The sequence below is a fragment of the Ammospiza caudacuta genome, chromosome 17, assembly GCF_027887145.1.
Source record: "Ammospiza caudacuta isolate bAmmCau1 chromosome 17, bAmmCau1.pri, whole genome shotgun sequence".
Lineage (NCBI taxonomy): Eukaryota > Metazoa > Chordata > Aves > Passeriformes > Passerellidae > Ammospiza > Ammospiza caudacuta.
Genome location: NC_080609.1, coordinates 16,708,665 through 16,820,381, shown reverse-complemented (window position 1 = coordinate 16,820,381; position 111,717 = coordinate 16,708,665). Strand labels below are relative to the sequence as shown.

The window sequence follows — 111,717 nt, the reverse complement described above, 5'->3', positions numbered from 1 at the left end:
GCGCAGAGGCAGCAAAGATATCTCCCACCCACAGCTGAGGGGCTGCAAATTGCGTTGTGAGTGGGGGATTTTGCAGCCTTAATTGTGTTATTTTAACACAGCGTGTGTAGGTGTGAGCAGAGTGCACATGTACCGTTTCCTAGGCTTTGAACAAAGCGAGCTCAAACAGAAGCAAAGTCCATGTCAGATCGTGTTGGCCCCTGTGGGGCTGGAGGTGGGGACACCCCTGCACTCCTCTCCCTGCTCCAGGAATGGGGTGTCAGCTCCAGGAGCGAGCTGGGAGCTCTGGGCTCCCCAGGGGTTTGCTGAGGTTTGGGACCAATGAGAATTTGGTGACCTTGGTGTCCTGCTCTGCAGCTCACACTGCAGGGTCACAGCCTGGCACGCTGACCAGGGCAGCCTGGGCTCTCCAGCTCCATCTCCTCTTCCTTTTCCCTGTCCTGTCCATCGTCATCCTCCTGCTCCTGGACCCTCCTGCGATGGGCGAAGTAGAAGCACATAAAAGATCCAGCCCACACTGCAAAGATTGTACAACTCTTACAAGAAAAAAAGCTGTCCTTGCAGGCAAAAATGTCCTAACCCGAGATCTGTTAGGCTTTCTCCTCCCAAATCCAGCGATGAAAGCTCTGCTGCATTGAAATTGGCAAAGTGACAGGAAGTCAGTAGTCAGAAATAATCCCTAGCTGGATTAGGTTTTTCCTTGAAGGAAGAGAGGCTGAGACAAGGCGAGTTTGGGTCATTAGCGATGCAGGGAGGTGCTCCAGCCCTGCCCAGCCTTCACTTCACTCCCTGCTCCCGGGGGCTGCGAGGGGATGAGGACTCCAGAGCCTTGGGCACATTGTGCTCATCCTTCCCCACTCCTACGAGGGGATTATTTATATCTGCACCACTTTGGAAGCGCTGGCTGCAATCCCCTGGCTCCAGCAGGGCTCCAGTGGTGAGGCTGGGCTGTCCCTGTGTGAGGAGCTGCCAGGGGTGCCGGCGATGCCACTCGTGCCACACCACAGGGCCCGTGGCACGAGCAGCTGGCTCAGTGCAATTCCCTACCAGCTCTGCTCTCCCTGCTGGATTTCCGACAGTTGAGCAGCAATAAAAATAGCAGGGCAGGAACAGAAATCCATTCTGATTAAGCTCTTTATTCTGGGAGATGCTGGGGGAGCAGGGGTGGCCGTGTGTGGGCCGGCCCCACGCACCTTCCGGGCCTGGGCGGCCGCTCTGGCAGCAGCTGTGCCCAGATCCGGCTGTTTGCCCGCACTTGTGATGTTCCCCCAGCATTTCCCCCTCCGTGCTGACACTGACTCCCTGACAGAGGGGCAGCCAGGCGGGGCTCAGTCCCTTCTCCCAGGGAACAAGGGACAGGACGAGGGGACACAGCCTCGATTTGCGCCAGAAGGTTTAAATTGGATATTTGGGGAAATTTCTTCACTGAAAGGGCTGCCGGGAGGCAGAGTCCCCACAACCGGAGGGGTTTAAAAGCTGTGCAGATGCGGCACAGGGGACCATGGGGCAGTGGTGGCTCGGCAGTGCTGCAGGAGCAGTTGAACACGATGGGCTTAGAGTGCATTGCGAAGCTGAGTGGTTCCATGATCCTTCCATTCCCCGGGCAGACAGAACAAGCAGAGGACATGGGAAGGGATGGCATAGGACAGCAAGCATTGTGGCAGTGCCCCTGGGCTCCCACAGCCGCTCCATGGCCAGCAGCTCCCCACCTTCCCAAAGAGAATCCCTTCCCCAAGGTCAGACAGAGAGCAGCCTGCACGTGGGACGGGTGGAAGGATGGACAGGGAACAAAGGCATCTGTGGGCAGTGGTAGCCCAGAGGCAATAAAAGAACAAATAGCAGAAGATTAAACCCATTCTGCAGTCAGGTCCAGCCGGACCACGCTGAGCCACGAGGAAAGGTTCGCTGCTGCTCCAGCCTGCCACAATTTAATTGATTTGATTTAAATCCTTTGAAGAAGAAGTGGATGAGGAATAATGAGGCAAACAGGATTGTAATGCAAATGAAAGAGATGAAAGATGGCTTCGGGGAGACGCTCTTGAAGGTCAGCGCCCAATGCAGATCCGCTGCTGGTCACTCGGTCCAGCACTAACGAGGCTGTGTTCCCTGGTGCTTTGGTGGATGCAGGGATGGATCGGGAGCAGGATGCCCGGCCTTTATCCCCTCGCTGCGGGCAGTGCTCCCTGCCGGCCGCGGGAGGGTTCACCTGGTGCCAGGGGAGCCGCGCTCCTGCTGCCCGTGTCACGCTGGGCGAGCGCACCTCCTAATCGGGCTCCTCCAGATACTCCAATGGAGGCGCTAACCTCAGAATTAATTAACTTCACTATCAAAAGCTGAGTCATTTGTCACAATGGTTTTGTCATTAGCTCCCATAATTAAGGAAAGTGTCACAAAACCAAATGTTTCACTTACACAAGCCAGGAGAGGCAAAGCGCAGGAGCGTTCCAACAGCGAGGCTGGGGAGGGGCTCAGCCAGGCGCCCCAAATCTCTGTCCTGGCACCCCAAATCCCAGTCCCGGGCACCCCAAATCTCTGTCCTGGCACCCCAAATCCCAGTCCCAGGCACTCCAAACTCCTGTCCCGGGCTGGGGGTGAGGGGAGAGCAGGGGCTGGGGCTCGGGGGCACCCCCAGGGCTGCCCAGCCTGTAGCAGATGCCAGGGGGTGCCCGCAGTGCCAGGGCTGGCTGAGCCCGGCATTTTCCCACCCCCGGGTGAATTGGGGTGTCCCTGGTGACCATCAGCCGCATGGGGTGGCAGAGACGAGGCCATTTTGCTGGAAGCTTGGCTAACGTCCCCAAAGACAGGCGGAGAAGCCGCTCCCGACGCACTCACCCGGTTCCACACGGACACTTCCTAAAAAAGCGGATTTCCTCGATGGAGACGGGCAGGGACGTGCAGGCTCTGCGGGGCTGGGCAGAGACTGGGGGTGCACCGGGCCAGGAGCCCCCACAGCCCCCGGAGCCCCTGCGGGTACCAGGGGATCTCGGAGGGTCCCGACCCCCCCTGCCCAACGCCCAGCGCTGCAGCCGCCCGGTGCCCGCAGCCCGGTGCCCACAGCCCTGCCCGGTGCCCACAGCCCTGCCCGGTGCGGTGCCCCCAGCCCTGTGCCCCCAGCCGTGCCCGGTGCCCGCAGCCCTGTGCCCACAGCCCTGCCCGGTGCGGTGCCCCCAGCCCTGTGCCCCCAGCCCTGTGCCCCCAGCCCTGTGCCCCCACCGTGCCCGGTGCCCCCAGCCCCGCCCGGCTCCAGGGGCTGCAGCTGCTGCTCTGGGGGAGCCTCTGCGGCAGCTTTAGTAACTCATCAGCGGGCAATTAACTGACAATTAACCCTCTGTCCCCTCCGTGCCCCTTTCGGTGCCGCCTCCTCTTTGGGGCCGCTGCGCTCACTGACCGCACAGCCGCACAGGTTTTTGACCAAACCCCTGAAAATTCCCGGCATTTCCTGCTCTGCGGCCCCCCAGGACACCCCAACCCCACAGACCCCGGCTCGTGGGCAAAGGAAGCCAAGCTCTCAGGGTTTCTTTAAAATTAAATATTTTATTTTTTCATACATGCAGCAAATTGAATCAAGAGTATATGCCCATCTAAAAGGAGGTCTTCATGAGAACCGTTTGACAACACACAGCAGGTAGTCTAGGATGTAGAAAAGTCATCAAATACTTGCAGGTGAAATCAAATTCACAAACACAAACTCATCAACAATAAACATTTTCTCTTTTTTTTTTATTATTTTTTAATTTTTTTTCCCTCCTTGTTTTAACTGCCACTTTGAATGTGATCAGAAATAAAGAGCTCAGGCGACACTCCCATGCATGGAGCCAGAGGCTGTGCTCACACAGCTGCTCCTGCCCCAGGGCAGTGGGAGCAGGTCTGGGCACCCTGCAGGTGCCATCCCAGCCTCTGGCACAGCCCATCCGTGTCCTGTGCCCCAATGCCCTGGGCTCCTCCCGGGGTCACAGCTCTGGGACTCACAAGCACCGGAGCACAGCACTGCCCTGCACTCACCTCCCTCTGCCTGCCTGGGCTGGCCACTGCACAAACCCCCATTTATTCATTCATTAAATGGATTCATCAATCGATAGCTGCTTTGGTGATGCTCTCATGACGAGCGGGCTGCTCAGAGCCCCAACAGGGCACACAGGCACAGCAGCAGCAGCAGCTCCCAGCCAGAACCAGCGGAGCTGCACTGGGAGCAGGGCAGGAGCTGGAGCTGCCCCAGAGCAGCAGCCAAGGGCTCAGCACAGCCCAGGGGCAGCTCTCTGACCCACCCTGTCCCAGGGAGAGCCTGGGCCCACTTACCTGTAGCACTGGGGTGTAATCCACGTGGGACAAAGCCAGGACGTGCCATCCTGCGCATGTCCTGCCAACTCAGCCCCTCCTCTGCCCTCCCCCGGGCTCTGGGTGCCCCTATGCCACAGGGGACCCCTGCCAGCCCCACTGAATGCAGAGCTGAGGCCCCTTCCCTGCATCCCCAGCAGCTCCAGGTAGGGATTCCTTGGGCTGTCTCCACACACCTGAGGAGCACCTGGGCTCTCCTGAGGCTCTGAGCATCCTCCAAGAGCTCTGCCTTCCCCATCCAACTGTGAGGATTAAATCATCAAATGACATAAAGAGTGACTCAAACCCTGTCACTCTGCCCTTCCTTGGCGGAGTCCACACAGATCTGAGTGTCTGTGCAGGGCCAGCACATCCCACTGTACATTCCCCCACAGAAGATACAGGACATCTGGAAGTCTTGCAATAACTGGGGCAAGCAGCAGAGCGGACAGGGTCAGGAATGCTCAAGGTGTGAGTCCTGAGAGGGGGACCTGGCACTGGCCCAGCTCGCCCTGGAGCGTGGATCTCAATCCCAAACTGCCTCCAAAGCTGCCTGGTGCCACACCCCTGGTGCCACACCACTGGTGCCACACCCCTGGTGCCACATCCCTGGTGCCACATCCCTGGTGCCACATCCATGGTGCCACACCCCTGGTGCCACACCCCTGGTGCCACATCCCTGGTGCCACCTCTCTGGTGCCACATCCCTGGTGCCACATCCCTGGTGCCACGTCCCAGCCTCCCTGCAGGTCCCCTCGGAGCCGCCTGCTCTGCTCAGCGTCCAGCAGTGCCTGCTCCATGCACCAGTGTCACCCCAACACAGACACAGCAGCTCCAGACAGAAAGGTGTGACTGCCCCACAGCTGCTCCTGCACTGTGCCCCTCAGCCCCGAGTCCTCCCAGCACATCCCGGGGGCACCCTCAGAGCCAAAGGTATGGAAATGAAGAACATTGACCACTGAAGTGATACAGATTCTGCTGCAGCAGGTTTGGAGTCACAGGAACACACATGCTCTGATGCAGCTGTGGTCTGCAGAGGATGGCCCATGTCCTCAGGGTGTGCCAGGCTTGGGGAGCCCCCAGCAGCCCCCAGCCCTGACCCCTGGGCCTCGCCTGCTGCAGAGCCCCTCATGAACCCCCTCCTGGATCTGGCACAATTTGCAGTTTTTCTGGGTTTGTTTGGGTTCCTCCAGCCCAGGGCAGGACCCGAGGCCACGGGCTCAGCCCTCACCCCCAGCAGGCCCAGGACAGTGCCCGTGGCTGGGTGACAGGGAGGGGACACTCATCCCCTGACAGCGCCTCAGCTGCTGGCAGCCTCTAGTCCTCAAGGAATCATTAAAAGAAAAAAATAATTTCTGAAGCTCGAGTTTCATGTTTATAAAAGATCTACAAACTAGAATTTCCTCTGTAGAATTCCTCATGATTGATAAAATCCCCCCCATTTCCCTGGGGCCTGGAGGAATGGCTGCATGCAGCAGAACCAGGGCTGGCTCAGAAAACCCTCCTGGGGTTCTGCAAACCACTGTGGGCCGTGAGGGGAGCGGGGTGACAGGGCCTGGGAGATGCTCACCTGGGGCCCGGCCTCTGCCAACCCAACAGTCAGCCAGGCTCACCCACTGGCTGGCCACCGATGGGCAGTGCCCGCCTGTTCCTGCCCTCCTCTGCCTGCTCCTGCCTGTTCCTGCCTGCTCCTACTCTCTTCTCCCTGTTCCTGCCTGCTCCTACTCTCCTCTCCCTGTTCCTGCCTGCTCCTACTCTCTTCTCCCTGTTCCTGCCTGCTCCTACTCTCCTCTCCCTGTTCCTGCCTGCTCTTACTCTCTTCTCCCTGTTCCCGCCTGCTCCTGCCCTCTTCTCTCTGTTCCTGCCCTTCTCTCCGTGCTCCTGCCCGTTCCTGCCCTCCTCTGCCTGTTCCTGCCTGCTCCTGCCCTCCTCTCCCTGCTCCTGCCCGTTCCTGCCCATTCCTGCCCTCCTCTCCCTGTTCCTGCTCTCTTCTCCCTGCTCCTGCCCGTTCCTGCCTGTTCCTGCCCTCCTCTGCCTGTTCCTGCCTGCTCCTGCCCATTCCTGCTCTCTTCTCCCTGTCTCCCTGCCCCTGCCTGTTCCTGCCCTCCTCTGCCTGCTCCTGCCCACCTCTCCCTGCCCTGCCTCTCCTGCCCACCCCTACCCACCCCTGCCTTCTCCCTCCTTGTCCTTGCTCCCTCCTTCCTGCTCCCGCCTGCTCCTGCCCTCCCGCACGCCACGGCTCTGCCTCACAAGCAGCTGCTGGAATTGTCTCTTCTCACTCAGAATTTTAAAAAAATTATTACTGACTAAAACCCCCAGGAATTTGGTGGGAATCAGGGAAATCAAGATGTCTGTAAAATCCATGGGTTTGGAGCCTGGAAGAGAATAGCAGAGGGTGGAAAGTAGAAAAGTTTCCGTTATAAATAGCCCTCAGTGCAGCCCTTTGGTCTTGGGCGTGTTTTCAGTTGGTAAATTGTAAACCAAGAATATAAATGTGTTTTGTTTTGGCAGAATATTAATATCCTTTACAGAGCTGTTACATCTCAACAGCGTCTGTGAAAGATTTATGCGAGTGCTGACAGAGCGTATCAAAACTGCAAACTGTTCCAGATGTTACAAAAGCCCCCCACCTCTCACTTAGAAAAAGGTTGCTCTGATTTACAAGAACTGGCACGGGAGTGGTTGGGAGTCGCGATGCCCGAGGCAGGGAAGGCAGGTGGTGGGAGCTGGGCTGACCCTATAGACAATGCATTGGGAAATAGAGGTCTAGAAGCAGATTTTTCCACACTGATCAAATATATCCATGTCTTGAACAAAAGGCTCCTCTAAGACAAGCTCACACTCATCGCAAGCTTCAGCACAACGCTTTAAGCGATCAACCATGCTTAGCATTCCACAGCAACGCTTTGGGACTAGCTGGGCCACCGGGATCTCAGCGTCCCGCTGCGAAAATTACAGAGACCGTAGCGGTTTGGTATATTTCTGTTTAAAAACTCTATTAGTCACCACCAACTATAGTTCCTAGAAGTATCACTGACCGGTAACTGGCACCCCGGACACTCCGGCTAGGGAAGCCAAGCTAGCGAGTGGCACGGACACGGAGAGGCTCCGGGGAGAAGCGGCCGGCGTGTTGGGCGGGAGGGGACGTGTGTCTGCACTGCTAATCCCGGAAGACTAGTGTCCTATGTACAGGGCCACCTGGCGAGGGACAGCGAGGACAGGGCTGCGCCGCGACTACACGTTAATGACAAACTCGGGGTTGGTGTAGGAGAAGCCAGCAAACTCGTTCTGGTCCAAGTTCATGATGAAGAGTTTGTCCGTGGGCGTCAGCTCCACCGGCTGCCGGGTGAACTCTTTGTCGAAGTTGGAAGTGTCGCGTTTGTCCTTCTGTTAAACGGAAAGCACAGAGTTAAACTGGGGAAGGAGCGAGCCACCAGAGGGGACAGCACCACCAGAGGAGACAGCACCACCACAGGTGACAGCACCGGGGCTGTCCCCAGGGAGCTGCACTGTCCCAGCACTCCACACTCCACGCTGTTTCTCAAGCTGCCCCCGAGCAGGAGCTCCCAGCCCTGTAGAACAGAAGCAGCCCCACACCAGCAGCAGGAAGAGGAGAACACCGGTTTAACACGCCTGAGACACACGAGCAGGACACAGAGGGACAGGTGAGAGCCGTGGTGGGAAGGGAGCATCCCTCCTGCCCTGTTTGCTGCGGGAGAGAGAGAGCACGGAGCAGTTCTCAGCATGCAGAACCCCCACTGCAACCAGAGCTCGGCACTGCACAGGAGGAAGGAGCCTGGAGGAAGCAACATGCCTCGAAATGGCAGCAACAGTCACTACCATGTCAAAATCTGCACAAAATAATCAGCTGTAAGAGCTCTTTCTGCTTTAAGCTTGATTTTTGAATGATGCCGTGATATGGTGTTAAGCAACACTGGTTCATTGATGGAGGATGTGATTTGCTCCAGGGTTGTACAGAGAGAAAACACACAGCACTTCAAAACCTCTCAGAAGGAAAATTCCACATATGCAACATTTCCTCCTTGCAATTTCTTAAGGAGAACAACTTTGCAGCTACACCCAAGCCAAAAAAGGGAAAGAAAGGACGTTAGTGTCAGGATTAGCACTGGGAACCTGCTATCAGCACTGCGGAGCCTGCGCCGGGAGCGCGTGGGCTGCTCCTCCAAACCCTGCAGATCCCAGAGCGCCTGCCTCGGGGCTGTCCTGCTGTGGGAGGGGACACAGCCATGGCTGGAGGGTGACTGAGCACTGAGGGTACAGCACAAGCACCCCAGGCCCTTCACCCACAGTGACCGGTGGTGGAGGGACACTGGCAGCCAGGAACTGGCTCTGCTCTGCTCGTTACCAAAGCCACCAGGGACAAAAGGCTTCTCCAGCCCTTCTTCCATGTCCCCACACAGGAGAGACCCCAGCTCCCTGCTGGAGGTCACCTTCCCCTGCTGTGACACAGGTAGGACCCTGCCAGCCTTGAAGAAACTGTATTTGTTTTCTGTTTTTCCCAGACTTTGCCTTTGAAGTGTGGCCCCACCATGCCAGGCCCTCGCTGGGCTCTGCTGCACCAGGATTTCCAACCCTGGATGAATCTGCCAGCTTGAACTGAGGAAAGTGACTGTGGGGGTCCTGCAGTTCCTGCACCCCATCCCATCCCCATGGCTGAGCTCCCACTGCTGTGCTGGGGAAGGACCTGGCAGGACAGATGCTGTGTCCTCCCTGCAGCCCCTCCTGGCCCACTGGGACACCGGGACACCTTCATCCTCGAGCAGGAGCACGGCCAGGACACCGAGCCAGGTCTTCCTGCCAGCCTGGACAGGCCAGGGGCACCACACTGCAGCTGGATTGAGCCCTGGGAGATGAGCCAGCAGTGCATCAGGACCTCGGGGGTGCTAGAGATTCCACTGCCCCAGCAGAAATCCCATCAGGATGGCTTCAGCCTCGGGGAGGAAGATCAGGAAAAGCCAAGGACGATGGAGCAGAGACGAGGTGGGAAGAAAACAGGTCTGGATGGAGCTCGAGGAGCCGAGAGAGGAGAAGCAGAAGAGGCAGGAGGAGAGGCAGGCTGTGGCTGTGCTGTCAGGCTGTGAGCACAGGGAGATGTTCCCCAGGGCACCGGTATCTGTGGCTCCCAGCCGGGTCCTGGGCACCAAGGTCCCTCCAGGGCACCTCTCTCCACCACAGAGAAGGAAGGAGATGTGGATTTGGGGGCGCAGAGCAGGAGCAGGGAGCAGACAGCGTGACAGGGTCAGCTTCAGGTGCAGAGTTCTGCAGGCAAAGGGTGAAGCAGTGGGAATGTGAGGACAAGCCCACCTCGATGGCAGCAGGGTGCCCCAGGGTGCTCCCTGGCCGTGGCTGTGCTCGGGGTCTCTGTGGAAAGTTGTCCAAGGCTCCTGGAGAGTGCTGAGATGGTTCCTGAACGCCACATCCATCCAAAGCAACGTGGGCCAGACAGCGCTGTCCTACCAAGCCAGGAGCTTCTCCTGAGCAGGAAAGCTTTGGGATGCTGCAAAGGGAATGACACATCCACATGTGACTGGTGCAGGCTGCCACCGTGGTCCCCAGCCCTCGGGAGTGCTCAGCCTGGGAGCCCTGGAGTGGGAAATACCTCCTGCTGCTGCTTTTGGGCAGCAGAAAGCTCTGGGAGAGGCTGCAATGAGCCCGGGAGGGGGCTCAGGGCAGCCCACTCCTCTGCACTGCCCTCTGCAGCAGCCCCCACTCCTTGGGGCCTTGGCTGGAGGCTGAGCACAGCAAAGTGTGGGTTTGCTGGAATCTTACCTTGAATTCTGCCTCAACTGGTGGCAATTTGGCCTCTGTCAAGATGATGAACAACCTCTCTGGGAGCAGGCAGAGAACGGCTGTGTGGGTCTTACAGAGAGAGGGGAGCGCAGGGGAAAATCAGGGCTGACAGTGCCTCCAGCGATGGGCAAATTGACTCTGGGAGGTGGTGAGGGGCACAGCGAGGAGCACAGCGGGGTGGCGTGGTGGTGACACGGTGCGGTGGTGGCGCGGTGTGGCACAGCTGGGGTCCCTCTGCCCCTGGCACTGTGCCCAGGTAGGGCTGGCCCGGAGCAGGATCTCTGCCTGGCCCAGGGATGGGGATCCTGCCACGGAGCCCCCTCTCCACGGCAGAGCTCCAGCAGCTCCTGCTGATGGTCAGGACCTCTCGGAACAACCTTGCAGCGTCCGAACTTGGCAGCGGCCGATTCCCAGAGGCAGCAGGGAGGTTCACAGCAGCCTGTAATCCCTCTTTAGATGGAAGTGCCAACCGCTTCTAACGAGTGCTCCTGGGAGAGCGGGCAGGGATGGATGGATGGATGGATGGATGGATGGATGGATGGATGGATGGATGGATGGATGGATGGATGAGTCACACCGGGCTCTGCAGCTCGGGGAGTGCGAGGCGGTGCCAGGGATGCGCTGTGCCGGTCCTGGACCGTCCTTCCTGCCGTGTCCTCACCTCTGACTGTCCTTCCTGCTGACCCTGGACCGTCCTTCCTGCCGTGTCCTCACCTTGGACCATCCTTCCTGCCGTGTCCTCACCTCTGACTGTCCTTCCTGTTGTGTCTTCAGCCCAGACCATCCTTCCTGCTGTCTCCTCATCCAGGACCGTCCTTCCTTCCATGTCCTCACCCCGGACAGTCCTTCCTGGTCTCACCCACACCACCAGCTCCTTCCCCGGCCGTGTGGAGCCCGGAGCAGTGGGCACTGCTGCAGGAGGCTGTGGGCAGTCGCTCCCTCCCAGATGATGCTTCCAGCACATCCCAGCTCGGGTTTTGGGACAAACAGAGGAACGACGAGGAGCGGCTCCACCGCCGGCCCTGAGCCAGCATCCCCCCGCAGCCAGGGCGGCTTCCAGCCCCGGCTGTCGGCAGGAATCACCTGGCTGAACTGCAGAAACTCATTATTGCCAAACACAGGCAGGTTTCTGGGGCGGGTTTTCTTTCTTTTTATTTTATCATCGGTATCAGAAAAAAAACAAATTGGCACATTACAAATCAAGCAGATTGATACAGTGACAGCCCACGAACACCTGCAAGGGTATAAAAGGAAGCAGTGTGATTGTTGTCCTTTGAAGAGAAACTCACCCTTCCTGAAATGTTTCCTTTGATGCCAGAAACAAAACTCGGGCCATTTTAAAGGATAGAAGTACCCGTTGAAACAAGGTTTTTTACACCCTTCATATCAGAATTCACAATACTGGTCAGAGTTAAGTACCTCCCATTACGGTCAATACCATTTTTGACACATTTAAAGCACAGGTAACAAACTCCATCAATGGCTTTGGCATTTGAGAAGAAGAAAAAGCTTTGCTATGGAATGGATGTTGGTGGTGTTTACTAGGGTGACCAAGGGTTCAAAGGCAGCTCTTCCAAATTTCCCATTTACCAGGGGATGTTTGCTTTGATTTTAAAAAATGCTACTTAGAAGCTGCACAATCAGGAGAAATCTCTGCCAAGGGCAGCTCTGCCTTCCCCAATAACTTATCCCACTGCTGGGGACCCAGCCAGCCCAAAGCATCTGTGCAGGGAAGGGGAGCTGTGCTGGGGCTGGACACACAGCAGGACACGGCCAAAAGGGAGCCAGAACCAGCACCTTGGCTCTCCTGAGCTTTTGGGAGGAGACACTCTGGGGAACGGTTTCATTAAAAACACTTCTTGCCACTAAGGCTGAGAAGGCTAAATATTAAATGTTCATGGTTATTTCAAAGACTAGAAAAAGGAAAGAGCAGGAATTAAAGCACATGATGAAGGGATTTCTCCCAGTTGTCACCATGTCTCCGTTTTTGTTGTCACCCACTGAGCAGTTTGCATTTTCTCCAAACAAAACGTTACAAAAGCCCATTTGCAGCACTTCTTGCACATCACTCCCCTCCAGCGACACCCCAGACAACAGGAAGACACTTGAGACATGGTCACTCTAGTAAGGAACTAAAGCAAGCCCATGGATGCGAGTTCTGCAATGGAATGCGTCACCACAACGGCAGCTGGGACCTGGTGACGGACGCGGGGATGAGATCTGCACAGCAGCTTAGCTCTTGGCTTGAGGCTTAGAAAACTCTGAGTTAACAAAGGAAAATCCTTCGAATTCTGACTGGTCAATGTTCCCGACGACTTCCTGGTCGGGAGGAGTTAGCACGGGCGGGTGCCGGGTGAAAAACCGGTCGAAGTTTTCAGCATTGCGTCCGCACTAGGGGAGGAGAAAAGAACGGAGGTGGGTGGGGCGGGAAGGTGGGATGGGCGGGGAAAGGGGCAGAGCACACCTGGGTGGTCATGGGGGCATGGCATGGCACGGCATGGCATGGCATGGCACGGCATGGCACGGCACAGCCAGGGCCGGCTAACCCCGCTGTGCCACGGAATGAATGCAGCAGGAATGAGATGGGCTGCGATGGCTCACGGTGCTCCTGCTCACACACACCTGGTGCCTGCCCACACACAGCCCTGGCACCTGCTCACACACACCTGGTGCCTGCCCACACACAGCCCTGGCACCTGCGCGCACACACCTGGCACCTGCGCACAGGGCAGTGCCCACATGGGCATCCCCCTTTCCCAGGGGGTTTCCAGAGCAGGGGGCTCCCATCAAGGCTCGACTGCTCAGAGGTTTCCTCCTGCTTGAGGAGAGGAGAGAACCCATCCCAGGCCAGGCTGGACAGGGCTGGGAGCAGCCTGGGGCAGGGGAAGGTGTCCCTGCCATGGCAGAGTGGGATTTAAGGTCCCTTCCAACCCAAACCAGGTTGGAATTCCATGGTTCTGATTCCCAGGGCTGTCCCTGCCCTACAGCCCAGTCAGACCACAATAGTCCACAGCCTTATGGCCCCAGTGGTGCCAAAACCTGATTTAATTTCCTTAGCAATCAGAACAAAGGTGGTGCAGCTTCCCAGGCTGCAAACCCTGATTTAAGGGAATAACAACAGCAGCAGCTGGGATCAGGTCATTGCACAGCCACAGACCAGGATCCATCCCTGCCTGTCACCCTCGTGTCACATCCCCATGGATGGCACAGGGCTGGCCACTGTCCCTCCTGTCACACACAGCTCAGGCAGCAGAGCCCAGTCCCTTGGGCAGCAGCTCCCAGTGCTCCAGGAACAGCTCCCAGTCCCCCAGGCCTCTCTCCCAGTCCCCCAAGGAGAACACACGCTCCAAGAGCTGCCACAATTTTTCCTGGGCATTTAACTTGCATTTGTTAAGTAAACAGATTTGCATTTTTAATAAACATCAGACTAAACGTAATAAAATATTAATGACAAATACACGCAGAAGTCGATGTTTCCCAATTCCTTCCTCTGCTCAGAGCTTTCAGGGAAGACAACATGAATATCCATCAGCCTCTGATGGGCTGCTCCTTTGGCAGCTCTTGAATGTCCTTACAGCACCAAGTGAGACCCTTGCTCTCAAACCTGTACACAAAGCTCAGGGACAATGTTTGAGTGGATTTAACCCCAGCTCCAGCCCCTCCAGCATTGAAACCGTGGCACCCTTGCCTTGGTAGCACCACATCTTCTCATTTCTAGTCTGGCTTGGTTAAACTGCAAGGCCTGAGCTCAGCAGGGCTGGACCCAGCGGAGCCCAGTGCACACCCAGAGCCCCCCAGAGCCCCCTGCCCCATTGCCAGCCCCTGCCAGCCCCAGTGCAGACAGGCAGGGCAGCCCATGTGCTGTGTCTGACAGCCCTGCCTTTGCCTCATGGCTACAGAGAAATCTGCTGCCTTAGGGAAAAAAAAATAAAAATAAAATAAAACCAAACCAGCAACCCCCTCAGAAGGATTGGAAAATTAATCCTGATGAGAGGCTGCCAGTTATTGGAATAGGAAGCACAAATATATTTTAATATGCATATTGGCAAGCGAGGATTTCTCACTATCACGCGACGAGGGAAGAATATGTGGATGGAAAATCTGAAAAGTTGCATCTACCCATGGTATTTCCTGCCCTGCTGTGTGGAGTTTATGGGCTTTCTGTTTGGATGCAGACAAAATGGATGGGTGAATTCAATACCTTAAAGTTGGAAACTGCCTTTGAGTTTCTGGAGGGCACATCCCAGCCCAAGCCCTGGAGGAGGGGAGTGCCAGGCTCCAGGTCTGGCCCAGCCTGGTGAGGGGAGCAGGGAGGGTCCTGCTGCTCAATCCCACTGCTCCAGGCAGGAATGGTCGCTGTCTGCACGGGCACCTTCTCTACAGCCTCCCAAACCGAGCTCCTGCTCAGTGGACACAGATGCCATATGAAATTTTACATTTATCTAAAGCCATCTAGTGAGAAATTGTGCTCATTTTAGTGTGGCATTAACGTACAGGCATCACTCCATCCTGCCTGGAGAAAGGGGGAGGCTGGGAATGTATCTTACATAAATCCCGGTGTGTCCTGCCCAATATTTATAGCCAGCACAGAATGGCTTTTCCTCCTGAGCTGCAGAAATAAACCTGTCAGCTCCAAAGATGGCCTTGTATTTAATCACCTCCCTGCTTGGTTTCAAATAGAGACAAAAGGCACAATAAAATATTTGCCATTGATCCCGGGATGCAGTCAAGGACCACCAGGAGCTGAGGATGCTGCTGCCCCCCACCCTCACTCCATGCCAAGGGGAGATGCTCACACCCTGGATTTCCAAGGGTTTGGTCCCAAATTGTGGCACAGCCACAATCTCACTGGCTTTGCAGGCACCTCCTGGGTGAGTCTGACCTTCCTGGGGCTGCTCTGGCTTCCTGCTGCGCCCTGGGCAGGACCAGGGCTCTTCTGGCAGTCCCATTTAGGGGAATTTGGGTGACAGCACAGCCCTGGGGCCACACTGGGGATCCCTGTGCTGGTCAGGGGTGCCTTTCACTGTGTGTGGCTCAGTTTGGGATGCTGCAGCTTATCCCTTTATCCCTGCTGCTCTCAAAGGGAGCATCCAGTGCTCCTGGTGTGGGACCATCCCTCTGCCAGGGAAAAGCCAAATTTCTGCCCTGAAAACAGAGGCTGAAGAGTCTGGGGAATCCCAAAGTCTTCACAGGGCCCTGGGTCTCCCAGAGCAAACCGTGGCTGGGTTACCTGAGGTGTTTAACCTCAGCACATCCACCTGCCCAGTGTCAGCCCCTCAATCCTTAAATCCCATCTAATTAGGAAATCACTTGTGCAAACCTCAGAACTCACCCTGCACAGGCTGGACTAAGGCTACAAACCCCTGTGCATGGAACTGGTGTTTTCACACATCCAGGTCTGTAAGTGGCCTTTCAGCATTAATTAACTCCGAGCAGTTAGGGGGAAATTAATTTATGCAATTAAAAATTATTAGATTAAAAGCCATTTTTTAACCCCCCGTGCTGTTGTGAATAATCCTGGGCTCTGCTGTGCGATTTCAGTGCTTTCAAAATGAGACTTTTCAAATCACTAGGCTTTATGTAAAGTAAAGGAGTAATTAGATACCAAAAACAATAATTATCTCAACGAGAGACAGGGAGAGCAGGGAAGTGTAAACACACTCCCAGGGTAGCTGCAGACCCAGGAAAGGAATTGTTATGCACCAGCCCGAGCAGGGAGCAGCCAAGCAGAGCCCCACGTCAGAACCACCAAAGACAAGCCAGCCCCTGATCTGTCTTGTTCCTGACTCTGTGATAAAGGTTAATCAAGCACAAAGCAACACAGGAGCTCCTGGGAATTGAGGAATTGGCTCTGAGCTGCGGCCAGGAGCCTCCATCCACTGCTGTCAGTGGGAAATGATGGAGCTTTAGGCAGGGATCCACGGCAGCAGCACTGAGAGCCCCCCCAGGACCCCCTGAGCCCCCTCCCCAAACTGCAGAGGGACCCCAGGAGCACAGGGATGTGCCCAGAGGAGCTGTGGCTGCTGCTGCAGGGGCACAGGGGGCTCTGTGGGACCAGGAGGGGCTGGAGAGCTGAGCCCCCAGCTCACACCAGACACGGACCCTGAGGGGCAAAACAAACCTGGAGACAATCTGGGGAGCTGAGCCCCCAGCTCACACCAGACACGGACTCACGGTGCCTCTGAGGGGCAAAACAAACCTGGACACAATGTGGATGGGGCTCTGCTCCCCTTGGCTGGTGCTCCCAGGGCTGAGCATGCTCTGCAGAAGGGCAAGGCTGGGGACAGCAGCTGGGGGCTGAATCCCAGCCCTCATTTGCATCTCACTCCTTATTTTGAAGCTCTGGATACAGACAATTACTGCAGCCTGACCTTTACAGATGCTAACTATGAAAAAATAAAAGGAAAACAAAATAGCCTCCAGCCAAGGAGAAGAGCCAGGCCAGCACCAGCCCTGTGTGCAGCAGCACCTGGCCCTGGTGTGGCCATCAGGATGATCACAGGTCACAAACACTGGGGCACACGTCCTCTGTCACCCCCAGACCCTCCCTGCAGTGCCCAAGCCCCACTGCCATCCCTGCTGCTCTGCCCTGTGCTGGCACCAAAGAAAGAGCTTTTTCCAGCACTGCAGGAGAAATATCAGCTATCAGCAGGTACCTGAGTTGTCTTAATCCTCCCTAAATCCCAAATCAGCTGCAGTTAATCTCCCTGTCCTATCACACAGGGAATTTTCCGGGTGCCAGCCGCCGGGGGAAGCGACAGCCGGCAGCTTACACCAGGGCTGGTGTCACAGGGATTTCTGGAGGAAGGAGACATCTAAAACAGGACAGAATTTGCACAGTTTAAAGCAGCAGAGCAGTAAGAAAGGGCTTTTGATGGAATTCAGTGGTTTTTCAGTGTAAAGCACCAAATACCAATGCTGTGCCCCTGCCCAGGGCAGGCAGTGACACTGGGAAGGAAGAGAGAGATGGCAGGAGGGGACACAGCAGCAGCAGCTTCACTGGGAAATGGGCACAGAGGTGGGAGATGGCAGCAGCTGTGGGTTCAGGAGACAGGGACTTGTGCAGAATGACCCCATGGTGCCCCTTCAGTGAATCCAGGTGTGGACCAGGATCCCTCCACAGCTGGAGCTCAGGGATCCCCCCTTGTACCTCAGCATCCCTGGCACAAGGGTCAGATCCCAGCCCCAGACAGTGAATCAGGGGGGCACAGACAGCCCCAAACACTTCCACAGTGCTGATACCTTGATATCAAAGGTGCAGCTCTCCCAGTGATGCTGCTCCTGCAGGGTCCATGTCCTGAAGGGTCCCTCCCCTCCAGGGAAAGGCAGCAGGCAGCACCCAGACCCCTGTGCTGCCCACCCTGCACGCCCCCACTCCCAGGCAGGAGGGAGAGCAGCACATTGCCCCTCTGAGGGGGCACAGCTCACACTGTGAGGGCAGCTCTGAGCCAAGGACAGCACCACGAGCTCCCTGCAGAGGCTCCACTGCCAGCACTGAGCCTGGGGGAGAACATCTGCCTGAAATTCAAACGCCAGCCCCAAACACAGGGCAAGGGGCAGCTCTCCAGGCCAGCACCCCTGCCCCATCCCTGCCCAGCCACCACAGGGGTGTTCCATCCCAGCTGGATCAGGAAAGGAGCTGTGGGAGGGAAAATCCTGCGGGAGCAGAGAGGCACAGAGAAAGAGCAGAGCTAGAGGCACCCAGTACCCTCCACCAAAGGAGCTCCCACTCCACGCTCTCCCTGAAAGCAGAGTTTTCCAAGCACCAAAGGGGCCCTCAAAGGAGCGGGGCATCTGTAAAGCAGAGGAAAAGCAGAGGTGCAGAAGGCTGTTATGGGCACAGGGACGGGGAGGCTGCAGGTGAGCACACAGAGCATTCCCGAGCTCTGCGCTGCCCTGGGAGGATGGATTCAGGATTAATGTCCCCACACTGACCACAAATAGCAGCCATGAGAGCAGATCCAGTGGGGATCCAGCTCTCTGAGAAACAGCAGAGCCCAGCTGGGGCACTGCAGCCAACAGCACCCAGGGGAGGCACGAGAACAATCCAAGCCTTGAGCACCTGGAGCCCCACAGAGACTCTGCTGTGACCCTGCCAGACCCCAGTGACAAAGAGAAATCCAGGCAGGGACATCCCTGCTCCTGCGTGTACATAAGGGCAGGGAGAGCAAAGGGACAACACGGGGCCATGCAGAGTTTGGGGCACAGAGCAGCACCATGGGCAGGGACACCCACACTGGGGCTCAGTGGGGGACACAGCAGTGGGACAGTGAGGGGACCCAGCAGTGGGACAGTGAGGGGACCCAGCAGTGGGACAGTGGTTGCCCAGCAGTGGGACATTGGAGGGCCAGCAGTGGGACACTGGTTGCCCAGCAGTGGGACAGGGGGGCCCAGCACACTTACAGCCTTTGGCTTGAAGGGGGGCTGGATCTCCTTGCGCTCCAGCTTGTCCCAGTCGATGTAGCGGAAGAAGGCGTGCTCCTTGATGTCCCGCTCCCCCTCGGGGCCGCAGCCCAGGCGCTTGGCAGGGTGCTTGGTCATCAGCTGGGGACAGGAGGCAGGACACAGTCACAGCTGTCCCTCTGCCCTCCAGAATGTCCCCTCTGGACACCCCACATCAGGGTCCCACCTCCTGCAGGTGCATTGGGGCTCCAAGGAGAGGAGGAAACAGTCACTCCTGTCCCTCTGCCCCCCAGAATGTCCCCTCTGGACACCCCACATCAGGGTCCCACCTCCTGCAGGTGCATTGGGGCTCCAAGGAGAGGAGGACACTGAGGAAGGAGCTGGAGTGACTCAGGGGCAGGGCAGGCTGACAGTGCTTTATGAGAGCAGACTGTGCAGATGGCAGGTACACGAGCCAGGATGGGCACATCCCCTTCCCGTCTGGGAATGGAACTGGTTTGCAAAGGAACATCCCCGGGGTGCTGGCAGGGCTCCCTCAGCACCTGGCTGCAGCAGGGGAGCTGCCCAGCGGTCCCTTTGCTTGGCACAAACTTCTCAGCATCTGCAGGGTTAACTGCAAACCCCACTGCCCCTTTGACCTGGACAAGCTGCCCTTTGGAGGGAAAATAGCACAAACAGCCCATTAATGTTGTTTATCATCTAAACTTCTCCTCTTCACCGGCTCAGTAAGGGAAAGGGGCCCCAGGAACCACGGGCAGCTGTACCACATTAATATCCTGGGGCAGGGTCTGAGCCCTGCTCACAGATCAGATGGAGATGCCAGAGATTCACAAGACGTCGATAAGGATGGAGAATATGAGCTTTGTGCTCCCAACAAAACACTGCTTTATTAAATCAGGGCAGTTCACCCTGATGCCAGGGCTGCAGCAAGCCTGGCCCTGTGTGCCAGGGCTGGGGGCTGTGAGACCCCCATGGGGGGCAGGAGGTGAGGAGGTGCCAGTGCTCTGGCTGGGGAGCTGAGACACCCCCACCACTGGATACAGGTCAGCCCTGCCACCCCAGGGCACAGAACAAACCTGCTCAGGAGAGCCCATCTTTAACTGCAACAGGGCACTGAAAGCAAGGGAAACCCTGGGAAAAAAACCCAAACTAAAACCCTGAAATGACAAAAAAAACCTCCAAGAAATACAAGGAGAGAGCAAAGCCACCGACTGCTCTGTGAGCAAACAGCAGCACATCCCTGCTCCAGCTGGGACAGCATCTGCAGCTGGAGGAGTGATGGAGAGCAGCTTCCCGAGGCAGCAGCATCTCCCTGGAAAGCCCTTCCAGAGGCAGTGAGGGGCTGGCAGGCTCTGCAGGCTGGGCAGCCCCTGCTCGGTGATTTGCAGCTCCCACGCCGTGCCTGGTGCAGCAGCACACACAGCCAGCCCCGAGCCTGGCCCTGCTCCAGCCCGGGGCTGCTCGGCAGCTCTGAGTGTGCCCCAGCCCCTGCCTGGCCAGGAACACTCTGGATTTTCCCTCTGCATCCCAGACAGCACCAGCAAGAGGATGGCAGATGGTGACAGCCTCGGTGGGATGCCCCTCCAGCCACCCAGCGGTTTCTGAATGAAGGTTTTGATTTTCCTGCTGGCTGTGGCAGGGCAGCACCCCCTCCCCGTGCCCCATTCCAGGTGGGAGCTCCTGCAGCAGCTTTACCCCACGGGACAAGGGAATGTTCCTCTTTAGCAGCAGCTCAGAATCCTGGCAACGCCAGCAAGAGGCTCTGAAATGCCGCAGTGGGAGCGAGAAGCGCAGGATGTGTCATTTGGAGATAGAAACTCTATTTTGAGACACAGAACATTCAGATATTTTCAATATTAACTATTATAAGCAAACATTTCTTAAATTCCTACACAAACACTTATTTATAGCAGTGTGGCACTGGGGGGTGAGATGAGGCTCAGTCCCAGGCACACAGAACAGCACCAGGACCCCGCCAGCCTTTATCCATCACATCCCAAATTAACTCAGGCTGCAATTAAGCCAGGCCTAGGCCCAGTCCATGGAGAGCCCAGCTTGTTATGCTGGGCAAGGCAGAGCTTCACTGCAAATTAAGAGGCAGGATAATGAAAATGCTGCCCTGACCTCATGGAGACACCAGCAGAGCTTCGGGTTGTCCTGAAGGGCAACTTATCACAGCTAAGTGGGAGGATGAAGGTTTTGTCTCTGATCTTAGGGAAACTCTTTGGGAATCACATCCGTTTTCCCTGAGCATCAGTTTTCACTTCAGGCAAAGCTCTCAGAGCTGCCCTGTCCTCACTGGCAGGAGCCCTCCCTTCCCACCCTCCAGCCAGCACCCCAGTTCTCCCAGGCCAGCCCCAGTCCCAGCTGCATTTCTGCTCAATGCAGGGGCACAGGGAGGATGCAGGTGTCATTTTAACCTGGGTTTAGGACACACACACACAGTGGCACAAGCTGTGGCTTTAGCCCTGGCGGGCACAGGCACCAGAACCCAAGAGTGCCAGAGCCTGGCCATGGTGGGAGCAGTGGGGGGCTGGGACCCGGGGGGCAGGCTGGCACCCGGGGGGGCAGGCTGTCCCTCCCCACACTCCCCCAGCCCTGCCCTTACCCCTTTGCAGATGGCCACGGCCTCCTTGGACATGGACTTGGGGTAGGCGACGTTGTGCTCCATGATGGACTGGAAGAGCTCATCTTCATCTTCTCCCTCAAAGGGGGCCTGGAGCCAAGCAGACACAGCTTCAGGGGCCCTCCTGGGTCCCAAAGATCCCTGGGGCTGCTCTGCTCCTTGGCCTGGAGCCAGCCCCACAGTGACACTGGTCCTGTCACTGCAATCCCCAGACCAGCATCACGCCCAGCTCAGGGGGTGCCCACCCACGTGCCAGGCGTGGCAATGCCACAGCAGCCTGTCCTGTGCTCACAATGGACCCAACCCACCCAGAGGAGCCCAACTCAGTCACCTGGCCAGCCAGCATCTCATAGAGCAGCACTCCAAACGCCCACCAATCCACCGACTTCCCGTAGGGCTGGTAGGCAATGATCTGCAAACAGCAACAGCACAAAAATTACACAAAAATTACAGTATAATATCAGAGTAATATCAGTGCAATATCAGTGCAATATCAGTGCAATATCAGTGCAATATCAGTGCAATAGCAGCAACAGCGGTGTTACCCCCCAGCTCTGACACAGGGCAAAGCCACCCCGAGCTGCAGTGGGTCACAGGGATGGGGTTATTCCCTGGGACACACTTCAGCACTGGAACCCCCCCCCGAGGGACCCCAGACCCTCCCCTTGCTCTCTACAGTGCCCTGGGAGATTCAGGTGGGAGCAGTTCACACCACACAGGCCTTTAAAAGGAAAGAGCACTTGAAAGAAATCCCCTGTCCTGTGCTGTTCCCCACTGCTGGCGTGGGAAGGTCACAGCCCTGCAGGTGACAGGGCCATTCCTGGGTGCCAAAGCGATTTGCATCCTAATTTCCCACTTGCTGTTCTGCTTTTGGAAAAAGACAAATTAGAGCAAGGAGAAGAAAATAAGAGTTAAAGTGAAAACACTCGGGCATACACAGGGAGAGCTGGTCATTTGTCCTGCTGTGAAGGAGCATTAATCACCCACAGTCACCAGCTCTGCACCAGCAGCACCAGAATTAATCCTGGTGGGATGAGGGATGGATCCAGGAATGGGAAACCTCACTGGAGCAGCAAACACAATGTGGTTCAGCACACAAGAGCACTGATGTCCTAGCAAAGAGAATCTCTCTCTCTGAAATATCTAAATGAATAAATACTAACTTCATCATTGCAAATTCAGCAGAGTGACAAGAGTTTGGAGAGATACTTTTAAGTGAAGGGAACAGACATTTGAGAATAATTACTGCTCTGAATTTCACAAGTCTGGATTAAACTGTGCCCATACAGCACCTCATGGAAGTGTCATGTGTGACTCTATCACACCAGTAATAACCAAATCCAAATTCATATTGTGGGGATCTAGAGCCATGGATGGGGAGCCTCTCCCCATGAGACGTGGCCCCTCACTGCAAACAGTGAGCTGGAGAGATCCAAAGATTTCCCCTCCACGTGGAAATATTATTCACTGATAATCCCCTGTTTCTCACTGGTCATGTTGTGCTGGAAGCTTCTATCACACACAGTGAGGGGCAGAGCTGAGCCCTGGGTTTGCCATTTCCAGGAGTGAGTGAGGAACAACCTGCAGTGGGTCTGAGCATGCCAAGGACAGAGCAGGCTCAGAGCTGGCAGCAGGATGGACACGGGAAAACCCCAGTGAGGAAATCACCCTGCAGGGAGAGCAGCACGAGGATGTGCTGCTCTTGGAGGTGGAAGCAGCACACAGCACCACAGGCAGGCAGATCCAGCATCCCTATTCCCTTAGGGGGATGTGGGGATGCACAGGGCCGGGGGCATGAACTTTGCAGGCTGATGGTGGATTCCTGAATGTCCCTGTTTCAGCTGCAGAGCTGCCCAAGGCCAGGTCACCCCATGGCAGGAAGCACAGGGATGGTGAATTTGGTGAATTCCTGAACCCCTGTTTCAGCTGCAGAGCTGCCCAAGGCCAGGAGGGAGCACAGGGAGCACAGGGATGGTGAATTTGGTGAATTTGGTGAATTCCTGAACCCCTGTTTCAGCTGCAGAGCTGCCCAAAGCCAGGAGGGAGCACGGGCATCAGTTCCGTCCCTACCTCGGGCGCGATGTAGTCCGGGGTGCCACAGAAGGTCTTGGTGGTGACCCCATCCCAGATGTTCTCCTTGCACATGCCAAAGTCAGCGATCTTGATGTGCCCCTCGCTGTCCAGCATCACATTGTCCAGCTTCAGGTCCCTGCAGGGCAAAGCAGACCGTGACACGGGGCACAGGGTGAGCCCTGCCCCGGCTCACATCCAGACCCTTTGTGGGAAAATGTTTGGGAAATGAGTGAAAATAAGGCAGAGGCCGTCAGGATGGAGTGTTGACTTTACTGTTAACCCACAGGAACGCTGTGCTGGGCACAGTGCTTTGAAGTGTGCGATGGAAAGCGCTCACCTGGCAGCAGACAGATTTAATTGATTTTTTCCTTTCACTCCTGTGAAAATCAAAGTGCACTTGGAGCTCTCACGATGGAGAAGCACCTACTCAGCACAAGTTCCTGCCTCACCTGCACTCTGCCCCCTGAAATACAAAGCAGCTGTGTTTCCCCGTGCTGCCCAGCCCCAGAGTGCCTGTTTGTGGTACCAGCCCCCAGCTCTGCTCCTTTGCACCAGCTGTAGAGGTGGATCCAACCACACATCCCTGGATCTCAATCCCAGCCTCGAGCCACCCTCCAGAGGTGGATGCTGCAGCCTCAAGGACACCTCTGTAGCAAGCACTGGGCATTTTGGTGCAGTTTCTACATTCTGGCTGGGTTCAAGGCTGTGTTTTCTAATTATCCCGTCAGTGCTCAGAACCCTGACAGGCCAAAGGCACACGGACACGAGCTGGGATTCAGATTCCGAGGAAGGAAGGAAGCAGAGCCACTGGGGACCAGCAGACCTAGAATCTCTCCACAGCAGCTGATGGCAAGAAACAGCCCTCACGTCAAGTTTGTTCCACTTCTTTCATCTTTAGCATCTCCTGACTCCAGCAGCACTGCTGGCATCTCCCTTCACAGAGCACTTAATGGTGTCTGACACTCATTAGGATGCTGCGCTCCACCCTGGGCTCTGGGAGCTCTCCCAGCGGGGAGGAGCAGTGAGCGCTGCTTCCAGAGCTCAGCCAGCAGCCTGTGAGCCTGGTGCTGCACATGGCAGCGACCTCTGGCTGCTGGGAGCACACTGGGGATGGCACTGAAGCCTCGGTGGCCAAGCAGAAGTGACAGGGTGGCACTGCAGAGCTGGAACAAGCCACTGGCACGCGCTGACTCCAGGGGCAGCGTAAGAGAGCAGGGCCCTGCAGCCAAACCCGGGGCTTGGAGCTGGTCCAGGCTGCCAGGGAGCATTTGTGTTGTGTGGAGAGAACACATGGAACAGGGCAGGGGAGAGCCAGAGCTGCCTTCCCATGAGCTGGGGTAAAGCAGGATCCTCCCCCAGACCAGGGGCACCCATGGCTCCTTTTGGGACACACCACGTGCATGGCTGCACCCAGTGATCCCACGGGTCCTTCCCAACCCTAAGGATGCTGCCATGGTACTGCGGGCAGCTGCCAGCCCCATCCATGGCACGGGCAGGGACAGGCCCTGGAGCAGCTCTCTGCCCAGGCTCCAGCCCTGGGTGGAGCCTGGGGCAAGGAGGGAGGCAGGAACGAGCTCACCTACCGGTAAATGATGCCTTTGCTCTGCAGGAAGAACAGCCCGATGGCTATTTCTGCTGCGTAGAACCTGAAAGAGGAGGTTTAAAACTGACAGTTACAGGAGATAAATAAAACCTTCCCAATGGGGTGGCAGTGAAGGGAACGCGTCAGGCAGGCGTGAGCAAGGACAAGGCAGGGAAATTCCAGAGGAGGGTCACAGGGGGTGATCCAAGGCAGCCTGAGCTGGCAGGGATGCCTCTGGGGGCTGGCACTTCTGGTGGCACAGATTAAGCAGGAGCTGGACCCAGGGCCGCTCCTCAGGACAGGCTGGCAGCACGGCTCAGAGAGCCATCCCTGCTCCTGGGGCCAGCAGGCACTGCCACAAGTACTGCCACACTGCCCTGGGGCATGCCCCAGGTCTCAGAGGGCTCTCAGACACCATTCAGCCCACCAGGCTGTGCTCAGTGTTTGTGGGTTTATGTGAGCACCTGGAGGCTCCCAGGAACACATCCTGCTCTGCCCAGCTCTCAAGGAACAGGAGCCAAGAGTTAACACTGGGGTTGGGCACCTGGCAGAGCAGCCAAACGTGCTCTGGGAAAGGACCAGGGAGAGCAGAGCCCTGGTGTCTCCCAGGAAGCCTCCACACCCTCTGCATGGTGCCTTTATGCGCCTACATTTATCTATTTCTATTGCCTTTATGTGCCTACATTTATCTATTTCTATTGCTTTTATGTACCCACATTTATCGATTTCCCTCAACTACTCACAATACAATGCACCCCAAGAGCGAGGTGGAGGCAGCAGCACCAGACAAAGAGCTCTGCTGCACCTTCCCATCCCTGATTCCTGCCAGGAGCTGCCCTGCAAAGCCCCGGGCTCTGTCTGCGGCACAGTGCACCCCACAGGTACCCCAGGGTGCCAAAGCAGCGCACTCACACAGCGTGGGGCTCCTTGAACCTCCCGACCTGCTGGATCTGGTACATCAGGTCCCCACCATTCACATATTCCATCACAAAGTACAAGCGATCCTGGAGGGAAGAAGGGAGCAGTTAGCAGCAGGATGATCAGAGCAGGGAGCCTGCAGGGTCAGGAGCAGGCGCCAAGGGGACTGGCAGCCCCAGTCTGTCATTCCAGGGAGCACAGCCACCATCCCTGTGCTCCCCAGGGGCTGCAGGGGCTGCTGACCACAGAGAGCCCATAAGCATTCATTCCTTGGGACTGGAGCTCTGCCCCTCTGCAGACACATCCCCTGGAGAAGGCAAGTGGAGGAACCCCTAAACCAGAGGTTTTTCACTCCCAGGAGTACATTTGCCCTTCCTGACAGGAGCCATTTCCAGAGAGCTGCTCTGCAGGTCCCTGCTGGCATTTCCCTGGCACTCCCTGGCTCCAGTCAGGGCATGCACGGAGACATGAGCAGTTCCCAAGGGGACTAAGCTCCATCCAGGGCCACCAGGGCGGGGCCAGGCCCAGGAGGGGCTGTGACACCCCCAGCCCTGTCCCAGGATGGCAGTGCTGGGGTGCAGGGCAGGCAGGAGGGGGCTGCTCCCTCTCCTCACCCCTTCCAGCCTGCTCTGAGGGTCGCTCTGGCCATGTTCAGAGGGTTAAGGGGGTCCAGAGGGGAGGACATGGAGCATTTCCCAGCCTGGCAGTGCCCACCCAGAGGATCTTGGCTCAGCAGTGCTTCCCCCCCAGCTGTGGGGCAGCCCCAAGGATGGAGCACAGCAGCACAGGGGCAGTGGGGCTGTGTAAAACACACCGCACTCATGGGATAGAGCAGGGAATTGTGTAAAACACACTGCACTGAGGGGATAGAGCAGGGATTTCAGCTTTTCACTGCCAGGGGGTTTGGGGGCACCCCCGAGTGCAGGGCAGCCCTGGCAGGGCCGGCCAGCCCACGTGTGGCAATGTCACCTTGAGCAGGCAGAGCAGCGCTGGGCTGGGCTGCAGCTGCCTCCTAAATATATCGATCTGCTTCAAGGAGGAAGAGCATTACAAACACTGCCTCTCGAGGCAGCCAGCTGAGCTCTAAAAGCAGGAGCTGAGCCCTGCTCTGGGTGGGGAAGGGAGTGCTGTGCCCAGCACAGCCGGGTGTGACTCGGGCAGGCAGATGGGCTACAGCAGGGATGGGCACCGAGCTGGCCTGGCCCTGCCCCTGCCGCCAGGGACAGCAGGCAGATGGCACAGCTGCCCATGGGCTGCCCAGGGATGGGCACCGAGCTGGCCTGGCCCTGCCCCTGCCACCAGGGACAGCCCTGGCCAGGGCTGCAGCACGCACACCCCTGGGCAGCCCCCAGACACAGATGGAAATGCACTGCAGAGCCTGGCACGGAGCAGGTGGCACTCCCCTGTCCCCGGGCAGCCAGAATGGCACTGCCAGGGCTCCTTCCAGTGCCCTGCTAATGAACTGCTCCATGGCCTGTCTGGCTGCACACTGGGAACAAGGGGCAGAGCCAGGACAACAGCCATGCTCCCTATCCACCCCTTACCAGATATTAGGGAGAAATTCCTCCCTGGGAGGGTGGGCAGGCCCTGGCACAGGTGCCCAGAGCAGCTGTGGCTGCCCCTGGATCCCTGGCAGTGCCCAGGCCAGGCTGGATGAGGCTCAGAGCACCCTGGCACAGTGGAAGCTGTCCCTGCCCATGGATGGTGTTCAAGGTCCTTTCCAACCCAAACCGTTGCAGGACTGTGTGATTTATCATCTCACACAATCTCAGTGAGGCTGTGGCTGCTGTGCCCTTCACTGCCAGGGCACAGCTCACCTGGGGACACCCAGGGACCCCCTCACCCTCTGCCCGAGCCCAGGCTCTGACCCGGGGCCTCTCAGATCCCCCAGCACAGGCCCCTCTCACCCCCAGCCCCAGGCAGGAGCTCTCTCCCTGCTCATCCTCCCTTGCTCTTTAAAGGCAGATTTAGGGCTTCTCTGTCTCCTGGAGCCGCTGAGCCAACAGCCCTGGTGGGGAATTGTGCTCAGGCCTGTGCTCCCAGAAATCAAAGTGCTTTGTGCCAGCCTTTGATAATACAGCCTGCTATACATTTTGATTACATTACAAATACGATTACTATTAAGCTACTATGGGTCTGCCAGGAATAATCCCGTGCTGACTCACTTCAGATGCCAGGAGATGCTGTGTGAAATAGCTGCTCCTGCCTCAGCCTGATTGCTGCGCTGCAAAGCCGGGCTGCAGGCTTTAAATACACCCAGTGTGTTTGGGAAATGAAATTTCTGGGACAATATTAAAATGTAATCCTCCTGGAAAGCATTGTCACCGTTCTAAAGGGCTCTGCTGGCTCCACTGATGTGCACCTGGACATTCTCATTCACTGCTCCAGGGCCAGGCAGGGATTGCATTGAAGGTGCCCTGTCCCCTCTGCACTCCTGACTCACACAAACCCAACCCCACACCCATGGCAAAGAGGATTTCCTGCAGTTTGGATTAGGCTTCTCCCTGTGCTCAGGGCTTCGATCAGAGGATTGAGTCCTGGGCAAAGTGCAGCCCTTTGCTACTGAGCCCTAAGGGATGCTGTGGGTACCTGAGGGGCTGGGAATCACCTCTGGTGTCCCCACAGCTCCCTGCTGAGCACATCTCAGGGCCCAGCTGTTGTACATGACCCTTCCATGTCACACACACACATTTTGGTCCTGGGGGCACCTTTGCCAGTGAACTGGAGAAGGTGTGAGGCTGCCAAGGCAGCGAACACACAATTGCTATGGCAAGTGCAGTGATGTACAGAGAATATAAAATCCTGGAGTGGCTTGGGGTGGAAGGGACCCTAAATCCCACCCAGTGCCACCCCTGCCACGGGCAGGGACACCTCCCACCGTCCCAGGTTGTCCATCCTGGCCTGGGGCACCATTCCAATCCATTTCCCAGAGTGTCAGGCTCCCCGTGCTCAGGGTGCCCAGCCCAGCAGCCCTTACCATGGTCTGGAAGCAGGAGTGCAGCTGGGTGAGGAAGGGAGGCTTCCCCGAGAGCGCCAGCACACGCTTCTCCACCATGGTGCACTCCACGTCGTCGTCCTGGATCACCACGTCCTTCTTCAGGATCTTCACAGCATACAGCTCGTCCGTGCCCTTCCTCTCTGCCAGCATCACCTGCAGGGGCACAGCACGCTGAGGACACGGGGAGCTGCAGAGCCTCCAGCTGGAACAGCCCCAGCTGCTGGCTCCTCACCCGGGGGCTGCCCTGAGGAGGGGCCAAACCACACACAGCCGCTCCCAAGAGCATCCAGGGATCTAAGGGTTAACAATCTCCTCCCTCACCACCTCAGTGCCTCCAGGAGCCGGCCCCAGGGGTCTGATGGTCCCTGAGCCCCGCTCTCCTCAGGGGTTTGGCACCCTCAGGGTGACACCAGCACTGGGAGGGTGTCAAGAGGCTGAGCACAGCCCATCAAATTACAAGGTGGTAAATATTTGAGGTGGAAAAGAGTTAGTCTCTAGTGAATAGTAATAAAAAACCCCATGATTTTCTGTGCCTCAGTTTCCCCCTCCACAACAGTGAGCAAACCCCATCACGAGCTGGTTCATCACCCAGCCAAGGCACCTCTCAGCCAGCAGAACCCACCCAACCTCCCAGTCCCACCCAGTGCAGGTTTATTCACTGCAGTAAATGGGATTCACTGCTCCTGCTGGTGCCAATCCCTCAGTTAACCCCACCAGCCCAGCCAGGCTCCATCAGCTCAAGCTGCTCCTTGGGCTGCCGGCACATAAACCCTCTCTGAAACCTCCTTTGGTTCCTGTTTTCCTTCCCTCACCCTCTCATGGCCTCAGACTGGAGTGCTGGTGGAAATGAATTGCTCTCCATTGAAGGAGCTGGCACAGATCCTGCATGGATCAGGAACAGCAGCTCGGGGCTTCGGGGAATAAATTACATGGAGGCACCATCGATAGGGTGGAACTGAAATGTGCTCCAGGCTGGGCCAGACGGGCAGAGGACACATGAGCGGCTCTCAGGGCGACTTCAGAGACACCAGGGCCAGCAGAATTTACAGAATTAACCCTCTGGTGTTCCAGCCCTCTGCAGCTCCACAGGCTGCCCGGGCAGGGGGCAGTGCCACCCTGAGGGGTTTCACAGATGGCAGATGTGGCACTTGGGGACAGGGGGTGGCAGTGCTAGGGTGGGACTCAGTGTCCCAGAGGGCTTTTCCAAGCTCAGAGACTCTGTGATTACAGTCTGGGACACAGCCTGGCATCAGGGATGGCAGGGCAGGGGGCACAGCCTGGGGAGTGAGGTCTGTGGTGCCACCCACTGGTTTGGGTGCAGGGAACAGGGCACAGGGAATAGGGAGCAGGGCACAAGGCACAGGGCTCTGCCATTGCCATGGGTGGGGCAGGGCTGAGCCACGGGGGTGTCAGGGACTTTGGGATGGGATTTATTCACCTGCTCACCCTTGAAGAGCCCTGGGTACCCAGAGCAGCTCCTTGCGATGTGAGATGGAACCCAGCAAGGCTCAGGCACTGGCACAGCTGTGGCTGCCCCTGGAGCCCTGGCAGTGCCCAGGCCAGGCTGGACAGGGCTGGGAGCACCTGGCACAGTGGGAGGTGTCCCTGCCATGGCACTGGGTGATCTCTAAGGTCTCTCCCAACCCAAGGCAGTCCCTGTTTGTGTGCCAGGGCAGCAGACACAGCTGCCTCACACAGTGCCCGCACCCCTGCCCTCCCCTGTGGCTCTGCTCAAATGGAGCTGCTTTGGTTCATTGCCTCCATTTATCACCATTTTACACCCGCTGAGCTTTACACGGCACCTCACACAGGTGCTAAAACCAGAGCTCATTTTAGGTGACAAAAGCAGAAGTGCTTTGGTTGCTCAAAATTGGTGGAAAAGAAGCAGTAACCACCGCAGGAACGTATTTTGAGGGCAAATTAAATCTGTTACCTGAGTGTAAGAGCATTATATACAATATCAGTTCTGTACAGACCTGCCTTGCCATCCACAGCCCTGTCAGAGGAAAGGTGACTAAAGCAGGGAGCCTCTGAGCCTGGCAGCTGCTTCTGCCCTGAGGGACCTTGCTGAGGACCTGGCTCCCAGCCCTCTGCAGGGACAGCTTGGCTGGGGTGCCCCCATAATGCAGAACCTGCTCAGGGCTGTCCATGCTGTGAGTGGGGCTCTAATCCACCCAGGGCTGCACTGCTGGGGCACAGCTGGGCTGGATTCCCCTCTGTGTCACAGAACCCCAGAACCTCTGGGCTGGAAACCACCCAGGGCTGCACTCCTGGGGCACAGCTGGCCTGGATTCCCATCTGTGTCAGAGAACCCCAGAAAACCTTTAGGCTGGAAAAGCCCTCCCAGCCCACTGAATCCCAGCTGTGCCCAATCCCAACCTTGTCCCCAGAGCCCTGAGTGCCACATCCCAACACTCCTTGGACACCTGCAGGGACAGGCACTCCAAACCTCCCTGGGCAGCCCTTTCCAGTGCCCGAGCGCCCTTTCCAGGAACAGATTCCTGCTGGTGTCTGAAGGTGCTCAAACCCCAAAGATCCAAACAGCTCAGTGCCCCTGGCACAGCCCGGAGCCCAGGACAGGGACACGGATGGGTGACAGGGGAGCAGGGACCCAGCCTTGCCCATGCCCTATCCTGCTGCCAGGTGTCACACCCAGAGCAGAGCAGAGCCTGGAGGTCACCTCAGCCCAGGGAACCCTCCCTGCCCTGGAGCCCAGAGCTGCATTGCCCAAAGGCTCCACCCTGCTCAGCAAACAACACAAACCCCAAAAAGCCTGACAGCTCCAGAGCACCACGGATTGATCAGCTGCAAAAATATGAGCAAGCCACCTAATTTCCCTCTCCTCTATTTATAATACAGCAAAGCAAACCCAGGCTGGCTGTGCCAGGCGCTGCCTCCCTCCGTGGGAGCGGCTCCAGCCCCATCCTGGGCAGCCCACGGGGACCCCAGGGCAGCAGGGGCACCTGTGTGCCAGGCTGAGTGTGCCAAGGCAGAGCACACAGCCCCACGCCCCTCTTTTCCCAGGCACATCCATTTCCACCCCCAGGCCTGGCTCGGGGATCTCCATCTGCCAGCGCGCTCGCTGGGAAGCAGATTGCATTCCTGTTTAACTTTTTATTGCTGCAGAAAAAAGCTGATATTTAACTTGATTTATTCCTGCAATATAGAGTATTTGTTTGGGAATGCTCCAGCACAAGGACTGGAGATATTCTGAGCACAGAGAAAGCAAGTTTGTCAAACTGGACAGCCACTGAGGGCAGCGGGTGGGCACTGCTGACCCTGGAGAGAGCAAAACGCTGAGCAGGACATCTGGGGTGCCAAAGGGTTAACAGAGACAGACAGAGTTCACTCAAACAGCGTGACTGCAGCCCCAGAGCTCTCCCAGCCAGCAGGGACTGGCAGCAGGCACAGGAGCAGGTGCCAGCCCCGGAGAGGGAAGGACACGGTGCCAGCCCGGAGAGGGATGGCAGTGCCATAGGCACAGCCAGCTGCTGGGCACACCAGGAGCTGCTCTCCCTGCTCCAGACACCCCTGCCAGGCTCCTCCCGCACATCTGGCACCTCTGTTGGCGCAGGAGGCGGGGCCAGGGCGGTGGCACCTGGGTGTCCCCGTGCCGGGATGCCCAGGGATGCCTGGCGAGGTGCAGGCACACGTGAGGGCGAGGCTGCAGCCACCCGGAGGAACCAACGTGCTGTTTTAATTAGCGCTAATTAGCATATTTATAACATGCTGTTCCAGGGAACAGTTTCTGTCACACTTTCCCTTATATAAGGCAGAGCTGGCTGAGGAGTTTGCTAATGTTGCTCAGATTCAGGGGGAGAAGGCGGCGGGGACACGGCACAGGCACGGAGCCCCCAGATGCCAGCACGGGCTCTGGGAGGGGGCACAGGGGACATTCCTGTGAGAGAGCAGCAGGGCAGGGGCACAGGGCTGTCCTGCACCCCGGGACGCCAACCCACAGCACGGGGGTGCCACAGACATCTTTTATAAAAATCCTTTCCTTGGGATTTCTCCTCCTGAGAAGCCAAGAGGCCTCAGGAACAAAATGTAAGCAATGATTATCTGCTGCTGTGGAACGCGACAGGTGCATCTGGGATTGGTGAAATGAAAAAATGAAGGCTCCAAGTCACATAATCACCAGGAGAAGGAAATTCTGTTACTGCTCACAACCAGTCTGGGAAGTTAATTAAAATGTCCCATATACTCGTAATTGTTAGAGAAGAAGAAAACCCCAACCAAATAAAAAAGAGCTTTAAATACACAGCTTATCTTCCCAAAAGGATGCAGTTTGTGGTGGTGTCATCAGACATCTATGGGGTTCCCTGTGGGACACAGAGGGAGCCAAGCTGGGCTCCGGGTGCTGTGATACCAGTGCTCCCAGTCAGTCCCACTGGGGGTGTTCAGTGCTCCCAGTGCCCCCATGGGTGCTCGGAGCAGACACAGGGGCAGCTCACCTTCCCAAAGCTCCCTTTGCCCAGCACCATCAGGAAGTTGAAGTCCGAGAGCTTCATGCGGTCCCGGCTGCCGTTGTTGTCCAGTTTGGAGATGGCATTTCGTGTCTTCTCATCCGCAGCCTTGGAGCCCGTGCCAATCTTGGCTCTCTGCAGAGGGGGAGATGGGGCAGGGAGGAGAGCATCACTGGGGGCAGCAGCGACAATGGGCATTGCAAACCCAGGCTTCTCCCCAAATCCCACCTGAGCAGCTCCTTCCCAGCTCAGAAACCACCCTGAGCTTTGGGAGCCTTTTCCATGGGCGTGATGGGCACCAAGAAAGGCTCTGCAGGAGCCACCAGCCCTGGCACGTGGCACTGCTCTGCTGCTTCCCAGTTCATCCCAGTGATGCCAGAGAGCTGGGAATCACCTGTGGCCCTGGTCACCCCTGTGCCAGTGGGACACTGCAGCCTGCCCTGCCACCCTGCCTGTGCCCAGCCATCCAGAGCATGGCAAACAGCCCTAAGGAAGCTCTTTTGGGGCAAAAACTGCCTCTGACTCTTCTTCACCAGAAAAAGAAGGGTGAACATAAATACATGAAGGTAAAACACGGGACTTTTTATCCAGCCCCACATCCATTGCTGCCCTGTGGTCCCTCTCATTGGAGATGTCCTGTGATTGCATCTGAAACTGGAGGGGATCGCAGAGGAAGCCACGAACGCATTTGGAACAGTCCAGAACAGAAAGCCTCCTGAACAGACAGACAGACAGACAGCCTGAGAGACAGCCTGAGAGACAGCCTGACAGACAGACACACAGCCCCTCCTGCCCCCTGGCCATCACAGCTGCCCCTCACAAAGCCCCATTTTTAAGCCCCATTTTTAAGCCCCAGCCCCCAGCAGTGGCCGGTGCCCCCTGCCCAGGGCTGTGCTGATCCTGCTCCCCCAAGGCTCTCCCAGGATTTATCCCCCTCACTCCCAGCACTGTGAGGCTGTGCTGGGCTCAGCCTAGCGTGAAATTCCATTAACCCGACCCCGGCGGCTCCATTTGGCTGCTGCTGTGGCAGCCCCTGCAGACAGCCCCTCCCGGGGAACCTCAGCCTCTGCTGCTGCCTCTAATTGCTTCTCTCGAGCTGCTCCAGGCTGCAGAACGCCCCTCTCAAGGTCACCTGCAGCCCTGAGAGCACGGGAACAGCTCCTGCACTGCCAGCCTGAGCAATGGGCTCTTTCCACACCCATCGGGGTGACCCCGGCGCGTCCCAGGCCCCAGCACACTCCACTCCTCATCCTCACTCCAGCACCAATCACAGCCCAGCTGGAGGGGGATTCCTGCCCTGACACTGAGTCCCTGAACAGGAGGAAAGTTGTGTATAAATAAGATAAAGAGAAAGGAGAGCAGGAGCTAACTCTCCAGTCTGTGCTGCAATCACAGAGTTCGTGCCGAGAACCATAAGGGCAACTCTCTCATTTCTGCAAGGCTCATTGCATGTGGGTCTCCAGATGCACCACGCTCATTCCTGGGGTTCTGTGGAGGCTCCAGCTGCACCGAGAAATGGCCAATTTCTGCTCACTCAGCAAGGTCTGGATCCATCATTCAGCAAGAACTGCCATGGCTTATTAGGCAGCAAACAGACATTTCCCCTTGGAGCCTCTGTGGGCAGCAGGAGCCTGCCCCACGTCCCTGCCCTGCCAGGGAGGAGCTGGCAGGGAGAGCCCCTTCCTGTGGGCATGGCAGGCAGTGAGGAACACCCCTGAGCCCAAGGAAAATCAACTCACCTCAAACTTCTGCCTCAGCTCCTCGTTTCCTTCCTCTCCCTCGGGAGGCACGGGGACGTTGAAATACTCGCCCTCCTCCTGGCTGAGCAGCTTGAACCTGCAGGGACAGAGAGGGCACAGCTCAGGGCTGGGCAGGCAGGGCCCCCCTGCCCCAGCACCCTCCCTGTACAGCACCCAGGGGACCCTCCCAGGCCAGCAGAGCCCCCAGACCCTCCCCTGGGCAAGCCCCAGCCCCTCAGTGGTCAAAGGGATGTTCTGGTCCCTCTGTGTCCTGGGGACCCCCCAGCCCAGGGGCTGCATGTCACAGACATCTTTGCATGAAATATCCTTTCCTTAGGATTTTTCCTCCTGAGAAGCCGAGAGGCCTCAGGAACAAAATGTAAACATTGATAATCTGCTGCTGTGGAATGCAACAGGTGCATCTGGGATTGGTCTCATGTGGTTGTTTCTAATTAATGGCCAATCACAGTCAGCTGGCTTGGACAGAGAACCGAGCCACAAACCTTTGTTATCATTCCTTCCTTTCTACTCTTAGCCAGCCTTCTGATGAAACCTTTTCTTCTATTCTTTCAGTACAGTTTTAATGTAATACATATAATAAAATAATCAATCAGCCTTCTGAAACACGGAGTCAGATCCTCATCTCTTCCCTCATCCTCAGACCCCTGTGAACACTGTCACAGGTGCATCCCTGCCTGCTGTGGTGGGCACACAGAGCACTGGTGCTCCTGTGCTGTCCTGATCCAAACCCACAGACAAACTCGTGTTTCTCATTACAGCCATGGGCACAGGTGTGGGCAAAGCCCTTCCAGCAGCTGCCCCACAAGGACAGACAGCACATGGCACGTGCCAGGCTGGCACTGCCACCCTGAGCACACAGACAGGATGCTCCACAAAGGAGGAGGAAAGCTTCAGCAGCAATGGTCAGAAATCACGGGAACTCCACTCAGCTGGCAGGAGTTTGACCCTGCTGGGGCACAGCCCAGGTGTGCCCAGCCCAGGTGAACCGGGTGCAATGCCAGGGGCTGCTCCAGGACAGCCCTGCCTGCCCAGGCTCTGCCCTGAGCTGGCTCCTCCATTAACTGCAGCTGTTTGGGTATGAAATATGGATCAGAGCTCCTTCTCCTGCAGGTTATCCAGGCAGCACTGTGACAAGGAAAACCACTTAGATCTCCACTTCCAAGCGTTTTAACAGGCTGGGAGGGGCTTTGGGAACTGGCAGTGCATGGCACACACACACACACACCCTGACAGGGGACTGGGAGCTGGCAAGGGACAGCAGCTCCCTGCTGGCCTCCAGACGGGAAGCCCTGCCCCATCAGGGCCTGGCAGGTGACCAGCACAATGCCACCGTGTCACTGTCATTTTCTGAAAAATCCCTTCGCCAGGATTCTCCTCCTGGGAAGCTGAGAAACCTCTGAGAAAAATGGAACCAATAATTATTGATTGCTTCTCCTGTGTTTTGCTGCTTTGGAATGTGGTTTGGACATTGTTTCCCAACTGGTCACTGTTTGATTGGTTTCATGTGAATTGTTTTGATTTAATGACCAATCACAGCCAGGCTGTGTCAAGGCCCTGGAGAGAGTCATAAGTTTTCATTATTATCTTTTAGCCTTCTGTCTGTGTTCCTCCTCTCCATTTCCCAAGCCCCCCAGGCCATGGAGGAGGTCACACAAAGGCAGTCCATGGTCCATGCCCTGGTGCCACACAGACACCCCGTGGCAGCAGTGATGCTCAGCAGCCCCATCCGTGGAGCTGGGAGGGTTCCTGGAGCAGAGGGCAGCTGTGAGGTCTGAGGGGCTGCCCCATCCCAGGCACAAACACCCTGGGCTGCTCTGTGACCCTGGTGGTGACAGAACAAGGACATCTCACCATCCATCCACGCCTGACTTCTGCAGCTCAGAGATGCCAAAGGACAGGGAGCCCATGAAGTCGTTCCTGCTGGTCAGATCCCAGTCCCAGATCTCCACAGACAACCTCCTGTCCTTGTCTGCCTCCTTCAGCTGGCTGCAAGAGACAAGGGAAAGGGGTGGGAAAGGGTTGGCAAAGGGATGGGAAAAGGGGACAGCAAAGGGATGGATGGCAAAGGGATGGATGGCAAAGGGATGGATGGCAAAGGGATGGATGGCAGAGGGGATGATCCCACCCTGAGCCCCCCACACTCCACGCGGACTGGGTGCAAGGGAAGGGATGGTCCCCAGGGCTGCTGGGGTCTCCAACATCTGATTTCAGGGCACATCTGACCCTCACAGAGAGCACAGAGCTCCTGCCCAGACACACTCTGCTCTGAGCAGGGTCATGGCAGAGCTTTGGGTGCTTCTGTGTCCCTTACAGAACAAAAAAGAATCATTTCTCACTTGAGTCAGCTCAATGCCTCTGAATAATTAAATCAGAGCAAATAAAGCCACATGAATTCTTGGTGGTGAGAAAATTCACTTTAGAAATTTAAACATTTTCCTTGTACTTACAATTTAAATGTCTCGTTCCACTCAGGATTCAGGGAGCACTTGATAGTTTTGGTCTTCTGTTTGCTTTCGTTTTTGGGGTCAGGGATTAGCTTAAGCTTCACGTAGGGATCTGACAAGCCATTAGGGTCCATAGGAACTAGGTTTTTAGCATCTCTTACTGGGGAAGAAAAAAAGGATTAAATTCAGCATTCCAGCTATAAAAATACCCAACAACTGACAACTTCCCTGCGTGCCAAGAGCAAGTGTGAAAATAGTGATTAAAAGCAGAATTAGGCTGGATCTGTGCAGACATGGGCATTACATGAGGAGCGACACCGTCAGCGCCGAGCACACGCAGCTCCCGTGCACGGGGGAGGCTGCAGGGTCGGCTCAGGAGATTATTTTTACTTTCTGACAGGCTGGTTTGTTGTTTGCTCTGGGCTTTAAGCAGTTTAAAGCTGATCTGTTTCCTCCTGGCCCCCGGGAAGCAGAACTGCAGTGAATTGTGGGGGCCTGGGGCTGGAGCTGCCCTCGAGGAGCGGGAGCAGCCATGGGAGGGAGATGGGAGCAGGAGCCCAAAGGCAGCACAGGAGCGGCCACATCCATCCCCCAGCTCCCCCTGGAGCCCCCCGTGGCCCTGGGGTGCCAGGGGCTCCATCCTCTGCCCAGCTCTGGGGCCAGCAGCTGCTCCAGGAAGCGGGAGCAGAGCGGGAAGAGCAAACCTGAGGTGACTCAGCTGCTCCTAATTGGATTGCAGCTTGGGCAAATTAAATACAGCCAGCCTGAGCTGAGTCTCTTCGCCCAGATTAAGTCCAAAAAGGTCTGTCTGCCAGGAGAAGGATCTTATCTTCCCCCCAGGCTGAGCACGGACAGCAGAGATGGGAAGTCTGATGGGTCAGGATGGAGCCGAGCCATAACCTGGGGAAAAGCTGTTGGTAAGGAGGGGCAGAGCAGGGATCAGGCACAGAGGGTCCTGCCCTGCTGGGAACAGCCTGGAATCCCAGCAGCAGCTCTGTGGGGCTCACAGGGGCTCAGTGCATCCCCCAACCCCATGAGGAGGAGGAGGAGGACAGAACTCCAGCTCCATGTGCAGCACCACAGGATGCCCAAGGTACTTTCAGAGAAAAGGGTAAAACCAATTGCCCAGCTCCCAACTGACCAGCAAGGAATTGCTGATGAGGCTGGGGACCAGAGAGCTTTGAAAAGCAAATTAATGCCCCCAAATCTGCCATCTATTGCTGTCCTCCCGGAGCACTGCCCAATCTCCAGCTCCATGGAATCGAACTCGCGGCCAAAATTCAGCTCTGCGTTTATAAATGAGCTCATTTATCAAAGGTGACAGCCCTGGGAGCAGCCTGGGAGGCAGCAGAGGTGTGGGAAGCGTGGCTGCCCCCCCATCCATCCACACTGAGGGGCCCTGCAGCAGCTCCAGCCCCTTCTGCCCTGAGGGTGGCACCAGCTGGGGATGCTGGCACAGAATCACCGACTCCTGGGGCTGTTTGGATCAGAAAGGACTCTAAAGCCCACCCAGTGCCACCCTCTGGGGCTCCCTTGGTGCTGCCAGGGCATGGGGAACGATGCTCCCAGTGCCTGCTGAGCCTGGGCTCCCCACACACCCCATCCCGAGCTCCTCCTGCCTCCTGTCCCCTCCCTGGCTGTAAATCCAGCATGGAAACGTGTTCTCAGTGCCCCTGCAGCACTGGGAGCCCCAGGGACAGCCCCTGGGCAGTGCCAGGCACAGGTGGCAGCGCCAGGGCAGGGCACTGGGGTGGTTCTCACCCTCCTCCTGCCCAGGGGCAGCAGAAACACCCCAGGACCCCCATGGGAGCAGCAGAGGGAGACCAGGGCTGGCAGAGTCTGGGGTCCCCTCACTGGGAGGGGACACTGAATGATGTCACACCGAGCCAATGCCTCACTGAATGATGTCACACCGAACCAATGCCACTCTGCTCCGTGTGCCACTGTCCCAGAGCCAGCACAGCCTCTGGAGACCCATGAACAGCCCTCTGCTGTTTGTCCTTCTCCCCTGTAAGGAGCAGGAGAAGCCGTCCTGGCCCTGCAGTTAATCAGTTTATGCCCTGAAGCATGAGATTTGATTACCTCATGTTATTATCTCAGCGTGCAGGCCTCAGAATTTCATTAATGGGAATAATTTTATCTATTCGTTTAAAAACCCGAAATGCTTCTGCTTGACCTTAAGAAACTCCCTGAGTTTTCAAGCAGAAAGCAACAATGGAGCGAAGGAAAAATGAAAACGTGGAGTGGCACAGCAGCGATCCCTCACGGCAGGGGAGCAGCGCTCCTCGCCAGCACTTATGGCATTCATCTGACAGCTAAATCTGATGTAAAACAGTTTTGTACCTCTCACATCCTGACAGTTCCGTGCATCGTTAAGAAGCAGTAACATCATTATTAACAGAGATGAGTAAGGATGTTATGATTGCGTTTAAAGGCAGCCCTAAATCACTCCGGGCTCCCAGCGTGGCCAAGAAGATGGCACTGGGGGCTCAGCATGGTCAGGGGGAGATGCTGGTGAGCCCTGGGTGTGTCTGGGGTGGGGGGCTCAGGGGGGCAATGCCTGCTCTGCACACAGCATGGGGACACTGCTGCAGTGCCACTGTCACCTCTGTGCCAGGGTGAATGATACCTGAATTCACTCTGCCGAGTTTGCAGCAGCCTCTCAATAACAGATCAGACAAAATCTCTGAATGGCTCTGGCAGCTGTAACTGCAGAGCTTGGGGAGAGACACCCACGAGTCCCTGGAAGGTGGGAGCAGATCAGTCTGACACACACCCCGAGCATGGGGGGCACGGGGGGCAGGCCAGGAGCTCTCTGAGGCTCTGGCACCAGGGCAGGGCCCTTCCCCAGGCCTTCAAGGACAGGCAAGATTGATGCACTGCACAAACAAACCCCAGTGAGAGATTTCCTGGCTCTGCCACGTGGGGTTCCCTCTGATGGGAAATGAAAAGAGAGCCCACAACGAACCCGGTGCTGCCCCACAGCAAACCTGGTCCTGCCCCACAGCAAACCCAATTCTGCCCACAACAAGCCCGGTGCTGCCCCACACCAAACCCACTCCTGCCCATGGCAAGGGCTTGGAGCCAGATGGTCTTTAAAAAACCATTCCAGGATTCCATGGATCTGCTAAAACCCTCCCAAAGCTTGGATCCCTGCTGGCCCTCATCCCAGCCCATCACCTCTCCTGCCCTCGATCCCACAGCTCTTGCTGGGAATTTGGAGGGCATGGAGCTTGGGCTGAGTTGCAGCACCAACAGCCAGGGCAGGAGCACCCAGCACTCTCATTAACACCCTGTGAGTTAAAACAGCTAATTAATGCTCTGGTAAGGATGTATTTGTGCGTGCTCCTACAATGGGAAAGGCACAGCACTCATTACAGCTGCATCTGCCCGGGCCGGTGATTATTAATTAATGCACTTCCAGCTCGTTTATCTAATCAGCATAATTGGTTTCAGTTTTGGTCACTGTTTTCCCTCATCAGGTGGGTAAAGAGGAAGTTCAGGGCTGCCGGGGGGGCTCAACTGGGCACGAACTGCTGGGAACATTGGGAATATGGGCACAGGGACATCTCTGAGGGATGGGGAGGAGAACAGGGCACCCTTTGCCTTACAGACAAGACAGACACACACAGGGCATCCTCTGCCCCACAGACACACAGACAAACAGGGCATCCTCTGCCCCACACACACACAGGGAGCAGCCTGGTCTAGTCAAAGATCTCCTTGCCCACGAGCTCTGGAGATGAATTTTAAGGTCCCTTTCCATCCAAACCATTCCAGCACTCGATGATTCTGTGAAAATCTGAGTTTTCCACCAGGAGAGAAAGAGCAGCTTTGCAAAGAGAAGGGAAACCCAGAGTAGGAGAGGAGGAAAGCGCAGAGCGGAGGAGCATTGGGCACACCCTGCAGGTTTGTCAGCTCCACAGCAGAACCGAAGCAGAATTGGCCGTGCCCGTGCTGCCGCCTGCAGGCACCGGGCACCTTCCCGCGGCACGGCGGCTGCTCCGGCTCCACGGACCCCAAATTCCCGGGGGAGAGGGGAACGTGGCCCCAGCAGCAGCAGCAGCAATAGCCCCGCTTTCCCGAGCGGCAGGAGCAGGGCGGGCTCACGGTGCTGCCTCACATCCCGCGGGGCTCAGGGGCTGCTCCAGCCCCCTGCATCCCCTTCCATTCCTCTGCATCCCTCTCCATCCTCCTCATCCCCCTGCATCCTTCTCCAGCCCCCTGCATCCCCCTCATCCCCCTGCATCCATCCCCCCTTCAACCCCCTGCGTCCCTCTCCAGCCCCCTGCATGCCCCTGCATCCCACTCAGACCCCCTGCATCCCCCTGATCCTGCTCCATCCCCCTGCATCCCCCTCTGCATCCCCCTCATCCCCCACAGAACTCGCCCTCGCTGGGATTCCTGCGGGGAGCCTGCAAAGGGCATTTCCCACCTGCAATCTGCTCAGAGCAGCCTGGCTCTGCCCACTCCCACAGCACTCCCCAGCGTGCCCTGCAGGGATTGTTCAGCTCGGGAAATTCCATCCAGTCCAGCCCCTGCTCCAGCACTGCCCAGGCCAGCACTGTCCCATGTCCCAAGTGCCACATCCACGAGGCTTTTAACTCCCTCCAGGAGGAAATTCTCCCAAAATCCCACCCTGAGCTGCCCTGGCCCAGCCTGGGGCCGTTCCCTGTGCTCCTGTCCCTGTTCCCGGCTGTGCCCTCCTGGCAGGAGCTGTGCAGAGCCACAAGGGCCCCTGATCCCCCTTTGCTCCAGGCTGAGCCCCTGCCCAGCTCCCTCAGGGATTCTGCAGCCCCTGCCCAGCCCCATTCCCTTCCCTGGCCACGCTCCAGCCCCGCACTGTCGCTGTTGTGAGATCCCAGGGCTCCAGTTGGTTCCCCAGCAGTGCCAGCACAGCCCTGGGTGGCTCCATCTCCCCAGGGCTGGGTGCCCGCTGTGCTCTGGGGCCACCTGGGCTCCCCAGTGCCCATTTCTCCTCTCCCAAAGCACTCCCACTCGGCTCTGGAGAGCTCAGCACGCTTCCCTTCCTTTCTGGAAAAGCCAACAGCTGACACGTTTGCACCAACACCTCCAGAGCGGGCCAGAAATAAACCAGCCTTTCAAAGCCAGCTGAAGAGATGGAATCCAGCTGCACAGAACGGGGCTGGGAGCTCCTCCCTGCCCCTGGGGTGGTGGGAATACAGCACAGGGAGCCCGTGGTGCCAGCAGCAGGGTGGGATCTGCACCCACGGGCATCTGATGGAGGCTGGAGGGAGCCACAGGATCAATAGGGCTGGAAAAGACCTCCAAGATCACTATGTCCAACCTTCAGGAGGGTGCCTGGGAAGCAGGGCCTGTGCAAACATAGCTCTGCCTGTTTCACTGAGGCTCTTCTTTAAGGACAAATCCACCAAAAAATAAATTATGAAGTCCTCCACAACTTTTCCCAGTTTCTCATTAACATTTTGAACAACTTGCTGTTTTTCCTGAGAACAGCCCTGCCGGCTCTCGGGGGACACAAGCACCCACCAGAGCAGCGAGGAGCACCACGGAGCCACCCCCATCCCACAGACCCAACCCAGGATGTCACAGCTCCCCCGACTGTGCCGGGATGTGGGAGCCAGGCTGAGGGAGAGCCAGCCGAGGGCAGGGGCATGGAGGAGGACCCGGGGCTGCCAGGTCAGGGTCCCACCCACCCGGGGCACTTCACACCCCTGGCTTTGGCTCAGCCTGCCCTGGGCTGCCTGGTCCCGTGTGGGCAGGAGCCCCTGCCCAGCCTGCTGGGGAAGATGGAACAGGAAAGCCGTATAAATATGATTGCCTGGCAAAAGATTTTGAGAATATGGAAACTATAAGTGAGATTGAAATGAAAGCAAGCCTCGAGATCCCTTAGTTACTGAACAACTGGAAAACAATGGTGTGGCCAGCTGAAGGTGATCTCAACACCCTCTGCCTGCAGACAGGCCCAAGGGTCAGAGCAGACCCTACAGCTTGGCAGAAGGGGCCCAAAGAGGAGTTTTTAGGGTTTAATATGTAACACAGTGTGGTAATATAATGATTCTTACAGGCTGTATGTAAATGCTGTAGGATTTGTATATTGTACTAGATTGGTTAGTGAGAATTAGAATAGTCAGCACAGAAGAAGATTTATTGTATTGTAACGGGAACCTTGCTCTCTTACCCCTTTTATTCTCTTATGCTTTTGCTCTCTTACACTCTTACCCTCTCATCCTCTCTCCCCCTCTCTTCTCTCAGCCCTGCTCTGAGCTGTGGCAGCTCCCAGCAGGGCCCTGCACCCAGGCCCTGTGCAATAAACCCCAAATCCCAGCAGGGCCCTGCACCCAGGCCCTGTGCAATAAACCCCAAATCCCACGACCTGCCTGCAGAGATCTCTCGTCTCCGTCCATCCCGACTCTCCTGCCCCCAATGCTTCTGGCAGCCCTGGCAGCCCTGGCAGCCCTGGCAGCACGTACCTACGACGGTGAGCACGTCCTTGTCGATGTCGGCGCGGATGTAGATGCGGCCCCCGGCGCTCCGTGTGGTCGGTCCCGCACAGGCTGGGCACGTTCATCACACAGCGCTTGTGCACGTTCATCATGCAGGCTGGGGGACACAGGGGACGCTCAGCAGGTGAGCAGGGCACGGGGACAGCCTGCCCCCCTCCCAAACCGGGCTGATGTGAGGGGTGAACGCAGGGCAAATGGATCTGCAGGGGCAGCTGGAGGCTCTGCAGAGCCTGGGCTCAGCAATAACCCACAGGAACCCCTGCCAGCAGCTCTGGGCCCTGCCCGACAGACCCCAGACGGCTTTGGGCCCTCACTCAGCTGCTTCAGTTCTGCTGGCTCATTAAAATTCTCCCCCATCACCCCCAGGGTGCTCAGCTGGATCCAGCAGGAGCCAAAAGGGGCATTAAAGCCTACCCGAGTATCTGCACACACAGGGAGAGGCACGGAGAGCTCTCTATCTATCTATAGAGACCCATATATCAGTATTTACATTTTGCAGCAGCTCGCTTCCCCTTGGCAGGGTTCCCAAGGTTCTAAGGAATAAGCTGTTCCCAGACAGCCGAGCTTCCCCATCCCTGAGCAGGGAGCAGCCCAGCTCGCACACGCTGCCTGTCCCAGTCCCCTTAAATAGGAACACACAGGATTAACTCGGAAAATCACCGATCCATCCCCTCCCTCCGCCGCCAGCCCCCGTGCTCTGCTCCCCGCGCACCGATTCCCCCGCTGCAGCGCCCGGCCCCGGCCACAGGGTGTCACTCGGAGCCAGCGCGGAGAGCGGCGAGGCTGCGGGGATGCAGGGCAGGATGCTGCGGGGATGCAGGGGACCGTAGGATGCTGTGGGGGATGCAGGGCAGGGCAGGATGCTGTGGGGGGATGCAGGGGAGTGCAGGGGAGTGCAGGATGCCGGAGATGCAGGGCAGGGCAGGATGCTGCGGGGATGCAGGGGACCGTAGAATGCTGTGGGGGGATGCAGGGGAGTACAGGGGAGTGCAGGATGCCGCAGGGGGATGCCGGGCAGGGCAGGATGCTGCAGGGGGATGCAGGGGACCGTAGGATGCTGTGGGGGGATGCAGGGGAGTGCAGGATGCTGTGGGGGATGCAGGGCAGGGCAGGATGCTGCAGGGGGATGCAGGGGACCGTAGGATGCTGTGGGGGGATGCAGGGGAGTGCAGGATGCTGTGGGGAATGCAGGGCAGGGCAGGATGCTGTGGGGGGATGCAGGGAAGTGCAGGATGTCACAGGGGGATGCAGGGCAGGGCAGGATGCTGCGGGGGGATGCAGGGGATCACAGGATGCTGCGGGGGGATGCAGGGGATCACAGGATGCTGCGGGGGGATGCAGGGGATCACAGGATGCTGCGGGGGGATGCAGGGGATCACAGGATGCTGCGGGGGGATGCAGGGGATCACAGGATGTTGCGGGGGGATGCAGGGGATCACAGGATGCTGCAGGGGGATGCAGGGGATCACAGGATGTTGCGGGGGGATGCAGGTGAGTGCAGGATGCAGGAGATGCAGGGCAGGGCAGGATGCTGCGGGGGGATGCAGGGGATCACAGGATGTTGCGGGGGATGCTGCTCTGGGGGTGCTTCTGGCCAGGAGTCTGGGGGATGCTGCTGAAGTGGGGATTGTGGGGGTGCTGCACAGAGGGATGTGGGGGGATGCTGCTGCAGAGGGATGGGGGAGCCTCCCCCCAAGGCAGCGCCTTGCCCTCCCCTCTCCCTGCAGCAGCCCCAGGCACTGCCCACGCCGGGTGAGGAGGTGCCCGCTGGTGCACTCAGAGCCCTGCAGCTCCACACTGCTAGCACAGGGCACGGGGTCTGGGCTGCAGCCCTGGATCTGGGGCTCCTGAGCCCCCCACGGGGTCCCTGAGCCCCCTGCCATCATCACTTACTGTCACATTTCATGCCCTGGTGAATGAGCCCGTAGAGCAGGGACCCGCAGTGGTCACAGAAGGTGGGGCTGGAGTACGTGTGGATTTTGAATTTGTGTTTGCTCCGGGGGTCCTGGAGGAAAACAAAGGACAAGGATTATGAACTCGCATCCAGGGTTGGCAGGGCAGCCCTGCTGTGCCCGTTGCCAGTGCCAGCTGGCCCTGGAGGTGCTGCTGATGCACTTCAGTCAACTGCCACCGACTCGTGGGGACCCTTCCAGCAGGCACCAGCATCCAGCCTCATTCCTCTTCATCTGTGTTGCCATAACAATGGAAAAGCAATGCACTGCCTTGGCTGGGCGCTCACTGTTTTCCAATAACTCACTCTTTGCATGGAAAGCACCAGGTGAAGGTGGTGGGTACAGACCAACAGAAGGGCTGGACAGTGCCCAGCTTCCACACAGAGCAGGAAAAGCCACCTGTGATTCCATCTAAATTAAACCTGCCCAGGGAACATCTCCTGTGCTCTGGTGCCAGCCCTCTCCTCACAGGCATTGAATGCCTCCCAGGCATCCAAACTGCTCAGGGGACACTTTAATATTTTGAGGTTTTTTACAAGCAAGGGCAGATTTTTTCCCAGCAGCAGAGGGTGCAGAGCCAGCAGAGCCCAGTTTATCCCTTGTGCAGGCACTGGGCAAACTCCTGGGCTCCAGCAAGGGTCAGCAGGAGTTAGAGCCAAACAAACCCAAATAAAGGAACCACAATGGGTTCGGAGGGAACTTAAATCCCATCCAGCGCCACCCCTGCCATGGCAGGGACACCTTCACTGTCCCAGGGTGCCCCAAGCCCTGTCCAGCCTGGCCTGGGCACTGCCAGGGATGCAGGGCAGCCACAGCTGCTCTGGGCACCTGTGCCAGAGAGAACTTCCATAAGGAACAGCTTCTGCACAGGGAGCCAGAGCCCAGCACGGGGACAGAGCACGGGTTTGGCCTTTCTTGGCATGTTCCATGCAAGGGGGACACGGGACACAATCCTGGGGCTCAGGAGAGCCTGGAGCAGGGGCTGGGCAGGGCAGTGCTGGGCTCACACCCCAGCAGCAGCACAGGCAGGGAAGGCTCCAGCAGGAGCAGCTTGGTTTCGGCTCACGTTAATTGTTTAAGGGTTAGGGATGAGGCTCAGTCCCAGCTCTGTCATTCGAGCTGAGCAGCTTTTTAATGGCCTGGAAAGCTGCCCAGGCATTAGCAGAGACACCTTTTCAGGGCACTGTGAGCAGAGTAAATAAATAAAGAGTGGAATCAGAAGCGAGCTATAACATCACCGCCAATACATTCCATCCCCCTGAAATTAATTTCCCAGCACTGTTGCATTGGAGCCTCCAGCTGCATTAATCACCAGCATTCTGCTCTGGTGCTCAGCACCACAGAAACCCCCAATGGCACCCAGGAGGGGAAAACCAACAGAGCTTCCTTTAACTTGGTCTGTGCCGTGCCAGGGATTGGGCACAGGCTCCAGCCAGGGCACTGAAACTGGAAATATCTCACGTTTTACCTGAGGAAAGTGCTGCAGACACAGCAGGGCTGAAGCTGGGGAGGCCGAGGGGACAAGGGGTCACAGTCAGCCTGTGCTGTGTCAGGTCACAAACCTGTGCTCTGGACACCCCAAGCAGCCAGTGCTGCCAGTGACTCTGCAGGTCTGAGAGCCTTCTCATTCCTCAGACATTCACAGGAGAGCAGAGAATTTAAGCCTGGATTTTAGGCTGGAACAGGAGGTGGGGGCAGTTTCCCCATGAAACTCAGGGCAGGCAGCCAGGACTTGAGATGGTCTGGAAAGTTCCATCCCAACCCACGCCGTGATCCTGATTCCCTTGCAATATCCTGGGAGAGAGGAGCTCTGGCTGCCCAGCCCTGCATCCTGCAGAGCCCCCGGGCACAGCACAGCACCCCTGCAGTGGGCAGGTGACATGGGGGACACGGGGGACATGTGCCAGCCCGTGCCACCCAAGGGATCACCCCCGAGCTGCTGCACTCTCTTCCAGGAACAGAGACTCCTGCACAGGCAAGCCAGAGCATCAGTCATTCATAAAAAACACCAGCTCTGTGCAAAAGGAGGCAATTCCCACTCCACGAGAAGGATGTTGAATTCCCACTGGCACCCAGGGTTCGAGAAGCCAGAGCTGGAAAAAGAAAGAGAGCAGGATGGGCTCCCCAAAATGGGGCTGGGCTCCCCAGAGCAGCATCCCTGCCCCAAGCAGGGCTTCCCCTCCTGCTCCCAAGCACAGGGGCACAGCCAAAGCTGTGATGGAGCAGCCAGGCTGCAGAGGAAGAGCTGCAGGGCTCTCTCTGGCTGAGAGGGGCACCTTGGGCAGCGCCTGAGAAAGTGCCAGAAAGTGGCAGTTGTGGGGCTCATCGCTGAGCTGGGCTGGAGTGGCTGCACAGAGACTATTTTTGTACCACGGAGACGGGACTGACGAGAACACTGCGTATGCAGATGCTGAGGCTTAAAACAAGAATGGTTAAAAAGAAGTTTGCCAAGAAAAGGAAAAGGCTCCACTCCTCCCCCAGCAGCGCTGAGCCAGCCTGAGGAGCGGGACAGGAACAGATTTCTGTGGAGCAGAGCTGGAAAATGCCATGAGCAGAGCCAGTGCATGCTGAGGCCCTTCCCTTCCCTGTCAGTGCTGCAGATCCAGCACCCCCTGCAATATCCCAGCCCTGACTCATTGCATCTGAAGTTTCTCCTGTTTCCTTGTCCAAATAAGAATAAAATCCCTCCCTGGCAGGGTGGGCAGGCCCTGGCACAGCTGGGGCTGCCCCTGGGTCCCTGGCAGTGCCCAGGGCCAGGCTGGATGGGGCTGGGACAGTGGAAGGTGACAGTGGAAGGTGACAGTGCCAGTGCCACCGGTCCCCCAGAGCCCTGGAGCTCTGCGGCACCCACATGGACAGCCAGGGGTGTTTGAAACCTCTGCACTTGCGTTTGACAGAACACAGAGCCTTGCCTTCAGGAGTAGGGGCTGCTGCTCTCCCCTTCTCATTGCAAAGAAAGCTTTAAATTATCTCTGCTGAAGGAGAATTAGTGCAGTCCATGGGAAGAGACCATTTAAAAGTGAATTTCATAGTCATTTAAACAGCATAACAGCAAATACAACACAGCCACAGCTTACTGCCTGCACTCAGCAAACCCTGGCAGGGACACAAACCCAAACCCTCGCGTTTGATCCCCACATTTCCCGTGTGGAAGTTCCCCTGGGTGTGCAGGGAACAGCTCCCAGCAGGCAGAAATGGTTCCCTGGTTTCCCCTGCAGGGCAAGCACGGATGGCAGGAGGCTGGGCAGCGAAGGGCACAGAGCCCACCATCCCTCTGAGCTGGGCTCAGACCCCTGCCCTGCCCCAGGCCAAGGAGGGAAGGGCTGGGCAGGCACTGGGATGAAGCCAGGGCAGCCTGGCAGGGGGAGCAGAGGCTCTGTGGGGCTGGGACAGCAGCAGGAGGTGCTGGGAGGGAGCGAGGCTGAGACATCTTCATCCCACGGGAGCTGTCAGCAGCAGCAGGTGCCTGCTCCAGGGGCAGATGGCACAGCAGAGGCCTGGAGGAGTTAATTAGCAGGACAACAGAAAGCAGCAAGTCGCAGGAAGGCTGGGAGGATTTGCCAAAATGCTGGCCAGGGCAGCTCAGAAAGAAAGGAGCTGTGAGAAAAGGACAGGAGCTGGGAGCAGGGATGGAGCTGGGAGCAGGGATCCAAAGGACAGGAGCTGGGAGCAGGGATCCAAAGGAAGGAAAGGAGCTGGGAGCAGGGATTGGGGTCCTGACCTCAGGGACAGCACCAGGGTAAGAGGAAGCCTGGGGCACAGCATGGGGGAGCCCTTTCCATGGAGAAATCCCTCCTGGAATCCTTCCTGAGCTCCTCTCCCACAAACAGGGACAATTTACACACAAAATTGAAATGTAGCTACACCGGCCCCTTACCTTCCCAGAGCAACTCTGATGTTTATTAACACATCCTGATTAGATGACCTTTAGCAGGATCGTGCAAAGAAGGTCATCTTAATGATTATTTTCTCTACAATTTAAATAATTATGCATTCTGCTAATAGCTCCAGCTCTAATTAGGTTTGCCAACTGGCATACATTACCCAGGCTGGCTCTGGGTCCTGGAGCCCTCGCTGCGGGTCAGTCACACACAGGAGGGGCTGTGGGCTCTCAGGCCCTGCTCAGCAGCTCTCCCTTCTCCAGGAGGGACCCCAGGCACACAGGACACCAGTGAGGAGCCCAGGTCCTGCCCTGCTGCAGAGCTGTGCAGCACAAACACAGCCCCGTGCCTGCAGCACCGCTGCTCCCAGCCACTGCTCCATTCCCTGCTGCAAGAAGCAATTAATCTTTCATTTTTCCCTGCTTGGAGACACTATCATGTGTAATTAGTGCTCTCTCCCAGATGGAAGCTCCTGCTCCCTGCCAAGGTTAAACACACAGCCACACTCCCACCCTGCTCAAGGAGGCTCAGACTCAGCCAGATCAGACAGGAGCAGCCCAAGGTGGGAGCAGAGATGGGGACTGTGACATTTCCCTGTCTCCAGGGCTCTGCTCCGCTCCCCACAGGTTCTCGGTGCACACACCAAGCTCCAGCACCCCCTGAGCCCCCAGGGCACAGCTCTAGCCCAGTAATCAGAATTACCCAGCTGCTAAACTGGAAACTTGCAGGTACACCACCAGCACTGCACAGCTACAGAATGGTTTTCTCCTCAATTCTCCAGCACTATGAAGACACAGGGTTCAAGGAGTGAAGCTAGGAGATATTTTGCTTTCAACACATTTTTATCCTTGGCTCCAACTCTAGGCCACGGGGAAAGCAGCTCTGGGCTGGCAGCAAAGCCCCAGCCAGGCTGCAGCATCCCTGCCCTGCTCAGCAGAACCACTGGGCCACTGCAAGGTTTGACACCAGCAATAAAATTACCTCCTTTCTGTGGGGTTCATATTCATATTTATGAAGATTTACCAAAACCCATCCCAGTGAGCAGCAGAGCCTGAGGGCACCAGGTCAGCCCCCAGTGCAGGCGGCTCTGGATCCTCACTGTGGTTATCAGCAGGCACAGAGCAGAGGGAAACTCCAGCATTGGGAAACTCCAGGTTTCATTGTTCCCAGCACAGCCCCTGGCCCTGGCTCAGTGCTGAGGCCACCAAGGCATTACTGGGTGCTGAAGCAGCTCGTCCTCTCCTGCTTCAAAGCTCCTTCAGGATGATATGATTATATAATTATAAATGAGATATATGATGGATATAATTATGCTGCTGGAAGAGCAAGGCTGGCAGAGCAGCAGGAAGGAAGCTCGCCCTGCCTGCATCCCTGTGGCAGGAGCAGGGGTACCAGAGCATCCCTGCACCCTGGCAGTGCCATGCAGAGGGAACAGGGATGCTCCTGGCACAGGCCCTGGCAGTGCCATGCACAGGGAACAGGGATGCTCCTGGCACAGGCCCTGGCAGTGCCATGCACAGGGAACAGGGGTGCTCCTGGCACAGGCCCTGGCAGTGCCATGCACAGGGAACAGGGGTGCTCCTGGCACAGGCCCTGGCAGTGCCATGCACAGGGAACAGGGGTGCTCTGGTACCCCTGCTCCTGGGCAGTGCCAGCACAGGGATGCTCTGGTGCCCCAGCCCAGCCTCACCCCTCCCTCCAGGCAGGCACCAGCTCCTGCCCACATCCCCACCAGCACTCCCTGCTTGTCCCTGGCACAGGGAGCCCTCAGGGGCTCCCGTCCCTGTGTGGGTGACAGCAGTGCCACCCTGGGCTGGTGGCACTGGTGCAGGGAGGGCAGTGGGTGCCCCATGGGACGCTGCACGGACAGCAGGGCTCAGGAAAGGGGCACAGGCACCAGAACAAACCCCTCCAAGTGCTGCTGCCCCCAGAGCCTCATGCCCAGCCCTCTCCCCTGTCCCTGGCAGGGCACAGCCCCATTCTGGGACACCAGGCGTGTTTAGCCTCCACCTCCCGCTGCCTGCTACGCCGCCTGCTCCCACCACTTCTATTTTTAAGGGTGAGAGCTGTGGTGCTCTGTCGTTTCCCCAATTCGAGCTCCTCTCTCCCAGCAGTTCCCCAAATTAGCCAGTTTCCACGGAAAAGCCCAGAACCTGCCAGACAGACCTGAGTGCTGCTGGCAGAGTGGGCTCCCAGCGCTGCTGCCCCAAGCCAGGGATCCACGGGGACAGAAATGCTCAGGGAAACAAGGCTGGGACTCTGCTGGCAGGGCTGGGGGGGTTTGTGACACAAGGGAGAGAAGGACATCGGGGCAGGGCTGCAGCTCAGCCCCAAAGGGAAATCTCTGCCTCCCATGTTCCCTCTGCTCTGCTGAGCACAAGTTACTGTGTGCTTTGAGTGTTTTAAGTGTCCAGAAACCCATGAGAGTCCCCACAACTACAGAATCCCAGTCCCTGAAGGGCTTTAAAGCCATGTGCATGTGGCATGGGGAGAGGTGGGGCAGTGGTGGCCTTGGGAGTGCTGGGGAATGGTTGGACTGGATGATTCTTGGAGGCTTTTCCAACCTAGACCATCCCATCAACTGTGAAACAGCAACCCTGGGGTGCCCTCAGCCCTGGGAGTGGAGCAGCCTGTCCTGCAGGTGCTGCCAGCCCAGGGACTGAAGGAACACCTTCTGCAGGTGCTGTCAGCCCAGGGAATGGAGCAGCACCTCCTGCAGGTGCTGTCAGCCCAGCAAGCCCAGCCCAGCACAGAACCTGTACTTACATCCGAGGCAGGGCCCTTGTCAGCACCGGGGCAGGAGAAGGTGACGAATTCATGGCACCTCTTGTGCACCACGAAGCAGCAAACTGCAAAGAGAGCACAGGGACAGGGTCAGGGCACGGCACCACAAGGGCCAAGAGGTGACAAAACAAAGCACAGCCATGTCAGAGCCCAGAGGGAACAAAAGAAACCACAGCCATGTGGATTTCTGAGCAGTGTCAGGAGGGTTTTCAAGCAAACCCCTGGCAGGGTTTTGAACCCTTAAGGAATATCCCCAGGCCTTTTGGTGAAACTCGGCAGAACAAAGTGTCGGGTGCACGTCAGAGGAGGGCTGGGGACAATTCTGTTCCCTGAGCTCACTGTCACCCGTGGCACACGCTCTGAGGTCACTGCTGGGAATAAAAAGAGGGAGAACGTGGATCTGAGCTGAAAAGTGCATGTGGCCAAAAATGGAAGATTGTACCGAAGGGAACAGGTGGGCAATGTTCCTCCCACAGCTCTGCTTCTCTCCAGCATCTCCCCAGCCCCCGTTTGCCAGACCAGCAGACACGCACGTCCTCCTCCCCTCACACACGTCAATGCCAGCCCTGCCCTTTGGGAGAGGGAAACCAATCCCACTGCCCCTGCCCAGGCTCCCAGGAGAGGAATCCAGAGCTGAACCCCATCCCACAGCCACCAAACCCTTTCAGCATGTGCCTGCCTGAAGCTGCCAGCGCTGTCTCTGCGGTTTGTACAGCCAGAGCTCTGAATTTCAAGGCTGGTTTTTCCCACGAATGCCAAATAAGCACCTTCAAATTTACTGTCGTGCTGGGTTTTGTGACTACAGGGAGAGAAGGACATTGGGGCAGGGCTGCAGCTCAGCCCCAAAGGGAAATCTGCCTCTCCATGTTCCCTCTGCTCTGCTGAGCACAACTCATGCTGAGCATGTGTTACTGCATGGTTTGAGTGCTCTCATAGACACCTGTGAGAGTCCCCACAACTGCAGAATCCCAGTCCCTGAAAGGCTTTAAAGCCATGTGCATGTGGCACGGGGAGAGGTGGGGCAGTGGTGGCCTTGGATGTGCTGGGGAATGGTTGGACTGGATGATTCTTGGGGGCTTTTCCAACCTAGACCATCCCATCAACTGTGAAACAGCAACCCTGGGGTGTCCTCAGCCCCGGGAGTGGAGCAGCCTGTCCTGCAGGTGCAGACCCTAAAGAATCATTTGTCCCTTGCCTGTCCCACAGATGAGATCTCAGCTCCAGGGCCCAAAGGGAGCCAAGGAACCAGCCCTGGTTTGTTCTGAGGGCAGCATCCCTGCCTGCCATGCCTGTCCCACACAATGACACAGCTCCAGGGCCCAAAGGGAGCCAAGGAACCAGCCCTGGTACCACGCTCTGCTCTGCCCCAGGGCTCTCCCATCTACCACATCCCTTCCCAGAGCTGCAGTTACACTGAATAAGAGCCTCTGCAGGATGAGGAGCAGGGACTGAGGTTTGGAGACAGCACAGGAACCAAACTGAGCTGTGCAGGAACAGAGCAGGCTCCAGTTGCAGCACCATGGGACTTTTCCTAAGGAACAAGGAAAAGGCAAGTGACATCAGCCATGAACCTCACAATCCTCTCTTTGTGCCCTGCCACATCCAGCTGTAAATTCGTTTTCCTTTTCACATTTTCCATTGTGAACAAAAACAAACCCAGAAGGTTTTAGAGGCAGAACAGCTGCCAAGAGCTCTCTCCTCGCAGGACCTCTCACTTGCTTTTCTGAGTCAAACAAACAAACATTTTCTTGAAAGCATTGCTCACCATTTCTGTCATTTGTACATGGAGACAGAAGCATCTGGGAAGCAGGAAGGAAGGAATTAGAGCTCTATTAGCAGGGGTTTCTCCTAAGTGTGTGTGCAAACCCAGAGAGCCCTGTGGCACCCCGGGCATGGCTCTGGGACAGGGCAACTGGGACCATTCCAGCTCTGCAGGGAAACCAGAGGGACACCAGGCTGAACCTGCCATGGAACGCTTTGGGTGGGAAGGGACCTCAAAGCCTTCCCTGGAATGTCCCAGGCCAGGCTGGACAGGGCTGGGGCAGCCTGGCACAGTGAAGGTGTCCCTGCCATGGCAGCAGTGGCACTGGGTGGGCTTTAAGGGCCCTTCCCACCCAAAGCATCCCAGGATTCTGTGATTCTAACCTGTGCAAGGTAATCCATGGGAAGATGGGTGAGCAGAACATCCCTGCACGCACAGGGCAAGGCAGAGAGAGCTCTGTGCCCCAGCAGCACTGGGGGCTCTGTGCTGTCGCAGACATCTTTTTATGAAAATCTTTTTCTTGGGATTTTTCCTTCTGAGAATCCGAGAGGCCTCAGGAACAAAATGCAAACATTGATAATCTGCTGCTGTGGAATGCAACAGGTGCATCTGGGATTGGTCTCATGTAGATGTTTGAAATTAGTGACCAGTCAGAGCAGAGCTGGCTCTCTCTCTCTGTCCGAGCCACAGACCTTTGTTTTTTATTCCTTTCCATTCTATTCTTAGCTTAGCCAGCCTTCTGAGATGAAACTTTTCCTTCTATTATTTTTAGTATAGTTTTAATGTAATATATATATCATAAAATAATAAATCAAGCCTTCTGAACATGGAGTCAACATTCTCGTGTCTCCCCTCACCTGAAAACCCCTGTGAGCACGGTCACACTGTGCCCCAGCAGCACTGGGGGCTCTGCACCCTCCAAGGGAGCTCCCCAGGCCTTGGCAGGCTCCACTGGAGCCCTGCCCATGCTCAGGTGAGAGCTCAGGTGAGTGCTCCATCCATGCACAAGGAAATGAGGGTGAATCAGGAGCAGGATCTCGGGGCAGCAATCCTGTCCCTGCTCCCATGAGCTGCCCAGGGGATGTGAGGAGGCTGCAGAGATCCTCCCCGCTGCCCTGCCCTCCCGCTGCCATCACATCTGAGCAGCCTCAGCCCATGTCTTTGTCAGCTTGGAAACCCCAGCACGAGCGGCAGCTTTCCCAGGTCGCTAATTAGACAGTTAATTTGTAAATCTTATTATTTGGGTAATAAAGTTACCAAATCCCACTGGCTGGCTGGCTACAAACATCCCGAGCCATTTGTACACAACAAGAATGGAAGATTAACCTTTCCCATTCCTCACTGCATAGTGCAGGAGGGTTTCCTGGCCCTAAACCCTCCTTCAGGGCCAGATCCATTGGGTGTGGGGAGACACCCCCGTTCTGGGAGCAGGGAAGGACACAAACCCTGAGCCCAGCAGGTTTTGTGGGACATTTTCTGGGATGCACATTTTCCACAGCAGCCCCTGGACAGTGCCTCAGATCTGAAGAGATCTGCACCAAAACACCAGGGCAAGATCACACACCTGTGTTCCCTGAGATCCTGACACAGTCCTGGGAATCCTAAAGATCTCCTGGAAGGCTGGGTTTGAGAGCTAGGAAACCACAGCAGCAGCAGGGCATTCTCAAACCCTAGGAAACATCTTATTGTGGAGGATGGAAAGAGAGAAAATGCTAGAAAATGCTAACACAGTATTGCTCAAATATATATATATACACACACACACACAGACAGAGAAAGGCGTCTTGGCTCAAACCATTGCTCACAAACCCTCCAGAAAAACCATCAAGCATTTCCCTGCTGATTCCAGAGCTGCCAATCAGAGGAACCACATCAAAGCGTGTTCCAGGCGTTTGAGGGCTGCAGAACACACGTCTGGCTGCAGCTCCAGCAGGGCAGGGCTGGCCCTGGGAAGGGAACAGCAGGGCTGCAGCTGCCCAGGCGTGCCTGGGGTGCAGGGATGCAGGACTGCAGGGGTGCCGGGGCCAGGCTGGGCTGGGATGCAGCTCTGAGCAGAGGCTGCCGCATGCCCTGGAACCCTGCTGCCAATTCCTGCAGCAGCAGAAACCGCAGCCCTGCCAGCCCAGGCTGCACACAGCCCCTGTTCCTGCAGGACGTTCCCTCCTCTCCTGTTTCCACCCTGTGAGCAGGCTCAGGAGCACTCCCTGCCATCCCTCACCTGACACTTTGCCCAAAGATCTGCCCTCAGAATAGAAAACCCCTCCCAGGCTGGGGTTTGTGCCCAGGAAACGCCCTAAGGGCCCTTTGTCTGAGCTTCAAGCTGCTGATACCAGTACCAGGCTACCCTGGGAGCCAGCCCAGCCCAGCACAGGTATCCCAGCAATGGGAAAGGCCAGGAAAGGCTCAGGGCAGAGCTTCACTGGCAATGAAGAGCACAAACCCCATGGCAGCCCTGGCACACAGAGGAGGAGCAGGGTGGCAAGTGCATTCCCAGCAATGGGAAAGGCCAGGAAAGGCTCAGGGCAGTGCTTCCCTGGCAAACTCCCGAGGCTGCTGAGCCCATCCTGAAGGGCACAAGCCCCATGGCAGCCCTGGCACACATGGAGGAGCAGGGTGGCAAACACCCTGGTGCCCTGCTGGCTCCCAGCTGGCACAGGAGGGGCATTGGCCCCATGTCCCACATGGAACGCCCTCATCTGCAGGAGGGCCCAGCCCTGCCTTCCCTGAGCTCCATTTGGCGCTCTAATTGCATCACACGAACGCCTTGTCCCAATGTTCTGCAGAAGGGAATCATCAATTTCCCGGGTCCTTTGCTGAATGAATAATTCAGGGCCGTCACCTCCGGTGGCTCCTGAGCCCAGCCCTTCCCAGAACACTCATCCCCAGCAAGGGAAGCCTCTGTTCCTCTCCTCAGGCCAGGGAGAGCTCTGGAAGAAGCGGGAACAGCCTCGGACGCAGCATGTCAAGTGAGGGAGACAGATGGAGAGTTAACAGAGACAGGAGAAGGTTCAAGCAAGATTCATCTAAAAATCAAAGCCAGGGAGGGGTTCAAGCATCCCCGGGGAGCTGCTGGAGCTGAGCTTTGGCAGATGGCTCCAATACCAGGGAAGCTCAGAGATTATTTCGAGCACATCTCAGTGTGAGGCTGCTCCCTTCCAACCTGTGGATATTCTCATTTGGATAACGACTCCTCTTCCCAAGGAACAACAGCTTTGGGAAACAGCTTGGAATTCAGATTAGCAAAACTGAGGGAAACAAAATAACACCAAAAAACGAGAGAAAAAAGGACTTTTTAAGGGAGCTTTGTGCTTCTCTACCCACGCTGGGCAAACCCCCGGGGTCAGAGGCACCACCCGGCCCGGGGAGGCACCAAAATGTGCCCCAGGCAGAGCTGCCCACGGCTTTCCTTTCCTTTGCATGCTAAAAAATCACACTCACGACATCAAACAGAGCCAGCGAAGCATGGTAATCATAAAATAAGGGGAGAGAAGGGCTCCAGGAGGGGAAGTCCTGAATTTCTGACAGCGCTTTACAGCTTTTAATCACTTAGAGCACACAGAGAGAGGAGCTGAGCTAAAATTTGTGCTCTTTGGATTTAATCCCCGGCTTTGGTTAAAAGCTTTCTGGGGTTCTTACAGCGCAGCCATCGTCAGCTCCTCAGACTTGAGCTGTTTTCCCGCTGTCAGCTCCAGCGAAATCCCAGCTCTAATCCTCAGGGATTTCTGGGCAGCACCAGGAACAGCTCCAGGGATGGGGACGTGACATGGGGCTGGTCTGGGATCGTGGGCTGGGTGCTCCTTGGTGGGGGAACAAAGGCAGGGATGTCACCAGAACCCTGGGATGTCACCATCAACACCAGGCTGGGTACAAGTGGCACTGCAGCTCCTGGGGCAAGCCCTGGCCAGCAGAGCTGCTGTGAACCCAGTGTCCCCAGTGCTCCCAGTGCCCCACACCAGCCCAGCACTGGGCAGGAGGGGCAGGGAGGCTGCCGTGCCTCTGCTTCCCAAAGGGAACTCTTTACCAACCCCTCTTTTTTCACTGAAAGGGGCTGAGTATTTCGGGCCCAGCCACGTGCTCTCAGAAGGGCTTCATGAACAAAACAGCCCGAGCCGCCTGCAGTTTTCCATGAAATACCAGAATGAAGTGACAACATCCTCTGCATGACAATGAACGAGCTGGAGCCAGCGGGATGAGCAGCATCAATCATCGCCGGCAGGGAAGGGGAGTGGGTGGGGACGGGACCATGGCAGCAGCAGAGCTGGGATGGGAGAGATCCTCAGTGTGTGCAGAGAGAGATGCTTATCCTGCACAGAGATCCTCATTCTGTGCAGAGAGAGACCCTCAGTGTGCACAGAGAGAGATCCTCATTGTGCAGAGAGAGACCCTCAGTGTGCACAGAGAGAGACCCTCATTGTGCAGAGAGAGACCCTCAGTGTGCACAGAGAGAGATCCTCATTGTGCAGAGAGAGACCCTCAGTGTGCACAGAGACAGATCCTCATTGTGCAGAGAGATCCTCATTGTGCAGAGAGAGAGATCCTCACTGTGTGCAGAAACATCCTCACTCTGCTGAGAGACCCTCACTGTGCAAAGAGAGAAATCCTTACCCTGCACACAGAGACCCTCACTCTGCACAGAGAGAGATTCTCACTGTGCGCAGAGAACCTTGCTGTGCAGAGAGAGAGATCCTCATTGTGCAGAGACCCTCACTGTGCACAGAGAGACCCTCACCCTGCAGCACCCAGAGCCACTGCAGGGACAGGCTGCAGGGCACAGGGGATGCCCTGGGTAGCAGCACCAGGAGTGTAGCTGGCCCAGGTTCCGTGGCTCTTGCTGGCACAGGAACCTGTGCCACATTTGGATGTGGTTCCTCCACCCAGGGCATGGCACAAGTGCAGCTCCTGCCTCCTCTCCAAATTGTTTGTGTCCAAAAAGCTGCTTGGGAGCAGCAGGCAGAGCATCCCAACATCTCTGGGGGAACAGCTCTTGCCCTGCCCTGTGCCTGTTGGTATCTTATTGCAAAAGTCCCATACCTTCTCAGTGATTTCTCATGGGCATCTCTCCACAGCACTGACTCCTTCTTCTTCACTGCACAACCAACAAGCTCCAGCCCATCTCCCCACCCAGCTAACCCACCCCTCTATAGCACTCATCATTATTAAGCACAGCTGCAACTTGTTACAAACCAGCCTGTTCCTAATCTTTAGTAATTGGTACAACTGCAACTCCTCAAGTGTGAAAATACCCTCCAGACTATTTCCTTACATTCTATCCCTCCTCATGTCCTGTGCAGGTGCCTGGCCCAGTCCCACCTCAACAGAAGGCATGCAGAGAGCAGCAGCTCCTGGGGCAGCCTCAGAGGGGCTGTGCAGGGTGGGAATGGCCCCAGGGCATGCAGAAACCATCACCCACTCCCCAAACACAGGGGCAGGGCTGGGGGGAGCTCCAGGCCAGGAGCAGGCACCGTTCCCCTGCGGGTTCCTGTGTCCCTGCCCAGGGCAGCTCCAGCTCCCATCCAACAGGAGCCCTGCAGGAACAGGAGGGGAAGGAGCTGCCCCCAGTCCCCCATCACAGCCAGCTCACACTGCAGCAGCAGCACCGCCAGGGAGGTTTTAGAGCTGGAATTTGGTTCTTTCCATGCCACCAATCCCTCCTAACTCGTTCCTGAAGCCTGGGTTATGAGCCCTGTGATCCGAGGGGGCTGGCAGGGTGAGAGGCACACCTGGGCTGGAGGGGACAGCCCCACAGCCGGGGCCACCATGGCCAGGGCTAGCAGGGACACTGGCGATGGGGGACAGAAGCAGGCAGGGGCTGGCCAAGGCCAGGCAGAGGAGAAGCCCCTGAGATGCAGAACTGATGGACAGACTGGGTTGGTGCCTCAGACAAGTGGGGACAGGCAGCAAGGACACCCTGTGAGCCCAAACCTGACCCCAAGGGCTGGGCTCTGTCCCTGGTGCCATCCCTGGTGCCTGCAGCCAGCTCCACTCACCCACACCCGCACACCAGCCTGATGGGGACCGGCCCCAGCCCACCACTGCACCCTCAGCTCCTGCAGCAGGCAGAGATGGAAAATAAGCACTGAGTGATTAATCAAAGCCCCCAGGGAGCAGATTAAACGGTCCTGGCAATTAGTTCTGGGTTTCTCAGGAAGGCACTGGAAGCCAGTGGAAAGCTGCTGCAGTCCCTGAGGATGAGCACCGAGTCCTCCTAAAGCCCTGCACCAGTTACACAACTGTGGCGATGTGTTAAATTACAGATGGTCTCAATTAAAAGTGCAGAGATGGAAAGGAGGCTCGGAAAAAAAAAAAAAAAAAAAAAAAAAAAAACTCCACATGAGAAGAAAGAGAAGATCATTAAAAACTTGGCAGCCTACTTTGACTCTGGTGACCTGGTAATTTAATATTGTAATTGAAACCGCGGGTCAGGCTCCTGGGAGCAGGGAGAAGGGTGGGAAGGGATCCCGGCAGGATCAGCGGTGCCCCGAGGAGAGGGCAGGCATTGGGAGAGGGCATCCCAGCACAGATAGCCCCCAGCCTGGCTCCCTCAGCTCCCAGCCCCAGCCATGCCTGCTTTGAAGCCAGTCCTGTTTGTCACAGCGTATTAATCCTGTTCCAGGCAGATAAAAACCCAGTCCCCAAAGTGCTAATCATGCAAGTCACTTAAAGCTGGATTTCAGAGCTTATCTCCAAGACAGAGAGGGGAACTTCAGTCACATCTTCTTCCTTGCATCCCCCCCTCCATCCCCCTTAATTCTGGCTATTCTGAGCACTGTCTTATTTCCAAAAGCAGAGCCCAGGTGGCACTGCCCAGGGGCACTGCCTGCACCTCCAAACAGGCCGGGACGTGCAGGGACATCAGGCTGGTGAAGTCTTTGGGCACTCAAAGGGTCTCAATTCCAGCTGTGCCTGCAGCTGGCGCCCACCCAGCTGTCCCAGCCCTGGTGCCACTGGTGCCACTGGTGCCACTGGGCAGAGCCAGAGTGCACATCCACAGAGGTGGCTCCAGCCTGGCACAGGGACACCCGGCAAGGTGAGGGGATTGGGAGCCCTCCCAAAGGGGCTCTGCCAGGGCCTCACCTTCCCTCCAGAGGGTGCCCAGTGAGCCACGAGCTGGGGTCCAAACCAGCCCCCAAATGTGACCAATCTCAGCTCTTTGGACAAAACCCCATCAGGAGCAGAGAGTGAGCCCAGAGTCACTGCACAGCAAGGGCTGGGAGCAATTTATACACTGCTAAAGAGCACGGGCTGTAATCCTGCTCCCCTCTGCATTGCTAAAAAAAACCACCATGCTGCATGGTCCCTTTGCTTTCCAGGAAGTGCAGAAAACAAAAATAATCACGAACACAACAGAAACATATTTCTGTGTGTCCGATACGAAGACTAATGACTTCCCTGCTGCTGCCTCGGGCTTATTTTCAGCTGGCAGCATCTTAGGAGGGCTTGTTCTCCACACACCAAACAATGTTTGAAGGGTTTCCTGAGCACCCAGGAACGTGAACAGCTCGATCCGACTACAAGTGAAAGCATCAATTAGCCAGGGCCCTGCTAGGGTGAAGCTGCCTCCAGAAGGTTTTTATTTGGTGTTGCAGTTGTGTGGCTGTGCACAGCCCTGGCTTCCCAACACCAAGCACTGACTGTGAACCCTCTGTGGCCACACCAACAGTACAGCACTTCCCTGGTGCTGTGACCAGCACAGGACCCCCATGAACTTGGGGTTTCAATGATCCCTCCCAGTCCAAACGTGCCCTGGCAGCACTTTGGGCACCAGCAGCTCCTGCCATGGCACACCTCCTGGGCACACCATGGGCACCAGCAGCTCCTGCCATGGCACACCTCCTGGGCACACCATGGGCACCAGCAGCTCCTGCCATGGCACACCTCCTGGGCACACCATGGGCACCAGCAGCTCCTGCCATGGCACACCTCCTGGGCACACCATGGGCACCAGCAGCTCCTGCCATGGCACACCTCCTGGGCACACCATGGGCACCAGCAGCTCCTGCCATGGCACACCTCCTGGGCGCACCACTGAGGAAAGGGCTCTCAGACCATCTCAGGATGCTTCTCTGTCCCTCTCTGTGCTGCTGTTGGATGTGTTATTGCAGCCCCTCCCTGCTGCTGCATGGCACAGCCTGGGTATTACCAGGGACCCCCAAGACCCCCATCCCTGCCAGCCTCCCACCCTGCTCATCCCTCAGGTGAAACCCTCCCAGGAGCACCTCACTGGAAACACTGCACACACTGGCCTAATCCCCACAGCAATGGGAAAGGAGACATCCCCAGCCCTGCTGGGGTCACAGCCTCTGCCCACTGCTCCCTCCCGCAGCTCCAGGCCCAGGCTGTGTGTGAGGAAACTCCCACGGGATTTGTCCTGGGACAGCCCATCCTGCAGCGCTGCCTCCCACCAGAGACAGGGAGAGGGGAGAGCAGGGAAAACAGCACAGGAGAATCCCAATGGGCTGCAAAACTTCCAGGCCTGGGGAAAAAACATTTGTCAAACACGGGGCTTTTAGCACGAGAACAAACAGCAGAGCTGGGGAGCAAGGGCAGGGCCAGAGCCAAGGAGAAGGGAGGGATGGAGGGATAATGGATGGATGGATGGATGGATGGATGGATGGATGGATGGATGGATGGATGGATGGATGGATGGATGGATGGATGGCAGGCATACATCAGGCACAGACAGAGCTGGGCACAGAGCTGCAATCCCCCCCAGTTTTGTTCCAGCAACAACCCAGCCCCTCCCTGCAGCCAGACCTCCCCAAAATACCTCCCTGCACAGGGGCTGGGGCATGGAGCACTCCAGCCACGGCTGGGGCACCCACAACCTGCCTTCCAGCTGCTCTCAGCCCTGCTCAGCCCTAAACTCTTGGGAGGGAAGGAGGGAGGGAGCTGCCAAGATAAGAAACGCTGCCACTTCCTGTGCAGGAAGCAGCAGCTGCAGGGAGGGAGGGCTGCAGCACAGCCCAGCACGGCACAGAACGGCACAGAACGGCACAGAACGGCACAGCACGGCACAGAACGGCACAGCACAGCACAGCACAGCACAGAACGGCACAGAACGGCACAGAACGGCACAGCACAGCCTTGGGCCACCCTGAGGATGCTCAGCCCCGGCTCCTGCTGAGGCTTTGGCTTTCCCAGGCTGGGCTGTGCTCACCCTCCCACCGAGGCAGACCTGGCCTAGCCCTGGCACGGGGCTCACCCCGAGTGCCAGCCCAGCCTGGCTGCCCTGGGGGGCGTTGGCACCTGGCAGGGCACAGAGAAGGCAGGGAAGGAGGGAAGGAGGGATGCTGCTTGCTGCTCTGCTGGGCCCCAGCCAGGAGAGGGATGCTCACTTCCCTTAGAGGTTTGCCAGCAGCAGCAGAGCAGCAGAACCCCTCAGCACTGCCCTGGCAGCTGCAGCCCTGGGCCACGGGCAGGGGAGGGCATCCCACGGCTCTGCTTGGCTCTCCTGCCTGGAGAACAGGCCCTGAGTCCTGCCAGGCTGCACAGCAGCACCTCTGCTCCAGCACACCCAAAGGGCTGCAGCTGGCACCGAGCTCCTGCACTTGGCACCGCGCTCGATGCTCCACGGATAAGATATTAAAATAACATTTCCAACACGCAGATTTACTGTGGCTGCTCCCCCTGCTCCAGCCAGGGCTGCTCAGAGCAGGGTTTTACTGATGCTGCCAGACAGGCAGTGCAGAGCTGGAGAGTCACCTTGGTACAGGAGGAGTGGGCAGCTCTGTCCCTGGGATCTGTCTGTCCCCGGAATCTGTCTGTCCCTGTCCCTGGAATCTGTCTGTCCCTGTCCCAGGGATCTGTCTGTCCCAGTCCATCTGTCCCTGTCCCCAGGGAGGCTCTGGGATGCAGCAGTGTGTGGGACGAGCTCAGGAACCTGCTCAAGGTGATGGCCATGGAGAGCTGGGACACGGGAGCACCGGCCCTGGCCAAGGTCAGCAGGGAAGGTGAAATCAGACACTCCCTGCAGGATCACATTAAGGGAAGGGTTTTAAAGCACATTGCTGGGGAGGAGGAAATCAAACCTCCTCCATGCTTTACCTTATTTTAACAGAAATTATCCTTTAGGTGAATTCTGTTGTAACAAAGTGGCTGAAGCCTTTGCCTTCTGCTGCCCTAAAAAGCTCCATCAGCCCAGGGACTGGGTTTGCTGTTCGTGGGGAGCAGTCCTGTGCCATCACACACCACTGGCTCCATGAGAACCTTATCTGGGCTGGCAGCTCGAGGGAGGAGGGCAGGGGAGAGGAGAGGAGCTGGTTTATTTCCATGGAGCCCTGCAAGGGCTTTCCTGGCTCACTGTGCCCGTCCATGTCCCTGCTGGCCAGTGGGACTTTATTAATGCTTCCAACGTGCCCTACTTCTTCATGCAGCTCTGTCCCGCTGAAAGAGCCCATTTGCATTGTTAATGACATTTGGAGAAGCAATTTAGCAGCTCCCCAGCGAGCCAGGCTGCAGAAGCCTCACCCAAAGCACAGGGATGCAGCCCCAGAGCCCCTGCCAGCCCTGGTGCCACCCAGAGCGGCCCTGGTGCCACGAGGGGACATTCCATCCCAACCCTGTGCTGGCACAGCACCCACCCTGCCCCAGCCATGGTGCCCCAAGGCAGCTTCACATCCAGGCTGTTTGAATAAGGCAATGAAGGGGAGAGCTCCATACATAACAGACTAAGTGGGACACTAAAAATTTGTGAGCGCGCCCAAAATGTCTCCCAGCTGTTCTGCAGCACTTGAGAGGAACAAACCAGGGCAGATTTCAGAAACACTGAAATACTGAGCTGTGTGCGCCCAGCCATGGCTGCAGCTCCCACTGGCCTCTCCCATGTCCCCTGTGCTGAGGATGAGCAGAGATGAGGCTCTCTGAGGAGCTGCCAGCACAGCCAAGATGAGGAGCAGCAGAAGCTCCTGGTGACCCCTCGGAGGCTGCAGCTCCATCTCTCACATGGGCAGCAGCCCCAGCTCTGTGCCCAGCTTTTCCATGCCACCAGTTTGGTTTTTGGACTAAAACCCTGATCTTCAGCAGAAGGGATGCTCATCCTTTACCTGTGACACACTACAGGGCCAGCACCTCAGCAGGGCAGCTGCAGCAACTGCATCAAACATTTCATCCCAGCTCCCAGCAACCTTCCCACCAGGAGTTTCCCCTTCCAAAAGGAAGTAGAGCATCCCCACGGCACCACCCTGGTGCCTGGCAGCAGCTGCAGAGCGTGGGGAATGCTGCAGGATGGATGGATGATGAATGGAGGGATAAAAGGATGGATGGACAGGTGGGTGGATGGGTGGGTGGGTGGGTGGGTGGGTGGATGGATGGATGGATGGATGGATGAGGAGGATGAGAACGATGGATGGATGGATGGATGGATGGATGGATGGATGGATGGATGGATGGATAGATGAGGAGGATGAGAACGATTGATGGATGGATGGATGGATGGATGGATGGATGGATGGATGGATGGATGGATGGCCCCAGCCCTGCCCAGCAGCTCCTGCAGGAGGAACAGCGATCCTGGGAGGTTAAAGGCTGCCTGAACCCTCAGCTGCTTTACCTTAACCTTCAGCCGCTTTACCTGAACCTGAGCTGCTGGGCTTGCACAGGGAGACACGTACCCAGCACCCAGTTCCTCCAAGGGGATGGTCCCCCTCCACACTGCCCCAAAGCCACTCAAAGTTCCTGCCAACACAAACTTGGGAGGGTCTGGGGTTAGAAAACCCCTAAAATAGGTGTCCATTGAAGCAGATCTGATGCCAGCCCGGCTCACAGCGCTGTCCCTCACACCCATCCCTGTGACCATCCCAGCTGCTGCCCTTCCCCAGAGCTGCACGCCGTGCCAGCCCCAGCCCGGATTGGCAGCTGCTCGGGGGCGGCTTTCCATCTCCGAGCGCACGGCACCCGCTCCTCAGCACATGATCCAGCGATAAATATTTGGAAAGATCTGTTATTTTTACATAAACAGTCACAACACATCGCCGGGCTGGGGAAAGAGCCGGCTCCGGCTGCTGAGCGCTGCTCCGGCCCCACTGTCCCCTCTGTCCCTGCTGTCCCCCCCGTCCCACTGTTCCCTCTGTCCCCTGTCCCTGCTCTGTCCTGGCTGTCCCTCTGTCCCCACACCATCAGGGAGCTCCAGGGCTCTGGGGCTCGCTCCTCCCAGCCTGCAGAGCCTCACTTGGCACCTCCTCATTCCTCCTCAGCCCAGCAAAGCTTTGCAGGAGCGCGGCTCCATCAGCTCTCCCATCTCTCTCTCCATAAAATCCCAGAACGGCTCAGGCTGGCGGGGATTTCTGGAGGTCACCGTGTCCCTCTGCTCGCCCAGGGCAGCCTGCCCGGACCGTGCCCAGCTGGCTTTGGGTATCTCCAGGCAGGGACACTCCACACCGTGCCTGGGCAGCCCGTTCCAGCCCTCCCCTCACCACAGGGCTCATCCTCCCTTCCCCTGCACCAGCAGCCTGGCAGAGCTGCCAAAGGCTCCCGAGCCCCCGCAGCTCGGAGCTGGCATCAGCTGGGTCCCTCTGTAAATCACTGCCTGCACCGCAGACAGCCTGTCCCGGCAGTGATGGAGGCTGCAGCTAAAGCAGAGGAGGCAGGTTCAGCCCAGGACTCAGCTCACTGCCAGCCACCCCGGGGGCAGCTCCTCTCTGCCCCTCGGCCTCTGGAACACCACTCACCAAAAGGTGCCTCCCCAAAAACTCACGCTTTGCACCCTGCCAGGTGATAATTCACAGCAAACTGCTTCTAAAATAAACCACATTTACATGGTGAACCTCCTCCTGGACTGCACCTTCTCCTGCCTCACATCATCCCCCAGGACCTTCCTCCCCTCCCATCCTCACCTGCATTGCTGGGCCATGGTCCCATAAGGCACCCACCCACCTGCGTCAGCTCCCTGCCAGCGGGGGCCATTCATCACAATTACCTCCTAATTCCCTTTCATTACCGTCTTATTTGGGATGGCAAAGGCTGACCCCAGCAGATTCAGCTCGTTAATGGAATTACAGCTCCTTCCGGGCAGGGAGAGAGTGAGTGAGAGCTGCAGCCCCCAGTGCTGGAGCTGCCCTGTCCCTGTCCCCGTCCCTGTCCCCTCTCCAGGAGCTGCTGGAACTGCCCTGTCCCCTCTCTGGGAGCTGCAGGGACAAGGAGCCCAGGGCTCCCCGGCTTTGCCCTGGCTCAGGAGCAGCTCTTGCCCCCGTGCCCAGCCCACTCTGGGCTCTCACCCTGCCCTGCAAGCCCTGCCATGCCAGGATCCCTCCCGAGCATCCCTGCAGGCCCCCAGCACTCAGCTGTGGGGAGCTGCAGGCTCACCCCACACCCAGAAATGCCCTGAGGGGTCAGGGGGTGACCAGGCAGGGCTCAGCTGCTGCCCCAGCCCTTTTCTCCCTGGGGTCAGTGTTTGCAGACCCACAGCCCTTTTCTCCCTGGGGTCAGTGTTTGTGCTGCCCCAGCCCTTTTCTCTCCACAGCCTCTCCTCCCTACCAGCCCCAGCTCCTGCTGCTGTCCCAGCTCCCATCCTGGGATCCAAGGGCAGCATTCACATCTCCCTTCAGAGCAGCCCTTCGCTATGAAGCTCTCACTCAACACAAGCCTTTGTGCTGCTCTTTCCAGTGCTGCAGTTTCCCAGAGGAGCAGGGGTGAGTGCTGGGGAAGGGCTGGAGCTGCAGCCCCAGCGCAGCCCTGGTTCCATCCCCACCTGAACAAGCCACGGGGGTTCAGAAAGCAGGAAAGGGTTTCCAGAAGCAAGAGAGGGTGAGCAAGCTCCCAGGGGCAGACCCAGCTTCTGGTGGTGCTGCTCTGACTCTGCAGTGCCCGTCCAGAGGGCCAAGTTCACCCAGATGAATTTCAGCCGGGCCAATGTCACTGCAGGACAATTCCTCTGGAGCTGCTGGCTCCTCGTCCAGGGCTTGGCCTACATAGGATCCCATCACTCCTGCAGCAGGCTGCTGACGGCCCCTCAGCGAGGAAGGAACGTTCTGGATGGTGCTTGTGAGAAATACCAAATGTAAAGAAATGGCAGGAGCGCTGAGCGTCTCCTCCATGCTGCCAATTACAGGCGGGGTAAGGCCTCCCCTCCTGTACCTGCCACCGGCGCACCTGACAAAGACAGCAGCCTCTGCACTGGCAATTTCAGAGAAAAATATCCCAAATATAAATTGGAGCAATATTAGGAGGCAAAATACTCTCTATGGCAACCTGGAAGGTCTTAATTATCCCTGCAGGTGGCAGAGGGAGCAGCCCCACACACACGGAGCTGGCAAAGTGGGCTTTGAGTGGGCACTGAGGGGAAAATCTCATTCAACCCCGAGAGAGTTCAGGCAGCTCCTTCAGCAGGGAAGGATCCTTCAACTCCCTGCACCACCCCAAAACTATTGTATTTGTGACTCCAGATCCATCTGAGCGCCTTGATAGCAGGGAGAGGGAATCAGAGGAGGTTTCCCACTCCAGAACGTTCCCGTGGCAACAGCAGCCCTGAGCTGGCTGGGAGCGGTGGGATGGGGCTGGGATGGCACCTGGGGGGCACAGAAACCACCAAACCACAGCAGGCTTGGGCTGGGAGAGACCCCAGAGCCCACCCAGTGCCAGCCCTGCCATGGCAGGGACACCTCCACTGTGCCAGGGTGCCCCAAACCCTGGCCTGGGGCATTGCCAGGGATGCAGGGGCTGCTCTGGGCACACTCACAGGGAAGGATTCATTCCCAATATCTAACCTCAGTGTCCCCTCTCAGTCTGAAGCTGCCCCACACTGTCTGTCCCTGCAGCACATCCCAGCAATCCCAAAGCAGCTGGTTTGTGGAGATGTGCTCTGATGACTCTCCACAGAAGGGCCAGTGGCAGCTGCAGGGAGGAGAAGGCGTTTAACCAGCACTGAAACACAAACTGCCTCCAGGGAAAAAGCCTCCAGGTGGGCACACTCCAACTGGGAGTTACTGCTGCAGGAATGTTTCCTTTGGAAATTATCAGCTCTCCAGAGAATTCCTGACCAGCTGGTAAGACAGCGCTTAGACATCATTATTTCTACAAATACAACAACCAGAAAAAACAAAAAAAAACTCCAACAATCAATGTTCAGCAGAATCAGCCTGAAGTCAACTTCCAGGAGAAATTTGCTGAGTAATTCTGGTGCAGAAAAAGCTCCTTTTCATTTATTCCCTGGGATGGAGGGGCAGGCCCTGGCACAGGTGCCCAGAGCAGCTGTGGCTGCCCCTGGATCCCTGGCAGTGCCCCAGGCCAGGCTGGACAGGGCTTGGAGCAGCTGGGACAGTGGGAGGTGTCCCTGCCATGGCACAGGTGGCACTGGGTGTCCTTTAAGGTCCTTCCAACCCAACCCATGCCATGAGCTGGCAGCTTCCCTCCCCAGCACTCCTGCTCCCTGCAAACACCATCCACGCAGTCATGGATGGAATTTCATTCTTTCCTTGAGAAAGATCCAAAGTTTTTGTCATTGGGCACGTGTGTGACTGCAGAGAGACAGGAACAGAGCTCAGCTGAGCCCTGCCAGGCACCGGGTGAGAGCAGCACCCAGCAGCCACCTGCAGCTGGCAAGGGGCACTGAGAGCTGCCTGTGAGGAGCAGCGTTGGCACATCCCAGGGCACGGGGCAATGAGAGCTTGCCGTGAGGAGCGGCCTGAGCACATCCCAGGCTCCCAGAGAGCAGCAGGGGAGGAGCAGCACCATTTCCAGCTCCAGGCAGGTCAGTGCTGCTGCTTTGGAAGGCACTGCCCAGCCCTGCAGGGACATCACAGCAATGTGGCACAGCCCCCAGAGCAGCTCCTGGGGCAGCTTTGGGCCAGCCCTGCCTCACCTGGGCCATCCCTGGGTCCTGCCTGGGCTCACACAGTGCAGGGAACCCCTGAACCCCCGTGTCCCCAAAATCCAGGCTCCCACCCCACAGCCCGGCCTCGGGGCTGGTGCCAAACGCAATCCCAGACCGCGCTGAGCGCACCAGGGGAGCTCCTCCTGCACTCCCCCACGCTTTCCATCAGAAAAAAACCTCCTACAAATTTTATTATCAGCCTCTAGTAACAAGTCTGGAGCGAGGAACTCTCGAGGCGAAGGCTGGGGACGGAGCCCTGCTCCCACAGCTCCCACAGCCCATGGGAGCCACCCCAGGAGCCCTCGCCCCCGCTGAGGAGCCTCCAGCACAGCCCCGGCATCATCCAGCACATCAGGAGGCAGGAGCATCATTCCCACGTCAGGGGGAAGATGGACCGAGTCAAAACAGAGGAGGATTCCTTTGAAAGGGCCCTGTGCAGGGACGGTGCAGTGCTGCATGACAGAAGCAGGCAGGGTCCCCAGGGAGCCAGCCAAGACAGCTCCCTGCTCGCTGAGCACAAAGTGGGAGAGCAATTAGGAGGAACAGCAAGGAGCTGCTCCCCCTGCCAGCCTGCCCACTCACACCCCTCACAGACACGGTGCTGCAGCGCTGGGGACAGCCCCCCAAAACTGCCAGAGCCTGCAAACAGCCCCCCAAACCTGCCAGCATGGGCAGAGCCTGCAGGCAGCCCCTCCCGGCAGGACCTGGCCCTTTGGGCATGGTGAGGTGACAGCCCAAGGTTCCTGGGGGCACTGAGCGTGTGACTCCGGAGCAGCCCCTGCTCCAGCACCTTCCCAGGGCCAGGAGCAGCAGGACCCTGCCCACCAGGACCTTCCCCACCAGGACCCTGCCCACCAGGAACTGGGCTCAGGCTCCCCAGACACAAAACAAGCCAAGCTGAGGCCGAGCAGTGAGAACCCGCCGGTGTCAGAAATAGCTCTGGGGAAGTGATACCACAGACAGCGCTCTGGGGCACACACGGGGACTTCTGGGGCACAGCTCTGGCACTGCCCTGCTGCTGCCCCTTCCTGCTCTCCCACGGCACTGACACAGAGCCCCCCAGCAGCTGTGCTGCAGGAGAACCTGGAGAAACCCTGGAGAAACCCGGCTGAGGGTGATGCTGCTGCACCCCCTGCACCCCACGCGGCCCCTGGTGGTGCTCTGAGCGCAGCCTGACCTCAGACTTCCTTTGGCTGCCCCACACCAAGGCACCAGCACGGCCCCACAGCCGGCAGTGCCAGCTCTGCTCTGGGCTCTGTCCCAGCAGTGCCAGCTCTGCTCTGCCCCCTCTGCCCCCACAGCAGCCCTGTGCTGGGCTTCCCAGAGCTGGGCGTGAGTCAGCACAGCAAGGACAGCCTAAGAATGAAACTGAGTAAAATACTCATCCCAGGCCACGTGTTCCCCGAGCCAGGACCCCAGGCAGGGCCAGGGGCACCGGGGGGATGCAGGGACAGTCCCAGGGCACCATCCCAGGAACGCCATCCCAAGACACATCCCTGGGAACACCGTCCATCCCAGGGCACCGTCCCAGGGACACCATACATCCCCAGGGACACCAGCCCAGGGCCTGGCTCCCACCTCCTGCAGCAGAAGGCTCAGGGAATGAGTCCCTCCATCACACAGGCATCAGAGACTGCGCTCCTCACTAGGCACAGGGGGCTTTGAGGAGCTTTTCCTCATCCTGCAGAGGTCACACTGCAGCTGAAGCCACAGCTGCCCACCAAGGGGAGGCTGGACACGTTGGTGACTGGAGGCAGCCAGGGAAACCAGGGCGAGAAACGAGCTGGGACAGGCAGGACACGCAGGAGGAGCAGCTCAGGCAAACCCTCCCTGCCTCAGCCTGTCCTCATCCTCCCCTTCTCTTTTCCAGGGCTCACAGTGGGATTTCCTGACCAAGACTGAAACACCCCAAGGTCATAGAGGGTTCTGAGACCTCACGTTCCACAGATCCAAAAGCAATGCCTTAACCAGCTCTGAGCAACTCCCAGGGGCTGGGCAGGACCCAAACCCTGCCCTGGCACTGCCTGCTGTCGCTGGTGGTGGGGAAATGCTGCACCAGGAGATGCTGGGACACCCATCTGCAGGGTGACACCCCCAGGGATGGGCCTGGGGAGCTGCAGGAGGAGAGGGGCTGTGCCAGGGTTTGTGGGCATCCATGGGCACAGCTGGAACACGGCTTGGCCCTCCTCAAATCCAGCAGCAAATCCAGCAGGGAGAGCCCTCCCCAGGCACACAGAATGCCTGGGGCTGGGAAAGCCCTCTGAGCCCACCTCAGACCCCAAACCTGCTCTGGAGTGGGGCAGAGCAGCAGCAATTTAACCACTGCCTTACACGGCTAACAGGCATTTGGTTAAACCCTGCCTGCTGCTGAGAGCGTGTCCTGCACGCAGTTGAGATGGAAACTGAGCTTGAAACCAAAGCCAGTGGGCGCAGTGGGCAGGGAGGGCAGCAGAGCCGGGCTGGGCAGTCCCGGGTGGGCAGTGATGCCCCCCGAGCGACAGCCCCAACGTGGTGGGGGAGAAGACACTCACAGCAAGCCTGGAGCAGATTCTGGCATTAAAGCAGAGCTGCTGAGTGCCTTTTCCCCTGCCACCCTCCCAAGCAAGTGAGACAGAGCAGATGCCAGCCCCTCTCGTGGGTTTCTGATTCAATATCCGCGTGTAACCAGAGCTGCCTCGCGCTAACAAACCCTGACAGCAGATAAGTAACCATCCAGCCACCAGCCCTGCAAGAATCACACCAGACAATTAAACAGCCCTGCCAAAAATAGCCCACCTGACCTGCTAGCACTCCTGACTATCAATCCAGCCCTCCCTGCAGAGGAGCTGCTACCGTTGAGTCAAACCTCAAAAATCCTCCCCCAAAACAGAGCCAAGCCAGCGCCGTGTCTGTAAGCGATCCTCCCCTTCCTCAATTTAGACTGCTCAGGAACCTGCACAGAGAGAAAAATCACTGGGTGTCAGGCAGAGCACAGGCAGAGGCTGATGGCAAACACGGCACAGAGGGGGAAGGCTGCGAGCTGGGGTGGGACAGTGACAGGGGTGGGACAGTGACAGGGACACTGCATGGGCACAGCTGGGATGGCACAGTGACAGGGGACATGGGCAGCTGGGTGTCACCTCCCCCAGACACACAGCTCAGTTACCCCAAGCCCTGGCACAGCAGGCTGCTCCCCCACCTGCCACGTGGATGCAAATAAACCTCAAAAGTGACCCTTCCTCACACATTACACACAGAAATGCACCCTTAGATTCTCCATCTCAGCCCTTTCAAAGGCTGTGTGATTTTCATTCCTCTGCCAGTCAGAGTCACTCACAGGAAGTTCCTGCATGGTTTCTGCGTTACCTCAGCACAGCCCCGCTTACAAAACCTGGCTCTTGCACAGAGAGCCCCACAATGTGCCCAGGAAGGCACCGAGGCCACCAGGACCATCCTGCCAGGAGCTGCCTCCTCCTGCCCAGCTCCCCAGGGTTTGGGGGACACCAGAGCTGGGTCCCAAAGCACAGACGGTGTCCAAAGGCAGCAGCACAGAGCCAGAGGCTGTGCAGGGAGGAGCAGCATCCCCAGCAGGCAGCTCCACAGGGAGCAGGGAATTGTCCTGAGAATTGGACATGAGAAACCAGCGCTTTTCTGAGCTGTTCCGGCACAGGTTTGCTTGGTGCCCCCGGGTACCAGTGATGCTCCTGGAGCAGCAGCAGCATCAGCAGTGCTCCTACCTGGCTGTGCCAGGGCAGCAGCACAGCTCCCACTCCCAGCACAGCTCTCCCAGTCCCAGCAGGGGCTGCTGAGCCCCAAGGTGATGCCGAGCCCTCGCAATTAAGGCACTCGTTTCAGTGTAATGGCTTGGCAGGGCCCGGGCAGCAAATAAAACCCGAGCAGGACAAGAGCTGAATGTGCAATGGGCCGATCAAAGGCACAGCTGTCCTGACAGGAGCCACCTCCCAGGGCCACTGCAGAGCAATTAGGGACCCAACAGGCCCCGAGGAGCAGCGGAGGAAGATGAGATAGATGAGATAGGAGCTCGTTATCAGACATGCAAGGCCCAGCTCCTCACAGGGAGGGACATCAGAGGCAAAGGGCAGCAGGGTGGGACTGGAGCGTGAGCAGCAGCATCCACAGAGCCCTGAGCTGCCAGAGCAGCAGTGAGCCAGGGCTCCAGCACTGCCCCACATCAGGCACACCTGCCCCATGTTCCCTCTCTAACACAAGTGCTCCCCGTGCCAGCCCGGTGTCAGCCTGGTGCTGAATGTAAGGGTGCTAGCAGCTCCCAGAGCCTGGGGGACGCTCCAAGAGCAGCAGAGGATGGTCCTGAGCATGCCCATCCCAGCCCAGGTGGGGCCAGGCCAGCAGCACCTCCCGTCTGGCCCCAGCCCACGCCCATCTCTGTTCCCCAAACCCTCGTTCCCAAAGCCCAAAGCTTTAGCACCCCGTGCGAGTCAGCAGGGAGCTGACAGCTATTATTTTAGGAGTCTCCATATGGACCCAGTGCAGCATCTTGTGCTCTAATTTAGGGCACAGGCTGCCAGGGAGGGGATGCTGCTGCCACCCCCGGGGGATGTTGGACTGGGAGAACCTTCCTGTCCCTACAGGGGTTCCGAGAGGGGAGGATCCCATGGGGCTGCCCCTGCATCCCTGCGAGCATCCAAGGCCAGGCTGGATGGGGCTTGGAGCAGCCTGGGACAGGGGAAGGTGTCCCTGCCATGGCAGGGGTGGCACTGGGTGGGCTTTGGGGCCCCTCCAGCCCAGCCGGTCCCACAGAGCTCCCCTGGGTGCCCCAGCCCTGCCCGGGAGCCCTGAGCTTCCCCTTTTGGCAGGCACCAGATGGGCCACGTTATTCTGAACCCTCTGTGAGTGCTGACACAACACTGCTCCCTCACATGACTCTCCTCCTGCTTTTTAAAGAAGTTTTCGTGTTTCGCTCTGACACAGTGGAAGTGAATTTCCAGCCAGGCAGGAGCGATAAGGGAAGAACCGGCTGCAGAGCCCGATCCAGGAGCGAGATAAGGGACCCACAGCAGGCGAGGGGCCCCAGTGCTGGGGCAGGCAGGGCAGCCCCTCACCCACAGCACGAAGGGCTGGCTGCCCCCAAGCCCCAGAGAGCAGGAGGAGGTCCAGGAAGGGCAAGGTGGCCAAAATATGAAGTTGGGTGTGTATGGAAAGTGGAGAAGGCTGCAAAGCCCAGCCTGGGGTGGGATAGATGATGGGGACACCAAGAAGCCACAGGTGATGGGGACACCAAAAAGCCCCAGAGTCCTGGCAGGAGGGAGGAATGGCTGCTCTGAGGACCATCCCACAATGGAGCTGCCTCCAAGCCCAGCAAGCCACAGCAGGAAGGGCTTGCTGCCCCCAAACCCCAGAGAGCAGGAAGAGGTCCAGCCAAGGGCAAGGTGACCAAAATATGGAGTTGGTTGTGTATGGAGAGTGATGGAGAAGGCAAAGCCCAGCCTGGGGTGGGACAGATGGTGGGGGACACCATGAAGCCACAGATGGTGGGGGACACCATGAAGCCACAGATGGTGGGGGACACCATGAAGCCACAGATGATGGGGACACCATGGAGCCCCAGAGTCCTGGCAGGAGGGACGGTTGGCTGCTCTGAGGACCATCCCACAAAGGTGCTGCTTCCAGCCCCATCAGCAAAGTGAGAGCAAACCCAGCGTGGGCCAGGGAAGCCTCCCCTGCCCTGGAGGGGTGTGCAGCCACAGGGAGATGTGGAGCAAGGCCCCCACAGCAGCCAGCAGGTACCCACTGCAGCCAGCCTTCCCTCACAGGAATCCAGCCTTATAATTTCTGCAATTAAAAAGGGAGTTCTTCTGCTGCGGGTTAAAATAGAAGTTTTTGTCACAAATTACCGGCTTTCACTCCCCTCATACCTGAGCTTAAACTGAAACTTAAATGGAAATTTACAGGAGAATGAGAAAGTGAGTCAGCCTGCCCTTCCCAACAGGCATTTATTTCCATCCTCTCGGACTCAGTTAATAGTACCAGCAGAGGAATTAAGTTTATTCCAAATGTGCAGAGCCCAGGAGAGGGGAAGTGGTTTTGGAGGGAGCTCCCCAGCAGCAGCAGGGACCACGGGATCTGCTGCCGTGGCTCCTGTCCCCACCCCAGCAGGCAGCACGGGCTGCAGGGACCTTCCTGCTCTGCAGGGGCTGTCCCCAGGCAGGATGTGCTGTGTTGTGTCACCCTCCTTATCCCGTGTTCCCACCCACACCCCGGGGAAATGGCTCAAATGACCTCAAAGATAAACCAGGTTCTTTCCTTGTAACCTGATGGGGAAACTGCACCAGGTGACAGCAGAGGGACTGCACCTTCCAAACCTGGCACAGAGGCCAGGGCAGCTGGGAATTCCCAGCTCAGGAAAGGAACAGCCACATTCCCATCAAACCAAAGGTGAGGGCACAGCCACATTCCCAGCAAACCAAAGGTAAAGGCACAGCCACATCCCCATCAAACCAAAGGTGAGGGCACAGCCACATTCCCATCAAACCAAAGGTAAAGGCACAGCCACATCCCCATCAAACCAAAGGTAAAGGCACAGCCACATTCCCATCAAACCAAAGGTAAAGGCACAGCCACATCCCCATCAAACCAAAGGTAAAGGCACAGCCACATCCCCATCAAACCAAAGGTAAAGGCACAGCCACATTCCCAGCAAACCAAGGATTAGGGCACAGCCACATCCTCAGCAAACCAAAGGTGAGGGCACAGCCACATTCCCAGCAAACCAAAGGTGAGGGCACAGCCACATTCCCAGCAAACCAAGGATGAGGGCACAGCATCGCTCCCACCACAGAGCCTGCAGCATGAGCCAGCCCCAGGGTGTGGGGTTTGCTCTCATTTTGCACTTAAACAAGCTGACAACACAGGAGAAACAAACAAAAAAAATGTCCAAAACACATTTCAAAGTGTTGAGAACACATCTCAAAGCTCCTTGTCCTCCAGCAGCAGCGGAGCTGAGGCTCAGGAGATGCACTGCAAAGCTTCCTACCCTGCCACACATCTCTTGGGTATTCAGGTCAGCAGAGGGGCTGCTGGCAGAGCAGAAAAATCCTTTTAGGTACATAATAAGGTAGAATTGGATTCTGCTCCAAGGTGCAGAGACAGAAGCCATTTGTCATGCAGCACTCGCTGACAGGACATGTCCACAGCCCAGCCCTGCCTGCAGAGCTGGGTGCTGCAAACAAAGGAATTCACACCCCAGCTCTTGGGACCAGCATCCACCCAGCTGCAGAGAGGGAGGGAACCCGAGCTGCAGTTTGAAGTTATTTTAGAAGAATCCTCTACCAGGGTTCAGCACCAGACCGAAATGCAAATCACCATCATGGCTTCCTGAGCAAATGAGCTGTTGCTGCGTTTTTTCCAGTCCGGCAGCATCTTGCTCTGAAGATCTAATAGCAGCCCTACTGAGCAGCAGCTAATTAAAGCCTTTCCTCCTGCCAAAAGCCCAGATTCGGTCTGTGAATGACCCAGTAAGTGAGACTGGTTCCACCTCGGGAGCCCTGGGAGACACCAGGCTGGCAGCTCTGCCCTTGTGGCCGTGCCCTGCTGCCAAGGCAGAGCCACCAGAGCTGGTCCTGCTCCTCTCCCTGCTGCTCCTCACTGGGATGGCTCAGGTTAACCAGTGACAGCCCTCAGCCCTCCTCTGACAAGGCCCTGAGGCTCCTCTCCATCAATACAAGCAGCAACACAGATTTGGAAATGAATGGACTGAGCTGTTGGAGACGGTCCTCAGACACACCGTCACACAAAAGGAATAAGTCCAGTTTTAGAGCCAACCCTGGGGCAGACACACCAGCAGAGCCTCTCCCAGAGCCCCTCTCCACCATCAGAGCCAGCAAAGGCACCTCCACGGCAAAAATGGCACTGAGGCACGGGAATCAGAAATAACCATTTGGGGAATCAATTCCAGCTGTGCAGAAATCTTCTGGGGGCAGTGACTTATTGTGAGTGAGAACAGAGGGACTCCAGAGCTGTCCCTGCCAGCATGGCACGGGCTGGCATGGCACTGCACAGCCTGGCACAGCATAGCCTGGCACAGCATGGCTGCTGCATGACAGGGACAGTGCATCTGCCCCAGGCACCACTGCTGTCCCTTGGGCAGCCTCCCCCTCTTGGCTGCTCTCAGTTAAGGCCAGGCTCTGGAGCTCGGCCAGGGATTTCTCTAAGCCAAGCTCAAGTTCAGCATGGAAGTGCAGTGAATGCCAGAACCACAGCCTGATCCTCAGACAGCCCCCAGACCCCTGCCAGGCTCCATCCCCATGGCACAGACTCCATCCCTATGGTACAGGCTCCATCTCGATCCCATGCCAGGTTCCATCATCCCTGTCCCCTGCCAGGCTCCAGCCCCATGGCACAGACTCCATCATCCCTGTCCTCTGCCAGGCTCCATCCCCATGGCACAGACTCCATCCCTATGGTACAGGCTCCATCCCCATGGCACAGACTCCATCCCTATGGTACAGGCTCCATCTTGATCCCATGCCAGGTTCCATCATCCCTGTCCCCTGCCAGGCTCCAGCCCCATGGCACAGACTCCATCATCCCTGTCCTCTGCCAGGCTCCATCCCCATGCCCTCCCAGGCTCCATCCCCATGGCACAGACTCCATCCCTATGGTACAGGCTCCATCTCGATCCCATGCCAGGTTCCATCATCCCTGTCCTCTGCCAGGCTCCATCCCCATGCCCTCCCAGGCTCCATCCCCATGGCACAGACTCCATCTCTATCCCATGCCAGGCTCCATCATCCCTGTCCCAGCACCCAGGGCTGCTCCCGGAGCTGCTCCCCCTCTGAATCCGCCTCTCCCCGGCAGCTGCTGCGCTGGGAGGGCTCCGGAGCCCGAGACACAGTAAATAATGACTTTGCACTGCGTCAGGAGCTAATCCACTCAGTGATGCAAATGAAATTCATGGGCCACTTCCCCCTCACTCCGGCTCCTCAGTGATATTATAAAACAATCCTGACTTCATCGCGATGTCACCGCGGCTGCAGGAAGCCTTCGGGGAGCCAGGACGACTTTCACTCCTCTTCACCACCTCACTCTCTCATTCTTCTGCTATAATTGGAAATCATGAAAATGCATTTGTTCATGTGCTCCGGGTGTCAGCTATTCAATGAGCCGGTGCTCTCTGCGCGGACCAGCACAATAAAGGTATTTACCCGCTCCCCCCAAAGGTGAAGCTATTCCTGTTGCATCCTTTCACACGGCAACAAAAGGCAGGGAGGAATCCGCCGGCAGGATCAGCTGGAGCACGCTGGCAGCGCAGCACGAGGAAGAGGAAGAACAGCTGAAGGCTGAGATTTAGACATCTGAATCTTTTTTAGCTTCCCTGCTGCTGACTAAATACCAAATGTAGGAAGACGAGAGCAGAGCCACAAGAGACTGGAGATGTTAAACATAGAATCAGAGAACCCTGGGATGCTTTGGGTTGGAAGGGACCTTGAGGCTCATCTTGTTCCAACCCTTGCCATGGGCAGGGACACTTTCCACTGTGCCAGGTTCCACCAATACCCGTCCAGGCTGGCCTTGGGCACTGCCAGGGATCCAGGGACAGCCACAGCTGCTCTGGGCACCTGTGCCAGGGCACAGCAATTCTCAATTCCCAATGTCCCATCCATCCCTGCCCTCTGGCAGTGGCAGCCATTCCCTGTGTCCTGTCCCTCCATCCCTGTCCCCAGTCCCTCTGCAGCTCTCCTGGAGCCCCTTCAGGCCCTGGCAGGGCTCTGAGCTCTCCCTGGATCCCTCTCCTGTCCAGGTGAGCACCCCCATGTGTCCCAGCCTGGCTGCATCCCTGGAGCAGCTCTGGGTTCCTCTGGCCTGGCTCCAGCAGCCCCAGTCCCCAAGCACAGGCACAGCTCACAGCCCTGCTGCAGACCCCCCTGCACAGACAGCAGCTATCCCCCATGTTCCCAACCACACCCCAAAAATACACAGCTCATCTCCTGCTCGGAGCTGGAAAGCTTCCCTTGTTCCAAAGACTGAGCTTCCCACCCAAAGAGGGAAGCTCACAGACTGGCTCCTCGGAAAAACCCAGATTTAAGTAGATGCAAAAAAGCCACTTTTCAGGGAGCTGTGCCATAACAAGCCTCAAGTTTGCAAATCCAGTAACTTCCACGTACCGAAGCTTATTAATATTGGATTTTTTGGCAGGCGCTGCCTTGTCCAGCTCGGATTAGCAGCAAGTATATTCTGCTTGTCAGATTTAAACAAGATGTATAAATCTGGCACAAAAGCAAGACCAAATATGGAAGCAAATTATTTAAATTGACAAGATGTAGCTCACAAGCACTGAGCACTCACAGCCAGTGCCCATCACTGGGCAGGGAGGCTCCTGCTCTGGGCACAGGAGTTCAGCTCCCAAACAGGGGGCACACGAGGTTACCCACCCCAAACACTCACTGATTCCAGAGCAGGGCTGCACTGGGATTTATTTTGTTCTTCCACACAATGGGAAGAGCACAGGGGGATAAACAGCGGAGGGAGTGAGCCCAAAATCCCTGAAAAGCAAAGAGCCTGAGCAGAGGCACAGGAGGGACAGCGTGGCTGGCAGAGGTGACACAGAGCCCTGTCCCTGTGGCTGCAGGGGCAGGATGAGGCAAGGCCAGGGAATGGCCTGGGAATGGCCCAGGGAACGGGCACAGGGAACGGGCACAGGCAGAAAATGGCACAGGGAACGGGCACAGGGAACGGGCAGAGAATGGCACAGGGAACGGGCACAGGGAACGGGCACAGGGAATGGCCAGAGAATGGCACAGGGAACGGGCACAGGGAACGGGCAGAGAATGGCACAGGGAACGGGCACAGGGAACGGGCACAGGGAATGGCCAGAGAATGGCACAGGGAACGGGCACAGGGAACGGGCACAGGGAATGGCCAGAGAATGGCACAGGGAACGGGCACAGGGAATGGGCAGAGAATGGCACAGGGAACGGGCACAGGGAACGGGCACAGGGAATGGCCAGAGAATGGCACAGGGAATGGCCAGGGAACGGGCACAGGGAACGGGCACAGGGAACGGGCAGTGGCCAGCAGCTGCCAGGGAGCAGCAGCAGAGCAGAGCTGAGCCCCATCTGCCCCACGATGCTGCAGAGCAGAGCTGTCACCTCTCATGAAAGGCACTGCCCGTCACAGGGGCAGCCTCAGCTGTCAGAAACCACAGCCAGGGCTCAGCCAGCTCCCCACCACGAGCAGGAGTCACCCTCAGCAGGAACAGCCAGTGCTGCTGGCAGGTTATGAGTTACAGAGCTCGGTGCCTCTCACAGCACAACATTTCCATTGGTTTCACTTTTCCTGTGGAGGCCAGTCCGAACCAGGATGGATCAATCCCCCAGAGCCTGCAGCAAAGTGCTCCCCAGAGCCCAGGGGAGCACAGCAAAGCCACACAAACCACCTGCACACAGGAGGAGCCCTTTGGCCAGAGCCATCCCCTTGGCTGGGCCAGCCCAGCCTTGGCCACCCTCTCCAAAGGGGAGACCCCTCTGGGGTGCTGAGAGAGGCAGCCCCCGGCACACAGCTCTGTCCCTGCAGCCCCTCAGCACAGCCAGAGCCGTTTCCTTGGCACAGCCCCCCTTGGGATGGGGCACAGAGACCCCAGAGCCTCTCAGGTGGGGCCCATGGGGATCCCCAGCTCCCGGGTGAGGGCAGTCTGTCCCTGCAGGGCTCTGGGTGCTGCCAGCAGGAGCAGGCTGTGGTTTGGAGCCGTGCCTTCCCTTCCCAGGAACAGCCACGGCCGGCACCGCCACTTCTGGGAATTGCTTCTGCTTCACGCAGAATTCAGCTGCTACAAACAGCACCAGGGCTCCCTTCCTGTCCCCCCGTCCCCTCTGTGGCTCTCGTGGAAACACTGAGTGCCTGGGGCAGGGTGCTGCAGGACAGGGCCAGGCTGTCCCTTCCCCAGCCCCTGGCACCTGCCCTGGTGGGGCTGCAGAGCCCCAGAGAGATTTGCACCTTCACCCGTCGGGGCAGGGCAAAACTGAGGCGGTTTCTGTGTCATTTCCCATCCCTGATGTCCATGGCACCTTTCTGCCTCCAGGGACTCCTGGCCGTGGCACAGAGGCCACCAACACCAGCCTGGACCAGCAATGGGTGGGTGAATGGAGGGATGCAGGGATGCAGGGATGCAGGGATGGGCTCAGAGCTGGGGAACAGCTGCCCAGAGCTGCCCTTTCCCTGCAGAAAGGCAAACCCAAGGGACAGCCCTGGTCTCTGCCACCCTGAGCCCCACATCTCTGTTCAGGTACCAGGTGTGAGGGCACTGTGCCACCCAGGGAGCCCCTGCAGGGTCCCTGCAAGGAGCACAGCACCTGTGGGTTCTGCTGAACCTCAGAGTACAGGGCTGAGCCATTCCAGGGAAGGGGAACGTCCTTGGCCAGGCTTCATTTCCTGCAGCAGCATCACCTGGGAGGGCTGGAGGGGCTCCAGAGCCCCCTGTGATCTGTGTCCCCAGCTGTGGGCAGCACACAGGGCAAGCCCAGAGCACGGGGCTGCCAACCCAGGGCTGCAGGCAGGACCCCACACCAGGACCCCCGGTTTTGTGCCATTGCCTCTTCCCAAGAGCTCCTTTGTGCCAGGCTGCAGCCCCCCTGAGCTCAGAGCACGCTGCCCAGCACCTGGGGCTGCTCCTCCCCTGCAGGGAGCTCCTTACTCACCCTTGGAGCGGCTCTGACGGATGGATGGGCTGGCAGAGCAGTGACTCACGGAGCCACACGGGTGGCATTAACCTCAGCAGCACACGCTGTGCTGGCCCTGGGGCTGAGCTGGACCACGGGCACACACAGGGGGTGTCTGCCAGCTGTGTCCTGTGCTGCCAACCCTCCCACAGCTGCAGGAACAGCCCCAAACCCTTCACCTGGGCACGATCCCACCCAGGCACCACGGCAGACCCTGCCCTCTGTCAGCACACACCTGCAGGACAGGGGAAGGCACCTCCACCCTGCCCTGCTGAGCGCACCCTGCCACAGGGTGATGCAGGCACCCTGCCCTGGCTGGGTCACAGGCACAGCTGGGGTTAACTCCATCCCCCAGGCACAGCCAGAGTTAATTCAATTCCATTCCCCAGGCACTCTGATCCTGCCCATAGACCCAAGGGGCACTGAGGAGCCTCTCTGGTGTTCTCAGGTCCTTGCTGGGGAGCTGCAGGAGGAGGAGGAGGAGCAGTGCTGGCTGGAAGGAGGAAGGGCAGCAGCCACAGCCAGGGCTTGCACAATGCCCTCCGTGCAGCTCCCACAGAGCCCAGCAGATAACAGAACCCACAGCCAGTGCTGAGAGCAGGCTCAGCCCCTCCTCCTGCTCCTCACAGGCACCAAACCCTCAAGGTCCTGCTCCGTTTCACAGCCCAGACAGTGAGAGCCCACCCCCAGCTCGCTGCCAGGGGAGGGTGCCCCACACACCTGCAGGGATCTGCCTGCAGGATCACACGTGTGCCAGCGAGCAGGCGTGCAGAAATGCCAGCCCTGTTTGCTGAGAAGTCTCCTTAGAGACAGCCCAGGCACCGAATTCCCCAGGAAGCCTCAATGGCTGGAGAATAACCACGGCAGAGGCTCAGGACGGGGTGGTTTAACCCCTGCAGTGGTGTCAGAGCCATCGGGCACCGTGCTGCACACCCCGCTGCCACCCCAGTGCCAGCCCCAGCCCCACAGGCAGCATCCTATGGGCCAGCAACAAATACCCCAGCAAGGAACCAGACGCCCTCAATAGCCAGCCCCAGATGGTTTTAGGATGCCAGTTATCTCCGGAGATAAGAAAGAAAAACCCACCCTGCACTGCGGGGGGAGGGCAGGAGAAACCACTTCCACTGTGAGAGAGAGAGAGATGGGCGAGCCCTGTGTGCTGCATGGGGACAGCAGAGGGACAGAGCTGTCCCTGCCCTGCGTGGCCCTAAAAAGCACCCCAAAACAGGTCCCGACAAAAGAGATCCCTCCAAAAGAGCTCCCTGCCAGTCCAGGGGACAGCTCCAGGGCCAGCCTGGCAGGGACAGGCGGGGGACACAGGCTCCCATCTCTGTCAGCTCGGTGTGCACCGGGCTGTGCAGCACCACAGCCCATCCGTGCAGGCAGCACGGCCAGCCCCACTTCCCCTTTCTGCTGTGCCTGCTCTGCAGTGCTGCCCTGGGGACACACTGCTGGCCTGGGGACACTTCACTGGCCTGGGGACAGACACACTGCCGGCCTGGGGACAGACACACTGCCGGCCTGGGGACACTTCACTGGCCTGGGGACAGACACACTGCTGGGCTGGGGACAGACTGGGGACAGACACACTGCTGGGCTGGGGACAGACTGGGGACAGACACACTGCCGGCCTGGGGACAGACACACTGCTGGGCTGGGGACAGACACACTGCTGGGCTGGGGACAGACACACTGCCGGCCTGGGGACACTTCACTGGCCTGGGGACAGACACACTGCTGGGCTGGGGACAGACTGGGGACAGACACACTGCCGGCCTGGGGACAGACACACTGCTGGGCTGGGGACAGACACACTGCCGGCCTGGGGACACTTCACTGGCCTGGGGACAGACACACTGCCGGGCTGGGGACAGACTGGGGACAGACACACTGCCAGCTTGGGGACAGACACACTGCCAGCCTGGGGACAGACACACTGCCAGCCTGGGGACAGACACACACCCCTTCTGGCCTGGGGACAGCCTGGGGACACACAGCCCTCGGGCCTGGGGACACAGTTCCAGCACCCAGAGCCGCGTTACCACCGCACCAAAACCCCCTCCAAAATCACGTTTCCAATTTCTGCAGCATTATATAATTAGCATCGTTTGTGTTGCAAAAAAAGTAATTGCAGTAACATTTTTAATTAGTCTATTTGAACACTAACATTTCTCCAGTGTGCATAATATGTTGACACGAAATTACTGGGTTTGAGGCGGCTCGGGCTGATTGGGGTTTGTTTTGCTTTTGTTTCTGCCTTGTTTGGCGCAGGCAAGGGGAGCCCAGGCAGCCCGCAGAGGCTGCAGGGGAGAGCAAAGTGTGATGGGTTTCACTTCCTCCTGGGGGGAGGAAGGTGCCTTGGGAGGGCTCTGAGCAAGAGAGAAATGCCTGCTCCGGAGGGACGGCCGGGGTGACATTTCCCAGCCGCTCTCAGACGTTGACTGGTGGGAACACAAAACAGAAGGAGAGCGCAGGCCTTGGAGGACAGGGAGAGGCAAACCTGCAGGGAGGAATCCTGTGCGCTGCAAGCCTTGGAAGGAGATCTAATCTGAAGAGTCTCTCTGCTCACTGAGTCACAAGCAGGGACAAGAAGTAAACATTCTCCCCAGAAAAGTTACTGCATGACACCCAAGCACACATTACCAAATTATGCTTTTTTTCTCCCCCTTTCTCTTCAGGAAGAATCAAGATTCTCCTTTCCAAGAGCTTTGCTACATGGCACACACGAAAGCAGCGACAGATGCAGGTTATTTTTTGCTCCCAAGTGTGAATCATGTTCCCCTGCTCCTCACCTCTGCCCAGCCACAGCGGCTGCAGGCTGAGCAAGCCCAGCTCCAGGGATCCCCCTCACAGGATCGCAGCCCTGACCCACAGGAGCTGCCTGGGCAGCAGGAGAACGGCCCCGAGGGTGCCAAGGCGGGGGAAACACCAGCAGGGAGCGAGAGCTGCCAGCTGCAGCACATTCCCACAGGGCGAGCCGAACTCCGCTCTCAGAAGCTTTCAGAGCAGCTCCCTTTCCTTCAGCATCCCACAGCACCTCAGGAGAGCCAAGGCTTGGCTTCCCCAGGCTGCAGACACCAGGGGCTGCTCATCCCTGCCTCCGTCCCTCCCAAAGCATCCCTGGTGCTGGCACTGCCTGGATGGACCGCAGATACACACACAAACACACACACACTGCTTTTCTCCATTCCTGACAAGCCCCTGCACCTTCCAGAGGGGAGAACCCCTCTGTAGCACGGGCTGAGAGCAGCCAGGGGGCACCGAGCCTCCCTCGGGAGCAGCTCACATCCTCCTGGCGGCTCCAGGCGCATCCCTCAGCTTTCCAACACCCACGAGGTATTGATTTCTTTTTGTCCGGGCGCCAGAAGCAGCCCTGCTCCTGGAGGGCTGTGCTCAGCCTCCCTGCCCACACCCAGACACTTTCTGGCTCACCAGAGAGACGTTGGCTCAGGAAGTGCTCAGATGAGCACGAGGATAAGGAGGAGATGGTGTGCGAGGATAAGCAGCAGATTAGCAGGCTATTAAGTGGCATTTTGTGGTACCCATTAGTATTTCAGGCTACAAAGAGTCAGTTTCTGCTAACTTCCTGCCAAAAGTCACAAGTAACGAGCTAATTAACAATCTAATTATTGCAAATGCCCTAGAAAGAAATCAGGGCACAGGTGAAAATCTACTTAAAGCGGGCACGGCTGAGAGCAGACAGGCGTGAGCCCCAGCTGCATCCCAGCCATCCCGCAGCACAATGTGAGGCACTCGGGGAAGTTGGTAAAGTTAAATTAAAGCTGTGCACGGCAAAGGGAGAGCAGACCCTCACCCCAGAGCTGAGGAACCCCCATACACAAACCAGCCCTGGCATTTTCTGCTCTGTGCCAATGTTTGCCAAGCTCAACAGCAGCTGCGGCACAACCGGTGGGGAACAGACCCAAAGCTGGTGATCCCTGCTCAGTCCAGCATGGGCACGGCTCCCCTGGCACGGCTGGACAGGGCAGTGCCAGCCCTGGCATCCCCAGTTCTGCCTCACAGCAGGACAAGCCGTGATTCCAGAGCAGGTGGCAGAGACCTCTGGGTTGAATTTCTGAGCTGGAAATGCCCTGCAGGGACACAGAGCAGTGTCCTCCACCCTGGGGCACAGCTGGGGTGCCCTCGCCGTGATGGGCATCACCCCAGAACTGCCTCCCCCACGGGAATACCTTCCCCTGGGCACCCCAGCACGTCCCACCTGGCCCACAGATCGGTGATTTCAGGAAAGCAGAGGCTGGGCTGGTGTGCAGAGCTGGAGCTGCAGGATTCCCTGCTGCACGGTCAGTATTCCCTGTGGCACACGCGTCTGTAACACCACAGTGACCAGTGACCCCTGCCAAGGGGGTTCTAAGGCACAAGGGGATGTCACAGACCTGTCCCACACCCCCGGGGGTGGCACTGACCCCCTGGCAGTGCTGCTGGTGCCACTGCAGCTCACAAGGGCTGCTGCCCCCCGAGCCAGGGCTGCACTGCCCGGCCACCCCGAGCCCAGCTGGGCTGCTTCAACCCTGCCCAAAACCATCTGAGGGCAAACCTTGAACCAAGAGCACCGTATCAGGTCTGGATAACAGCGCCTGACAGCTGGAGGAGACTTGGAAAGGCGCCAGGCACCCGACACTGGATGCTCAGGTAGAACTGAGCAGGCTCTGGAAATAACGCAGGCAAACCCTGCCGGGCTGGGGTGGTGCCCACCCCTCCATAACACGCTCTGGATTTCACAGACACGGTGTTTGCACAAATACACCTCGCTGCAAGGGAGCTCAGGGAATTCATTCACAGCCAGGAATGCCTGGCAACACCAAACCAGGGCGCACAGAATTCCTCTCAGCACCGTGGCTGAGCTGCCCATGTGTGAAACCTCAGGTACCAGGGGAAGCTGTGACCTTGAGAACAGCCCTGGGATACGTTTTAGTCTCCACATCCACTCTCCTCTGCCTGCCAACACCTGTCCAGGCCTCCAGGCTGGGCTCTGGGAGGTGGCACGGAGATGGCTTTGGTATTTTAAGGTTACATGCGTGTGGTAAGTGTTAAGGATGAGGAGCAGCATCATTTAAATTGGATTAGGCTCACACTGCTCGTACAGGCAGCTGCAGGGATGCTCCAGACCCAGCCCAGCTCCTCACACCGTGTGCCACTCCAAAAGCCCAAGGACAGCTGCAAAGAGGGGCCTTTCAGAGCTCTAAAGCACGTTTGTTTTCATGCCAAATACCTCAACTTGGGAGCCAGCCACCCGCCAAAATAAACCTCTGTCCCAAATATTCACAAAAGGAAAATTTGGCTGCCAGCAGCTGCGAGAGCAGCCCCGATTGAACCCTCGCAGGTGGGACCAGGGGAGGCCGGGCAGGAGCAGCCCCCAGCTGGGCTGGCTACAGCCCGATAACGCCTGGGTGATTCAGCCCAATGTCCCAGGGGGACATCCCTGGTCCCTGAAGAGCCTCTCCGGAGCCCCAGCATCATCAGAACAAAGAATTATGGTCATAGTAACCCGGCTACCGCAACATATTTGGTTATAAAGCCTCATTTTTTTCCCCAGCAACACAACCAAGCCATTCAAGCCCTCGCCGGCTGCGCAGTTCCAGCCGCGGAGCCCTCGCCCAGCCCGTTCGCCACCCAGCACATGTTTTGGCGTTAAGTACATTAAAAACAAACTCCCCTCGGCCTTTTTCGGGGGATTTAGCTGAACTCCCGGGCGCTTATCTCTGCTAACGAGACACGACCGGCTTAAAGGCACCGACTAGTTGCTGGGTTGATTAAAAAATGACTAAGCTGCTTGGCGGTGCCGCGGGGATGCTCGGGGCCGGTACCCGGGGATGGTGCCCGCAGGGGACGCGGGGATGCTCGGGCCGGTCCCGGGGGACGGACGCGGAGCGCGGACCCCCTGAGCCCCCCGGCAGCGCCACACTCACCTTGACACTGGAAGCCCTGCTTGCCGAAGCCCCTGCGGAGAGAGAGGCACAGTGAGACACCGGCCCCGCGGCGCAGAGACCCTGCCCGAGCCGCCGGCCGGAGGGGAACGGGCACCGGGGGACCGGGATGGGGTGGGATGGGATGGGATGGGGGGAGCAGGACGGGAGGAAAGGGGGGCCCGGAGGATGGCCGGGGTGAGCCCGAGGAGGGGTGTCCCGCCGAGCCGGTGTCCCGGAGCGGCCGCGGCGGAGCGGGCAAGGCTCACCAGATGAAGTCGGTGCAGTGGCTGCAGAAGGTGGGCTGCTTGAAGAAGCGCGCCGTGAACTTGTGGTTCTTCACCTCGTGCACGTTCTTCTGCCGCAGGGCGCCCTTGCGGGCGAAGCGCACCGGGCCCTCCTCGCCCTCGGGGGCCGGCGCTGCCGCGGGCGGCTCGGCCATGCTGCGCGGGGGCTGCGGGCCCGGCCCGGCCCGCTCCGCTAACGCCGCTCCGCCGCCGCTGCCGCCGCTCCGGCTGCGCTGCCGGGGCCGCGCTCGGGGCCGCTGCCCGCAGCTGGCGGGAGGCTCCGACACCGCCCGCCGCGCCACGCCCCCTCATTTACATACGGCACCGCCCCGCCCTCATCTGCATCGCCGGCCCCGCCCCCGGCACCTCGCGGCGCCGCAGGCCCCGCCCCCCGCGCGCCTCGGCACGGCCACGCCCCCCGCTCGATTTGCATGTTGATTTGCATAGGGGCCAGGGCCGCCCTTCATTTGCATAGAGCGTCTGCATCCCGCGGGGATGCGCGGGGAGAGCCGGGCACGGACAGGGATGGACACTGGGAATGGGCAGGGATGGACACAGGGAATGGGCAGGGATGGACACAGGGAACGAGCAGGGATGGACACTGGGAATGGACACTGGGAATGGGCAGGGATGGACACAGGGAATGGGCAGGGATGGACACAGGGAACGAGCAGGGATGGACACTGGGAATGGACACTGGGAATGGGCAGGGATGGACACTGGGAATGGGCTGGGATGGACACTGGGAATGGACACTGGGAATGGGCAGGGATGGACACTGGGAATGGGCTGGGATGGACACAGGGAACGAGCAGGAATGGACACTGGGAATGGACACTGGGAATGGGCAGGGATGGACACTGGGAATGGACACTGGGAATGGGCAGGGATGGACACTGGGAATGGGCTGGGATGGACACTGGGAACGAGCAGGGATGGACACAGGGAACGAGCAGGAATGGACACTGGGAATGGGCAGGGATGGACACTGGGAATGGACAGGGATGGACACTGGGAATGGGCGGGGATGGACAGTGGGAATGGGCAGGGATGGACACTGGGAATGGGCAGGGATGGACACTGGGAATGGGCTGGGATGGACAGTGGGAATGGACACTGGGAATGGACACTGGGAATGGGCAGGGATGGACACTGGGAATGGGCAGGGATGGACACTGGGAATGGACACTGGGAATGGGCAGGGATGGACACTGGGCATGGGCAGGGACAGAGCCCGGGGCAGGCACAGACCTGGCCAGTGGCCTGCGTGAGGCAGTGTCACCAAGGCAGGGACATCGTCCTGTCCCACAGCCTCAGCTGGCAGGTGAGGGAACAAGCAGGATTCAGTGGGACGTAGATATGGATGTGCTTGTGCCGGCCATGGAGACACCTGCACTGCCCCATGCCCTCTGCAGGACTGGCAGTGACACTGCTGGGTCCTCCTGGGTCCCAGACTTCCCACTGCTGAGGCCAGAATGTTTTCTTTTCTACCCTGATTTTCTGCAGAACATGAGTCAAGTCCAGAGGGGATCCAGGCAGGAGCTCGGGCACAGCAGCTGTGCCAGGCTGGGCACTGGGCTCACACAGACACGGGGATCACACAGACACAGGGATCACACAGACACTGGGCTCACACAGACACGGGGATCACACAGACACAGGGATCACACACACAGACACTGGGATCACACACACAAACACAGGGATCACACAGACACTGGGATCACACACACAGACACAGGGATCACACACACAAACACAGGGATCACACAGACACTGGGATCACACAGACACAGGGATCACACACACAGACACTGGGCTCACACAGACATGGGGATCACACAGACACTGGGCTCACACAGACACGGGGATCACACAGACACTGGGCTCACACAGACACTGGGCACAAACCACCAGCTCAGTGGGCCTCTTGGAATGATGTTTTGAATTTGAATTTGCAGTTGGAATAATGATCTTCTTTTACCAACCCCCTGCAAGCATCTCAGCTGGCTGGCACAGAGGAGTTTTCCAACCACATCCACCATTCATCTCTCTCACTCCCTGACAGCACCCACAGACATGGAAAATCAGATCCATCAGCCTCCTCCTCTGACATCCAGGTCTCCCTGGGCTCGCCTGGTGCTGCATCGTCCCGCTCTGGGTGCTGAGGAGATGAGAATTCAAATCAAAACATGAGACAACTCCAAGGGAAACGTAACCCTATTTCCACAAACAAGCCTTTCTAAATTCTCACTTCTGGGGTTTAATTCTGGATCTGCATCCACGTGATCCTTCCCCTTTTGAGGCCCGGGACCATCCCTGCTCCACTGTGATCCAGCCCTCCATCCCACATGCTCTTTCTGTGAAGAAAGCCCCACTCACTCCATGGAATTAAACACCCAGGAGGCTTTCCCGAAATAGGCCCAGGGCTGTTATTATGCAGCTGCTTTAAAAGGCTCGCTGCAGTAATAAACCAGGGCTGACCTGTCCTGCTGATGTCACCCTCGCAGGAACAGCAGGCTGCTTCCATCCCTCAGCACCGGCTGATTTTCCTGCTAAGAAGGAGAAATGAATGGCAGCCGGTGCTGCTGGTGCTGTGCCGTGCTGGGAGGGGATGGGGGGATGTCCCCGGGGTGTGTGGGGGCCACACGTGGGGGTTTCTGTCCCCAGCAGCACTGGCCATGCTGGGGGACCCCTGCCCCGGGAGCCCTGATCACTGCAGCTCACCCAGCGAGCTGTGAGGCAGAAATAACTCCTCCTGCACGGGAAGGAGCCCAGCAATAATGGCAATAATTACAGAGCAGTTTGGCTCCTTCCCTCTGCACTGTTGGAGGGGAGAGGGGTGTTCCCCTCAGCGCTGCTGCTCTGCACGTGGAGCTGTTCCGGGCTGGATTCTGCTCTTTTTACTGTAAACTCTGGGCTCTGCCTGCCTCTGCCTTGTTGTTTTTTAACTGTGTGTTCCCATTTCCCAAGGACAGCCCCCATAACTGCTGCATGTGGAACGCAGAGAATATGGCTTTCATTTCCCCCTACGAGTGTTGATAATCATGATAATCATGTTCAAACTTTTGTCACTGCTGGGCCTCTGTACAAAAGCACAAAAGCCAGGTACAGTTCTTGCTCTCAGGGGATTGCTTTCTTTCCTTAGTTTACGTAATTCCACTTAATTTTACTTTTTTCATTATTTAGTGCGCTCTGAGTCACGTCATATTAAAGGCAGGATCTTCACGGCCATGCTAATTTTCACAAAGCTGAGGACCCAGATGCCCCAGCACTCTGAGACGTGGGGATGAACATCCCAGCAGCTCCTTCCTCTGAGGAAGCTGTTATACTTGTTAAAGCAGGGGCAGTCCCCAGGTGTGCAGAGGGACTCTCTCACACACACACACACACACACACACAGCCCCGAGCAGCCGCTCTCGGGGGAGCGCAGTGGTGGAGCAGAGGGGAAACCAGCCCAGCTCCCTCCTGTTCCCATGAAAGCCTCTGCTCTAATGCTGCTTTCCCCTCCACCAGCTCCTGCTGCAGAGCAGCACCAAACCCAGCGCAGTGAGGATCTCACTGCCTGCCAGGCCACAGGGATCTCCATGGAGCTGCCACAGCCCAGCTCGGCTGCCGGGGCACAGGAGGCAGCGGGAGCAGGGCAGCCGCCCCTGGAGCGTGATTCACATCCTCAGGAAGGGACCTCATCCTCCCCCTCCTCATCCTCCCCGCAGGCAGCGAGGAGCTGCCCTGGGAAGGGGGAGCAGGAGCAGCCACAGGGAAATGTGGGAGCAGAGAGCCCGGCGTGAGCTGCGGGGTCGGGGCGGGAGCCGGGAACCTGAACCTTGCCGGGAAATCCCGCAGCCCCAACAACCGGGCCCGGGTGACAGCGAGGGGTGGGCTGGGCTGGACAGTGCCAGACCCGGCCTCACCCAACACAGCCAGCCCCAGAGCCCAGCAAAGGGACACAGCCCCAAAGGCCAGCAAAGGGACACAGCCCCAGAGCCCAGCAAAGGGACACAGCCCCAGAGCCCAGCAAAGGGACACAGCCCCAAAGGCCAGCAAAGGGACACAGCCCCAGAGCCCAGCAAAGGGACACAGCCCCAGAGCCCAGCAAAGGGACACAGCCCCAGAGCCCAGCAAAGGGACACAGCCCCAGAGCCAAGCGGAATTTCCCCATTTCCTGGGAAAGCTCTGCCCCACACATGTGAGAGCCCCTGGGTGTGCGGGGGCTGCGCTCCCGGTCCCCTCCTGCTGGCACTGCAGCCTCCAGCCCACACTGATGGGGGGATGCAGCACCGGCCTCCTCTGGAGAGTTCCAAAAAGCTGGAGAACAGATTCCTCTCTCTCTTTTTTAATCTCTTTTTTCTTCAGGACCCAAATCCGCCACAGGAAACAGGTGGAGGAAAAGTCCGGCTCTAATTAAATATAAAGGTGCCTGAGCAGCACTCGGCAGCCTCCACATCCGTTTGCCCTCTTGCCCTCACCCTGCAGGCCAGGAGGGAGCCTGGAGAGGGGACAGGGATCCTGGAGCAGGGACAGGGATCCTGGAGAGGGGACTGGGATCCTGGAGAGGGGACTGGGATCCTGGAGAGGGGACAGGGACCCTGGAATGGGGACAGGGATCCTGGAGAGGGGACAGGGACCCTGGAATGGGGACAGGGATCCTAGAACAGGGACAGGGATCCTGGAGAGGGGACAGGGATCCTGGAACAGGGACAGGGACCCTGGAACAGGGACAGGGATCTGGGAACACGGACAGGGATCCTGGAGAGGGGACAGGGATCCTAGAACACGGACAGGGATATTCTTAGGCAGAAAACCCTCTCCCTGCAGCCCCTGGAGGATCCTGTCGCTGCTGACAGCAGCTGGCTCCTCAGCCCCCGCTCGCTCAGAGGCTGCTCGGGGTCCCCGGGGGCAGCACAGCCGAGCTCAGACCCCACGGGACAAAGGGCCGGGGGCAGCCCCGCAGCTGGAGCCGCAGCTGGAGCCGAGGCTGGGGCATCCCCGGGGAGGGAGAGCCCTGCCCCGGGTTCCGTGGGGACACTGGGGCCGGACGGGGTGACGGGCACCCCCCGCAGCCCGCTGGCATCAGCTGCTCCGGCTTTTCCCGTTCTGCTTTCACAGTTTTCGCGTGTTCCACGTCCTCCGTGCGGCGAGGATGGAGCGGGGAGAGCGAGAGGCTGCGTTCATGTGAGGAGAGACCCAGCTCCCCACGCACGGACCGGCGGCAGGAGATCCTGCACAGCCGCCACTGCTGGGCGAGAAAAAACCCAAACCCCGGAGCCTGAGCTGACACAGAGCTCCGGGGTGGCTGGAGAGAGGGGACAGCCGCGGGGACCGGGGACAGCAGCAGGGACACAGAGACGGCCGCAGGGATTTGGGGACAGCCGGAGGGACACAGGGACAGCAGCAGAGACACAGGGACACAGGGACAGCCTCGGGGACACGGGGACAGCCGCAGAGACACGGGGACAGCCGCGGGGACCGGGGACAGCAGCAGGGACACAGAGACAGCCGCAGGGATTTGGGGACAGCCGGAGGGACACAGGGACAGCCGGAGGGACACAGGGACAGCAGCAGAGACACAGGGACAACAGGGACAGCCTCAGGGACACGGGGACAGCCGCAGAGACACGGGGACAGCCGCAGGGACACGGGGACAGCGCCACCCGGCTGGCACAGCCCCTGCTCCCTGCACTGGGGGCACTGCCCAAAGCCCCTCAGGCTCAGGCACTCGGGGCGCTCGCATGGCTCGGCACATGCCAAACATGCTTAGGCTATTTAAATATTTCATATTCCTGGCTGCTGGCTTGCAGGGAGAACAAATTAATTCTGTTTCATGTACCCAGAAACGGCCCACATCAAACCGCCTTCCTGCACAGTTGGTTGAGCAAAGTTTGTGGTGAAATCCTTGGGGTGTTGTTGCTTGGTTCCCAAACCATCTGATCGATAATTGGCTTCCGTGTCCTATAACTCCACGGGAAGTTGTCATTATTCCTTGCTATTGATCCAACTTTTTGGTTTCCCTCTGTGCTCACACTGGGTTAGTGCACGGTGAGGTCGGGGTGGTGGCAGGGGCAGGGTGGCACTGCCACCTCCACACCTCTCACTGGGATGCAAAGGGGAGCTTTGGCTTGGGACAGCCAGGGAACAGCACAAAGAGTCAAGGACAGAGTTAAATTTTTATGCTGGATTAAAAAAGCGGGACTCAAACTCAACAGCAGCAAGACTGAGCTGTGAGCGATGGGCTGGAGCTGTGCAAGATGAAGAGAAATCCTGTGGGATTTCCAGGAGAGCTGCAGAGGGGACAGGGGATGGAGGGACAGGACACAGGGAATGGCTCCCACTGCCAGAGGGCAGGGATGGATGGGATATTGGGAATGAGGAATTGTTCCCTGTGAGGGTGCGCAGGCCTTGGCACAGGGTGCCCAGAGCAGCTGTGGCTGCCCCTGGATCCCTGGCAGTGCCCAAGGACAAGGCTGGGAGCAGCCTGGTGGCACAGCCCAGCTCTGGTGGCACAGCCCAGCTCCGGTGGCACAGCCTGGTGGCACAGCCCAGCTCCGGTGGCACAGCCTGGTGGCACAGCCTGGTGGCACAGCCCAGCTCCGGTGGCACAGCCAAGGGGAAGCAGGAGGGCAGCAGAGCCACCAAGCCTGTGCTGTCCCCGGCCGTGCAGCAGCACCGGCCCCTCCGGGCCGCACAGTAATTCTGCTTGTGCCGTGGCAAACTCCAGCTGCTCTCCCGCAGGAGCTCAATTTCTCTGCAGCTTCCTTCTCCCGAGGGAAGGCTGCTTTTATACCCATCATTCATCACACTGCTCAGAAAATTCATCTCATAATGAATTCTTCACCCGGCCCTTCCAGGAGCCTCATTTAAATAACAACGAGGCTCATTAACGGCGCAGGGCTGATCCCTGAACAATGATTTCTTCATTAAGCTGTGCCTGGGAGGCTTTTCCTCCCAGCCGAGGCAGCAATCCCTGCTCTCACAGCCGCTCTGCCGCTCCTCACTCACGGGTGCAGCAGGGGCAGGGATGTGCGGGGTTCTTGCTTCAAGAACCCCGTAACCCGGGTGCCTCAGGGCTGGGATGTGGAAACCCCAAGTGTTCCTGCGATGTTCCTTTGGCCTTTGGCCACCCCCGGCTTATCCGGCCTGCCCTGGGTGCTGAAATCCCCGCAGGCAGGCGCTGCACAGCGCATCGGGGCTGGCTGGGTCTGTGCCCTGGGGCACCGGGCTGTGCCCCTTCCCTGGAGCCCCGGCCTGGCTGTCCCGGGCATTTCCCAGCACAAACCAGCCCGGGATGGAGCCCCGGGCCTGGATGGAGCCCCGGCCTGGCTGTCCCGGGCATTTCCCAGCACAAACCAGCCCGGGATGGAGCCCCGGGCCTGGATGGAGCCCCGGCCTGGCTGTCCCGGGCATTTCCCAGCACAAACCAGCCCGGGATGGAGCCCCGGGCCTGGATGGAGCCCCGGCCTGGCTGTCCTGGGCATTTCCCAGCACAAACCAGCCCGGGATGTCGCTCAGACCCCACAGCGCCGGGCGGGGCTCGCTGTTTCTCACCGCCTTTATCTCGTGTTTTTTCCACTGCAGATTATTCCATCCTGAGGGCGAGCGGGCAGGCGGGAGCTGCGGCCGGGAGTGCCTCGGTCCTGCCTCGCTGTCCCCTGGTGTCCCCCTGGTCACCCTCCCCAGTACCGGATCGTGTCCCTTCAGCTCCTCACCCGGAGGAAAAACTATGAAAAAATATTGCAGGCAGAGGACAGCATACCTGTCATGAATTTCCAGAAATATTTTGAAAAAAGTTTCATTAAAAAAAAAATAAGAAAATAACAGCAACAGAAATATTCTAGAAAGACTTGGGGCTTCACCAGTTTAGGACCCAAAATAACTTTGGAATGGAAAACACTCGCACGAGGCTTTCCCTGGTCTGTGCTGAAATGACTCGGGCTGGTTTTGCAGCGGTGCCTCGGCTGCGCCTGGGTTCGCTGGCCCCGAGGGCAGCCCCGGGGCAGCAGGTGGGAGGGCACGGTGTCCCCGGTGCCCTGGCGGTGTCCCCGAGGTGCCACGCTCCTGTCGCAGTGCTGTCCCCGCCCGGCATGGTGCAGGGATGGGGACCCGGCGCTGTCCGAGAGGGAATTCTCTGCAGCAAACCCCAGCGGGTTGTTTTACTCCAGAGCCGCGAGGTTTATTTATCCCCCCCCCACTCTTGCTCATCTGTGTTTGCCAGCCAGATCGCACCGGTTGCCATCTGCAGGAAGCTGGAAATCGTTCTCTGGCTCTTCCCTCTCGGCTGCGGCTCCTGCAGCTCCTTCCTGCTCCTCGGGATCCGCAGCACCGGCACGGGCAGCGCCGGGTTAGGGTTAGGGGTGCGATCCTGCAGGGGCACAAAACCCCTTTGGGGTTTTCCGTGGTGGTGTCCGTGGGGTTTTCCCGTGATGGTGTCTGTGGGCATTTCCTTTGGCATCGGGCTGTGGCCGCCGCCTGGCTGTGCCACGCCCGGGTTGAGCCGTGCCCGAGTTGCGCCATGCCCAGGCTGTGCCGTGCCTGGTTTGTGGCGTGCCCGGGTTGTGCCATACCCGGGTTGTGCCCAGGCTGTGCTATGCCCGAGTTGCGCCATGCCCAGGCTGTGCCGTGCCTGGTTTGTGGCGTGCCCGGGTTGTGCCATACCCAGGCTGTGCCATGTAAGGGCTGTGCCGTGCCCAGGCTGTGCCATGCCCGGGTTGTGCCCGGGTTGTGCCACGCCCAGGCTGTGCCGTGCCCAGATTGTGCCGTGCCCGGGTTGTGCCATACCCGGGTTGTGCCCAGGCTGTGCCATGCCTGAGCTGGGCCATGCCCAGGCTGTGCCCCGTCTCTCGGGGGTCGCGCTGGCACTGACACACGGCAGGGGCTCGGAGCCCACCCCATTCCCCGCTCTCCCTCTCTATTCTTTCTCCCAGTGAACCCCAGCTGCTCCTGCACCCCAGGACAGCCCGTGCGATGCCACCCGGGCTCCCCAGGCGTTCTCCCTGCTCCGGGAACACGGGGGGTGAATTCTCCACAATCCCAAATGTTCCTGGCTCGCATCCTGGGAGCGCCTTTATTAAGGAACGCTTGGATGCTAAGGGCCATCCTGCTTTCCCCCCACCCCGTTCATTCCAGATGGAATTTCCTCCCCTGAAAGGACTCGCCGGACTGGCAGCAGGTGCTCGGGTGTAATTAAATCGCGCTGGTCTTTCCGCTGCAATGGGAGCGCTCCAGGGGATTTCCCTGCCCGTGGGGACCCCCCGTCCCTGGGATCCCCCACCCTGGGACCCCCGCCCGTGTCCGGGGTGGCTCCGGGGCAGCCGCGCTCCCTGCGCTCCGCCCGGCTCGGGATGTCGGGATGTCACCGTTCCCATGGTAACGGGAGTTCTGCAAAAAAACCGAACCAAAACAAGGAGGAAAGGAGCTGGGGGAAGAGCTCGGAACGGGAGGGGGCTGGGACAAGAGCAGCCCCGGGGGTTCGGTCCCCAGAGGCCACCCCGGCCCACGGGGACATCCCGGGGATGCTCAGGGGGCCCGGAGCACGGCGGGGACACAACGGGGACCCTGGCACCACCCACCGGCCGAGGCGGGACACCGTCAGACCGGCAGCGCCGCCACTGCTGGGGCGGGGACAAGGGGACAGGGGGACAAGGGACAGGGGGACACGGGGACAGGGGACAGCCACCTCCCCAGCTCTCCTTTTGGAGCCCACCCCGGGGTGAGAGACCCTGGCAGCTCAGCATCCCCTGCCAACCCCCCAGGTCTCCTCGGGTCGAGCCGCGCCAGGCCGAGCCGTGCCAGGCCGGGCTCAGGGCGGGGACCCGGAGCAGAGGCAGCCCCGAGGCGCCAGCGCCGCCTCCATGCGCGGCCCGAGGGTTCCTCCATCAGCCCCGCGCTGATGTTCCCTGCACAGTGTTGATCATTTTGATGGAGCATTTGTTTTAATTTCCCAAATGAGGAAGCAATCTTGTAAATATTGTGCGGTAATTAAAGCGGCTATTTATTGTGCGGCATTCTGGCTGCTGCCAGCGCGGAACGCGAGCAGCGTTCCCCCCGAGCCCTCGCTCCTGCCGGCCCCAAGCAGCCCGGGGTGACGCGGAGCGCCCGCAGCTGCGGCCCCGCCGCTCGCTGGTGACAAACCGGGGCAGCCGGCACCTCCCGGGGCTGAGGAACAGAGCCGGCAGCGACAGCAGCACCGGCTGCCGCTGAGGATGGCCGGGCTGACCCCGGGCTGCCGCTCTCGCCGCATTTGCATGAGCGCAAACGAGTTCTCGGAGGCTTTCCCGGCTGTGGTTTCTGTCTGTTATTTCTTCTCCACAAACATTCAAAGTGGCAAAAGCCGAAAAAAAAAAAAAAACAACACTTGCAAATAAACGTCTGTGCAAATCCATTCTAAAACCCCTTTAAAATGTAAATCCTTCGGCTGAGCAGGGCTGGGCACAGGGAGCCTTCGGTGCTGGGTGTCAGCAGGGAGGAGAGGGGGTCTGCTCTCCCTGCACTGCGGGAAATTGGGGATCCGGGGGTCCCCAGGGGACAGCTCTGTGCCAGCCCCTCTCCAGGGAGCCCCAGGGGTGGCCGATGCCAGTGAGGGGAAACGAAAGATCAGTGCAGTGAGGAGGAGTGGGGTGGAATGGAGAAAGCCCCTCTTGCCACATTTCCCTCCCGGCAGCCTCGCTCCAGGGCCGTGCCCGCTCTGCCGCAGGGAGCAGAGTGGCACCGAGCGGGCACGGCCCTGGCACGGGGCTGGGAGTGTCCCCAGTGTCCCCGGGAAACACCGCTGGAGCAAAACCTGCTGGGGAGGCTCCTCAGGGCTCTGTGCACGGCCTGTGGGGCTGCTCCTGCCGGGCTTGGCTTGGGGAGCACGGCAGGAACAGCGCTGGGAACAGGGGGTGGCACAGTGATGGGGACATGGGGACAGAGCCAGGAACACGGGGCAGTGATGGGAACGCAGGGCAGTTATGGGGACACGGGGCAGTGCTGGGGATACAGGGCACTGCTGTGGGATTTGCCATGGGAGCCAGGGCCATGGCACAGTAGCGAGGGGCATGTCACGGCGCTGAGGGCCATGGCACATCCCTGGGGAGGTGGCACGGTGCCCAGGGACGCTGCCCAGCCCCGCGGGCACAGCCGGGCCGGGCAGGCAGCAGCCCATCCCCATCCCCACATCCCCATCCCCACATCCCCATCCCCACATCCCCACATCCCCATCCCCACATCCCCACATCCCCATATCCACATCCCCACATCCCCACATCCCCACATCCCCACATCCCCATCCCCACATCCCCACATCCCTACATCCACGCATCCCCACATCCCCATCCCCACATCCCCATCCCCACATCCCCACATCCCCACATCCCCATCCCCACATCCCCATATCCCCACATCCCCACATCCCCACATCCCCACATCCCCACATCCCCACATCCCCACATCCCCACATCCCCACATCCCCACATCCCCATCCCCACATCCCCACATCCCTACATCCACGCATCCCCACATCCCCATCCCCACATCCCCATCCCCACATCCCCACACATCCCCACATGCCCATCCCCACATCCCCATCCCCACATCCCCACATCCCCACATCCCCACATCCCCATCCCCACATCCCCACACATCCCCACATGCCCATCCCCACATCCCCACATCCCCACATCCCCACATCCCCACATCCCCACATACCCACATCCCCACATCCCCACATCCCCACATCCCCACATCCCCATCCCCACATCCCCACATCCCCACATCCCCACATCCCCACATCCCCACATACCCACATCCCCACATCCCCACATCCCCACATCCCCACATCCCCATCCCCACATCCCCACATCCCCACATCCCCATATCCACATCCCCACATCCCCACATCCCCACATCCCCATCCCGCCTGCCGCGGCTGCCGCAGCTTCCCCAGCTCCATCCCCACTCCCACTCCCGCATCCCTCGCTCCCCGCTCCCACATGCAGCTGCCAGCTCACGCGCAGAGCTGGCTCCGCGCGTCATCACCGCCACCTCCGCTGTCCCCACGCAGCCCCCCGGCCCCGCCCGGCCCCGCCCGGCCCGGAGCACCCCTGGGAGCCGCCGGCACCGACACCGGGAGCTGCGGGTTCGCTCTGCAGCCGCTGCGGCTCTGCCTGATGGGAAACAGGAGCTAAAGGAGTAATTCAGCTCTTCTTTCCAGGCTGTGATTCCTCCAGCTGCAGGAATCCTTTGGAGCCGAGCAGCAGGAGAATTCCCAGATGCCCTTCTAATAGTGCCCATCCATCCTAACCCCCCAGACATGTTCTGATAGTGCCCATCCATCCCAGCCCCCCCAGCCGCGCTCCTGGCACCCCTCCCTGGGCTGCATTGCTTGGGACTGCTGTGTTAGCGCCAGGCTTTGGGGGACACACTGCCAGAGCCCTGCAATCCTGCCAAAGGGAGGGTCAGGAGGGGAAAACGCTGCGAGCCGATGCTTTCCCAGGCTGTGGGTGAAGGCGGCTGAGCAGCAGGCACAGGGAAGGGCTGCCTGTTCTTCTGCAGCACCCTGATTGTTCTCCCTGTGTTCCCAACGTGCTGGCACCGGGCACAGCTGGTGGCACCTGGGCCAGCGTGTGCGTGCTGTCTGTGCAGCCTCTGGCATTTCTCCCGAGTGCCCTGAGCTCATCCCAGCTTCCACCACACAGGGGCTGAGTGTTGGTGCCTCTGCAGCCCCTCATCTCAGCAGTGACCACGCTGTGCCTGCCCCTGGCAGCAGGATCCTGCACCCACCTATTCCTGAGCACCATCCCCACCCCTTTCCATCCCAGCAGGCACCAGAACCTGGGAAACCCCGGGCAACATCCCAGCAGATCCATGTGCTGATAAAAACACGGTGCAGACCCATGTCCAGGCCTGGTGCAGATTTAATTGAATGGGAATGAGATGTATTTTATGTCCTTAAAGCACATTAAGTGCTTGGAAGTTAATTGGTATTTAATTAGCATAAATCAAGCACTTTAATAATACTCAAGGAAAAACAACGTGGTGTTACAGATGCTTTATCAGAAGTCACCCTGACAAACGAAAGATGAATGTGCCCAGCACATCAGCACACGAGGCTGTGCACGGGCTGTCCCTGTTGTCCCCCTGCTGTCCCTGTTGTCCCCCTGCTGTCCCTGCTGTCCCTGCTGTCCCTGCTGTCCCTGCACTCGGCACCGCAGAGGCGCCACTGCCCTGCAGGGACCTGCTGAGTCCCTGCCCTGCACCTCCGGGGAGAGGTGCCTCGAAACCGGGGTGCAGCAGGGAGATGGGGGTGGGATGGACCTCAGGTGCGGCAGGGAGCCGGGCTGCAGGATGGATTTGGGTGCAGGATGGATTTGGGGTACAGGGGCTCTGGGATGCAGCAGCGGTGCAGGATGGATTTGGGGCACAGGATGGATTGGGTGCAGGCAGTACCCGCGGTGCAGGATGGATTTGGGTGCAGGATGGATTTGGGGTGCAGGATGGATTTGGGGTGCAGGCAGTACCCGCGGTGCAGGATGGATTTGGGGTGCAGGCAGTACCCGCGGTGCAGGATGGATTTGGTTGCAGGATGGATTTGGGGCGCAGGCAGTACCCGCGGTGCAGGATGGATTTGGGGTGCAGGATGGATTTGGGGCGCAGGCAGTACCCGCGGTGCAGGCAGTACCCGCGGTGCAGGATGGATTTGGGGTGCAGGCAGTACCCGCGGTGCAGGATGGATTTGGTTGCAGGATGGATTTGGGGCGCAGGCAGTACCCGCGGTGCAGGATGGATTTGGGGTGCAGGATGGATTTGGGGCGCAGGCAGTACCCGCGGTGCAGGATGGATTTGGGGTGCAGGCAGTACCCGCGGTGCAGGATGGATTTGGGGCACAGGATGGATTCGGTGCAGGATGGATTTGGGGTGCAGGACGGATTTGGGGTGCAGGACGGATTTGGGGTGCAGGCAGTACCCGCGGTGCAGGATGGATTTGGGGTGCAGGCAGTACCCGCGGTGCAGCAGGCTGCCCGGCGCAGAGCAGCCGCAGCCAAGCGCGCTTCCTGCGGGCCCGAGCATCCTCTCGAAAGGGGAAGGGGGAGCAGGGGGAGCCCGTCACGCCCGGGGGGCCCAGCCCCGCTCCCACCGAGCGCTGCGCCCCAGCAGGGCGGGGACACGCTGGGGACCCCCGGCAGCCGCTCCCCACGGGCTCCCTCGGCGGAGGAAGCTGCGATTCTGCTCCGCGTTTGGTTCGGCATTTTGGGGCCGTTGCCATGCCGACCGTCCCGGTGACATCGCCGTGCCGTTTGTCTCCTTTCGGGGCCGCACCATTTTCCTCCCGGGGCGAGCAGCGCCGGGTTCCGCTCACCCGGAGCTCCCGGGACTCCTGCCCAGCCCGGGGGTGCCGCAGCCGCCCCCTCCCACCGAGCCAGGGGTGCTCCATCCCCGGCCCTCCCTCACCCCTGCAGCTCCGCAGCGCCGTCCTTCCCTAAAACCCTCTCTGTGCCAGCCCGTGCCCTGCGAGGGTCACCTCCCGGCACGGCAGAGTAGGAAACGAGCTGAAAATAGAGCGGTGACATTGGCAGCGCCCTGCCAGCCCCACGGGGACAGCTGGGAACTGCCCTGGCACTGCCAGAGCCGCCGGGGGGAGCGGGAGGAGGCGGCTGCCCAGCGGGCATAGGGCTCCTGTGCGTGCTCACCCAGCGGGCACAGGGCTCCTGTGGGTGCCCGGGCACAGCTCTGGGCGTCAGACACGGCGCAGGGGCAGTGCCAGAGCAGCCTGGGGCACCACGAGGCTGCTCCCGATGGGGCAGTGCCATGGCAGGGCTGGCAGACCCCGTTTCTATCCTCCTCGGGAGGAACCGTGGATGGCCCAGGGGTGCCAGGGAGGTGCCAGGGGGGCAGGATGAGGGGAAGGAGCAGGGGCAGGAGGTTCCACGCTGGCTGGGCTGGGCTGGGCTGGGTTGCACCCACTGCCCACGGGCAGGGCCCTGTGCCCGCTGTCACTTGAGGAGCAGGCGGGTGGCCTGGTCACCCAGCAGGAGCCTTTGGGAGGAAAAACAGACAAAAATCTGGGGTCAGCATTGCTGCCATGGCAAGGGTACAACAGGGACAGGGGACAGCACCAGCCTGAGGCTGGACACGTGCGGGCACAGGCTGGGCCTTTGCTGCCACCCTGTCCTCATGGGAAGGAAAAGGGAAAGGAGTTCCCAGCCTTGGACACCCCTCTGGAAAAGCATCAGCTGGCAGCCCTGCCCGACGGAAGGGGCAGCAGGGGCAAAGGGAGGCTCGGGGTGCCAGGGTGGCAGTGCCATGCAGGTGCCACGTACCTCACCAGCCCCCCGACCAGCAGCGCGGCCAGCATGGGCCCCACCCAGTAGACCCAGTGGTAGTTCCAGCAGTTCGCCACCAGAGCCGGCCCGAAGGCTCGGGCTGGGTTCATGCAGGCTCCGGACACGCCGCCCCTGAAAGGGGACAAGGGGAGCGTGGTGGCTGCGCCATCCCAGCAGGACATGGGGCAGCAGCCTCCCCTTAGCGCTGGGATGGGGCAATGGGGTGGGCAGCAGCATCCCCTCGGTGCGGGATGGGGCTGTGGGGCAATGGGGTGGGCAGCATCACCACCCCCCTCCCTCCCTGGACCCTTGCCAGGGCTCAGGTGGGCACTGGGCTCTGCTCAGGGAGGCTGCTCGCCGCTCACGGCTCACACACAGGAACAGGGCAGCAATCGCAGCTTTAGGGTAAATATTTGCCGAGAGGTTTGTGCAAACATAGCCCGGGGTGCTGCCGGAGTGGTGGGCGCTGCCTGAACCCAGCGCTCCATTAACATTTCTAATTGCGTGTGTGCTCGTTATCCTGGCACGGTGGCACCGGAGCCTGGCAGCGCTGCCAGCGGTGCGGGGACACGAGGGACACGAACCCCCCTGTTTGCTCAGGGCTTCCCAGGGCAAACACGGCCCGGCAGGCCCGGGATTGTGTTATCACCCATGGTGGGGGCTCAGGGGCTGTGCCGGCTGCGGGGACACGTGCGGGATGAGCTGGGGCTGCTCCTGCTCCAGGCTGAGCCCGGGCTGCTCCTGCCCCAGCCCATCAGCTCTCCCAGGCTGCCAGAGCGCCCACTGGGCTCATTTCATGGACTCCCCGGTCAGGGGAGGGCCCTTGGTGTGGCAGGGGTCAGGTCCGTCCCGTCCCGTCCCGTCCCGTCCCGTCCCATCCCATCCCATCCCATCCCATCCCATGGATCCCATCCCATCCTATTATCCCATTATCCCATCCCTTTATCCCATCCCATCCCATCCCATCCCATCCCATCCCATCCCATCCCATCCCATCCCATTCCATTATCCCATTATCCCATTATCCCATTATCCCATTATCCCATTATCCCATTATCCCATCCCATCCCATTATCCCTTTATCCCATCCCAGGTCGGGTGGGATTTGGGGTGCCCCTATGGAGGGTGCTCAGACCTGCCCCCCCTTCCACCCCACTTCCAGGGTCCCTCCTGAGCCCTGCCCGGTGCCAGCAGCCCCTGGTGGGGACAGGGGACAGGGCACAGGGCACAGGGCCAGGCTCTCACCCCGCCAGGATCGCGGCGGTGACGGTGAGGCCGATGCACAGCGGGGCCAGCGGGGTGCGGGTGCTGCCGTTCACGGCTCCCATGCACACCACGAGCAGCAGGAAGGAGCTGAGCACGATCTCGGCCCCCAGCACGGCCGGGAGCTGCTCTCGGGCCGTGGGACCGCCCGGGGCTCCGCCGCTGGCGTTGCTGAAGCGCTCGCTCGGTGCCACCGCCTGCGGGAGAGCCGGCCGTGCCCAGGTTGTGCCCAGGCAGTGCCCAGGCTGTGCCCAGGTTGTGCCCAGGCAGTGCCCGTGCCAGCAGGGGAGAGCCGGCCGTGCCCAGGTTGTGCCCAGGTTGTGCCCAGGCTGTGCCCGTGCCAGCAGGGGAGAGCCGGCCGTGCCCAGGCTGTGCCCAGGCTGTGCCCAGGCTGTGCCCAGGCTGTGCCCAGGCCGTGCCCGTGCCAGCAGGGGAGAGCCGGCCGTGCCCAGGCTGTGCCCGTGCCAGCACACGGGCTCGCCGCCTGCCGGGGCAGCGTGGGCGGCTTAAAGAGGAGCTAAACTGCGGGGGGAGAGGCAGCCCCGAGCGCCTGGCACGAACACGCCTGACCGAGGAGGCTCCAGGCACCGCTGGGCACCGGGGGTACCACTTTGGGCAAGGGGAGAGCCCCGGTGCCCGGGGGATGTGTGGGGCCACACGGTGCTGGGAACGGGCAGCACCGAACCCAAATGGACCCTGGGGCACAGTGCTGGGGGAACGGGCACGGGGAAAGGGCTGGGTGGGCACGGCAGTGCTGCAGGGGCACCCCAAGTCCTCCTGTACCCCCTCAGAGGGCACAGCAAACTCTGCAGAACAGAGCCCGCAGCAGGCTGGGGAGGTCAGACCAGCCGGGCAGGACAGGGACAGTCCCTGTGCCCCAGGGGCTCTCCTGGCTCTGCACCTTGGCCAGGCCAGCTGTGACAGGCAGGGACAGTGTCAGGTCTGTACCTTTACCAGGCCAGCTGTGACAGGCAGGGACAGTCCCGGCTCTGTACCTTTGCCAGGCCAGCTGTGACAGGCAGGGACAGTGTCAGGTCTGTACCTTTGCCAGGCCAGCTGTGACAGGCAGGGACAGTGTCAGGTCTGTACCTTGGCCAGGCCAGCTGTGACAGGCAGGGACAGTCCCCCCGCCCCAGGGACACCCCCAGTCCGTACCTTTGCCAGGCCAGCCCCGATGACGCCTCCGCAGAGCTGGCACAGCCAGTAGGGGATGAGCAGGGTGACGTGCAGCCCCCCGAGCAGCCACACGGCCAGGGACACGGCGGGGTTGAAGTGGCCTCCGCTGCCGAGGGGACAGAGAGAGAGGAGCATCAGTGGGGACTCGCCCTGCTCGGGGCTCCTGCCGTGGCTGGAGCCACGGATGCTTTCCCAGTTTGCAGGAAAGCAGGATCCAGCTGTTCCCTCTCTGCAGAGCAGCAGCGGCAGCAGGGTGGGCACACAGCCCCGCCTGCAGGGCCACAGGGACAGTCTGAGGAACAGGGTTTGGGGCTGGGTCACTGTGAGCACCTCTGCCAGGGCAGCTGTGGGCAGGGGGGGGCTGGCAGAGCTGCAGGGCTGGGGCTGGCACAGCCTGGCACAGCTGCAGGAATGCAGGGCTGGGGCTGGCACAGCCTGGCACAGCTGCAGTGCTGGGGCTGGCACAGCCTGGCAGAGCTGCAGGAATGCAGGATTGCAGGGCTGGGGCTGGCACAGCCTGGCAGAGCTGCAGTGATGGGGCTGGCACAGCATGGCAGAGCTGCAGGAATGCAGGATTGCAGGGCTGGGGCTGGCACAGCCTGGCACAGCTGCAGGAATGCAGGGCTGGGGCTGGCACAGCCTGGCACAGCTGCAGTGCTGGGGCTGGCACAGCCTGGCAGAGCTGCAGGAATGCAGGACTGGGGCTGGCACAGCCTGGCAGAGCTGCAGTGCTGGGGCTGGCACAGCCTGGCAGAGCTGCAGGAATGCAGGATTGCAGGGCTGGGGCTGGCACAGCCTGGCACAGCTGCAGGAATGCAGGGCTGGGGCTGGCACAGCCTGGCAGAGCTGCAGTGATGGGGCTGGCACAGCCTGGCACAGCTGCAGGAATGCAGGGCTGGGGCTGGCACAGCCTGGCAGGACATCCCCCATCAGAGCAGGGCTCTCAGTACCAAACCCAAATCCTTCACCTCAAAAAGCACAAGCCAGTCAGACACAGAGACCCTCTAATTAATAGTGATTACCATGAGACACGGGTTAATGAACAGGTTTCATAACTGATCAGCCTGGTAATTGCTGGTGATGAGTCAGAGAGTCTGGGATCCATCAGCACATCTGACTGCTCAGCTGGGACTGAGCCCCAGGAGAGCAGGGAGCTGGGCTGCTCGGGGCTGTGCCAGGGCTGGACAGGGCTCCCCTGGCACCACCAGGGCTGGGAGGGAGCCTGGGCACAGGGGGGACACAAACCCACCTGGGGAGCAGCCTGGATGGGGAACCCATCCCGAGCAGGGCTCCTCTCCAGCCTCCCTGGGCTCAATCCTTTCCCTGGAGGGTGGGCAGCCCTGGCACAGGTGCCCAGAGCAGCTGTGGCTGCCCCTGCATCCCTGGCAGTGCCCAAGATCAGGCTGGACAGGGCTTGGGGCAGCCTGGGACAGTGGAAGGTGTTCCTGCCCATGAGTTTGGTGGATTTAAGGTCTCTCTACTCCAAACCATTTCAGGATTCAGTGTGAACTGCAGCCCCCCACCTGAAGCCCCCAGTGCTGCTGCCCTGGTTCCCCATGCCAGGTCTGTGCAGCAGGGCCCAGCTCAGGAGTTCCCCTGCACAAACCCCACCAGGGCTGCTCTCCCTCCCACCAGGCACTGCTGAGTTATCCCCTCATGGCTCTGGGCTGCCCCTGCCCCTGCCCCTGCCCCTGGCCAGGCCAGGACAGCCTGGGAGTCCCATCCCTGCAGCTGACACAGGGAAGGCAATGAAACCCCCCAGGGGCTCTCCCAGCCTCTTCCTCGGGGATAAATCCACATCTCGGCTCCACACAACAGCTTTTCAATGAGCACATTTCTCTAAACGCTGCCTTTGAGTAATTGAAATCCCCTTTTAATTTTTTTACCTGAAAATACCCAGAGGAGGAGCACAGCTGGGTCAAAATGTTTTGCTCTGACATCCTTGTGAAAGGAATCATCTCAGCTCCACAGAGAATCACAAAATCACAGAATGCCTTGGGCTGCAAGGGCCCTTAAATATCTCCTACTTCCAGCTCCCAGAGGAGAATGCTCCCGTTCCAGCCTGACCATTTTATGAAAAAGGGCTAAAAATGGAAACACTGCCAGCCAAAGCCAGGTGAACAGCCCAAACCCACGGTGCTATTGATGCCACCAAAGATGCCACCACCGCTGCCACCACCCCCCAAGGGCCACCCAGCTCACAGGGGCTCCAAAGGGGCACCCCCCGTGCCCCGTGTCCCTTACCTGATGTCCCCCAGCACGGCCACGGTGGCAGCCAGGGCCAGCCCGTGTGCCAGGGCGGGCTGCAGCCTGCCCGTGCCCCCCGGCTCCTCCAGCACTGCCAGGCAGCCCGTGAAGATGAAGAGGGCAGTGCCCAGCAGCTCTGCCAGGCACGGCTGCACGCGGCGCTCGAAGCGGGGCAGCCGTGGGGCAGAGGGCTTGGTCTGGGCATCCATCAGCTCCCGCAGCGGGCACTCAGCACAGGAGTGCCCTGCACAGCCCAGGCACGGCTGGCACGGCTGGAGCACAGCCCAGGGCACAGCTGGAGCACAGCTGGCTCTGCAGGAGCCTCAGCAGGGACCCACCCCAGGGCTGCCCCCGAGTCTGACAGGCAGCTCTGCACGGCAGGCTCTAAATACAGATTGGATTTGCATTGCTAAGGAAAACAAAGGGGCCATAAAAGCTGCAGGGCCGGCCCCCAGGGGTATCAAAGCTCGTTATCGCTGCTTCAAGGCTGGGGGGTTTCTCCCTTGCCGGTGGTGGGGCGGTGTGAGGGGTTCTGCCAAGGGTCAGGATGGGGTTCCTGCCCTGCACGTCTGGAGTGTGGCACCTGTGCTCAGCCCTGGGGCCTGCAGGAGCCACCGGGAAACAGCCTGGGAACAAACCCAGGGGAACAACCTGGGCTCTGCTGGAGCCCAGAATCCCAGGCTGGCTCAGGAGGGAAGGGAGCTCTGAGAAACTGCAGCTGGAACTGAGAAACTGCTGCAGCGCTCTGAGGCACTGAGGTGCTCTGAGCACCCTGTGCCACCCCCTGCCCTGGCACAGACACGTTCCACTGTCCGCAGCCATGGGGCACTGCCAGGGATCCATGGCAGCCCCGGCTGCTCTGGGCACCTGTGCCAGGCCTGGCACCTTGTGAGCGGAGACCATAAGTTAAAACTCCTGTAAAGCTCAGCCCTCATCCTGCCCAGGGTTCCAGGCTGGGGGTTCCTGTTCCTCCTGCACTGCTCTCGATAAAGATGAGGGCAGCGGTGCCAGGGGATCCAGCAGCCACTGCAAAGCTGGCATGGATCAAACACTGATTAAACATCAACATTGATTAAACCCTCCCTAAACCCTCCTCATCCCAGCGGGGATCACTGCTGGAACAGCAGATTCAGCCAGGGCAGGGGGAATGGGCACCCCAGGTACCAGCATCTCACAGCCCACAGCTCCCAGCAGGACCAGCACGGCTTCACTGGGAGGGTTTGAGCTGGGCTGAAGGGACCCAAGGGATCCAGATGTGGCCGATTTGGGGCATTGATTGAGCGGGATCAGTGTGACCCCCACCCAGAGATGGGCACTGCCAGGGTGATGCCAGGGCAGCTCCTGGAGCAGCAGGAATTGCCCAGGATGCAGTCAGGGACCAGCCCAGGCCTGCAGGATGGGCCCTGAGCCTGGAGCGAGCTCCTGCAGCCCGTGTTTGTGCTGCTGTGGGGACTGGGGTTTGCAGGAGCTCTTCTCTCCTGTCAGCAGGTAAAGAACCTCCCTGGTTTATGGTGTTGTCACAAGGCCCTGGGGATGGGAAGGAAATTTCCACTGCCTGTCCCTGTGGCCACAGTGCTGACAGGGGTCGGGCAGGAGAATCCCAGTGAGGGCCCCTCTGAATGAGCCCCCACTGACCCAGTGCCTCCAGGAGCTTCTTCCTACAGCCAAGAGCTCCTGGCATCACTCATAGACACAGCTGGCACGTGGAGGGACAGCTGGGTCTGCCTGGCCCGGGGGCCCCCATGAACCCCCAGACCTGTGGGACAGGGATTCAATCCCATCAGCTCACAGGGCACTGTGTCCCAGGCCAGCTCCCCACAGCTCCATGGAACCCATCTGTCCCATGGCTCCCTGCATGACCAGTGCTCCTTTGGGAAGAAATTGAGCTTGGGCAGAAGGAATCCAGATTTCAGTTATTTTGGGGGTGGTTATCATGAGAGATCAATGTAACACACTTCCAGATCTCAGCTGCTCCTTCCTTGCAGCTGCTCCCAGGGCACTGTGCAGGCACTGCCAGGAGCTGGGCTGTCCCAGACCCCAGACCCCAGACCCCAGACCCCAGACCCCAGATTCTGTATCCCAGACCCCAGACCCAGATCCCACAGCAGCAAGGGTGAGCCCCAGCAGCCCCAGGAGCCTCCCTGGCCAGCAAAGGCAGCCAGGTGGCAGATCCAGGTGCTGCTGGGTGCCCCTGGCACAGGAGGTGCCCAGGCTGGTGCCGCCGTGCCCACGCTCTGCTCCCAGCACCGTGGTGGCCTCAGAGCACGGCAAGGTCACAGCCCACAGCCAGGATTAACCCCTGTCCTTGGCTTTTAAACATTTACCACTCTGGGGAGCGGGGATGTTTGCCTGAGCCCTGCAGAGGAAATGCTCCACACTGAGGCCACAAAGGCTTCAATTCCTGCTGAGCAGGGGCCTGAGACAGCATCGAACAAAGGCACAGCCCTGAGGGAAGGGTTCCCTTTGCTGGGAGCCTCAGCACCTGCCCCGTGCCCGGAGGTGCCCCAGGATGCCAAGGGCAGAGCCCTGCCCTGAGCAGGAGATGGAATCCTCAGCACCAAGGTTTGCTCATACGGAAACTCTGCCCGTGGGAAAAGGCGTGGGGATGAGAACAGATAAATCTGTTCCTATCAGCAGACACTTATTTTTGTCCTTGTTTGGGCTTGCACCGATTTGTTAGATAAGTGACAATAGCAACTGTGTCAATTAGTACAGGAAGTGGTGGCACCAAGCAAGCCAAGGCTTCCAGAAATGGTTTTTAGGAATCACAGGGAGCGTTTCCCTCA

The 111,717-nt window shown here is 58.8% G+C and overlaps 2 protein-coding genes across 2 annotated transcripts; both read right to left on the bottom strand.

The window, feature by feature from the left end:
- Nucleotides 1-6,552: 6,552 nt before the first annotated feature.
- On the bottom strand, nt 6,553-89,136 carry PRKCB (protein kinase C beta). The gene is given in 18 exon segments (XM_058816378.1): nt 6,553-7,701; nt 18,529-18,669; nt 21,137-21,244; nt 21,486-21,566; nt 23,225-23,363; nt 24,811-24,873; nt 25,722-25,813; nt 28,705-28,878; nt 33,180-33,326; nt 34,931-35,027; nt 36,803-36,937; nt 37,399-37,555; nt 43,851-43,902; nt 43,904-43,980; nt 45,777-45,888; nt 52,483-52,565; nt 88,666-88,697; nt 88,932-89,136. Coding segments are annotated over 18 exon segments (2,016 nt in total). The 5' UTR covers nt 89,105-89,136; the 3' UTR covers nt 6,553-7,548.
- A 14,779-nt stretch (nt 89,137-103,915) lies between these two features.
- On the bottom strand, nt 103,916-109,140 carry AQP8 (aquaporin 8). Its single transcript, XM_058816310.1, has 5 exons — nt 108,929-109,140; nt 106,664-106,790; nt 105,491-105,705; nt 104,243-104,377; nt 103,916-103,958 (listed from the first exon to the last, which is right to left on the bottom strand). The coding sequence occupies exons 1-5, from the start codon at nt 109,138-109,140 to the stop codon at nt 103,916-103,918; spliced, it is 732 nt and encodes a 243-aa protein (XP_058672293.1).
- Nucleotides 109,141-111,717: the final 2,577 nt, after the last annotated feature.

What these genes read in the sequence shown, in the direction of transcription:
- AQP8 (XM_058816310.1), bottom strand. Translation starts at nt 109,140, where the DNA reads ATGGATGCCCAGACCAAGCCCTCTGCCCCACGGCTGCCCCGCTTCGAG. An exon ending in GCCGTGCTGGGGGACATCAG is followed by an intron (nt 106,791 to 108,928) that starts GTAAGGGACACG and finishes TCCCCTCGGCAG; the next exon opens with CGGAGGCCACTTCAACCCCG. An exon ending in CTGGTCGGGGGGCTGGTGAG is followed by an intron (nt 103,959 to 104,242) that starts GTACGTGGCACC and finishes TTCCTCCCAAAG; the next exon opens with GCTCCTGCTGGGTGACCAGG.